This window comes from Emydura macquarii, unplaced genomic scaffold, assembly GCF_026122565.2.
Source record: "Emydura macquarii macquarii isolate MOO-44397 ecotype Brisbane River unplaced genomic scaffold, CSIRO-AGI_Emac_v2 contig_1045, whole genome shotgun sequence".
NCBI lineage: Eukaryota > Metazoa > Chordata > Testudines > Chelidae > Emydura > Emydura macquarii.
In genome coordinates, this window is record NW_027131182.1 from 7,615,145 (window position 1) to 7,759,323 (window position 144,179).

Consider the following 144,179-nt stretch of genomic DNA (forward strand, 5'->3'; position numbering starts at 1 on the left):
GAGGGGTACTCAACAATTTGCAGCTGTAGACATTAAATCCAATATTAGTATATCGGGATTTTGTTTTCCTCATAGCTATCCTAAAATCTATTGTTTTGCATTCTTCTGAAATATAAAGTGCCACAATGGAAAATCAGGTATCAGCTGCCTTTTGGAAGATCCAGAGTCAGTTGCCTGTATATAACACACAAAAATTCATGATTTTTGTGAATTTTGCTAGGTGGAAAAAAGGGTTTAAAAGTAAAGTTATGAACATAAGTCGTTTATTTGACATGTTTGGAACAGGATTTTCCTTAGTGTTGAGTTCACATGGAGTGTGCATAATCAAACTGCTACATGGTCAGGTATGTATACTAGTGATGTACTGCCAGAAAAATGTGTCCCCTGATGGATCCTGTATCACATATAGTGCATATGCTTTCAGAGAGAAAGGGAGCTGTTCTTCGATTTAGTCAATTAATTTCCTCTTCCCTCCTCATCTCCTGATTTAAACACACGCATTTTGTCATCCTAACCATAACTGAGGAAGGAAGCAACATCATTAAGAAAACAAACGTATTAGTTTTGTGTACTGGGAACTCCTATACCACCTATTGAAAATTATTGTTGATGTCAGAGGTCCATAAAGAACATTCGGGGGGAGAGGGGGGAGAGGAGAGATGCGGCAGAGCCCGGGTCAGCCCCCACATGGGGTGGGAAGGTAGCACCATGCAGCCCTGTCCTTGGTCCCCAGCTGCAAGCCGCAGCTTTGGCCCCAGCCATGCGCCTGCTCCCAGCCACCACAGAGCTGCCAGGCCCCAGCCACGCTACTGGCCCTGGGCTGCTATCAGCCTGCCAAACCCCGACAGTGCTCCTGCTCCTGGCCTAGGCTGCAGTTCCAGCTCGTGGGCAGGGCATAGACCCAAATAGTTTGGGGACCACTGGCCTACGTTAACAGTACAACAGAGTTCTGGTTCCAGCATTGTTGGAAATGAAATGGGGTGGTAGTGGGGAATTTTTTTTAAGTCTCTGCTTTTTTGTATGCCCTGGTTCATTTAAAATTAAACACATTTGCTCTACTTATTTGTGTATATTACAGTGATAAATTGCCTGAAAAAGGGATGATTTAACAGAACCCAAAAAGTGAAGTCCATCACAGATAACAAAATCACTTCAATTTCTCCTTCAGTTCAGTAGAATTTTATCATGGATTTCTTAGGAACCACCAAAAACTCACTACAATTACTGAGGCATATCCCACGTATTCAAGACTTTATGGAGTTTTTTAAGGACCTCTATACAGATCTAATTAACCTGAGAAGTTCTTAAAGCTCTATGGGGATGGAGGCTTTAGAAAACCTGAAAATAGACATAGAGCTAAAGTATTCAGATACACAAGGGAAAGAAAACAATTAGCTGAGACCTCTGATTCAGCCATTTGAAATTAACATAACAGAAGACCTGTCAGTGTAGGGAGGAAAAAATCAGAAGGTTAGCACTAGCTGAAGGCAAACATTACTATCAATGACACATTGCAGCAACAAGACTTAACAAGGAAGAAATTCAGACAAGAATTGAAATTATGTTGTACTATAATGTGCCAACAGGTTCATTGACAGCTTCCATCTTCGCTATCTCAGAAAAATCCTTGGAGTACCATGAGACTAATGGATCACTAACAAAGAGATCCTTGAGAAAACTGGCCTTCAGTCTATGCAGACCATGCTGGACACTCGCAGGTTTTGCTGGCTGGGACACATGGAACGCACACTTCCAGATTGTCTGCCGAAGGTTGTGCTCTATAGCCAACACAAAAACTACCTGCGATGCAGAGGAAGGCCAAAGCTCCGATACAGAGACAAGGTCAAGCAGGGTTTCAATAATTTCAGCATTCCCACTGACAACTGGGAGATCCCTGCCCCTAACTTCTGAATCTGGAGAAGCTGGCTTAAGGCTGATGCAGTCATTGCAAAGAGCTATCAGAGGGCCCAGTCTGAGAGCTGTAGAGCAGAGTGTGCTCCAACCTCCCTGTGGAAGTGGACCTGTAGCCACTGTTAAGGTCTGCCAGTTGTGCATTGGGCTCTTCTCCCACACTACTGCTAAGCACCATTGACTAATTGACTTTGTTATGTTTCCTTTATCTGTCAAGATGTTGGATGGCCATACAATGTGCCAGCAATCTAAATATTTATTACAATGTCCTCATAGTGGCTACTTGGGAAAGAAACGTACTTTCCCCAAATCTCTCATTTTCTAGTTGGAGAAAGATCCTGCACATTTATGGTTTTCACACCACTAGAGGTCATCACACACCACCTGAACTAAACAGGACTAATAGCAAATTAATTTACTGGCCTTATGCGGATGGTCTTTTGTATTTTGTAAATGAGGCCTTTGTACTGGCCGCAAGGATGTTTCAAAGTGCCTGATCCTCTCCTCTCTTAAATCCTTCCTGAAAACGTACATCTTCAATGATGTCTCTAATAGAGAACCCATTAATTTCTATCTATCCTTTAAGCTGAGCCACTAAAACGTGCACATGCCTAAATTACCAACTGGCTGTACTGAAGTAACCCTTCTCTTTCTTCATCCCATCTCCATGTCCCTGTTGTTGTCTATGCAGACTATCTATCTATCTATCTCTCCAGATCCTTATATGGCTCTCATTGCAGTCATTTTGAAATAAATATTGGCACACCCGAAGACACCTGCCAGGGGACTGAAGGGTGTTGCCCAGGGAAGGCTTTCCTATGCCTGCCTGTACTGTGCTTCGGACCCTGCCAGCCAGGCCTGGGCTGGGTAAATGCCAGCGGTGGTGCAGCAGGGCGGTGCTATGTCTGACACCCAGCAGGGCTGCTGTGGGTGAGGCTGGGCTGGCTCCCTTGTCTGCTTCTTGCAGCAGTTTTGGTGCCAGACCGAATTTGGTGCCAGACCCGTGGTTTGGACCCACTCCGGCACGGCCGTCGGAAGGCGGCTGCCCCCACCGTGCACAGAGCGGCTCTAGCCTAGGGGGCGTCGCTGTGGAAAGCCGGCGGCGGGTGGTTTTTTCACAGCGGAGAGCTCGCCGTGCCCCGCCCTTCGGGAGAAGGGGCCCGGCTGGCTGGCTGCGGGCGGGGCCGACGCCACCGGCGGGCGGGAACTTCGTGTGCGGGCCCGGTCAGCCGCTGCGTGGGGAAGGGACGGGAGTTGTTCGGCTCCGTCTGCCCCTGCGCCGAGGCCGGTGGCCGCATGGAGCTCCCTGAGGAGGAAGCGGAATCGGAACCGGATTGGCTTTGCCCGGAGCCTGGCCGTGCTTGGAGCCACGCAGGGCCCGGGAGAGGCTCTTCCGCGGCTCCCCGCGCTCAGTGTAAACACGGGCGGCCGGGCCCCGCGCAGGCCACCTCCCACCGGGATGGGGTTGGGTGGGGGGCTGGAGCCGTTGCCGGCGGGGAGGGCCGGGAGGTAGTCGGGTATCTGAAAACTGCCGGGCGACAGTCAGACAGGCGACCTGAGCTGGGGCCCTATGTCCTGAGATACGAGTGTCTGCCCCGCCCGGAGCTGGGCGACTCCAGGGATCCCGCCCCCGTAGTAACGTCCCTCCAGCGCCTCCCTTTCTCCCTCCAGCCTTCCCCATTCCCCGCCTCTCCGTGTTTTCCTCCTCACTGTCCCCGTCTCCCTCCAGCACCTCCCATTGCTCCCATCTACCCTCAGTGCCCCCAAATCAATGTGGGGACTAGTTCACCTGTAGCTTTGTCAGAATTCGACTAATTTGTTATCATGTCGATGGATAGTATCCGTGCTTATTGTAAAACATTTTCCGGGTTTTATCACTTTTTAAATGATCACAGTTGTGGGGAAAATAATTTTTTTGTGGGGGGGGGACTAGGACAATGGGGTGTCAGGCAATAATTATTTGATGAGTGTAGCCCAAGACTTGAAAAGTAAATGGTTAAAACACAAATTGTCAACATCTGTTGTCAAATTATATCAAGTAAACATTTTCAAACCACATTTTAAAAGTTTTTCATCAGAATTTTGGTTACTTTGCCTGTTGGTACATTTCAGTTATTATCCATGGAAATATTTCTTTTGTCTGTTTGTGTGTGTATGGTGAAATCAATATTTACCCACCCAGATTTAATCCTTCTAAACCTATTTAAATGTTAACAGTGTAGCTGAACCATTGCCTGTAAAGGATCACATCTACCTGAGGTGCCATATAAATAATAATATCTAGGAACTGGTGCTCAGTCCTGTTTCACCCACCTGTGTTTTATATGTTAGAAATATGCAAAAACCAATTCGGTGGAGTTACAAAACCTGGATTAAGGCAGTTATCATTAGAGCATAAATGTTGCACATTTCAACACATTTTCATATAACTTCAAGTGGATTCCTTTAATCTAAAGAAGATAAAACAGAAGTCCCCAAGGGGGAAAAACTGATATTTTTAAAAACATAAAATCTATAGTTGTGTATTAAAATGTGGTTCGGTACACTTTTTCCCAAACTTTCCTATAAAAATTTTCATCTTTGGGTCAAGAATGAGCATAACAGAATTAAACTTTTAGAAATATATTTTTAAATTATATAGTAAGGGATTTACTATATAATTTTATAAATATATTTCTATAAAGTTTGCTTTTTGCACTTGGCAGCAGTTTTACTCTTTGGTTGATTGGTTGCATCACTCATGGAGCTGCTAGTAGGGGGAATTCATGTGCATATTCTTCCACCAACAGGTTTATTTATTTAAATCTGTAGCAACAGAAAATCTGAACTTGTAGAGATGATAGGTGGGTGTGTTCTCAGAGAGAAAGAGGTGGGTCCATGTATGTTTGGTCTTGTCACTTTTGTGCCCACCCAAAGGATGCTTCTAAACAGAGCAGAAAAATCCTTATACATTTCCTAGCAATAATTAAAATAAATCAGGACATAACATTTAAAGGGTGCTGTATCAGAAATATACTTTATAAAATTATTCAGTAAAAAGAATTGAAGGGGCAGTGGCCATCTAAAATAGGTGTTCAGGATGTAGACAGGAGTATCTTTTACTGATACCAAGCCACTTTGCCAAGTGGCTTTGGACAGAATTAATGTACAATTTATAAACTCTCTGTACTTTGCCATATAGTGCTAGATTACCAAGCATAGTTTTCATGTGTGAGGTCCTTTGCTGCATTATTAAGAAGGATGTTACCCTCTTTAAACTTGGTTGTATGTTTGCACTGCAGCAGGTCATGGCAAGGCTGTGCCAGCAGGAAGTAGAGCACACAGGGTAATTGTGCATACGGACCTGGACTGCTTTTATGCACAAGTAGAAATGATCCGTAATCCCAAATTAAGAGACAAACCTTTAGGTAAATTTATATTTAGCTGTTAATTGCTGTTTGGTTTATGTTTATGTGGTTGGGAAAGACAAAGGTACTTTTTTACTCATACGCTGAACTTTCATAGTTTACCCCACTTGGTTATAAGGGTCATTTGAACTTAAAACTGTTAATACTATTGCATGTGAATTAACTGATCAATAGAGGAAAAGTGTAAAGTAAATATTTTAAATGAAATTTTATATGAATGTTATGCCCATGTATAGATCAGGTTGCATGATAAGGGCCAAAAGTAGTGAGAATACATTGTAATAAGTGAAAAGTCAATATGGCATTTAAGAAAAAATATTTTATTACCATAAAATGTTCTAAGAACATGAGCACTGGTCCTGCTATGTTTGGTTTTACACAGTAAAATTAGAGTATATTTCTTAAAACCTGTATTAAACTTTTACTGATTGAGGGGTGTGCATTTTTGACAGCAGAATGTAAACCAATGGCATGGAATTATGGAAACACATTTTGTCATTTCTAATAAATAAGTGACTCCTTAAAATGTGTTATGATTTTTTTTACCCTTTGTTTCCAGGGGTTCAGCAGAAATACTTGGTTGTTACCTGTAATTATGAAGCCAGGAAACTTGGAGTTAAGAAACTTATGTCTGTCAAGGATGCCAAAGAAAAATGCCCGGAGCTGGTGTTAGTTAATGGAGAGGACCTGACACAATACAGAGAAATGTCATACAAGATTACAGGTACAGGTTCATGGGTTTTTTTAATAGTAGGAAATAAGTACTGTATATATACTTATTTATGGAAAAAGTATTTTCCTGCATCAAAAATTTAATTGTCATAAGGTTTATAGTGAGGCCATTTCAATCTGTGACCCCATCAGATTTCACAAACTAAGCAGTTGGGCTCAGTCATTATCTAGATTAGGGGTGCATGCTGGATTAAACCAACAAGGTGTATTTATGTGACCTGCATGACATATTAGGATTTTGCAGAATCTTAAGTGTTATTTTCATTTTAAAGGTAAATTTCAAACCCTCATGGCTGCAGAGACAACCTTTCAAAAATGAACTGAGGGGAAACTGATGTCATGACATCTGCCTGAGTCTGCAGATAGCTTAAGTCAATGATTCAGAAGTATGAACTCCCCTGTTAATTTATTCAAGGGGTTGATAGTGAAGCCCACAGGATTGGGAATTTGGAGTTGCTGCAGGGAAAGAATTACAGAGGTTAAAAACTTGAAGACTTACAAAGAGAAGAGTGAAAGAAACAGAGAAAGGAAGGAAGGTAAAGCAAAGGGCAAAATAGCAGAGATCTAAAGCGAAGCAGATTTTCTCAATGAGTGCTGAAGAGACTGAAGGTACTGAATAAATACATTTAAGTATTACCTTGAGGTTGTGTTCTCCCTTTGATTTCTGTGCAAATTTCCCACTTAGATCAATGGGAAATACACTGTGGATTGTAGGGAATGTGAAGTCCCAAATTTATATTAGTATGCTATGTAATTATTGTCACAGTTTCAGGGTAACTGCATCTCTGACTCTCTCTCTGGTTTGCTCAAGGGATGTTCCTTTAAGTGTCAGGGATCTAGCCTCCGCCTCTCTCCAGACAGGGACCTGTGTCTCTGTCCCTCCAGACCTGACTTTTAGGCTGCAGCCTCCTGCAGTTCACTATGATTATTCCAGCAGGTTTGACACCTCTCTCTTTCTCTCTCTCTCAAGGGCTAAGCCAGTGGTTTACCAAAATGTTATAGAGAAAACATATAATAAAACAATAACAAGTCTCAATGTATAATTTAGCTTACCATTTTTCCGATGAAGACCCTTTGACATTCCAGGTTGCAATCTAGACTTGCGAATGGTTGTGTCACCACCTGCAGTGCAACCTCTGGTGCCTCACAATGCTTTGCTGCTGGAGCTCCTACCTGGGGTGCTCACAGACAGCCTACTAACATGCAAGTAACACCCTGAGCATCTGTATAGCTGCAGTCCTGGTCCAGCAACTCTGACCCCTTCCCTTTTATAATCCAGTCACTCTTTTTGAATGCATTTTCCTGAGGGTTATCCCTAGATAAAGTTCCTTCCTAGATAAAGTTGTGAGGATGGAGGCATAGGGTCTCATGGTGAAAGAGGTTCCATGTTGTTGTTTGTTAAAATACAAATTGATCTGTTTCTGCTCCCCTTTGCTGCCAAAGAATGGCCACTTACCGGGCATTGCCAATTGACTTTGATGACACAGGGCTAGAGGCATCAGCTTGTCCTTTATCTTTGAGAAACTGGTTTACCCCCTCCCCAAACTTGTCTGATAAACATATTTCAGTCATAACTTCAGCTTATCTTCATAACTTTACATATAATGTTGCTACACACATTTCACCATTACACTATTGACCAGCAAGTTATTAGTTTTCAAGTGATACTTCACAAGGCATATTTGTACAAAGATTATTACAGTGGTATGTAGGGTGTGAATACAGAGGTCCATTCCATCATAGACCCTATTGAGTTCCAGTCTTTCAAACACTTAAGCAGGGTCTCCGTCTTGGTTAAAGAATCACAGTATGTTGGATCAAAAGCAGGGCTATACAATTCATTGTGGGGTTGTACCTTTCTGTAAGGATTTACCTGTCCCAGGGTCTGTGGTAATTATCATCCCCTCACACTGATTTTAGTTCCTGGATGGAGCTCAATAACCTTCCTCACCAGCCAAGCATAAAATGGGTGAAGTAATATCTTTTACTAGACCAGCTTCTGGTGGTGAGAGAGTCATGCTATCAAAGTTACACAGAACTTTTCTTCAGGTCACCTTTCTTCTCTGATATCCTGGGGCCAATTCTGCATATAACAGTGAGTTACAGTTAATGTTTATAAAGTGGATACAGTAGTCTAAAGATATGCCTGTGTTTGTCATACCAGTCCCTGTTATGTACTTTGCTTTTTCTCCATAGAGCTATTGGAAGAATTTAGTCCACTGGTAGAAAGACTTGGATTTGATGAAAATTTTGTGGATATCACAGAGTTGGTAGAGAAGAAACTAGCACAGATGCAAAGAGATGGGTGTTCCAAAGTGCCTGTGTCTGGTCATGTGTATAATAATCAAAGTGAGTGGATATTCCCTATTTTGCTAAAAGATTTTATAAAATATTAGTAGAATTTAGTACAAAAAGTATCTTGATAACTAAATTTAGTAAACTTTCAAAACTGCATGATAACACATTTCCTATTTAAATCACTATCGCCTGGAAAACTTTTATTTTCCCTATGGTTAGATTGTTAGTAACCTGAGTTGCAATATACCATAATTTCATATCTCAGAATCTCAGTATTTTGATTGTCATGTGTACATTCTTACATTATTGTCTGGGAATTGGGCACATGCAGTGAGTTGGGAGAATAGATTCTTTTGTTTGTGGTCTTCAAAAAAGACAATTAAATGTAGAATTAAATATCCAGTTTGAGCTTGAAGTAACAGCTTTCATGTTAGTTCATGCAAAATTTAGTTTTAAGTATATAATGTCTCTGGCTATTCAGTGTCAGCTAATTGAAATTTTCATCAAAAATATCCTTAATGTATACCAAAAACAGAGCAAAGTTTTGCTCTACAGAATGTCTTCCTGGGAGACTTATACTAAAGTCACTGGGAGCTGACTATAGAACTTGGACTGATTCATATTTTCCATTGGGACCCTTCCTGCTCAGAAGTGCACACAGTTGCATTGCAATATTTATATTTCATAAATGAAGGAAAAGAACAATTGAATTTTGCCTGTCCAAGTGTTAATATCAGCTGTTGCTATAATTTTTAATACAGTACTGAGAAAGAACTGCCTTAATAAGGTTTCATTTCATTAATGTTCACACTTGAGTAAAAGAGATGGACACCTTTCAGTTACCTTAATTACACAAATACTCCTAAATCTTTAATTCATTTACTTTTCCATTTGGATTTATTGAGGCAAGAGTCTGTTATGTGATATTTAAATATTTTTCTTTGCTATCTGTTAAATATTTATAGAGTGCATTTATCCTTAAAGTACTTTCCAAACATTAAGGAATTCTCAGTATATTTCTGTGATGTTAGCGTATTATCCCTTTAATTTTAGAGAGGAGATAACTGAGGTACAGAGGTTAAATGACTTGCCTGAGGTTACACCCTGATTCCCTGGCAGCACCAGAAAGAGAATCCAGTAGTCCTTAAATTAAGCCCCTTGATCTACCTAGTACATCACACACTTTCCCATAAAGTTTTAATAGGCTATAAGCATATGAATCTTCTTATTAGCAAATGGACCTGTAGTGATTTGAGTGGCCTTTGTATGCTGAGAAATGACCACGTCTTTTTTGCCTTCACAGTTGTCAACTTACATGATATGACGCATGTAAGACTTGTCATTGGGTCTCAGATTGCAGCAGAGATGAGGGAAGCCATGTACAATAGGTTGGGTCTTACAGGCTGTGCAGGAGTGGCATCTAACAAATTACTATCTAAACTAGTATCTGGTACTTTCAAACCAAATCAACAAACGGTTCTTCTGCCTGAAAGCTGTCAGGACCTAGTAGGTAGCCTCGATCACATCAAAAAAGTGCCTGGTAAGAGATTGGTACCACAATCTTTCATAAAGATATTGTGAGAATTCATAATTTTAATATACACACTCTTCTTTTAAAACCGAAAGAATTTTAAAATCTGCTTTTTCACTATTTATATTTACTTTTTTGCATTTTACTCAAACTGCAATGAAACTATACTAATTTGTTCTACTTCTGTTTTCTAGTCCATTTCACTTTTTGATTCTGCATTAACACAAGTGTTTCAGCATTTGGGTTGCAAATACCTATAGAGAATGTATAAATCTCAAACTATTTTCATTGAAACCCAGACATTGTTATTAATATCAGTACTTATATAAATTCTGGAAAAAAATTACTGAATCCTAAAATTTGGATCTAAATTACTTGAAAACATTGCTTCAAAGAACTTTCAGGTCTGTAATTAAAATCATTATATTTAATAATGACTAGTTTTATATGGCAAGGCATTATAAATATAATTTATACGGAAAAAGTATTTTAGTTTATTAACCAAATAATAAATTCAACTTTAGTATTTTATATAATACATACTTTGTAAATATAATTTGCTAAGGATATCTTCATTTTTTAAATGACTTTCCTGTGTACTGTATTATTTTATAAAGTAATTTTACTCAAATTATCAAACACCTTTTTCATCTAGGGATTGGCTATAAAACTACCAAGCGCCTTGAGTTGCTGGGTCTCAGCAGTGTGCGTGATCTCCAGACCGTTTCACCTGTAATACTAGAAAATGAACTAGGAGTTTCAATTGCTCAGCGCATTCAAAAACTCAGCTATGGAGAGGATGACTCCCCTGTGACCCCCTCAGGACCTCCTCAGGTACAAATGACGTGAAAATACAGTTTTTCAGAATGAGAAAGATTGCCCCATTTGAATACACTTTTGCTGAGCTAGCTGACATCCAGTCATAAGGAACACAAGAATTGTCATACTGGATCAGACCAATAGCCCTTCTATTCTGGGATCCTGTCTCTGACAATGGTCAGTACTAACTGCTTCAGAGAAAGGTACAAGAAATCCTGCAGATATGGAATATCCTGCCACCACAGAAAGTTTTTCCCAACACTCCAGGGTTAGGTTGTCTTCTGTCCTAAATATGACAGTTCATATCCCTTCCAAAATTATTTTCATTTTATTTATATTTACTGTTATAACTCAGATATTCTTGTTACCTGTATTAATGTATGATCATTTTTTTTAATCCTGCTAAGATCTAGGCTTACATGGTATTTTGTGGCAATGAATTTGATAGGCTAATTGTGAATTATGTGGAAAAATTATTCCCTTTCATACATTTTGAATTTGTTTGGTCACTTGGTAATACACAAAAGTAAAAGGACTATTGCATTTCTTACAGTCCCTTAGTGATGAAGATTCTTTTAAAAAATGCTCATCAGAAGTGGATGTTAAAAAGAAAATCGAAGAACTACTTAATAATCTTTTAGACAGGTGACTATCTTAATTTGTTGTTATTGCTGACTGAGTTTGTGACCTGAAAAGACATTGGGCATATGTGAGGTTAGTTTATCATATTTTACAGAGTATACTTTGGTCTCTTCTGTCCTCAAAATGCAACTGTTGTTACCAAGGTCTGTAAGCTCTTCCATCCTTAACGTCCTCAACCTTTCTGTTGCTTTTGACATAGTTTATGATGCTTTTTAATGGTCTTGTCTTCCTTTAACTTTCGTGATTCTGTCCTCCCCTCATTCTCCTACATCTGTGGCCATCCTTATTGTATCTTTTTGTGGGTCCTGTCCAGTTTCTTGTGTTCTCTTGGGGATTCCATAGGCTTCCTCTTTTTCTCTCTCTACCCTGCCCTTGAGTGATCTTATCCATTTGCATGGTTTCATTTTCTAGCATTATGCTTCTGTCTCACAGATCTTCTTCTCCACTTCTGACTGCGTCCCTCTGTTTGACCTTGCTTCTCAGCCTGTTTCTCTGACACCTCTTTAATGTTGTGCCATCAACTTAAGCATAACGTGGCCAGAACGGAACTCCTTATCCTGCCTCCTTGTATTCTCCACAACCATAGACAACACCATCATTCCTGTTACTGAGGCCTATAACCTGGGGTTCATCTTCAACCCTTTCCTTTCCGTTGCCCCTCACATCCAGGCAGTATCCGAATCCTGCTTCTTCCACAACATCATCAAGATATTACTATTTCTTTTTGTGCAGAGAGCAAGAATTAATTTGTTCCCCATATCTCTTGTCTTGATTACTGTACCCACCACAGATATGTCTAGATTGCAGTGTAAGCTCAGGGTTTGAATTCAGGCTGAAGCCTAACCACCCTTCCATTTACACACAAATCACGCTAACCCAGGTTAAAGCCCTGTTGCTTTGTAGTGTAGACGTAGCCCCACTGGACAAATGTTCTGGGAATCCCCCAGAAATATCCCACAGTTCCACAGGCTGACTTTCTTTGTCCTGTGGACAGTCAAGTTTTCCCACACTGCACCACAAACAAAGGACTAGAGTGGCCAAATTTTGGGAGGGTACTAGGGAGTTTGGGATATAAGTGGTTGGACTTAGGCCCACATCATGCAGTGTAGACGCTGGAACCCCAGGTTAGGACCCAGGGTTCAACAATTCCTAACCTGGGTTACAAATGAGTGTAGATACTCAAGTCCTAGGTTAACAAACCCAGGGTCTGCTAACTCAAGTTTTGCTAACCCTGGGCTTATATTGCAATGTAAACATATTCCATCTCCTCTCTACCCTCTCTGACATCCACATGGCCTTCCTTCAGTCCATTTAAAACAATGCTGCTGAGATCACAGTCCTTCCCCATTGATCTGAATCATTCCACTGTCTCCCCCTTCAAGTTTAAGCTTCTTGATTTTACCTTCCAGCTCCTCTGTGATTCTACCCCCTCTCGTCTCCTTTCCAGTCACACTTTGTCCCCTCCTCTCCACCAGCTTGTAAGACCCATTTGTTTTTTCTTCCCCTAAACTTCTTCATGTTTTCTTTCTTCCATGCCACCTTAAGACCCTGCCCACTTTGTTCAAATAAAACTCACTTCTGCCAAATTGATACAAAATGCAGGGTCCATATCTTCATGTTCTGGAAGGTGCTTAGCACAGCTTTGGATGCCGAGAGATCTAATAAATTCTCAGCCACCAAAATTTGGGAAAAAAGCTAAACTTTGACCTCTGGAGTTGGGATAGTATCTTGGGATGCATAAATTATTAGCAGTTTTGGGAAAGTTCCCAATTTAGGACCAGAATCTCAAACAATACTTTTAAAATATTAAAATGAGCAGAAAGCACATTTGCCATTTAGTAAGGTTTTGCAGATTGGTCCTTTCAAGCTTCCCATTCGTTTGAAGACCCATAGGCTCTTACAAAATCACCACAGTTTTTCCATGAGCTCTCAGTGATGAGACCATATGATTGTCTTCTCCAATAAATCTATCAAAATCATAGTAATGAGATTGGACAAGTTCATACAGTCTTCCAATCTGCCAGGGCAGAATTGTTTCCTTCAGCACATGTTTTAGTGCAGTGGTTCTCAACCTTTTACATACCAGGACTGCCTTTTAATCCTAGGACCTTACTTCCACTTAGCAATATGGGAAGGGTAAGGTGGTTGCATCTGTAGGTTGAGAACCATATTCTAGTACTTCCATCAGTCCATGTCTAAAAATCTCAAGTAATGGGGCTTCCACCACTTTCTTTACTAATGCAGGGATTTTTTCCTTAAGTGAATAAAACAGTAAGTTTTTGTTGTAAGTCTTCAACTCTGTACAGTACTAAACAAAAACTATTTATTGAAACACTTTGTAAAAAATGTGAAGAAATAAACAGACAATGCCAATAAATAGAGTTGATTTAGGAAGCACTACAATGGTATCAATTGGGGAAAATGAGGTAGGAAAGAAATAAAAGCCAAAGAAACTCTTCTTATGTTCTGTACTGTTACCATTATATTGTTTCACTTTCTTGATCAATCAAAGAAGAAATAAATTTCTTACTTGATCCAATTAGAATAATAGAATCATAGAATCATAGAATATTAGAGTTGGAAGGGACCTCAGGAGGTCATCTAGTCCAACCCCCTGCTCAAAGCAGGACTAACCTCAGCTATATCATCCCAACCAGGGCTTTGTCAAGCCTCATCTTAAAAACCTCTAAGGATGGAGATTCCACCACCTCCCTAGGTAACCCATTCCAGTGCTTCACCACCCTCCTAGTAAAAAACTTTTTCCTAATGTCCAACCTAGACCTCCCGCCCTGCAACTTGAGACCGTTGCTCCTTGTTCTGTCATCTGCCACCACCGAGAACAGCCTAGCCCCATCCTCCCTGGAACCCCCTTTCAGGTAGTTAAAGGCTGCTATCAAATCCCCCTCATTCTTCTCTTTTGCAGACTAAACAAGCCCAGTTCCCTCAGCCTCTCCTCATAAGTCCTGTGCTCCAGCCCCCTAATCATTTTGGTTGCCCTCCGCTGCACTCTCTCTAACTTGTCCACATCCTTTTTGTAGTGGGGGGCCCAAAACTGGACACAATATTCTAAATGCGGCCTCACCAATGCCGAATAGAGGGGAATAATCACTTCCCGTGACCTGCTGGCAATGCCCCTCCTAATGCAGCCCAATATGCCATTAGCCTTCTTGACAACCAGGGCACACTGCTGACTCATATCCAGCTTTTCATCCACCGTTACCCCCAGGTCCTTTTCTGCAGAGCTGCTGCCCAGTTCGTCGGTCCCCAGTCTATAGCTGTGAAAGTATTTGTAAAGCAGTGGTAATGTTAATTGCGCTGCACACTTTAATTTTCTTCAGAATATCCAAAGATGGAAGAAAGCCACACACAATAAGATTAACCATCCGTCAGTTTTCATCAACCAATAAATGGTTTAGCCGGGAAAGTCGTCAGTGTCCTATTCCATCTCATGTCATTCAGAAATTTGGGACAGGTAAGGGTTCTGCTGAAGGTTTGTTTTCAAAAAGTATTTTATCAGTTGTTAATTCAGTTGTTAGTTTGGTTAAGGATTCCTTTGGTTCAGAGTATGTTGTTTGCAATTTTAACAAGGATCTCTTTTTACCTGGAGTGATGCCCAAGTATTGGCACATTCACAGGACTAGTGAAACAATACTTCGTTCTGGAAAGGAAGATTTATCAATCTATTAATTTCAATATCAATAAAGTTTCAGTAATTAAGGGTTACCTTTGTTCTGCTTTAAATTCTATTACATCTAGGTTTCTGAACAATGTTTCATATGCTGTTTTTTAATTTGAAGTATTGCAATGATTTTATGTGATAGGTGTATCCTCAGTGAAACAGTGCTAAAACGCAGGAATAATTTTGTTTCATAAGTAACAAAGTTGTTAACTCAGCCTTTCAGTATTGTTGTGGGAATTTACTAACCCAAGCACAAAATATACTTGCCTGTCTTTTACCCTGATGATAAAAAATTAATTAAGTTTAACTCATCTCTGTCCAAAAAGAAAAGAGAATGAAATTACAAGCAAGGGATGAGAGTGTGTGAGAGGAATTTTGCATGGCTGTTAGCTATAAGATTTCAAGATCTTTCTGAATCACTTCTTATCCAACAGTGTGTGACATGGATACAATTTTCCTCCTCCAAAGCAAGGGTTTGTCTAGCCTAAATAGAAATCACAGTCTTTTATTTGCCACTTCATATGAAGTTTATCTTTCCCTCATATTTGACCAATCACTTCACTAGTATTCAGCATCATTATGTTTTCTGTCTTAGTAAGTACAGGATTTAATAAAATATTGTAATCATTGACAGGAATTAGTAAAGGGTTTCACCTCTGAATCCAGTCCAGACTGGAAGTGACTAAAAGTTATTGCCATTTGATATGTCCGCACCATTCTATGTAAAGTGAATAAGTTGTCTCAGTCTAGATTTTAGTTGTCAGATATCCATATCACACAGATTGTCATAGATGTCATTAATTGTATCCTTTGTAGGATGACTGAATAGATATGGAGAATGAGTTGTGTAGAATGTTGTGTAGAATGAGTTGTATAGAAAGGCTTTTTCCATTTTCAGGATGTTAGTTTAATTGTGTTTATTCCCCACTTTTCCAATGATCACATCACTCCTTAACAGAGATGGCAGGCCAGAGCAGGAGAGCTTGTATCATTAATGTCTATGCTATAGAAATTCTGAGGGCAAGTCTCTAGGGTTGTCAGTCTGGCAATAAAAAAATTAATTTCAGAAAATGTTTTAAATGTCAAAACCTGTAAACACAACAGCCTCCTTATTTTCAGATCAAATAAATGCTGACTTACTTGACATAGCTATAGCTAAAATCCCTCACATTTCCTAAGAACTGAGATTTTTTTCAATGCATTGAACATTTAGGGTAAGTGCTAAATTATTTTGCATTAGTGCAAAGTGTTGAAAGTCCAGACTCTTTCTCTCATGCATAAGCCTTAGTTCCATTCAGCCCCTTACAGAAAGGTAATTATGCTGTTCGTTTGTTTAAATTTCATGTCCAGGAAACTGTGATATTATGGCCCCACTGGTTGGTATCCTTATGAAACTGTTTAGAAAGATGATAAAAGTGGAGCTGCCATTTCATCTTACCCTTTTGAGTGTCTGCTTCTCCAATCTTAAAGTTCTGCCTAGCTTCACCAAAGGATCCATTGGGTTTTATTTAACTCGTTCATCACCCCCTTCAAGCTCTGGCAAAGTAAGTTGAAGATTATTAAACTGTCATTCAAATCAAGTGTATTAAATTCAGACTGAGACAATATATATGCTGTAGTCTGCATAATAATTTTAAATACTTTCTTCAGAAGTTTTATAGTCCCAAATATCATTTAGGTAATAAAAATGAAGAACTCTAGGGGCTCTTCTGGGTAAAAGCTATTTATAAAATGTGTTTATGCTGTCCTCCTTTGGTAGATCTGTTTTTAATTGGCATTTCTTGAATGGAATAATAAACTAGGTAATGAAATGTTATTACTGTGTGGAAGAGAGGAGCTTATGGAAAGAAGAATTCAGGTCAAGGTTTTCAGAAGTGGATGCCTGAAGTAAGGTTTCCCTTTGGCTTTAATGGGAGCTTGACTGCCTGCTCAGCACTTCTGAAAATTAGGCTACTTAAGTGTCTAAATATGAAGTTAAGAGACTAATTTTTCAGCATCCATTTTTTAAAACCTCAGTGTTTCTGTAACTTGTGGCCTATAAAACATGTCATGGTGGAAATGAACTGACCTAAATATTCTTTCCCTTATAAAATATGTTAACTGTTTGGCTTGAATTAAATCTTGTTAAAGTGTCCTTAATTTACCTTTTTGTACTTAGCTATAAGGGTGTCTTCAAACACTGGATTGTTTTACTTTCCATATGCTTTTAATTCCAGAACAAGTGAGTTAAGGATAGGATTTCATCTTCAAGTCTTACTTATATCAGTTAAATCAACTTTGAGGTGTTACTTTAATATAGATTATTTTTAATGGAAATATAGGGAAGTTAACAAAAGACCTTGGTTGAAATCTTGGCCCCACTAGTAAAACTCCCTTTGATTTCAGTGGGGCTAGCACTTCACCCCAGATGTCTATTTTTAATTCCTGGTATTTGTGAGCCACTACACTATTTATCATTTAAGATCTAGTTTGTATTTAGCAACTTGAAGGTAATTATAGAAATTCTGGTCCTTAGTTACATACAACAAATCATGACCACAAGTCATACATGTATATGTGCAAACAGATACTTGTCTAAAATTATCAATATTTAGTGTGAAATTACTTACTTAAGTGAGATGTGCAAAGTATACATCTTTTGTTCTTGGTTCTCTCCTATTTCCACTGTACATTTGCCCATAGATGACCACCTTCACTTCCCCAATCTGTCATACAACCTATATGCAGACATTCAACTCTGTTACCTCCCTAACACTGATTTCTCATCAGCTGTCCATGCTCACATCTCTTTTCTTTTCTTCTGATAATTACTTGTGCACACAGGCTCATTTTTATTTTCTTGGCGTGACATAATTTGAAAGTTTGGCCAACTTTAATAATATACTCTGTAAATAAGTATTTAGGCATATGAAGGGACTTTACTGTAGCTGGGCTGCCAGACAGTATGATGAGATACCCAGTTTAATGTTGCTTTTGAAATTACTTTGTTCTTTTACAACCCCAGCGAAACTCTTTAAATATCTGGTCCATTAAAATAAGAAATAGATTCCAATTTGTCTGTCTCTAAGTACTGTGTTGAATAGAAAATAGTTCTGTGTTGCTGGATGATTCAGTAGTAATTTTTTATTTGTGGAAGCAGTGTTTAAGGGATCACTATCAATAAAATTGTATTTATTGCATGATATTCTTTTAATCATTTAATATTTTTCATATGCACTGTGTAGTTAAATAATATATTTTATGTTGCAGAAAATGGAAGGTGTTCCACAAGAGCAGGAGAACTGCTGCACTTTTGTACCAGGCGGAAGAATTAGAAGTACAAAAACTAAGGAGTCTTCATTAGAAACCAAAAGCTGCACAGAAAAAACTGGAATTCATGTTTCCCCACTTCATTTACTTCCTGCTGGCATTGACCAGGAGGTCTTCAGTCAGCTTCCAGAAGACATTAAAAGGGAAATTATTTCTAGCAAAACTGAGGAAAGGATGTGTACAAATAATGTGTTGAGTCAGCCATTACCTTCTTCTAAAGGAGCAGTACCATTCTTTGCACAAGAACAAATGCACAATACTTCCCCAAATTCCAGAAGAGCAGGTCATGGTATTAGCAGTTCGGTATGCAGTGAACACTTTACATCTGCCAGTGAGCTGGTGACAGGCATGGTACACAGGCCTAATCCTAGTTGTATTCTGAGTCTACAGGATCCTCCTGACTACCCTGAAAATACGCTAATGGATGACTGTACGGAACAAGTACCTAAGGAATCACTGAATTTCAATAGCACTGATTCAATTGTATTGAACTTGCAAAGTCAACAACATTTTCTGCAGCCCCATGGTTCAGATAGACATGAGCAGTCCAGTGGAACAGCCTCTCAGGATGAAGGTCATAGAGAACAAGAGTCAGAAGAAGGAAGAATTTTATTTCCTCCTAATGTTGACACAAATATTTTTTCTGAACTACCTACGGCGGTGCAAAATGAACTACTGGCTGAATGGAAGAATATAAAGCCTGTTTCCAAAATGCATATAAATAAACATGAAAAGCTAAAAACAAAGAAAGGAAAAAAGAATGTGGTGGTGTGTTCGCCACAGTCTAACAGTTTATTAAGGTATTTTAAACCAAACTGATTATTATATACATAATTCAGAGATGACTGGTATTAAATATGTGCAATTAAAACAAGCACACCATAAGTTTTGGCACTTGGAGGTAATTCAATCATATCCATGCATTAAAGAAAGCTACTTTATAGTGTAATGCTACAAAATAGCACACACAAACAAATAGACCATCTCAACAATTACTATATAAAACTATTGATAATTCCTTTTAAAAGTGATTAGGTACTATATATTCTTGTGTTAAACTAGCAGATTAATTTTTATTTGGTCCAAAGAGAGCAGCAAGCGAGACTTAACTTTCCCTGAAATGCACATTAAATATGATGAATCCTCCAGTTGTACTACCCACACTAAAACATTATAGTCCAGTTTGAAACACTTATACTTGTTCTTGTATCAGTCAAATGGCATCCATGAGTGTTCTTGCTGTTAAAAACATTTTTAAACCTTTAAAATACAGAAAATATTGATTTGGGGAGTGGGGCCTGTGATGTTAATGGAATACATAGACAATAGTATTGCTTTCTTAGTAGTTACTGTCACTAACTCCTAGAGGAAAAACAAATGAGTATTGTGAACAGAACCTCATGTTCATGCAGTTCTTCTAATTCACAAAAAAGCTTTTATGATTTGTAGCTGGAATAGCCACCAAGTCAGCATTGGAAAAGCAAATGTCAGCATTTCCAGCCATTGATTAGGCCCCAGTTTGGCAAGGTATTTAAGAACATGTTTAACTACTTTGCTGATTTAACTCAATATGGATTTAGGAATACAATTTTTACCAATAAAAAGAATGATTACAAAATAGATGTTTAAATGTTAGCTAATTACTATTGCAAAGCAACTAATAAACATGTCTACAGTTAATATTTGGATTTCCTGTTTCATTCAAGATAAAGTAACTTTGAGATGTACTTATCAAATGAGGTATTTTACTATTAACATACAACTGCTTTTAGTTCTATGGTGTAAAATCAAGTTATGCTTAAATCAAAATACTGACTAGTTCCTCAGAGGAACCTACTTATTAACAATTGGTATGATCTTGTTACATAAAATTCTCTCTCAATAACTTTACACAGTAAATGAAGTGAAAGTGTGCTACAGAACACATCACTGTATCTTTTGGTTACAGTGAAGTCTGGCTCTGCTGCATGTGTTTTCATGGCAACTCATCTGACCCCCCCCCCAAAAAAAAGCTTTTTCCTAGAAAGTAGAACACATATTGTTATACATATTCTTCATTTCTGCTTATTTAAAAGTACATGAAATTAAACTACACATTTATATTCTCCATATAGACCACATTTAAAATATTAAAAGATCTCAAATCCTTTAATTTTAAAATGAACTTGGGTGACATGATTTATATATAGGGCCCTACCAAATTCCCAGTCCATGTCCCTAAATTTCACAGTCATAGCATTTAAAAGATCTTGCATTTCCTGGTTGCAGAGATTTGATTCTTAAATTTCAGGGTGTTATAACAACAAATCATGAATATGTTTTGAAAAAACAGCAACACACAAACACGTAAAGCCCTTAAGTCAGCGTTTCTCAAAGTGGGGCGGGGCTCTCAACCCAGCGGGTGGTCGGTCACCAGGCTATTGAAGGGGGGGCCATGGTATTGCCCCCCTTACGTTTGCGCTGCCTTCAGAGTTGGGCGGCCGGAGCGAGGCGGCTGCTGGCCGGGTGCCCTGCTCTGAAGACCGTGCTGCCATCAGCAGCAGTGCAAAAGGAAGGGTGGCAATACCACACCATGCGACCTTTCCTTCTGCGTCGCTGCTGGCAGCCCACCGATACCCCTGCCTCACTGTGCTTTTGCCCCAGGCCCTTGCCTCGCTCGGGGACGACCGACCCCCGACCTCTTCCTAACGGCCCATAAAAGGTTAATCCGGCCCCGGCTGGAGCAGACAGCTGGAAGGCGGGCACTCTGACTGCAGCTCACGCGCACCAGGCTCCGCTTCCTCCTCTAGTTCGGCTCTCGATCACTGCACGGGCCGCGCTATGCGGCTGGGCATTCTGGGAGTTGTAGTCCTCAGCTTGCTCGGACGGAGGCCCAGCAACGACAACGCCTCGCGTGCCTGGGCTCATGCGCAGTGAGCCGAGCGCCATTTTGAAATAGGTGTCGTTCGTTGTAATTTAAACTAACGGGCGGCAACGGCGGGAGCGGGGAGGAGGCGCGTGTCGCTGCCGCTGTTGTGTGTTCTAGCCGGGGCTGCGGAGGGGGTAGCCGAGCCTCTCAGCCGGCAGGGCCGCGCCGCTGCACACGGCAGTCCCGGATTGGAGCTTCCCCGCCGGAAGTGGGCGGGGAAGGAGATGCGGAACGGGCGGAGGAGCAGCAGGTAACTGGGGGGCTGGCGGGGGTGTGGCACGGCACCGCACTGCCCTGCCCTGCCCTGCCCTGCCTCGCCTCCCCGGTGCAGGGTGAGTGGCGAGGTTGTTAGCGCGCTGCAGTGCCGCTGTGGAGATGAATGGGGCGAGGGGGGGTTTTGCGGGTCGCGTGTCGCGGGTAGGCAGCTGCGTAGCTCCCTGCCAAGAGCGCCGCTCTCTGACCTCCCCCAGTCGGGCTTGAAACAGCCTGTGTCTGGCTGCTCCTGCCAGTGGATCTGGCTGTACGCAGGGTGGGTGTAGCCCTCTCGGTCCCAGGATATCAGAGACACAGGCGGGTTGAGGTAATCCTTTTTATTGGACCAACTTCCTTTGGTAAGAGAGACAAGCTTAGGAGCCCCAGTGGAAAGCTGCTTGTCTCTCTAGCCAACAGAAGTCGGTCCCATAAAAGATGTTACCTCACCTAGATCTGGTTGGCAGGAAACTTTTCCTGATCGTCATCCTATCCTTTCCTTCCCCCCTTCCACTTCCTCGGCCTGTGCCTAGGCGCTATTTCAATATACATGTTTAATAGTCATTGCTGTATAACTTCTAACTATAATTTGTTGGTCTGCACTAATCAACATTTCTCCCTCCTTAGTATTTACACCATTGCTCTACTTGTAGATGACTATTGTGGCGCTTCAGTCATTGCCCCAAACTACAGTGATTTCTTTGCACATCAGTTCCTTCCACCCTTTGTTCTGTAGCAATTAACAAATTAGTATAATCTGCGATACTGTCTTAATTAAAATATTGAACTCTCTCCCCCATGTGGGTCTATGTTAGATGTTGTTTATCCTGTAATCAGCATGACAGTGAAGAATCTCTTCCACTCTCAGCCACTTGATTCTTTTTGTGAGGCTGTGATTTTCAAAGGAGCCTAAGGGAGCTGGGTGCCTATCTTCCATGGGATTTAACTCCTTTAGGCCTTTTTGAAAATCCCAATTTCAGCATTTAGCACTATCCCATGTTTATGGCCCTTCATTCAGTTTTCAATACATGGGATTGTTATAGCCAAGCCAATTTAAATTGACTTTATCTTAGTTGCATAGATAATAGGACCTGAACAGCTTTTAGGGCTAGAGCCCTGCAGGGATACAAAAATTTGGATCTGCATCCGATTCACAAAGATGCTAAACAATACAACAGCAGATGCAGATATCTGTGGATTTGCAGAGGTCTGCTTACAGTCTGTCCAATGTCACCCACACCTGTAGCTAGCAGGGTTCTTTACTATAGCACTCCCACTACTGTTGCATCTAAGCTGTTCTTGAATAGCTGCAATGATAGAGTTTTCATCACACTGATATATTCAACTGACCCACTGGTTTATACTTCTAAAACCATTTTTATTAATATCTTCAACTTTGCTCCATGGATTTTTGAGTCTTCTGTGCTGGCTGTGGTATCATAGGATGGCATTCTGTGATGTTCCAGCTGAATGGAGTGGTCTGGCAGACTTTCACTTGTTCATGTCCTAAATGCCCCTTTTTTTGGGTTAGTGGGGGGTCTTTCAGTATTAAATGTCATTTGGAAAAAGCTAGTTTAACAGTGTGGTGTCCATACAGCATATGGGGTGATTTTTGCATACGAACACTCAGATTCTTTCCCTTTTCTTTATCCAGATACAAACTTATTTTTGTTCTATTCTCTGAGTGCCTTTGTTTTTCCAATATTGCCTCCTCAGACATGTATAAATCGTAAATATTTTTTATTAATTTGTAAAGCCTTGAGGTCAGTAGCAAGATCGAATATTTGACTTATAGCTGAATAAAAGCTTAAAATTGCTGAACTGAATCTGTTAGCTTTTAAATAGTGCAGCTATCAACATTGCTGAAGAAATGGTGGAAACTCTTACTGGAAATTAATAAACATACAGATGCTTGAGAAAATTAAATACAGATATTTGGAAGTACAGTGTATGAGGGAAAGTTTCAGTACAGGTGACTGCTTTTATTTTTGTTTCTTTACTCAGATTCTTCAGAAAGATGAGAGGAGATTCCACTAGTCATTTTGATAAAAGCCATGGCATGCTCATTTAAAAAAGGCAGCATTTACTCTCCTGAATCTACTGTGTCTTCTCTCCTAGCAAGCTGCAGCCTTAATGGTAGTAACTCCTATTCAAATGGCTCAATTCAGTACAGAGACAAGGTGTATAACTCTGCATCTCAGGCTTTGGAGGCCTATATTGAAGATTTTGATCAAAGTCTTATGTCTAAAGAAGTAAGCACTGGAAAAATCTGCATACGTCAGAGTACTCCTAAAGATTTCAAGTCATCAAAGTATGGTTGTATACAAAAATATGGTATGTCTCCTGTAAATGAAGCTGAAATTGTGGTTTTGTTTAATATTTTGACATATCTCTAAAGAGAACATTTCATGAACTGGTTCTATAATCTTTTAGATTTTTAGTCTATTTGTGTTTGCTACTCATGAATATAGATATCTTTTTTTTTTAAATTCCTTTTTGGGAATTTTTTTAAATTCTTTTTTGGAATTTAGGATCTGTCAAAACTCTTAATACTGATTAGCATCTTAATTACTTGTTTCTTAGATCAAATCTATCTTATTTAAGGAATATTTGTTACATCATAAATTGTAAGCATATATTATGTAGTAAATGGTGTTTAGGTAATGATATTTCTCATTCTCTGCAATGGTCTTCAGTAAAACTGATTTTTTACATTTATTCTTTTAAAAACAACACGTAAATTTGAAATTAGAGATCTGTGGCGGAAGTGGAAGAAGTCTACTATACTTCATCAGTTTCATCTCCTGTCTGTAGAAGAATTTTTCAGGTGTGTAAAGGAACCTGATCTCTTGGACTGCAGACTGGGCTGGGGTGAAACTGCACTTCCATACTGTGCTGTTTACCTCTCCCTACATATTAAATGCCACTGTGACATAATGGGCTTAAATGCCATTTTAAAAATAAAAAATCCGCTGTTGATACTGAATATTGCATGTCCTGGATCTTAAGCGGGTGTAATTTTTTGGAAAATTCTATATTTGGAGGGGAAAATGGGAAAAATTATAGCAGGGTGACTAAATGAGTAATAGATGTTTGGAATTAATCAGAAGCTAAGCATAATAGAATAAGTCACTGAGGGGAAATAGATTTGTGGGATAGTGCGCTGATGACAGTCATAGGTACAGTGATAAACTTACTGCTGTGTAGTTGATTAAATATAAATTATCTCCACAATATATCATGTGCATGTATATAACAAAATAGTGTAAATCAGTGCCAAAACTTGGATCTTGCCAAGGATTCAATTTCTGTTCCTAGAGTAACATCAGAATTACATAAAGCTAAGGAAATCAGCTTTAATATTAGTGTATAGGTGACAGTCAGTCACTACTCTGATTGAAATATTACGAATGTATTAACAAAATGTCTAACCTTCAAGGCATGCCCTAAAATTGGACAAGTCTACAATATTTATTTTTGCTGACAGATAGATCCTATAGTATTCATGTTTTTGGGAGGAACGGATGGTCTTATGTCTGGGAAACTCCATGTGCACTTGTGATGCTACATAGTGTTGTGATAACAGCTACAGTTTACGTATGATAGTAACATGGGCACCGTCTGTAGGGGTTCATCATTTGTACATCGAAAAGTACAATTAGCTATATTCTGTGTCCAAATAAAACTTTAGAATTAAAAAGTTAATTGCTCAAGAAGTTTCAGTATCCTGAGAATTCTGTGCATCCTGTAAATCGTAATTTGAAATGTATTATGGGCAAAATAGTGAGCTATGCACATGAATGACATGCCTAAAACAGGTTTTAGGTATACAAATGTATATGCACATCTGCACTTTGAAAATACAGCACTCAGCCCTGGTCTACAGTACAAATATATGTTGGTGTATCTACGTCATTCAGGGGCGACACAATTATACTGACTGAACTCCTGATGTAGACAGCATTGTGTTGACGGGAGGGCTTCTCCCTTTGACGTAGCTACTGCCTCTCAGGGAAGTGGAATATCGACACCAACAGGAGAAGCTCTTCCATCGACATAGATAGTGTCTTTACTTAGTGCTGTAGCAGCATTGTAAGTGTAAACAAGCACTGAGTGATAGAATTTCTGACAAAAGGTAGATGGAGTTATGTAGCTGAGCAAACATTTGGGGGGGGAGGGGGAGAAAGGCAATAGTTCCCTTCTGGCTAAGTATCTTTGTTTTGTTTATAGACAGCTATATAAATATGAAAAGATCCTTATCACAATCTACTTTAAATAGGTAACACAAAGAGTTCAAATTGTAGAAGTGTGTCTGTGTGACTACAAAAAAGATGAGTAGGAATGCTCTTCCCAAGAGCTCTTTTGGGATATAGGTAGGCTGCAGGCTTTTCATTTAACTTCTGTGGTGGAGGAGGGTTTATATTGTGACCATATTGTAGTCAGGCACAGAAGTGGCTATGAGGTGCCTGAGCAGAACTTAGAGTTGGAATGCAAGCCAAATAAGTGGCTTTTAGAAAGAAAATGAGTATTTAACTGACACACAACTTTAACTTCCTAAAAATACTAGCAGCAATATTTACTGTTAATATATGCTGCTAAGATTTGTTTCTAGGGGTCTGCATTGGGAGGATCACTTTTACAAGCATAGGTATTCAACATCCTACAGGGAGAACAATTAGCAGTGGTTATTCCATTTTGGCACTTGCATATTAATAAGTTATGGATTGAGAATGGTTTGGTTTGTATGTCCTATCCTCATCTTGTCCTAGGTTGCAGTCCTCTAAAATAGTACTGCTGTTGGGTAAATAAATCACTTTGTACCAGAGTTTATGCCTCTGCAGTGAAACTAGGATGGCAACTTAGATCTCCTTCCTTCTAAGAGTCTGAGAACTTCTTGGTAGCAATATTTTAGTGGTATTTTCATTGTTTTTATCCATCTGCTCTGTCAAACTTTCTGGTGATGCTTGTGTTGGAGTGGATAAACTGTATTTCAATGATAACTCCCCCACCATCCTCCCATTCCCCTCCCTCCCTCTGAAAGCTGCATCTTCCTGGGCATCAAACAAAATGAAGGCTAGACCCATAACGCCTCCAGTCCAGGTGATATCTGAAATATGCTGTCATTTACAGTCCTACACCGAAGTCTGGCTACTTCTCTGAATGGTGCACCATTTTGGTTTTATGAGTCAGATAAATAGAAAGAAGATGCTAGATTTCCCCACAACCATCCCTCTCTGCAATTCTACAGGTGTAACATGAGTATCTTGACTCTCAGGGAATAAGACAAACGTTTTAAATGACTTTATTTTGTTCACTTTTGCCAATATTTTGAGAGAAGCAGTGTCAGAATTGATCAACTGCAATACTTTAAAACATCAGTACACAATATTCACGTTGTAATTTAGTAAAAGAACCATAATGCAAAAAAGTATCTATCCTAGGTTTTTCAACTACATGGTTTTGATGCATTTTTGAAATTTGCAATTTGAAATATAAAAGCGGTCTCTTTGTTTTTCAGCTTTGGAGAACTTTAATCAGCAAGTAAAACTAGACTCCATTGCCTCACCTTTTATAAGACGAACTGTTTGTGACCCAGACTTGATTAGTCTCACCACAGATGATCTACTAGCATTTCCAGCAGATGGATCACTGCCTTTTACCCACAGGACTTCCTCCAAGTCAGGGCTTCAAAGTAGCAAGTGGATTAGGAAGTCACAGAAAAAATCTGCTTTCTATCCTTATCAAACTTCCTCATTTGATGTTGAAAAAGACTTTGATTTCCAAGACACTGGCAATGCTATGGGTAATCAAAATCAATACAAAGACATTGACAAAGAGAAACACAATATATGTAAATCTCAGAAATATAATTATTTATTTTCTAAAGAAAATACAGAGGACTGCCTTTTTCAACAATGCTCTACATCCATTTCTGTCAAAAATTATCCAAGGTGGCTTACTAGCCATAAGTCTGACTTGGATGTGTCAGGGATAAGTAGTATTCCTGATTTCAAGTACCCAGTCTGGCTAAAGAGTCATAACCTTTTATCAAATTCAGCTAATCAAAGTTTTATTCAAACATTTAAAATGCAAGATGAATTTTCCTCTTCCCAAACATGTAAGAATCTGGAAAAAAATATTGTGGATAAATTGGACTCTAATTCTTCTGAAAAAAACGGTTATCTGGATCCAGTAGGTGACAGTGAAGTAACAGGAAATTGCAGCTATGACAGACCAACTGCATACTTCAAGTCTGGCAACGTTCTCTCAAGACAGTCCAAACAGCCATTCAGAGGTAACTATATTACTCGTGATTTGTTTGTGAATGTGTCTTGAGAATGTTAAATGCAAAATGTTGCTTTTTTTGTCATACATGACAGAACATGCAGGTGCTATATTGCTCAGATAGAACCACTGCACAATAAGACTATTCATGTCCATCCTACACAGAGGAGTGGTTCGATGTTGTGACCTCGTGATAAAGTTAAGCATCTGTTGCATATATCTAAATAAATACACAGTATCAAGAGCTCCTCTGATTAAAAAAAAATGTAATGATAAAGAAAATGACTTATTCTAACATACATACTAAATGAGATGTTATTAACATATTAAAATATTTGTTAGTTCTAAATCATATGGAATGTGTTTTTTGGAGAACTAAATCTGTTAGTGGGGGAGAAGGGGAGAGCTTCAGCACAAAGGTGGTCTGAATGGAATGATACTTGTCTTGCTTTGTAAAGTGCAATGAGATCTACAGATAAAAATACCTACATAAGAGCTATGCATTTTAGTGAGAGGTTCTTGGTTTAATTTTTAAATTATTTGAACATTTCTGAAAGGTTTGGAATGTTAGTAGTAATAGGCAGGCAGAAATGGGTTTATAGACAGATTGCAGATAAAGCAGACAAGATCTGTGACAAATGCAATTTATCCCATGAACCTCTCCACCATTTTTTAGATATATAAATGTATTTATTACAGAGGGAGCACACTTCCACCATTTGCAGCAGGCCTTTGATATTCAACAAAAGAACTCACCTCAGAGTAGAGAAGTGTTTTTCCTTTGTTCCATGAAAGTCCATCCAGATTTGGCGGAGATACAAAATGTCAACACTTTCAAGTGTTAAAAATCACCATTTCCCTTCTCTGTTGCTTTCCTCACAGAAGAGTCTACATGGGGACACTTAGGGCAGATCTGCACTACAAACTTGCATTGGTGCACCTGCACTGATGCAGTTGTGCTGCTGTAGCGCTTCTTGTGAACGCTCCCATTGCTTAATAACTCAGCTACCACCTCTCTTGGAAGTGATGTCAGTGGGAGATGCTCTCCAGCCAACATAGCGCTATCTATGCAGGGGGAAAGGAGGAGGGGGTTAAGGTTGCTATAACTATGTCGCTCAGGGGTGTACATTTTTCCAATGGATGCTCTCATTCAGAAGTAAAGTGGCCTTAGTACACTAATTTAATCTGCTGGGAGGGTTAAGACCTGGTCTACATCCAAAATTTAAGTTGACATAACTGTCACTTGGTGTGAAAAATTCACATCTCTAAGAGACATAGTTAAGTTGACCTAAACCCTGGTATAAAAACAGATAGGTCAACAGAAGAATTCAGACATCTAGCTTCTGCCTCTTGAGGGGGTGGATTTACTACAGTGACAGAAAATCCTTCTGGCGTTGTAGCAGATGTCTACACTCTGGTGCTGCAGTGGCACAGTTGCAGCGCTGTAGCTGTGCCCCTGTAGAGGACCCTAAATTAGAGTGAATGAAGGTCACTTTACTCCTGAACAAGAGTGTCCATATAGGATTTAACATGTTTTAACTCCTGCATATTGACTTCACACTTCTAGTTGATTTGCCTTTGTAACTGGCCTCTGCCAGCTTCTCCCAAAATAGCAGCAGATATTGCACTGAGAATACCTGTGAGCAACTGTAGCAGGAAAGGATTGAGAGAGCTGAACATTCTTTCCCCTCCACTCCCGAATGGTCCCAGGACACAGCAACCTATCCATGCAGGGGGCACAACATGGGGCAGAAACTCCCACAACTCCTGAGTGGATGAGAAAGCCAAGCTGCCCCATAAACACTTCTTGCACAGTTTTCCATCCTCCTTGGGAGCACCATGTGTAACAGGAGCTCTTTTGATACTCCAGCACATGGTGCCAGCACCCCACACCCCAACAGCTTTTCTTGTTGCTAGCTACTATAGCTAGTCATGCAGATCGAGGGGTAGAAGTCTATGCTGCAATGTTCAGGGTTCAGCATTCACATTGCTGCTGATGTGTGGTTGGGATGAGATTTATTTAAAAACTAGGAAATTCATATAAAATTAAGTTTAAAAACATTTTTAAATTACAAAGTCAAGCACTCACAAGTTACAGAATGTCAGATTTACAGATGCCTGCACAACTTCAGTTTGCACCCTTTGTGTGTGTGCGCATTATAATGCAGTTTTTAATTAAATGATCACATACTATTTTTTCCAGAAGACCTCTACCCCATTCAAACTGGTTGGACTAGTAGTTGAATTAGATTGCAGGTGCAACTATAAATCCGCCACTTTGTAATTATCGAGCGCTTGACTTTGCAACCTATGTAATGCAGTTTTTGTATGTAATTATATATGGTGTACGTGCAAGTATAATTTCCCCTCCAAAACCTCCTGAAGCACCAGCATGTAACACTGTGAAGATGAACACTCACCTGTTTGCCAGCCATTTAAGAATCCTCAATATTAACATAGATTTGATTAAATGATCTTAACAATATGAGAGTGCTTTAGAAAGTTAAGGAATCTTGAATTCTGTATTCTATATATAGAGCCCTGATAATCCACAGATATCAGCATCTTGCAAATCAGATGGGGATACAAATTTTGTATCCTGCAGGGCAATATCTATAAATAAGCTATGGAAGAAAACATCTGACTGCCTGGGATAGGGTGTGGCTATGAGGTATGTTAATTTTCCCTTCAGTGCACATTTGACACAGATGGTGCAATTGAACAAGGCCATTACAGCCGCAATAAAGATCAGCAGAGGCACGGAAGCTGGAGGTCCCCCACTATAAACTGGAGACCGTTGTCATCATGGCCTTCTTTGTGAGGGGTACTCAACTTTGGAATTCTCTATCCCTACTCTACCAGATCTGTTAACCTTCAGGGTGTGGTACAAAACATTCTGTTCTCCAAATGTTTGAGGTGGGTTGAAGACTAGAGAGTTTTTGGTTATTGTAGAGGTAATCATCGAGGATGTGTTTTATGTTGGGAAGAGCAGTCCACTGTATTTGAGACTTTTGTGGGAACGTAGAGCTTGGAATAGAGGCCTATTTATGTTTTATAAAGTCATATGACAAGATTTTCAAAAATAGGTGCTGGAGTTAGGCTCTTAATTCCATATTAAGACGCTTAATTCCACATTTAAGCAAAATTTTGGCTATAATGTTTGTGAAAGAGGACCAAATATTTCCAGTTCTTAAAAATCACCTACAATAAGTCTGAACAATATCATGTAATAATGAAAGTGAAATTGATGGCTTGAAGAATCTTAATGTATAGTAACTGGTGATACTGTCCGGTTTTTTAGATGACCAGATTGAGCGGCTTATCATGAAGGCAAAGAGGACCCTAGAGTCTTCTGCAGAGAATTTATCAAGTGCTCTGAAAAATGATGGCAGCCCTTGTACAGTAGACGTACTGGAAGCAGAAAGATCATGGGAAAATGTTCCAGTTGCTTTGTGAGTAAACAAAAATAAACATTAAAACAATTTGTTCATGAAAGTGTATCATAGCGTACTTAGGCAATGTGGTATGTAAGCTATAGATAATATTTTTAGAAGATGCAGCATGAATTGCTAACATTTTTATATTTTATCATATGAGGTAGTGCACTACTGTCTCTTGTTCCATCAAATTATCAGTTAGCAGGTTTATACTTTCACTAAAACCACTGTGGATCACTAGATTTGTAAATTTTTTTAGTGCAGGAAAAGTTTTGATATAATGGAAAACAAACGGACAAATTATTCATTTGTTTATGGAAGGGGAAAGTTGATAGCCGTGGAAGCTCCTGGACAGCTTTAAAAATGGGTCTGGATTCTTGAACTGGGTGTTTGGACTAGTCCAAATTCCACCTATTCAGCAGAAAAGGATTGTCTTCTATGAGACCAAATACCATGACTTTCACTGCAATGGAACGTAACTTTAAAAGTTGTGATGTGAAAATGAAATGGATCAAAGGGGGAGGATTAGCTAGCACAGGAAGAGTGGTCAGGAGTATAAATAAGATGACATTTTGATCAGTTATTTAAAGGAGGAGAGTGAGGATTATTGGTGCATTGGTAGATGGGTATTGTTCCAAATATAGGGAGCAGCATGAATTTGTTATAGTGCAAATCTATAGTAAAAAGTGTTAATGCCTCCTCTTCTTCCCCACTACACACTCCTCCTTTTTAAAAAGGGCTATCAAGGTCTTGTCTACACTGGGAAAAGTGGAATTTAATCACCACTGTGGAAAGTGGTGCAGACAAGGCTCACCTGTCTGTACCAGTGGTGGAGTTGAACTAGTGTTGAAGCACATTTTAGATAGGGTTGGCCAGATTCATAGAACTGTAGGGCAGGAAGGGACCTCAAGAGATCATCTACTCCATTCCCCCATGGTGAGACTGGATTAAGTATGCCTAGACCATTCCTGAGGGTTTGTCTAACCTGTTTGTGGAAGCCTCATCTTTGGAGGTTTAAAAAATCTCCTTAAGTAACTTGTTCTATTGCTTAACTGGTTAGAAAGCTTTTACCTAATATCTAACCTAAATCTCCCATGCTGCAAACTAAGCCAATTACTACTTATCCTACCCTCTGTGGGCATGGAGAACAATTGATCAGTCATCTTTATAACAACTTTTTATATATTTGAAGACTTTTATGTCCTCTCCCTCCCCTCCAGGCCTTTTCTCCTCTAGACTAAACATGCTTAGTTCTTTCAACCTTTGCTCCTAGATCACTTTATCACTTTTGTTGTTCTCGTCTCTACTCTCTCCAGTTTGTTCACATTTTCCTTAGCATGGTGCCCAAAACTGGACATATTCTAGCTGAAGGCCTCACTAGTGCCAAGTAGAGCAGAACAGTTATCTTCCTTGTTTTCGATATGATACCCCTGTTAATACGCCTCAGAATTATATTAACCTTTTCACCTCAGCATCACACTGTTGACTAATACTCAGTTTGTGATCCATTGCAACAGACAAATTATTTTCTGCAGACCGCTGCCTAGCCAGTAATTTCCCATTTTATAGTTGTGCATTTGATTTTTTTTTTTCCCTTCCTAAGTGCAGTACATTGTACTTGTCTTTATTTAATTTCAGATCTATTTCTCCAATTTATCAGGATCATTTTGAATTCTAATCCTCTCTACCAAAGTGCTTGCAGCCTCTCCCAGCTTGTTGTCATCTGCATATTTTATAAACATACAAAACAGTAGTCCCAGTGACATGTGAAAATAGCTTGTAGCAATTTGAGTTTGTAAATGTTTCATACTTTCAATTGCATGTTAACTTTTTGTTTAGCAAACCTCCAGTGCCTGTACACTGTGAGGAAGATGAGAACACTCTACAATCCCCCAAGGCTAACATTATTAATGAATTCCTTGAAGACTGTTTAAATAATGACAATCAGGTGGGTTAAGCTGAATTGTGCCTATCTTGTAATATTTCTTGCTTATAGTAGTTGTCTTAAAGGAAACCATAAGATTTTACAGTTCTGTAAAGTGTTTCTAGCACATGTGCTAACAGGGGCATCAAAAGAATACAAGACCAGTAAATAGGAGTAGGAGAAGAACTTGTAAATTGGTTTCTCTTCTAGCTTTAATAATGGGTTAAAAGCAAAAGGAAAAAATTATAATGGTTTTAAATAATCACATAATTCTGATGATTAAACCCTACTTCTGACTCTTACGTGATCAAGAATTACAAATAAATAGCAGCTGGTTTTAACCTGTTTTGGATAATAGTAATTGTTTCATTACTTGCTTGAATTTTCTATATTATATTTTAATGTTTTTCCTATCTAAATTTACTAAATGGTGGTGGTGTCATTATCCATATAAATATCTAATCCTACTAATCTCTTAGCCTCAGTAATAACTTTTGTCAATGAGTTGAGTTCCACAGGTTATTTATGTATTGTATTTCCTCTGGGATTAGCTTTATTGTTGCTTTTCAACTGAACTGAATATTTCTCTCTACCTTCTCTAGACCCTTTGTATTAATCTCTTCTCTAAAGAAAAGAGTATTGATATTTTCAATCTTTCACTTTTGTTACCTGAACCCTTTCTCTCTTTGTTGTTTACTTTAAGAAAGGGAGACCAAAAATGAACATAATATTCTAGGGGTGTGCAGAGGAAAGGGGTAACGGGAAACTATTAATATCTGAAATTATAAAAGCACTTCAAGATTGCAATAAAATCATTACAAGACTTTTAAAATCTAACCCCTTGACAGTGCTTTTCTCAGCACATTGAAGTTTTGGTTGTCATCTGGGCTGGAAGATTGCATTCTTTGGTTATTTTCTTCTTAGCTGACTGTCACAGTTTGCTTGTAAAGATAGCCAGGATGAGTTGATCAGGGCTGTGTGTTTGAGCAGGGTAGCCGAGGGAGTGAGTGGTGGGTGCTCACTTCCAACTTTTATACTCTTCTCCTTGCTATTTTGATTAAATTAGAGGAAAACCACCAAAACTTCTTTCAGAATGTTTAGATTAAAGTTGGCTGCTGTCATCCTCTCATTGGTTCCATGCCTTTGTGGATTGGTTTTGGTGATGTCTGCAGCTCATGAATATGCAAGCTGCTTAATGAATATGCAATATACTTCTAATTGACTTTGTTCTTCTTTGATGGAAAAGTCTTAGATAATCTTTAAAGTTACAATTTTAACCCTTAAAACAACTCAGTCCACTTCCTGAGAGCTCTTCAGTTTCACCAAGGTTCCTCAGGAACTGAAATTCTGATTTTAAAAAAATCCAAACACTCATTTTCTTGATATAAAAGTCCTTTCCTCTCAAAACAGACTTTTTAAATTACATAATTCTAAAAGTGAGTCTTCAAAGTGGAACAGTTTAATTGTTGTTCAATCTTTGAAGAGGTGATTCTTGTTCTTCTGAATTGTTAAGGAGTTGCTTAAATTTGCCAGGTGGCTGGGTTGTTTAATTCACCATTAATAATCAATATTTGGTATTTAAATAGTTTCTTGTATTTGTAATCAAGTTAGTGAGATCATTACATCCTGTTTGTTATATGCAGCATTTTACCATTTACATAGCAGTTTATAGATTCTACAGCCAGAAGGGGGACTGCTGTGATCATCTAGTCTGATCTCCTGTTTCATACAGATCAGAGAACTTCCCCAAAATTCTCAGAGCATATCTTTAAGAAAAACTTTCTTTATTTAAAAAATTGTCACTGATGTAGAGTCCACCATGACCTTTGATAAATTATTCCAATGGTTAATTACCCTCCCCGTCAAAAATGTATGCCTTATTTCCAGTTTGAATTTGTCTGGCTTTAAGTTTTAGCCATTGGATCATGTTGTAGCAATGATATTAGGAAATTACTGTGGTAATCGGTGTGTTGGTCACCGATGTTTATCAGTGTAGGCTGCGTGCATGTGTCCCCGTGTAGATGCTGTCCCAGCTCTCATCAGGAAACTGAGACGACTCTCATGCTCGAATGAGTCGACACGACCACAGATTAGCTGAGCAACAAAGGCACCCAGGCCAGGTTTATTGCATGCGGCACAATGATAAATGACTTAGAGTATCTCTGGGTCAGTTTCGCATAGGCAGCGTTACAATGGCCTCAGCGCAACGGCGGGACTTTCCGTTATCCCCTAGACCGGACGCCGGTATTCCCTCTGACACCCTCTTCTATACATTGTTACATACACTTTCGTTCTGCCCCCTTTGACGTAGGTAGTTGCCACCCTCTTGATGTAGTCTAATACCACCTTTTTCCATTGATTGGCTGATTTGGGCAAAACAACTCCATATATCACATTTTGTCATTTCTATCCATAAAAGTGTTATTTTAGAGAGTTAGTATCTTGGTACCTCCTATACCTGCTACATATTTTAGTAATATTTTGGCAATCTTGCAAGTATCAGCACTTTCCTGTGCCAATTTCAGTTAACTTGAGTGACCCCTTATACTTTGGTTCACTCGACTTTTTCCATTTAGGCCTTAGCCTGTTTTACAGGCCTTAAGCTCTCACTTCTTATACAATTACATTAGAAGCTTTACATTGAGCTAACATATTTGCAAGTATGCATTTCACTTGAGTGCGCTTGCCATCTCAAAATTTAAGAAATAAACAGGTTTTCTACAAAACAGTCCCAACTACACACATTTTTTCACTAAATTTTTATGGACACAAGCAGAGCTTTTCTTTTACAGAGCGAATCCCTGTTTTATGATCTAGCTTTTGTGACTTTAATACATCCCAATGCTCCTATTTGGAAGATCCTGAATAAAGAACATCTTCATATTCTTTTATATGACCAGGTATTTCCTAAATCATTTTCTTTACAAAGTTAGAGATAAGGATTATATTTATACTGAATTGGTACCTTACATAAGAGGAAGATGCCCTGGTCTTTGAGAAGACCATCTTCCTGGTTTTCTTGTTCCACCAAACACTCCCTAGAGTTGTGACTTGGGTTTATGGCATTTATAGTTGGCAATCAAAACATCTGTTAAATATTCTGTAGAAAAAAAACGATCACAACAACCAACCTTGCATCCATTATTCAAAACCTAGTATAACAGGCACTGATAAAAAGTTAAAGCAAAATAGGAATGATAGAAGATGCATTTTAGATTAATGCTTAAGGAGGTGTTAACTTCCTGACACTTAATTTGTCTCTGGGTAACAAAAAGCAGAAAGTTCTTGCAATTTCTTAAATTAGATGATCAGGCTAGTTAAATAAACTAAGCAACCAAATATACAGTTGTAAGTTATATTTTCCAAGTATTATATATGTAAAAGTAATGATAAATATTTTTTGAAATTCAGTAAAGGTATAAGCAAGTTTGTAATGAACTAACATTATAAAAATAGGTTATAATTTATTAAAACTTTTGCATCAGTATTGAGATCTTCTTCCTCACATAGGCATACTACTGATTTATATAATGGCACATTTTAATTATTTTCTGTCCTATTACTTTTGCATCATAACAGTCCTAATGTTATGTTTTGGTTTTTCACTGCCTCATGTTGAATGTAGAGATTTTCACTGAACTATCCAGTTATGTTCACATGTTTTTCATGGGAGGTTCCAGTTAATACAGAACCTACAATTCATAATGATAAGGGTTTTTGCGATTTGAGTCTAGTACTCTGTGAATATTTAATTAAATTCCTTCTAATTTTTAAGGTTGTTTTTTTACCTTGTAGCCAGCTAATCAGAGAGAACCCATTTGCTTTGTTACAATTTTTATTCGGGAGCACTAACAACTACAAAGTTAAATAATGTCTTATACTCCCCTGAAATATTAAACAATGACCTTGATATTACTATATAAATGGAGTTAGTCAAACAAATGTTAACAATAATACAACTTAAAATTGGTACAAAGAATAATTTAAGATCAGCAATTGGTCAAATCATTGCATGAATGCAATCAGTAATCTAATTACAAATTTAACATATCCATGATTAAATGACTTTTTGAATCTTTCTGTTCATATGCGTCTTACTTAACAGCTTATACCTTCCCCTGTGGAAAGAATAGGTTAAGGTTTAAATCTTTATATAGCCTAAGTGCCTCTTAAAGATCTATGATTTGCTTTGAACCTAAGTTAAGTAGTATCCAGTGGTAATTTACACTATAGGCTTATACGCATGTGCTATTACTATTAATAGCTACACACACACACACATCAACTCCTGAAAATGCTAAGAGTTTTTTCCTAGCAGGTATCCCTGCACTGGTGTTCAAATGTCCAGTTAAGGAGACAAAAAAACCATCAGAACAATTTATATATTCCTTTACAATTTCTAGACCTGATTCCGCCTTGTGGGTATGTCTACACTGCAGTAACCTGCCCGTGGCTGGGCTGTATCAGCTGTTTTGGGGCTTATGGGTCTCTTGCTATGGGGCTGTTTAATTGCAGAGTAGACGGTCAGCCTCGTGCTGATGCTTGGCTTCTGGTATCCTGCAAGGAAGGAGGGTCCCAGAGCTTGGGCTCCAACCCGAGTCCAAACATTTACACTATAATTAAACAGAGCCATAGCCCAAGTCCCATGAACTCAGGCCAACTGCAGATGTTTAACTGCAGTGTAGACATACTCTCTATTACTCAAGGACTAGTGCACTGTACCTACATTGGTTCCATGAGCTACAGTACCATAAAACTAGATTGATGTAGTGGGGAATGAGGCCCTCTATAAGCTATTTTTGTATATACCTACAGAAAAGGTAGTGGAAAATCTGCATAGCTCACAACTATCCAATTGTCCTAAAGAAAAAATAAAAGTAGCATGTCTGATTTTTAAAAAATGTTACAGCTCTTGTCTAGTTGCAAGATCAAAAACCTTTCTGCTTTTTGGTTTTAGGAAAATACCTTTTCTGGAGGTAACCATCATGGGCCAGTTGAAGCTTTAAAGCTGATGTTGTTCAACCTACAAGCAGTTCATGAAAGCTTTAACCAGAATAAAACTGCTGAACAAAATGATGAGTTTAAAAAAGTAAGCTGTCAGTTTCTTTTTGATATTGAATCTTATTGATATAAATATCCTGTCTAATTTTTGTGGGACTGTACCGGTAAGGGGTAGAATTCCAGCCAGCCACCAATAAGTGTCCATAATTATCCTGATTCATTGAAGTGGGATATAAACACCTATTTTGTCTTCAAATCCATATGCTTGACAATGCAGTATTGTTCCCTAAGTAGCTTTTCTGCTCCTTTGTCCAGTCTACTGTATCTCTGTCACAAGTTGCACCACTTCTGTTGAGGAAACTGTTCCACAACCTGATGGAGCTCCATGTTAAGAACATTTTCCTGATATTCAGCCTACAATTTCCCCTTAATTTCATAACACTGTTCATAGTTCCTTGGACCACCCTAGGTCAGTCTCTATCTCTCTCTCTCTTTTTTTCTGTGATGTTAACAGGCTATCAATATCTGAAAAGTATAAGCATGCCTCTCCCTTGTTATAATTTAGGCATAATGAACATATTATTTCTTTTAATCTTTCCCCAAAAGGCCCCAATTCCGGAAAGCACTTAAGTATATTTAAACCTATTGAAATATAAGGGACGTAGACATGTGCTTAATGTTAAATATGTGCTTAAGTACTTTATTGAATTGATATACTTAAGCACGTTCTTAAGTGTGTTCCTAAATTAGGGCCAAAGTCAGTCTATTCAGCTCCCCTATTTTTTTTGTTTTTAATTATTTTTACCTCTTTACTGAACTCTTTGGTTTGTCAATATCTCTCTGATAAAGAGATGTTCAGAAATTAATATTCCAAGTGTGATCATCCCCAAACCATATGGACAAAAACTCGTGTTTTTATATGTGATAATTTTTTATATGCAGTCCATAAATTCTTACTCACTCTTTCTGCCATATCACAACTTCCTGTCCACTCTGATCTATTGGTTTATCTCATATTAGATTGTATAGTTATATTTAAGAGAACAGGGCTGGATATCATGAGATCTTTTATTCTATCCTTTATCTAGCTTTGAATTTTTCTTTTTTATAAACTTTCAATCAGTTATTGATCTATTTATACATTCAATTGGTTCTAGAATTGAAATGTCTGCTTTAGATACAGAGTTAATACCTTTGTATATTAATATTTGATAAGTGTTCTTCACTGTTTCCGTTTATACACAAAGGTATATGACTCATCTGTGCGTCCTTTCCTGCTTCAGACTTTTTCTCAGACCGTTAGTTTTCTCTTCCTCATTACATGAAACCAGAAGATTTCCTATCACTAACAGTCTGTGAAACTTTGTGCCAGCTGCTATAGTGGCTCTCCATTTTTAGTGCAAGGGTAGTAATTTAATTCAAACACATTGATGTGTAGACTGAGCACGTAAGCCAACATGATGTGACTTGCCATTGTGGTATATGATAGGAATATTTTACTCTGTATTCTTAGGCACAGGAAGGAAAGAAGGATTTACATGGGAAACATGGCATTTCAGATTAAAGTGTTGCTTTACCTAGTATTGGATTTGCTTTTTTATAGTTTCAGAAAAGATTGAAAGCCTCTTAGCATATATTTAGATGAAGAAAAGTCATATTCTAATGCATTTAATTGTCCTATTTTACAGAAACAAAATTTTAAATAAAACGTTTAGAAATTCTTTACTTGATTATTACCTATCATGAGCCTGCCACATTAGGCTACTATCCTGCGTTGTCTCCCAAAGCCATGTTGGAGCAAGTCAGTAACTGGATGGAAAACCTCAAAGAATATATGCTGCAAGAAGTAGTGTTTAATTCAGAAGGTGACACTTTTCCAATGAGGCCAGCAGTTTTTAGGGTGCTGTGCTGCTAGAGATGCTGTCCTTCATGCAAGATGTGCTCTAACAAAAATATCTTGACCACTCATAATCCTTAACACACATGGCAGTTTTCACCAGGGCAAGGGATCTTAGCTACACAGTACTTGCCTTGTTTTGAATATTTGCATTTTGCCACCTTAATTCCCCTGCAGTTTCATGTGAATTTGATGCAAATTAGCAACAGGTATTGAAAACACTAACGTTGCAGTGTGTTTAAACTCTCCTACTTCATCTACAAAGTTCCAATTCAGTGGCGAACAAGCTGATCTTTAGATGTGTATTTGTAAAGTCAGATCTTTTGGGGTGCTATATAAATGTAAACTATTAATATCTGTCCTGTTAGTCATTTAACAGTATATTTAACAGAAAATAGTATATTTAACAGATTTTTCTTTTTTAAGCTTTCAGAAGAAGCTGTTTCTGAATTAAAGCTATATGATAATGACATGATCCCTATTACTAAGTCCCTTCAAAGGTAGGTGTATTGCTTATCCTCTTACTCCTCATAATTAAACATTCCTCAACTGACTCAAAGTCTTGCTTGGAAAAATAATTTAAATTAGCTTGGGTATGAGAATTATCACATGGATTGGAAACTAGTTGAAGTATAAACAAAAGGTAATGAGGAATAATAAAAATACATAAGCATTTATGGATCTAAGGAGTATCTAGTAAGTTGCTGTAAAGATTTAATATCTTAATATTTACATTATCATCTGGGATTTATAAAATTTGCAGGTGAGGAATGAAGTAATAAAAACTTGGCAAAGTTAAATATGGGATGAGGATTTTTTTTTTTTTTTTTTTTTTTTTTGAAAAGTGATTCCACCTTGAAAACAGTTTAAAAAAAAAAAAAAAAAAATTGGAATAACCATGTTATTATGTAACTTTCGATGGGAGGAAGAAAAACTTGGAGGGAACAGTGGACAAAAAATTTGATATGGACTTGTATTGCAGTGTGATAGCAGAAGTAGCTAATGTGATTTGACGCCGTGCGTAGAAGCATACTGTTGTATCATGAGTAACCATAGAGTTGGTCCTTCCACAAAATAATGTAATGTGTGGGAAATCATCATTGCTGCTGTCCTGGAGTTCTTTAAAAAGCTTGGCTTACGTGAGAGAAAACATGAAGTAAACAGAGTCCCATTTAAACGAATGCTCATAAATGAGTAGGAAACCTCTTTAAACACCAAAAGGCAGAATGGAAAAACAGATTTCATAATAGAATCATTTTAATTTAACTGCTAGAGTATACTTTTGTTTCAACAGACTGTCCGTCTTCACTATGCACTACATTTTTGTACTGTAAGATTAAATAAAAGTACAATGTAAAAAATAAAAGTAATATAAAACTGATAGGTACTGACAATTTCCTGACAGTGTGGTGCACTACTTTAGCATCCTACTTTGATTTTTAGACCAAGGCCTGGTCTACACTTTGTTAGGTTGATGTAAGCCTCCTTGTGTCAACCTCATTGTGCATGTGTCCACACTTAGATTAATCTCCCATTAATTCAAGCTCTCCATTATATTGACATAGAAACACCACCTCCCCGAGTGGCATTGAGTTATGGTTGAGTTTTTGAGGTCGATGCAGCATGATTATAAATCCTGTGTTACCTATGTTGGTCCCAATAGCCTTCCAGCAGCTGTCCCACAATGCCTGACATTGACCACTCTGGACACAATTGTGAACTCCACTGCCCAGGGGTCACATCAGCACTTGCATAACCATAGAAAAATAGCCCTTTCTGTTGATGTACTCTGTGGCAAGGCAGTCTGGTGCCAGAATAGGGGTATGTGTGCAGTCTGTCAGTCCACTGCAGTTCAGGAACCCCATTGCTACATATCCATCCACTATATCCTGCACATTGCCAAGAGTCACAGTCCTGGGTAATGTCCAGGCACACTTGCAAGACAACAGCCTACACAGTGGATTATCCAACTCCAAACTTATTTCCTACTGGTAGCAATCCAGCATTGCGAGTTTCCACTTGCATCTTCTCTGTCAGTGTTGCAGGGACACCAGAATGAGAGCTGCAGAGAGCTGGGGTGAGCTTGGCGCACAGATCCACAAATGTGGTCTTTCACATCTGAAAGTTCTGCTCATCATCCCAAATCTGCATTATGGTGCAATCCCACCCATGAGTGCTTGTTTCTCAGGCCCAAAAGCAGCACTCAATCAACACCAACGACAATCCTGAATTTGTTCTCATTATGTTCCACAGCAATCTGACCTCCAGGAAATTGTCATGTTCCCCACGGATCTTGTAGCTGTGCAGTTATTGGAGGATCGTGTGACCCATACTTGCAACGCTCATGATAATAGTGCACAGCTATGCAGGCGCCCTGCTTCTGTCAGAGATGGTGGACAGCAACAACTCTTACACGGGTTTATGGGATTTTCAAAATAGGTGCAAAAATTGTGAAATAGAGATAATTGCAGGATGGGAACTTGACCCCACAGTCCCATTCACCCCTGCACAAATCATTTCTGCCCCATTAAGCATTGCCAGACGTTCCCAAAAGGCAGTATACTGCATGGTGGCGAGGTGCCCACTGGGATACCTACCCATGGGGCATTGGAACAAGTATGTGCAGTGCCAACACAGGGAGCCAAGTATGCACATGCACAAGCGGTCTGCTAATATCAGTGGTTTTATGCTGATGTAACTTGCAGCAGCAAAAGTTTGTAGTGCAGACTTGCCCTAATTGTTATAAAATCTGATAGTTTAAGCATCTAAATTTGAGAGAGCATATAGACAGATATATAGAGAGATATCTAGTTAAATACAGTGGATTTTGAAGAAATAGATAAGACTTAATTTTGTCATATATATGTACCTCGAGGATCTCCTGGGATGTGCACATAATGAATTTCCCAGAAGAATGCCTGAGGAATTATGTTACAGTGAATTGGGAAATCCCAATACATTTTTTCAAAAATATTGTAGTCTATTTTCATTTCTAAGAAAGAAGAAATGGAAACATTGGCCCTGAAGTCCAAAGCAGAATGTGCCAGTGTAAGTATTGGAAAGTCTCAAATTTAGGCCAAACCTTTAGATTAGTTATGAGACACAAAAGAATCCCTGCAGTTAAACTATCTCCTTCTCTTAAATCAAATAAATAATGAAAACAAAGAACCAGTCCTTTCCATTAAAACCCATTGACTAAAATGGAAATAAGATCAATGGCAAATAGCAATTCAGATTAAAATTTAAAATTGTGTTGCCAGGCAAAATCATTGACTCTAGAGGAATCTCAGGTTTTTTTAATATAACTAATAAGCATAAAATGTCATTCTCACACCCTTTTAACAATTATAAATAGGAAAAAAGACATCTGTAGAAAGAAAGAAGAAATGCAGTATCATGAAAGATGAGTAGCTCTCTACAGTTAAATTGTCTCTTTATATCAGCATTTAACAAAATGTTTGTTTTCACAGTTTTACATGTCAGTATGTATTAATTTGAAGAGATGTCTCAAAATTGATTAAGTGGTGTTAAGAAAATGCTTCCATTTCTGTTAAATGTACATAATTTAAATCATAATATATACTGATTTATAAGGGTGTCTTTTGTTTTGTTAATGTAGGGCTCTACACCATTTGTCCCGGCTCAAAGGTCTAGTTGAAGATACCAGTGGCAAACAAGATCAAAAAGATCATCAAGAAGATGGGAAGGAAAAAAATCTACAAATCAGAAATATTTTGTTGGAAACTGAGCAGTCTCTATAATTAAAATATTAGTACCTGTACAGTAACCACTAACTTGATTGCGAGCAGTTTCATAGATCAATTTCTTTTTTTTTTTAATTTGAGGGAAGTGTGTATCTTAAAGTGTGCATTCAGGTGAAAACTCCAAAATGTATGAGTAATAATTAGATTCTATATTTATCTGACAAGATCCATGCTACAAAAACATTTATTTTATTAAAATAACTGGAGTAATCATCAAGGAAGAGGTTCTGTGGTCTATAATAAAATAATGCAGGAACTCAAAATACCATGGCAGACAGACCTATAGGATGACATACCAAAGCCCCTCAAGAGATCAGATGAATCAAGCTGTGACCTATTACTCTCGATAGAAGTGCCATAAAATAGTGCCACCTAACATGGAAAAGTAGACCTTTTAAAGCATGCATTCCTATAGCTGCGCATTTTCCTGCGTATGCTTTGTCAGATGAGAGATTAATAATTAAAGGTCAGTTTAACCTTTCTGTACTAATACAGTTGTATAAAATCCCCTCAAATCGAGTTGTCAGTAAAGAAGTTTGAAAACACCAAAAAGAATGCATTTAAAAGTTCCAAAATGCTGCATCAATTTTTCAGGCTTGAGCAGCGTTAAATAGATCATCCAAGGAAAAGTTAGTTTGTCACTTCACATGCAATAATGTTTGAAATTAAAAATAAAACAAGCAAGAAATTTTACTATTGTCACGGTGTGGGAATTCTGTATTTTAATTATGCCTTTTGCGGACTTGCTAGAAAATAGCTGATTCGATCTCTAAAGATATACATTTGTAAAGTGGTAATGAAATACATATTTTTAATTAATTAAATAGTCAGGGGCTCATTATAAATGTCTCTTCACCACCATGTACATGATCTTGGCTAAGTATTAACAAATACTAGAGTATTTTACTTCTACAGCTCACACAAAACCATGTTTATCATTTGCAGTATTTTGATTAAAAAATATTGTCAGCAGTTTTTATGATTCACTATATATATATTTGATTAATATCAATGTGCATACTTTTTGTTCAGGTTTTCTCAATTAGCCTGTAAATTCTACACCCAGATGGGTAAAGGAAGATGTCTGGTTATTAAGTAAAGTGAGTGGAAGTAAAGAATAGCCACTTAGCATATCGGTAAAGCATAGCTTTACGCATTTTAAATAAGATGGCTTTAAATATCACTTTATTGTATCTGTTACTTTGCAAAAGGAAGTGTGGTGATTGTCATAATATCAGAACTTCTGGCCTGTGCATGTATGTTGCAAAAGTTTGGATTACACAAATGTATTGAGTAAGATATCTGCATATAGAATCAGGGTCCAGTAAGTGAGATGACTGTTCTACTGGGGAAGATTGTTTGCAAAATCTTTAATACAGCAATACATTGCAAGTGCACCAATCGAGATACCAGTAATAGACCTTACCTAGTGTCTGTATTAAGACAATTTTTGATTGTCAAAGATGATTTTACTAGATCTTGAGACTTAGTAGGAAATATAATGCTATTTTGCAATAGATTTAGTGTGATAAAGGAAAAACAGACAGGGAAGGTGTTTTTGACCTGATCCCCCTCTGCGTTGCATAGTCATTCATATCTCTGCCCAGTGGATGTAAAACCCTGCCATTTTGCTTTTTTGGCATTGTACACCACTTTGCACTTATTTAGTTTGGGTATAAATGATTCCATAAGAGTTAAGGCAATGAAGAATAACGTCCTTTGACTCTGGGGTGTTTAGAAGTCAGTGTACCTTTTAACAAGGTACAAGGTTAGCACACTCAATTGTTCCTGATTGTAAAAAGAATAGTAATATATAGAGCAACAATGTATAACTACTCTCCATGTATTTGAATACAAGATGAGAACCCCAAAGCATTTGATATTACAGAAAAGTGACTACAGGAGTCTCCCATAAAAAATGGGCCACAGGCTGGCTCCGACAGTCAGAAATTTTAGACTGAATCAAACAGGTTGTGTACATCTCTCCACTGGAATAGCAATACATTTTATCTTTGGATAGGGGATCAAAAATTGCTTTATGTTGGGGCAGACTAGTGGGTGCCAGTCATGGACCAAACTAACTGTTCAGAGGAGGCAATTTTAGTGGAAACCAGAATGAGAAGTTGTAATTAAAACCTATGTCACTGTTTTATTGGAACATGATTCAGCTTTTATGAGAGAGAAAAGCTGGATAACTTGAACAAATGCAATGCGATACTTATTAGCTGGTTATAGAATACTATTATTATTTTTATTACCATACCATCTTGGAGCCCTGCTTGTGGACCCCATTGAGCTAGGCGCTGTACTAACAGAACAAAAAGATGGTCCCTACTGTCACCATGCCTCAGTGAGTCATAACTGAGAATACCAGGTTTAGGACAGACTGCTGAGAAATAAGGCAGACTCACCCCAAATTGGGGGTTATTCTTCTATTAGATATACCAAGCCAGTAACAAAAGTAAACATCTGTTTTACCACATTGGTTAACGAGTCAGATATGCAGTCTCCTTCGGCCATACCTGAATCACACTCAGCAAATCATACCTTTTCCCTTGATGCTTCATATGACATACTTGGTACAAGATTTGTTGCAATTGCCTAACAGTGACAACATCAAAGATATACATGGTCATATCTCAGTCATACATCACCACATCTACCCCAAAAAGCTTAAAATCAAAGTTAAAACAAGACAATAGATGGATACAGACAATGAGACTATTTTGGTCAGTGTGTTAGACAGTGGTTTCACCATACCCGTGGCTTAACTGTTATCAAGGTTTTTGGTTTTTTGTTTTTGTTTTGTAGGCCTAACAGAAAAAGAGTTTGAAGGAGGATAGTGAGGTAGCTCTGCAGATGTTGATGGGAGCTCCTCCCAAGCATATGGGGCAGCATGTACTTTGAGTGGTTAGAAAAAGGGAGTGGTCATCCATGGAAAGTAAATTAATAGATAACCGGAAGACTGGACAGGAAGGGTCATGATCTGTACTGTATTGTTGTTCTTAACCTAGGGGGACATGTCAATGCTAAACAAGTAGTAATAACACAAACAGATGGAGTCAGAATTTCACTGAACTCAGACTTTATCTTCTGGTGACACTGGAAAAAGACAGGCTCCGACCAGATGGATAGAGGCAAAGAATTGGTTTCCAAGAAAAGACAGAAATGAACTGACAGTCTTTAAAGGGGAAAGTGTTCTATATGCATCCATCTGGCTATTAGGCAGACCAAATGGCACCCCAGGTGAGGAGTGTCTTCGGCAGGGCCCCTGCCCCCATTTGTTAAAATTTTGAATACTTGATTTTTTATTTGTAGCCCATTTCACAACTTTGATGCACGATTTGCATGAATGACTTATCCCTGTCATATAAGATGATAAATTTGCATGCTTGAATCTGTAACTCTATATTTATTCATGCCATTCATAAGCAAATAAAAAAATCGTTTCCTCTAAATTATAGAAACTTTTTAATTTAACAACAAATGTATTAACATCAAGAAATTGAACTGTGCACCAACAATGGGTGGAGCAGTATTAAACAGTGTTACCGTAGGTGACAGCCTTACAATGTTAACCCTAGTTCTTCAGTTCAAAAGGTCATTTTCTCACGTTTTCCCTTACAAACTGAAGCACAGCATCAGAGAGATCAATAAAATAGCAAGCGATGTCAGTCTCTCATCTGCCATTGTCGATCGAAGATCTGTTTTAATGAGCCTGAACTTCAAAAAGCTGCACTTACGACACACGACTGTGATGGGCAGTGTGAGCAGAATCCTCAAAGCTATCTACACATTAGGAAACGTGTCTTTCAGCTTGGCATCATGAAAGAACTGGAGAACTTAGAGTGGAAAGTGCTTCCTGTGTGGCAAAATGTGACAGATGTTGTCCAATGCAACAGAGATCTTTATCATTAACATCCGAACATGCCCCATGTGTCAGCGTCTGGTGAAGGTTCATACAATTGTTCAAGAGTGTTTTCCTGTCCGCCAGCAGTTTATTGAGGTCATACAAAAACCTCCATGTCTTTTTGTGGTGCTTCATTTGTTCGAACCTTTCTTTGATGAACACTGGCTTGTCCCTCCCTGTCAGTTTCGGAGGGAGGACACACCCACTCACTACAATCACCCATTCCCCTCCTGAATTCATCTGTACAGTATAGACAAGCAAGTCCCCTTATCTTCTGATCACGATATAGGTAATTAGCTCCCATCTGTCTCTGAGTTTCTGTCTCCCTTTCTTCTCCCTGTCTACTTGCACCCTATCTTCCAGAGTTAGAGGAGCTTCCCATGTCTTGTGGTCATAGTACTGTTTCTAGTGAAGTTTGGCAGCTTCAGATGCCCATGCAGCCTGACGATATGCTCTCTCTAGGCTTTATCGCAGCTGAGAGATGTACTCCTCCACCTCTACCCCTCATCTCCTCGGTGGGGGAAACCCAGGGCCAGATCTACTTTCAGTCCTGGGTGTCAGCCAAACATTTAAGAAGAATGGGGAAAACCCAGTGGACTCATGCCAGTATAGTGATAGTCATGAGTCCTGGACTCAACATAGTCCTTCCAGTTTATCTTTTGGGCTGGGGCAGTGTTCCCAGCACATTCTTGAGTGTTCGGTTGAACCGCTCAATTGTCCCATCCCTTGAGGGTGATAGAGCATAGTTTGCCCTTTGAAGTCCCCAACAATTTCCAAAGCTGGACCAGGCGTTTACTTTTGAAATTTCTCCCCCAATCTGTATATATCCTTTCAGGGATGCCATAGTGGCAGATAAACTGTTTCCACATCACCTTGGCTACAATAGATGCCCGCTGGTCACAAGTAGGGTATGCCTGAGCATAGTGCGTGAAGTGGTTAATGACTACAAGGACATTCTCGATGCCCCCTCATGACAGTTCCAGGGTGAAAAAGTCGAGGCAGACTAGCTCCCAGGGCCTACTGGCATGGATTGAGGTAAGCAAAGCTTAGCCTTCAGAGATTCCTCTCTTAGGCAGCACCTTTCACAAGAGGGACACCACTCTTGGATGGTGGATTGCATGCCTGGCCAATAACTGAGTATGGATGAGATTCACTATGCAGTCAGTGCCCATGTGTCCCATATCAGTGTGCAGAGCTTCGAATGATTCTCTTTGGAGTTTCCCTGACAGCATCACCTGCAGGATCTATCCCTCTCCCGGGACTGTTGTCCTGAAAAGGAACCCCTCTACCAGCTGCAATCACATCCACTGTTTCAGTAATGTACGCACTGGTGTTTCCTCCTCCTGCCTCTCCCAGGCACTGAGTGCCGGTTGCCTGGGTAGGTAGGTCCTTACTCGGGAGATGACTGCATCTTTTTTCCTGCTGTCTCCTCAGTTCTTCCTTAGGCATCTGACTACATTCATCTGACTACATCTGACATTCATCTGACTACATTCAAACAGCCCCATGGCAGTGATTAATGCGGTCTTGGGTTTATCCTAGTCTGCCATTTCTATCTGAGGTAAGGTCTAGTGTGGAGTAATATCTGACTCCTCCTAGGGCACCCGGGGTTTCCTTGATATGGGACAGAGGACATGCATCTCGAGTGGTCATAACATTCAGATGTCAGTGAGCTGTCAATACACACTTTCTTTCTTGCTACCATCATTGGTGAAGCACATGGGCTTTGACTCCATTTGCTTGCTCCTGCTTCCGCCATCCCCTGCAAGTGTTTGCAGACTTCCTGGTATTGTGCCAGAGGTATTCTCTGATAGGGTTGCCTCACAGGATTAGTATCAATCAGGGGTATCTCATGCTTGACGGTGGAAGTGCGGCCCAAGTCAAAGTCATTTTGAGAGAATATGTCTGCATTCCGTTTCAGCAATTCTTCCATTATCTTCAGTTGAGTTGAGTCCTGCAAAGCTGCCTGACTCAGGTCCAGTTCTGGCATAGCAACATTGGCTTGTGCCATTTCCCTCACTTCTTGTCCTGGAGAATATATTAAGTTGCTGCTCATGCTAGCCACGCTGTGGACTACTGAAGCTGTAGCTAGATGCTGGTTCCTCTATCTCAGCTTTGGTTGTCCTACATTCTGCAGATAAATATAAGACTTCCTGTGTACAACATCCATTATGCCACCCTCAGACCCTCTGGCAGACGAGCCTGAGCCCCCACCGTATACTCCAGGTACATTTCACAGGTACACTTCTTCCTTCTCCAGCTCTTAACAAGATAAGCTGTTTGCAAGCATATCTTAAGGGTGGTCTCTCTTGGCCAGAGAAAACTTGCTTATAGGCTGCATACCAGGTTGGTGATTTCATTTTCAGGAAGGCTGAGAATTGGTTCCCCCACTCGTTAGCTAAATCCTGTCAGCTGGAACGGATGACATTTGTCCCTAACAGCATGGGGACTCCCTGGTGGTACTTCACCCCAGGCACCACAAGGACAGGGACTCCCTTGTAGGTTCCACCAAGAAAAGATAAATCTAATTCGATTGCTCCTCAGTGGAAGACCCCTTGGACAATGGCTCCCTCTATTTGGATGTCCACAGGCATGGATGCAACCTGCATAGTGTAGGGTGGTTTCTCCAGAAATCCTCTGTGATGGTTGTGAATCAATTAGAACCTTGCACAGGATACCATTCACTTCCACTATTTCCTTGTTCAAGGGCCCCACCAGGCTGGGATGCCAGGTTGCGACTGGTGGGGTACGCTGAGAAGTTGTGCATGCTGATGCTACTGCAGGACTTCTCACCAGCTCTACGCCCTTCACCTATTCCTTAGTGTCAGGCTTTAGCAGTTTAAAGAAGAGGGAGCTTCAACTTGCCCTGGCCCCAGAGGGTGAGGTTGAGGGGGTTGACGGCAGCCTCGGGCTATGTGGCCGCCTCATCCACAATGGTGGCATATGAAACAACCTCTGGCACCACAGACACTAATATCAGGTGTACCTTGACCACTTCCCCATCTAGAATTTTGGGGTGTCATCATTGCTACTGCGCCCTGCTGCAGTACCCGTGCCTCCAGTTGTCCCATTCTCTCATGGCTCTGTCTCTGGAGGACAGTCAGTTCTTGAACTAGCCCAGTTAGGCCCTTCACTGCCTCCAGCATCACGTGATCTGGGGTCCTACTGGGTGGAGGCATCCCAGGAGCATTTTGCACAGCGCCATCTGACAGGATAGCTTGTTACATGCTGCTTATCTTCTGGGCTGGCACATCCATTCTACCCTCTATGTTCTTTTCCCGGGCCAGCTGCCACAGTTCTCCTTGCAGCTATCGGAATGTTATGTAGCGAGGCTGCATAGATGCCAACCTACTCTGCACTTCTCACTCACGGATGCCCCATGTGAACTGCTGTGTCAATTTATAGTCCTGATCAGGGAAAGGGTGGCCCACTTGGAGTTTCTACTCTACTACCCGCAGTAGTCGATGATACAGGATGAGGTTCTAGGGCATTAGTCTCTCTCATAAAAGTCTGCCATGGGTCCAGCAATAAATGGCAGTCACTGTACTCTGCTCTAAGCTCTTCAACAGCTCAGGCTGGAAACTGCTCCTGAGATTAAGGACTAATTTACGGGCCCCCCACGCACATATCTCACACAGGTATCTCATGCATATACCACAGGGTTAATACGATTAGAGCAGAGTTATAGTCTTCTCAGGTTCGGGGTGGTCTAAAGATGGCAAGTCGTCATTGCCACTTATTCCGTAGGTTTTTCTTTCCCTGTGTAACTAATAGTAATGATTCAGTATCTTTATTGTTATCCAACAGATTTCTGTGTTTGAAAATTGAGAGAATTTTTCATGCTCTCATACAGTTGTCCACTATTTTTCCTTTGTTTTCATGATTGCGTCCTTACACAAAATATTTTGCCAATCATTATTATGGGGATGATTTGCACAGTGGGGGGGGGAAACAGCTCTTCAGAGGGAAAGGAGCAGACCATTTGTTGCCTTTGCACTGCTTCCCAGCTCACCATGACACTGCTGTCTGTGCTTGAGCTGTCTGTCCACTGTCAGTTCCCCACAGTCCTGTGTCTTTCTGTTTTGTCATCTCACGGGTTTTGTGTGCAGAAATGAGTTGATTAACTTCAAGGCTGAGTTTGGAAATAAGCAGTTATTTCCCGTGACAGTTTAGAAAAGGAGATTTCCTGGATTGCAACCAATTTAGATATAAAATTATTCTAAGAGTCATTACTGTTTCCACGCAAAATGAAAACTAGTCATTTCTTGGTGCTGCAGCTATAAAAGTACTGAGCACAAATTAAAATTAACATTTTTCAGTCAGATTCTTTACAAAAATCTGTTTCAATTTCTTTAAATGGATAACCCAGGATTTGAAATGCAGGAAGATAAAATACAAAGTTCTTCAAATAAGAGAGAACAGATGAAGCAAGAAATACCAGTAAGTTTCTCTTTTGGAATTACTAAAACATTATCAAATAAGAATCAGCATTGGGGCTTAACATTTTGTTTCATGATACAGTAATATAATAATGTATACAAATATACTATAAAGTTTTAAATAAAATAAGATCTTCCTAATTCTCACTTTGCTAAGTGGCAAACATAATACTCAACAAATCACCACGGTGTCTCTTCACTTAGCAAAGATGTGATAGCAGAAAGCTTAGGGCGAGTTTACACAGAAATTCAACTGATTTAACTAAATTAGTTTCTAGTTTGAAGTTAAAAGTGCAACACCAGCCAGAGTTGTTTCATTGCACTGTAGATATACCCTAGGTTGTTGCATTTACACGGAGTTTGTGGTTAGTTCTGAGTTGCCTTTTAAGTAGCTCCAGGCTATGAATATATCAGGGTTAGCAACTCCGCAGTGACACAACTGACTTTACACATGGAGGATTTTTAGTGAGACCGAATGTGCTATATTAGTTACCATGATGTAGTATATATGGGTTTTTTTAATGCAAGTTATGAATTGTGGGATCGACATGGAGATACAATTGGGTAAAGTGTGTTAAAGCCCTGGAAATCAGGACTTTAGATGTAATCTGATCTAATACTTTTTCCTCTAAATATGAGGGCTCTCTTTGGATTTCTACTGACTAATATTTATCTGAACACAAGCTATTTAAAAACAATTATTTGAATGTGTGTAACGAAGGACAGTTGTGGAATGGAATATGGTGATATTTCATGCTCTCTTTGTTTTGTTTTTGGTAAGAGGAATATTATTTGTAAAAGAGGATTTTGCCAATCAACAGATTTAAAGAATGTGTTATTCCTGTCATGGGGATCCGCTCACCAGTAGGGGTCTCCTCCTGGCCCCCCTGGAGAATCAGCTCCTTCCAGAACCGGGGCCTCTTCCTGCTGTTTACTGTCCACTCTGTTGCCACTCTCCCTCTCTGCATTTACCAGCCCAAACTCTCTCCTCTCAGGGAGTAACTGTAGGCTACTCTGTATAGCCCAAAACACACCTCTCTTCTCCTAAGGAGTGATTGCATGCTACTCCCCTGCAGCTGTTTTTTGCTCTTAGCACCTGGGCTTTATACAAGCCTCTCCTGTTCCCGTCCATCTGAGCCTGGTGTCTAATCAATTTCTTATTTTCTGGATCCTCCTCCAGATGCAGCCTGGGCAGTTAATGGACCTACCTGGCTACCCCATCACAAGGCCCAAGTTTTAAAAAGTGTTGGTTATCTTATATCGATTAAGTGCAGCAGAAGTTTAAGCAACGGTGGTTTGAAAGCTTAAACAGTTTGAAAAGCAACCATTATGGAGCTAACTAGGTTACAATACACTGAGGACAATAAATTTTCCCAAAGGATGAAGAAAGTAACCACACAAAGCATATCTCCTCTCATCATCCATTTAAATGGTTAAAAAAATAACCCTACTTAATGTATAAATAATGCTCTGTCCAGTTGCAGCTTTGTCTGTAGAACTAATGTAAATTTCAGTAGCTCTTTTGCTTTTCTTTATTATCTCACTTTCTTATGAAAATTAGCAGCTTTTACTGATATTCCAAGGGAGAGAGAGAGAGAGGCTCTATTCTGCAAGCCTTGCTCACATGTGGAGTGCTTACATCATTGGGCACTAAAGAAAACTCCTAGATATAAAGAAAAAGGAAATGGAATGTGTATAACTCATGAATAAAATCTGTGGGATCAAGCCCCTTATGTGAAGGGCTTCTAATATGTATTTATAGTTTCATAAACTTTAAACCTGTGGGGGCCATAAGAGCATCTAATCTGACCTACTGTATAACAGAGGCCATAAAAATTTCATCCAGTTACTCCTATACTGAGCACATTAACTTGTTTGACAAAAGCATATCTTCAGGAAAAGTATCCAGTCTTCATTACACAGGAACCATTGAATTAACTGTTGTTTTGTTTGCTAACTAATAACTTTGGCTTTTTAAAATGTCTTGTAGGAAAGCAAGAACCACTGGTCGCTGATGAACATCTTTCTAGTTTGTCTCTTGGCCTGCATAATCTCCACCATCATAGGAGTGCTGATTTTTTCCTTGGTCTACATTAATAATATTGGATTTATGAGAGAGCTAAACATTCAAAAGCATGAAATAACCTCTCCAGAACCATCAGTAAGAATGTCAGACAAAAAAAGAGTAGATGCCAAATTCAAGTTTCTGAATCATCTGGGTAAATCTAAGGTAGCTGTTGTTCTTCTTATAAAACAGTATTATTGTATTCAATATAGAAGTTTAGGGCCAAAATTTTGGCCTGAAATTTATGGGTTTTACTGATTTATAAATAATCCAAAATGCAATTTACATCTTTTGGACATCTAATTATTTGCACTTACAAATTAGATGTCTAAATAAGCAAAATTACAGAGCTAAGAAGGAAGTCAGCTTTTGAAATCTAGCAGTGAAACTACAAAATGTGAATTCACGGTAAACATGATCAGAAAGCTAGAATATAACTTGAACTTGCAAGTCTTGAGAACTGAGCCAAAATGCATTCTTTGGTTCCAATAAAAATGAATGTGATGGTCTGATCTTAGGTAAGAGGAGCCTCACTCACCTTGCTGAACTGACAGCATTGCAGTTCATGTACAAAACGAACAGTTACATTTACTTCAGAGTTTAGTCTTTGTATTTCAAAACTTACTGAATTTTTAGAAAATGACTAATTTCAAAACTCCAGGTTTCATAGAGCCGGACATTAAAGTGTTTGTTTTGACTCTTTTTAAAATCCTTAAAATGTGTATTTATATGAATTTTTCTGAACCCTTGTTCATGGTTATAAAGGTTTCTCCAGCAAAGAAGATGATTGATTAGACAGTGGACAGTTAAACTCATATACACAGTGCTGTCAAATATACAAATTAAAGGAACTTAAAAATAGCAAAAAAATGTAGTTGTTTTTTCTAATTTCTTTCGGTTCTGATATTCTTAGGCACTAGCTGTAACTACAGGAGCTGCAAACATACAAACAAATGTGGTTTTCAAGATTACAGTGTCCCTTTAATAAACTGCCCTACTGTAAGGTGACTTTTTAAATTAGTGGATTTATTCTATGTGGAGTATAAATATATGGAAAGGAACAGTCCCTGGCACAAAAAGCGTACAGTCTAAGACCCTGATTGAGGAAAACATTCTATTCAGGAAGGGTGCTTAAGCATGTGTTTAATTTTAAGTATGTATTTAAGTGCTTTCCTGAATCAATATCTAAAAAGACAAAGAGAAGGGGGAAGAGAGCACAACATACAAGTAGAATGGTCAAGATGAAGATAGGCCATGTCAGCATTATATTATTATATTTAGTTTAGTTTTTGATAGATACACCCTGATTGACTCTGGTGAAATCCCGCCCTTATTGAAGTTAATGGGTGTTCTTCCATTGACTTCAGTAGGGCCAGGATTTCATCCCAGCTCTCCCACTTGGTTTTTTTAAATGTACCTACAAAGTGATTCTTAGCAGCTAATTTTGCTAAGAGTTTTATCCTTAGAACCATTGCTTATCAATCATTGTAAAGAAATGATAATATCATACCTATTTGATTGATTTATGAAGATATATGAGGCATCATCAAAAGTGTAGTAAATGCATAGACAGAAAAACTTCACCAAGAACTGAAGAATCCCCTAAGTTTTCCATAAATTTCCTATTTTCATAAAGAATAATGTTCTGAAATATTCCCTCAATGTTTTCCCTTCATTTCCCCACTGGTCATGCCTTTGTCCAATACTTATAAAAACTAATTTATGTCTATGATTTCCCAGATATTTCAGTTTCCTGGGGGTGATATTCAATGGGCAAGATTTAGGTCTAATATAAACGATTATCAGAGTGATGAAGAAATGGAATTTGGAACAAGCATCAACAATCAGCGGTCTAAAATGACTTTTGGAACCTTACGGATCAAGAGCAAAGGTCTCCGGGCCCCACATTGGCACTTTAATGCCAATGAACATGGCTTTCTCCTAAAGGTACAACCTGATTATTTTAATTCACCTATTGTAATTTTTTGGGTAACGCATCATGCCAACCTATGGTCTTATATATAAATGCTAAATAATAATAATGACGGCATTATTACTGGTTAATGTGTGTCACATTTTCAAATCTTGGTGCCTGAAATTAAGTACTTAAATGGTCTGATTTGCAGACATACTGCATACTTGCAGCTCCAACCAAAGTATAAAAGTTGCAATCAGTGGAAATTGTGTATACTCAGCACTTTTACAAATTCAGCAACTTATCTGGGTACCTGCACATGAATTAGGTGCTTAATATTAGGCACCCAGATCTGAAAGTGTGTGTCTTAACTCCTTTCATCTCCTCTATTTCTTCATCTGTAAAATGGGGATAGTAAAAGTTACTTAAAGTACTACCTCACAGGGTATTGTGAGGAATAATTAGAGATCATACATAATTTTGAAAACAAAGTGTTATGTATTTTGAAGAATGGACTTTTGGAGATACTTAATAATAAAAATATTGTTAGTATTCTAAGTATTTAATATTTGTGTCAGAGTAGCACTAAAAGGCCCCAATCAGGATTGGGGAGCAATTGTGCAAGACATTTCACAAACACTGGTCCTTGTCCCCAATACTTTGAATCTTCTTAAACTATAATCATAACATTCACAGCCTTTATTTTAACCATTTAATATTTTGTGTATGAGAGAGAGACAGAGAGAGAGAAAACATTTATCAAGTGTTTCTCAAAGAAGTTGGGCCTTCCCACAATTTATTGCTGAATGCACTGTTCTTGATTTGGTCTTTCAAAAGCTGAATAACAGTGGGACTGTCATCAGAGTGGGCTACCACCGGTCATGAGTATGTTTGAATTATTAGAATATAGGCAAATACAGTTTCTGAGCTGACTATGGAAAAACCAATGTTTGTTTGTTTCTTTCTTGATTGAGTTTTGTCACTCTGCCTGTGTTTCAGGGCAGTGCCTGGATTGGTATTGTTGATGCTGGTGGTAGCACAGTAACCACATACAATGTTACAGCAGGCCAAGTGATTTTCTTCCCTAAAAACACATTGCACTGGATAAAGAATGTGGGAGAAGACGACTGTTTGTTCTTGTTGTTTTTTACAACACACGAAGAACTTCAAACCTTGGATGTTGATGACGTGTTTTTCTCTACACCAGAAGACATAGCAGCAAGATCATTAAAGGTTTGTTCAGTAGCATATTCAACTCTGTCTTGCTGAAAGTAAATCCAGAGGGCCCCTCTTTGCTTGGATCTCCTGTTTTCCATCTGGAAGGATGTGTATGCCTCCCAGTGCAGCAGTGTCCTCTCATTCTTAGAATTAGTCCCGTCACAGCGGAGCAAGAGTCCCTGGAGCCAGCATATAGGCTCATAGCATCTTCTGAATCCATGGGAATCTGCACTTTCTCATGGTGGAAACTGTGCATTCCACAGGAAGGGGGCAAGCACTCCTGGAACAAGTTGTAGCATCTACCCAGGTGATTTTGTTTCTGTTTCAAATCTCTCTAGGATTTGAGCAAAGTATAAAATCAAGTTAAAATATGTAAAGAGCTAGGAATTATATGGGGTAATGCATGACAGCAAGCCTTACCAGATCATACCTTCAGTATGTCTTAAAGCACATTAGTTGATCAAGCAGCTCTACTTTCCCTGTTTGCTTCATGCATTTGCTAACATAACATTTATTGTATGTATTTTAGCCCCAAGGTGGAGTGAAATTCATTAGAACATTCAAGAAACAAACAGAAGATCAGGCCATTAACCTTCCACCAAACTTAGTAGAGCTTGTTCAGAATGCCAGCTACGGGCAGTCTCCAGACAAGCTTGTGTGGCGATACTTCTATAACCTCAAAGGTACAGAACTAAGAACTTGGTATATAAAGGGGTATCTGTTTTGAAAGTATTTCTTCACACAACACACAGTCAACCTGTGGAACTCATTATCAAGGGATGTTATGAAGGCCAAAACTATAATTGAATTCAAAAAAGAATTAGATAAGTTCATGGAGGATAGGTCCAGCAATGACTTTTAGCCAGGATGGTCAGGGATGCAATCCCAGACTCTTAGTTCTAGCCTACTGACTGCCAGATCCTGGGACTGGATGACAGGATGGATCACTTGATGTTTGCCCTGTTCTTTTCATTCCCTTTGAATCATCTGGCATTGGTCACTGTCAGAAGACAGGATACTGGGCTAGGTGGACCATTCATCTGACCTATCATGGCCATTCTTATGTTCTTACGTTGATAAAATGGAGTAAAAATTAAATGTGATAGAGGGGAGAAGTAATAATATAATAGTCTAGAAACAATTTATAATTTAATAAAAGGGGCAATATTAAACAGGAAGTACTAACACTTTCTTATACATAAATAATGCTATGCATCTTGTAATTGCTGCTCTGTAATGATGTAGGGCCTAGATCTCCTCTCATTAAACTGTTTTATTCCATTGATTTTAGTGGTTTACGCCACTGTGAAAGGAGAATCAATAAGCAACAGGGCACCAACCTAGGTATCAGCATAAGACCAGGCAGACATTCCCCAAGCTCCAAGTTCTGTGGTGTTGTCTCTGTCCTGAAGTGTTACATGCCTACTGATGCAGTGAAACCTAAGCAATACCTAACACTTCAGCCATCTGTTCCTTTTAAACGAGAGGTAGTAAATTCACACTAAAGGGTCTGGAGCTTTTGAGATATATTTCAGGGTTGTTGAGAGGGAAGGATATTGTGACTCAGATTTTAGAATGCCCCGCATAATTTGCATGTAAATTTGCAGTGAATAAAGCACTGTACAAACATATATCTGATAGCTCTCTTCATAGTCACGAACAAATATTACAACCTCTCAAATGACAGCCAACTGAACTCTATTTATAGTCACAAAAATATTAGCAAATCACTTTTTTGAATTAAACAACCAGCTCTATTACCCAAACCTATTCATGCTAAGGAGCTAATAGACATAAATGCAAGACTTGAGAAAGTGAATACTTCCAGACACGATCTGTTCAGGTGGCCATGATACTAGTAAGATGAAGATGTAGGCCCTTATTCTCAGCTACAGGCAATGCAACTCAGAAGAGTTGTGTGTGTAATGGTGACCTTTACACTCCCTTGATCCTGGTCTATCTGTACTTTGGTCTAGTCCTCCACCATAATTTAGAGCAGCCTAAATTACACCATGTCATCATCTACATAATACTTCAAGGGTCTATTATGCCAGCTGAGAATTGGCCAGGTTCCACAGACATCCCAGACATGCTCCCTTTTCCCTGGCCAAGCACTCTGCCTTCCACAGGGTATATACGAGTGGCATGAGTATACACCTTCCACAGACATGGCCATAGGAGTGGCCATGCTGGCTTTAGGCTACTGGAAGATACCAGGGGGATCATCCCATAGTCGGATATGCCAGCTATAGGACTGTTTTGCACTGGCCGTGCAAAGGGGCTACCTTGTGTTGCAGAAACAGGGCCATAGTTTAGCATAAATTCACATATTGAAACTGAACATGTTTTCTGTGTTCTAAAGAGCAGATGTCACATGCAGTCACAGAAAAAAGGCCATGTAAAGGCAGGTCATAGAATCATAGGGTTTACAGCCAGCAGGGACCACCAGATCATGTAGTCTGACCTCCTGTATTTCACAGGCCCTCAACTGTACCCAGCAACTAAACCCAGCAACTGAAACCAGATCAAAGTATTACATCCTCAGGTTACTAAGCTATTGTGTGTCACAGGCAGAGAGCAGGAGGGACTGAGATGCACCAATGGCCAAGACCCCTGCAATGGCAGTGAATTGATTAAGTGAGATATACCCTAATAATCCTTGCAAATGACCACTGCCCACATGCCGCAGAGGAAGGCAAAAAATATCCAAGGTTGACTGCTAATCTGACCTGGGAGGAAATTCCTTCCTGACCTCACATATGGCAGTCAATGAGACCCTGAGCATGCGAGCAAGAACCAGCCATGAGAGAGAGAATGCTCAGTGCCATCTCAGAGCACCGACCAGTCCCATCCAGTGTCCCATCTCCAGTTGTGGCCATCTCTGATGCTTTTAGAGAAAGAACACACACACAAAATCTCATCCCCAAAACCCACCCAGAATCCACTGGGAGGGAAGAAATCCCTTCCTACCTATGGGGCTTCAGCCAGTCACCTACAAAACATGAGACTTAGGAACATAAGACAGAAACGGGAAGGATCAGGGCTGCCAATTCTTGCCAGCAAACAACCCCATCACACAGTCCCACTCATACATTTCTTCAACTGTCTCTTAAAACTAATTGTTTGCTCCCACAACTCCATTTGGGATGCTGTTCCAGAACCTAGCTCCTCTGATGATGAGGGCCTATAACTGAAGTGTAGAACTAATCACAGAGCTTCCCTGAGAAGCCTCTCTCAGAAACCAGTCACATTTTCTACCATGCAATAAATGCAGCTGACTTTGCAATGTTCTTCTTCAAGTAGCGTCCCTATGGGGGCTCCACTTCAGGTGTGCGTGCATCTCTCAAGCCCTTGATCAGAGATTTTCCTTTAGCAGTGTCCGTTCGGCCCATGCATGTTTCCTATAACTCCTCATGCTCCACACCGAGGCTATATATAAGGATGTGGGGGTGAATTGCACTTAGTTCCACCTCAACTGCCTCAGTCTGAGACAGAACCTTAGCCTGTCCACCTTAAGCATGCCTCAGTTATCTGGTGTACAATTTTCTATAGTTGTTTTAGGATTAGTTAGTATAGGTTAGTTGTTAGTGATAGTTTTAGTTTGTTAGTTAGAGATAAGTAGTGAGAGAACTGTTTTGTTCCTCTCCCTCTCTCCTTGCTAGGGGAGCCTTATTCTTCTGGCAGGGTATGTTTTCCATGGGACGTTTGGGTAAAGGAGGAACTGAGGGCAGTTTCCCTGCACATCCTTATAAAGCCTCAGTGTGTGGCATGAGATGGTAAAGGGCAAATGTGCGGACCAAACAGACACTGCTACCGGAAAATCTCCTATCAAGGGCCCAAGAGGCTCATGAGCACCTGATATGGAGCCCATCCATAGGGGGACACATCTTGAAGAACCCACTTACTGCACAAGGCGAATAACCTCTTCTTTCAAAGAAAATGCCGGCCTGTGACATTCACGGTAGTATTGTGTTGGTCTGATAGTGTGTGTATTTAACTAGATCTTTATTTTATAGTTTTCTCTCTTTGGTATATTGCCAATAGAATTTACTTGTATTTACAATAAATTTACTATAACACTTCACTAAAATGTACTTGAGGACTTGTTGGCTCGTGTACCCCAAGGAAAACTGAATTCTGTCCTTGGGGAAGGTAGAGCAAGTTGAGCCAAAGGCAACTCTGTCTGGAGAATGTTGTGGTTTTCCTTACACTGCCAGAGAATGAATAGAGAAAACCATTGTGGGCACAAAGAAATCCAAATTACCTAAAGGAAATAAGGCAACAATTACAACTTCCTGGGACTTTTAATGTGCTCAAGCTAGAATATTAAAGGCATTTTAACATCAATTTGTGAATAAAGGCCTGTCTTATTCGGGCATGTGGAAAATGTTGTCAGTGTGACTGACCCATTTAAAGTGAAATGTCCATCTTTGGAAGGAGTATAGAAGGCATCACCTTATCATCTTCAAAAAAATTTGTATGAAGTGGATCAGCCACTAGGGCATAATGCTCTCACACCCTGCACCCAATTCTGCAAGGTGCGGAGCATTTCCTGGGAGATGCTGAGCGCCCTCCACTCCTAATGGGTAAGCACCTTGCAGGATTCAGGACAACTGAAATCATTGCCACCAGAACTGTTATTTTTCATGATAAAAAGTTTGAGCTCACAGGTAGAAAGTGGGTGGCTGGAAAGAAAAATTCAGTGTTGCCATTAATGTTAATGAACACATTGCTAGTTACTAATCTTAGTCTACACTCAAAAAGAAATTCAGATTTCAGATTTCTTATTATTTGTACAACTGCTGCTTGCATGTATTAGAGGGGGGGTACCGTGTTAGTATAAACCGCTGGTATAAACAGTCTGTGTTACGCATTCCCCACTGTTGGCTAAATTACCAATAATATGGGAATATTTTGTAGTCATTCTCATTTGACTGTCATTCATTCAGATTCAACAGAATTCAAACTTCCAGGAGGAGTAATACAGTGGGCTCGCTTTCGCAAAAATGGAGCTGGTCTAAATGACAATGAGAAAATCTTCAGTGACTCACTGCAAATGGTATGTATTGAAACATAAGGTAACATTTGCAAAGCAGGTGAGTTCATCAGGACTGTCACACACAGCTAAAATGTTGCCATAAGAGCTGTTGTCTGAATGTTGTGCTTATTTTGACTTTCAGCACGAAAATGCTCTTACCTTAGGAACTCTCAGGATGTACAGCAATGGACTACGGCAACCTCATTTTCATTTCAATGCTAACGAGATGGGCTATGTCATTAGTGGCTGCGGAAAGGTAATTTGTTACATAAACTAAATGAGGATTTTGCCTGAGTTAGGACTGCAGGATTGGGATGTTTTCAGAAAAAAATCTGATTCTTGTTAGTAATGTAAAACTCCAAAATCCACCCCCTTCCTTTTAGGGTTAAGTTTTCTCTGAGTTATGCTGATGCAACTCTAACAAGTCCAAATGAAATTGCACTACCATGACTCAGAGAAAAATGTAGTCATTATTGTTCTGCATTCAGGGAAAAGACAGCAAGTTGCTTCAAGTAGGAATTCTTATGGTCTTAGAGAGTAGGCAAAATAAGAAGAAATCCTGTTGACTCAGCACTTCTGAGGAACAGGCCCTATATCTCTGTCACCACATATAAATATGATATAGAAAGAAAAATGGAGTAGTCTTGTTTTTATGCCAACTAGGAAGGCCCAGAAAATCATTACTCTTATGATTAGTATTAATTAACATAACTTACCAAGATGCTTGAGGCTCTGTTATGACAGAATACAAACAAATGAAGATACAATAAGATCATATTAGAAAATCACTCTCTTTAAACTGAAGCAGATAAACACAACAAAGGGGTCCGATGCAAAAGAAGGGAAGTAAGGGATAGTGAAAGTACCAGACATATACAGAACTAGCAGTGATCACAATTCTTTGAAGAACAAAAAGGCTTAAAGATTCTTTTTAAAGGCCCTGCATTTCATGTGAGCTGACTAACGTATTTCCAAATTTCATAACCCCTTTTCCCTATGTGGGGAGTTGAATAATAATAATCCACCCTGTGGATTCCTGTTCCTGTGTGGTGCTCCTCTGAAGCCAGTGGTTCTGCACTAGCAGATCTGATTTCAGTGCAGAATTGGGGCCATATTTTTAATTAATCTTATGATGAGTGGGCATGGCATATACAGTTGGATATGTGGACATTTTCCAGCAAGGAATAATTGCTGCATCTCTTGTTTAGGTGGGAATTATTGTTTCATCTAAAATTACCACTGACTTTGACATTGGCGTTGGCGATGTTGTATTTTTCCCCGTTGGAACCCAACATTATATCAAGAGCACATGTGATGAGGATTTGCTTATGGTTCTAGCCTTCAGTACAGGCAACCAGGTGAGAATTCCTAATGGTAGTTACTGTATAAGTGGGGGAAGAGGGGAGAGGAGGAAAGCTTAAATTGGATTTATTCACTGATTGGTTATCTTATGCTTTGCTGCACATCCAGTAACGCTCCCTCCAGAATAGATACACTGAAGGTGAGATTCACTTCTGGTGTGAAGGGCCTGAATACGGCACCACTAACGCACCACACTGGAGGGGAAAAAGAGGAGAGAGACTAGGTATTGTGCATAGATGAGAGAGTGTTTGTCTGCTGATCATGCTGTGGTTGGATTAGTCATGACAGAGGCCTCTGCAGCCCCTGCACACTATAGAAGGAGGATCTGCACAACACACACACACACACACAATCTCTCTGATTCAATAGTCTACTGGTATTGGAAACTATTGGTTTTCAAAGAACACAAACATTCTTAAACACGTAGCTCAAAACTTTCTCTGTCCCCAGTCCAAAAAAAGGTGTGTCCAGAAATAAAGAGTTAAGATTTTAAAAGCTTTGATGCAAAGTGCTATGTAAGTGCTATGTTTTTTATTGTTTATATTTTTATTACATGTGCTATAGCTCTCATGAACAATATGGCTTTTTACAAAATTTATTTTAATATTCTGTGTTGTTAGTAGTCTTATAAAATGATCATCTAATAATAAATTATTTCTCTCTGAAATACGTTTTTTTGTGACAGCTGCAAACCATTGATATGGATGACTACTTCCATGCCACAGCAGATCACATTCTAGCCCAGCTTTTCTTCAAGAAACAGGAGGAGTTTAAGAAGATCCCAAAATTTAGTGAAGATCAGGCAATTAATCTACCATAGGAGCTAATATTAATTGCCAAACATAATTCAATTTCACTGCCTTGTTTTTAAAAGTACTTGCTATTACCTTTATAGCTGTTTATCCAGGATAGCTGTTCAGAAAACAGAGCAATCTCATTTCAATATTATTATGTAGTTATTTCAGTTGGTATTAATTTGAGTCACAGCATTGTTTAAAGTATTTTATAAATAAAGGAGGTTCCAGCCACTTTGATTAATTTTTTTTGTCTGTATTTGCTCTGTTCCATTTATTAATTCATACACATCATCTCACTTTACTTCTCCCATCAAAGCACTGGAATTTACATTGCTACACACATTCACTGTATTTAAACTCCCCACCCCTCATATACAGTGTGTACATGTTTCTTTGTCTCTTGATTGGAACCACTTATACTAGTAAGCTCTATACCCCAACAGTGTTTTCAGGATTGAGCTCTTAATTGCCTTTTAATACATACAAGCCATCCCTGCCTTCCCTCCACAAACTGTAGTCCAACAGATAGGGCACTGGATAGGGACTCAAGAGACCTGGCTTTTAATCCAGGTGCTGCCAGCAACCTACTGTGTGACCTTCATCTTTTTGTACTTTTTTTTTCCTCTTCCACTCTCTGTCTCTCTTGTCTAGACTGTGGCTCTTTGGGGCAGTGACTGTTTCTTGCCATGTACAGTGCCTAGCACACCTTTTCTCAGTTGGATGCTCTAGCCTAGGAGTTCTCAACCAGGGGTATGTGTCCCCCTGGGGATACTCAACTCATCTCGATCAGTGTTTCTCCACCTAGGGGTTGTAGCCCCCAAGGGGGGCACAGGCCAGGATTGTGGGGGGGCCACAAGTGCAGGGCCAGCATTATGGGGTGCTATGCAGGGCAATTGCCTGGGGTTCCATGCCACAGGGCTAAGTTTCACGGTTCAGCCCTGCTGCCTGGGGCCCAGGCTTCAGACAAGGCTTACAAGTGAAAAAACAGGCTCGAGTATCACATTGAAATGCAAGTACAATATTTATATTCCAATCCATTTATTTTATAATTATATGGTAAAAATGAGAAAGTCAGCAATTTTCCAGTAACAGCGTGCTGTGACACTTCTGTATTTTTAGGTCTGATTTTGTAAGCAAGTAGTTTTTAGGTGAGGTGAAACTTGGGGTACGCAAGACAAATCAGACTCCTGGAAGGGGTGCAGTAATCTGGAAAGGTTGAGAAACACTACTCTAGCCTGCTACTATAGCACAAATAATAATAATAATAATAATAATTAATAATAGATGGCTGCTGTGATACTTTTTAGGAAACTCTAATGTACAACAATTTGAAAGCTCAGAATTTCCATCTTGAAGTGGGTTTTACAAATTGATCTTTGTAAGACCCCAAACTTTGAGAGGCTACAAAATCTTGCAAAATTTGGGTGTGAAAACTGAATAAAATAAACTGGTGGAAGTTTTCACTTGTTTCCACCAGTTTCACCTAGCCCTACTAACTACCCTAATGGGACATGCAACTGTCGGGGGGTTGCATGTAAAAGATATAGGGGTGCATATCTGGAGATCTGCTGAAAAATTGGCTCTTATGTACAGCTCAACTGGAATAGATTAATATCTTATTCTACTCCCTTTACCTTAGAGTCAGCCTGACTTAAAATACTCTTTTTTCCAAGGTACTATGAACACTGGAGATAATTCTCTAACGACTACAAATGGAACTGTACTGTTGCCATTTACTGCATTATAATTAAGTGATCATTGCCTTGTACTTGGAGTAAGTGGGATTAACAGCCTGTGAAATGCATTCGTAGGAAGAAGTGATTATTATCTCATCAGCTGCATTTGTGTCTTATAGGCATATTTGAATCTATATATACTTTGTTTTAACTAAATAATTAGCTTATGTTTTGACCCGTAATTTTGAATCCGAGTTTTTAGATAAACTAACAAATACATACCAGGCCCCAGTTCAGCAAAACGCTTATACATGTGTTTAATTTTAAGCATGTTTGTAGTTCCATTAACTTTAATGTCTAATTTGTAGGCATACCATTTGTAGTACTCAGAGTTCAGACTCACAGAGTTTAAGGCAAGAAGGGACAACCAGATCATATAGTCTGTCCTCTTGTATATCAAAGACCACCAACACCACCCAGCACCCCTACGCTAAACTCAACAACTGAAATTAGACCAAAGTATTACAGCCCACAGGGGACTGCCCGAGGCCCCTGAATTGGCAGGGAATTGATTGTGAGGTATACCCAGATAATACTATAGCCTTTGTCAGTAAGGATAATTCTATAGTTGCCACAATGGATTTTTAGCAGTCTGTAATGTGTTGGTTAAGACATTGGCTCTTGTTGCTGAAATACATGATTGTGCACTTGCTGTACTAGCCACGGTCACAGAAGTCTATGTGCTGTGATCACAGTGACTGGAGTCCTTTAGAAGTCAATGGGTGATGGCAGGACAATGACCAGAAACCAGAGATTCTCAGTAGTATTAATCAATAAGGGCCAATCTCTGCTATGAATTACACCTGTGAAACCCGTGGTTCATTCATTTACATGGGTTTGCATGTGCGTAACAGAATTGGGCCATTTATAATTCAAGGTATAGCCATATGATTGTTCTATACCTTTCTCCTGCTTCTTCCTGATGGAGTCAGAAACCAACCAACTGCTCAGAACACAAAGAGCCAGATACCTCAGTCTGTGCAAAGATCCATTGAAATCAGTAGAGCGCCACCAATTTCCACCAGCTGAGGATCTGGCCCAAGGAACGCTTGAGCAGTGGCAGCTGGTTGACATTGGGGCAGGTGGGGCTGCAGGAGAGCCAAGCCCCCATTTCAAGCGGCAGCAGCAGCAAAAGGAGGAAGCCTGCTGGGTGCTGCAGGCGTGCCAAGCCACATCAGAAAAAGCCTCCAGTGGAATGAGCTTCCACCAATTATTTCCCTCCATCTCAGGCATCTCTTGATGATGTCAATGGAGATGTATGCCTTTGTTGGACCTCTAGGGGTTTGGGACAGCTGGCCTCAGCATGACTGCTACTACTACAGGGAACTTTCTGTTTTGGCTCAGTTAGCTCATTTGAATCTTCCTTCACATTTCTCACTGAGCTCCTGGTGCTTGCATTGCCAGATGCAGCAAGAGGGCTTAAGCAGATTTTCATGGAAAATACCGGGGATCCCAGTACTGTTTTCCCGCTGCATTTTATACAATGGGAGACTCTACAATTCTAGTGAGGCCTGCATACTATTTGCACTTCCTTTTTTTGAATGCTGCCTCTAAGAGCACTTTGCCTTCAACACTGGTTCAGCCACCAGCTTCCTGGTTTATTACGGGTTTCCATCCACCCTCTGGGATTTCAACTTCTCCTTTTTGATATTTCATGATCAACCTGGCTGAGAGGATCATGGCCAACTCTCCCAAAGGGTGGTGGAAAGCGACTCCTTTCTAAAAGGGACAGAGGCATCCATCAACTAGCCTGACATGGCAACCCCGGAAGTGTGCTGGGTGCCAGGGGGGCCTTTATCTGAGACATTAGGGAGGGATTGTCAAGGATCATCCAGCCCTCTGACTGTTACCCTATGCTTCTCATTGATGTGGACACTAACAGCAGTGCAAGGTGTTACCATGTGCAGATCAGAAGTGGCGCCAGGGCTCTGGGAGTCAGGGTAAAGGAGTTGGGGGTGCAGGTGATGTTCTCATTGATTCTTCCAGTCAAGGGTAGGGGCCCAGGCAGAGACACACACATCATGGAGGTGAATGCATGACTTCACGGATGGTGTCACCAGGAGGGATTCAGTTTCCTTGACCGTGGGATGCTGTTCCAAGAGGAAGGACTGCTGAGCTGAGCTGAGGCCCTCCAATCAAGGAAGGGGATAAGTATTTTCTGGGTTCAGACTGGCTCATCTAGTGACACAGACTTTTAACTATATTTAATGGGGGCAGGAGACAAAAAGTCCACAGGTCAGTCCAAAACCTGGAAACCTAGCTGAAAGCCTGGAATCTGGGGGTGGACATGGGCAATCATAGCATGGACAAAGGAGAGACAAGAGGGAATACAAAGGGGAAATCTAATGAACTTCTTAGATGTATGTATGAGGTATAAACAGGAAGAACAAGAAATACTAGTGAATAATCACAATTACAACATAACTGAAGTAAAAAACTTAATGCGATATTTCATATGACTGGAATATTGATACAGAAGAATACAGATTGTTCAGGAAGGACAGGCATGGAAAAAAGGGAGGAGGTGTTGCCTTGTAGATCAAAGATTCATACTCTTGCGCTGAGGTCGGGATAAAAGTGGGAGGCAGACTGTTGAAAGTCTCTGGGTAAGGATAAAAGGGGTAAAAAACTCAGGTGATGTCATGGTAGGGGGTCTACTATAGACCACCAAGCCAGGAAGAGGAGGTGATAAGGCTTTTCTTAAACAACAAAATCATCTAAAGCATAGGATTTGGTGTGATGGGGGACTTCAGCTACCCAGCTGTCTGTTGGGAAAATAATACAGCAAAATGCAGATTATCCAACCAGTTCTTGGAATGCGTTGGAGACAAGTTTTCATTACAGGAAGTGGGGAGAGCAACTACGCGAGAGGCTGTTCTCCCTATTTGATTCTGACAAATAGGGAGAAATTGGTTGAGAACTTGAAATTGGAAGGCATCTTAGGTGAAAGTGATCATGAAATAATAGAGTTTATGATTCTAAGGAATGGCAGGAGGGAAAACAGGAGAATAAAGACAATGGACTTCAAGAAGGCAGACTTTAGCAAACTCAGAGAATTGTTAGGTAAGATCCCGTGAGAAGCAAGTCTAAGGATAAAAAGAATTCAGGAGAGTTGGCAGTTTTTAAAGAGACATTATGAAGGTCACAAGAGCAAACCATCCCAATGCATAGGAAAGATGGGAAGTATTGTAATAGACCACCTGACTTAACCAGGAGATCTCCAAAAAATAGTCATACGAAAAGCAGAAACTAGATCAAATTTCATGACAACACTCAAAGGCATTTTTGCTTAGTGAGGGCTATTTCCAAACCAAATTTCTACTTTTATTCTTAGCTGTTTTAGCTACAGAGCAGTTCAAAAAAAAATTACACAAGGACAGAGTAATTTTTTTCTATTCTCCTTGTTTTTTAAAAAATGATCAAACTTTTAGGTCAGATTTTCCAAAGAAAAAATCAGCTTTGGGCAATCACTGCTGGAGATACAACTAGTCCCCTGTCTTGTCATCACACAATCTTAGTTCTTGCCTGAAAACATCCCCTGCATGGAAAACTCCTTGCTTGTGAGTTGCAGAAGCAATACCCCCTCCTGTGTACCCACATACGTGCCTCAGACCACAAAAAGTATACTTTTACCTTAGACAGAAGAATCATCCGAAGACACTGGAGTCCCTAATCTCCCTCCAGTAATAGAATGGAAAACCGAAAGGGGAGCAGAGGGGAACCAGAGGCAAGCAGAGTAGAACTAGCTACATAGCCATCTAAAGATTCCCAAGTCATGCTTTACCTGCAGAGGTGCTAAAAATGACTGCTCTGGATTTCCTGGCCATAAAAGCTCATCAAACAGCCATAGATAATACAACTGGAGCAGCCAGCCAGCCAGCTCTTATTGCACTGATCAGTTTCTTGATAAACACCTCAGGAGAACTAGTCACTAGGGCTTGGATTGTGCTTTTTGCAGGCTGAGATGCACTGGAGAGGTGTGGAAGGACAGCATTATACCCAGAAAAACTGGTTAACTCACTTCTTGTGGGTGTCTTGGCAGAAGCCGAAGCTGGTTTTAAGGAGGTATTTGGGTGAACTTAGAATGGTGGCCTGGCAAGCCAGTTTGGAGAGATCATTACAATGTGTAGGGGCATTCTGGTAGAAGATGTGACGATGGTTGTGGGAGATGCAGATAAACGGAGCATCAAGGCTGGAGGAAGGGATTGTGTTGGAGCGATTTGATAAGAGGCTAGGCGAGATAATAGGCAGGAGGTAGAGTTATAGAGACAATGTAAGAGCAAGAAGGTTGAGCTTGATGTAGTGAAGCACAGGGAGCTAGTGAGGGGGATTAAAAAAGTGGATAGGTCACTTGATCATGTCAACAGCCTAGGAGGAGGACCTTAGCATATTGTAGGAGCTATATTTTGTACAAGCTGTGATTGGATAGGAGAGGAGAAAGTTGCCTTAATCAAAATGGGAGAGAAGGACTTGGAAGATAGTTTTTGCTGTCTGGACAGTGAGAAAAGGTTAGATCTTTGCGATGTTGTACAGGAAGAAGCAGATGGATTTGGGCCCTGTGAGGATCTGATGGTATTTAGGAGAGGGAAGTGTTGAAGATAAGCACTGGATTTTGGGCCTGTGTGGCATGAAGGATGGTGGTGTTGTCAACAGTGAAAAGAACAGGGGAAAGAGAAGAAATTTGGGAGGAAAAATAAAGAGTTCAGTTTTGGTCTTGTTAAATTTTAACTTTTTGGTGAGCCAACCAAGAAGAAATGTCAGAGAGACCACGTGAGATGAGGGTTTAGTGCAGGTTTGCTTTTGTGCCTATTACTTCAATGAGTATGATGGAGCTAAAATCAAATAAATAAAGATTGTTTGTGGATAATGACTGGTCAAAACTGAAATGATCCATGCGTGTAAACTATTGCCTGATTACGCAGTTACACTAAGGTCCTTCTTAGGGCTATCAATTAATTGCAGCTAATGCCTGTGGTTAACTGAAAACACAATTAATGCATTCATTTTTTAATGCGTTAATCGCAGACCTTTGGGCATGGAGGGAGGCATCAGCTGCGGAAGGACCTCACTGTGTCCAGTCTGGCGCAGTAATCCAAACCAGCACGGGAGGGCGTGAAGAGAAGCAAAGACGGCAGAGGAAGAAGTGGCTCTCAGCCTGGCTCTGGCAGAGAACTATCTACCCTGACCGCCCCCTCCCCCCACCGTTCCCCATTGTCCCATGCTGGCCATTTGCTCCCATGACTGACCTTACCTGTGCCCCATTGTTCCTGGCTGGCCACTTGCTCCCAGCACCGACCCCCGCCCCCTCTGCTCTGTGCCCCATTGTTCTCAGCCAGCCACTCGCTCCCAGGACCACCCATCCCCCACCCACCCCCGCACCATGCCCCATTGCCCCTGGCCAGCCCTCACTCTGGGAGTACCCCGTATAGAACAGGGGCCTGGCGAACTCAGCATCCCTACACCAGCCTGCCTCTCCTCCCCTGCAGTATGCTGAGTCCCTGAGATAAAATCCACCCTCCCTTGCAAACAAGGTCTCACTCAACTGAAAGGAACCCACCTCGCTCAGTAAAAAGAGGTGAGCCTGGTGAGCCCAGTACCAGAAACCACCCTCTAGAAGCAGCAGCAAGACACCTCCCTCACCCTTCTCCTGCACAAGTCATTGGTTGCTTCCCCTCCTCCCTCGTCTTTCCCCAACACGGAATGCAGATTTCTCTTCCGATCAGGAGGCAAGCCTGGTGAACTCAGAAACCCCACCCAACAGGAGCTGCATCAAGAATTCACCCTTTTCTGGCACAACCTACACCCCTCCCATCTCCAGAAGACTGACTCTCTGAGATACAAAAATCTTAGCCCTTCAATAAGCCAACACTCCTGTAAAGGAGATGTACAAAATAGCATACATAAGGCATGCAACAGGAAAAATAAAAGCCTCCTGCGCAATTCACTTCCCTACGGAATGTTAAAATCCTGAGGTAAAATCTTTCCATATCCACGGCAAGGACTCTTTTGAACAGGGCACAAATATATTGATTATACAGAAGAATTTATTGAATTATTCCAGACATTGGCACAGTTCTACTGTGTTCTCATGTTCTTGAGTGATTAAATATCAGAAAAAATTAATGGAGCAAAGCAGCAACAGTTCAGGTCTTTTGAATAGGAAGTTTATTTTTAAAATATTTCCGGATGGTTCTCTGGCTGAAAAGACTGTTATCTGTAGCTATTGCAAGGTTGAGTTCCAGTACCTTAGAAGTACTTCAAATCTTCAGTACCGCCTACATGCTAAGCATGCTTTTATCCAGATCTCGTGCTACAGATAACCCACCATCAGCAAATGAATCCAGCTAGCCGTGACAGAGTACGATTACAGAGTTTCAGGATTGCTACAAGCTCATGCATCAAACAAAGGACAACAGCTTCACCAAAGCTATTGCAAAGTGGATAGCTATGGACTGCAGACCACTCAACATTATAAATGACACAGGGCTAAGAGATGTTATTCAAATTGCATCTTCCAATCCGTCACACATTGCCCTCCCAAGGAACCATTGCATCATGAATACATGACCTATTTGACAATGAGAAAGTTGGAGCTAAAAATGCACTAGCTCTTCCTTTGACTAGTGATCACTGAACATCCTTGAGCAATCACAGCTATTTTGGAGTCACAGCACACCTGATTGATGCCACATGGACTTTGCAATCGTTTGCTGTAACAGTAACGCATACTGAACAGAGATATTATGCTGAAGCATGTGCTGAACATTTCTTGGAAGTTGCAAAAAAATGGATTATTCAAGAAAAGGTAACAACAAATAGTACTGACAGTGGTGCACATAATATAGTAGCAGCAGCCAGTCACTTGCCTTTTGAACACATGATGTGCCTCTCTCACAGTCTGCAGCGATCCATTACAGTTGCATTCAGTGATGGTGGTTTTGAAAATATGCTGGCAAAATGTAGAAAACTTGTAGGCCATTTCAAACATAGACCTGCTAACAGGACAGAGCTAGGAATACAACAAGCTGCAAATGGACAGAAACAAGAACCTCTTGTACAAGATATTTCAACCAGATGGAACACCACATTGGCTACGATTCAGTTCCTGGTTTGCAATAAAGCTGTTATCACAGCCACATTAGCTCTTCAAAAGCACTATCTATCAGTGCCGACAGATAAGGATTCCAGCTTACGTCCGCAAACTTGCTTGAAAAACTGTCCCAACCAGGGCTTTGTCAAGCCTCAGCTTAAAAAAAAGCTAGAAACACCACTTGAGCCCTGCAGGTCTGTGACTGGCCTCTCCTCATAACTCTAATCTTGGGGAAGAATTGTTTGTCTCCTACTCTGTAGTTTTAACTACATTCTGCCATATATTCCATGTTATGGCAATCTTGGATGATGACCCAGAATATGTTATTTGATTTAAGAACACTTTCACTCCAGATTTGACAAAACGCAAAGAAGGTACCACTAATATGAGATTTCTGAAGGTAGCTACAGCATTTGACCCAAGGTTTAAGAATCTGAAGTGCCTTCCAAAATCTGAGAGGGACGAGCTGTGGAACATGCTGTCAGAAATCTTAAAAGAACAACATTCACATGTGGAAACTACAGAACCCGATGCAGAACTTGAACCACCAAAAAAGAAAATCAGCCTTCTGCTGGCGGCATTTGACTCAGATGATGAAAATGAACACACATTGGTCCACACTGCTTTGGATCGTTATCGAACAGAACCCGTCATCAGTATGGAAATATGTCCTTTGGAATGGTAATCAAAGCATGAAGGGGCATATGAATGTTTAGCGTATCTGGCACGTAAATATCTTGCGATGTCAGCTACAACAATGCCATGCAAACACATTTTCTCACTTTTAAGTGATGTAAACAAGAAGTGGGCAGCATTATCTCCCATAAATATAAACAAACTTGTTTGTCTTAGCAATTGGCAGAACAACAAGGAGGACTGAGTGGACTTGTAGGCGCTAAAGTTTTACATGGTTTTGTTTTTTAATGTAGTTTTTCTTTTTTGCATAATTCTACATTTGTAAGTTCAACTTTCATGATAAAGAGATTGCACTACAGTACTCGTGTGAGGTGAACTGAAATACTATTTCTTTCATTTTTTTTACAATGCAAATATTTGTAATAAAAATAAATATGAAGTGAGCACTGAACACTTTGAATTGTGTTGTAATTGAAATCAATATTTTTGAAAATGTCTAAAACATCCAAAAATATTGAAATAAATGGTATTCTATTTTTTTAACAGCATGATTAATTGCGATTAATTTTTTTAATTGCTTGACAGCCATAGTCCTTTTATACCACTCTGGTAATGTAGAGAGATCTCAAAGTGAGTATATATATATAACGTGCACCAACATTAAGGCCCTTTTACACTGCCAGAGCAAAACTTCCATTTAACACAATGGGAGAATGCAGGATCAGGTGCACACTGTAATATGGCTTTAATTACCAAAACCTGTATTCCACTAATTTAATTAATGTGAAATTGCAAATATTTTAAAACAGTGAAACAATAAGCCCAACCCTTGACTTCCTCTGAAAATTATTGCCTTAAGATATTGATTGAAACAGAGAACATGAAATTTTGGTAAAGAAAGGTCTGCAGCACCCCTCTGTGGTGAATGTAAATTATGGCAGGAAACGTTTTAAAAAAGGAAGTTAACAAAATATTAAATGGAAACGACCCCCAGCACCTACAGTTAATTAAAACCAGAGGCAGTAGTGAGCAGTGTGATATGTTTTTATTAAAATACTAAATTCATTCATTGTGTGTCATGGGATTTACTGGAAATGTATGATTAATTCAAGGTTTCAAACTATATATTCAAAAGAACACAGTTGCTAATGGGTGAAATTCACCCTCATGCAAGGGGTCAGCCCAGATGTTATGTGCCACTTAAGGAACCAGTGGCTCATAGGACTGGTGTAGAGGGGTGAAATTCACCCAAAATAAGTTGTCTCATGTCTTATTTTAAAGAGATAAATCCTGCCTTTGGTTACATCACCATAGCCCAGGGTAACTCTGGGAGCACACTCAGACCATGTAATGGCATGAAGATAGTCTTCACTGCAGACGTTTAGAAAGGCATCATCATTTGGATTTGACTGTGAGGCCTTTGTAAATAAACAACCAACCAATCGACCTCTAGTTGTTTCTGATCTAGGACTACAGCTGTGTGAGGGCAAGAAAGAGATGTGTGCAGTGAGCCTGAGCCTACGCTCAGCTTTGCCATGCCTAACTTTTGGGCACCTAGAAAAATCTCTGGAACAACAAAAGGATCTACAAATCCTGAGCTGGGCACATAGGTGTCCTATATAATGCATGGAGAAATACAGGCACCTAAAAATAGGATTCACAAATGCCGGCATGCTTAGCCGCCTTAGCTAGCCAACGGGAGATGCTGATGAGAGGAATTTGACCTAAGCCCCACCCGTCACAAACGAGTTAGGTGCCTAAGCCTGGGCTGGAGGGAAGCACCTATCTCTGTTCGCAATCCATAGCCAGGGACCTCCTTCCTTGAGTCAGGAAGCTTAGATGCCTAAGCCATTTCTTCTGAGAATGAGTTAGGTACCTGTCTTGCTCCACAAAAAATGGCTTGGGGGAGGCCTTCCTCATAACCTTTAGCTCTCTTGTTAGAGCAGTCGCTCATGATGTCGGAGAGCACAGTTCAATTCCCCCTCTTCCTGATGAGGGGAGAGGATTTGAACAAGGATTCCCCACCACTCAAGTGGGTGCTTTAACCACTGAACTTCAGTCTTTCTCATTCGCTCTGGCCCAATTAATATTTAATTAAAGTGAAACAACTTCAACAGGAGAAACTGAGGGAGTCTTACATCAGAATGTGCTGTAGCCCAGTGGTTAGAGCACTCATGTGAGTGATGGGAGATCCACAGGCAGAGGGGGGAAACTGAGCTGCAGCCTCCTATATCCTGGGTGAGTATCCGAACCACTGAGCCAAAGGTTATAAGAGAGACTACCTTTCCCTCACCAGCGCAAGACAACTTGTATGGAGTTAGGCATGCTGAGGTCATGCCTACCAAAGCAGGCCCTGAAATGAATATAAGCCATCTTCCGCCTATCTGCCCCATGTACATAGACTGCTCTGGGGCGTGGGTGAGGAGAGGGATGTCCAGACGCCCATGGGGAGCCAGCGGAGCACATGCCCCGAGACAGAAACATAAAGAACCCAGGGAACTTCTACAGCAAAAATTTGGGCACCTACAGCCTTAGGTGGCAGCCGAGCAGGGGTTTTGTGGAGCACGGTGGTGCCTAAATCCCTTTGTAGATGTGGCCCATCGAGCTAGGCCTATGAAAGAACTTACCAGAGCATAGGTCTGAGAATGAATCCGAGAGCCAAGTGCACCCTCCCTCCCATGGTAGCCCTGCCTCCAACTCTCATGCTGCCCAGCGATGGTCTGTCTTTGGTGGCAGCCTACTACCCATTCCCCTCCTTCCCTCCCTTTCTGCAGATAGGCTGATTCCCCCATCCTTTCATTGTGAGGGGCTTCGTTGTAGACAGCCGGCAAGACCTGTTCCTTGTGTAACTTTAGCACCCTCACGGCCAAGATGTAGTCTGCACTGCAGGCACTTCTGGCCAAGAAAACGCACGTGCAGGAACACAACAGGGAAAGTCCCTTCCACTCCAGGGGCACCTATTCCACCCCCCCAGAGTGAACACACACACACAAGGGGATAGTATAGTGGCTACAGGAAAGGGAAATATTTATTTACAGAGGGATGAATGGAGAAAAACAACAGGGGGAAAGATGGGGGAGCGGTAAAACAGGGGTACTTTCAACACCAGGCCGCACAGGCCCAGTGGTACCAGAGTCTGAAAGGGCAGACACTGAGCAATGCATCTGCACTCAGAGTTCAGGTGTCCCGGGCAAAGTCCCATCTGGTGGTGAGTCTGGGGTGCTCCTGGTTCTCTTCGGCGCCAGTGAACTTTCCCCAGCAAAACTCTCCAGTGCCACCTTCTGCCGCTCTCTGCAAACCCACACAGAGCGACACCCTCCCCACTTAGCTCGCTACAGCTTCCCTCCTTATTCCCATTGTGAAGCCACAGGCCCCAGTACTCACAGCCCCACACAGCTCTGGGCAGCAGTGATACTGGGTCCAGCTCCACTTTGTCCTTCTCAAGTGACTCCTCCCTGGCACGGTGCCTCTCCTGGCTCCTGTCCTGGGCGTACCCGCTCGACTGCTGTGTCCCTCCCAGGGTTTGGGAAGGTTCTCGGCTGCCTTACTCTGTGAGAACCTGCTCGCTGTAGACCTTCTCTTGTCTGGAGCTACAGACACATCCTGTCGCTCTCTCCCCCTTGAACATCACTTCTGGCTCCTTCTGATACAATCAGCGCTTCCCCTGAAGGAGCAAGATTTAAAGGAGCCATGCTCTCTAAACCCCAAAGGGGTTACACTTGGGAAGTGAAAGATGGTCCAGTGGCTCAGGTACTGGTCTGGGATTCTGGAGACCTGGTTCAATTCCTAACTCTGTCCCAAGCTTCCTGTGTGACCTTTGGTAAGTCACTTGGTCCGTCTCTGACTCAGTTTCCTTCTTTGGGTAGGTCACAGTGGGAAAAGGAGCCCTAAGGGAAGGGACCAGTAAGAGAACTGCCAAGGAAATTCTCTCAACTCCAGAAGTGAAAGAGGCTTTGGAGAGAAGCTATACAACTCCCTAGACCCAGTGACAGAAGCAGCTGGAGGGGAGGGGGCAGCACAGAGTTGCCCACCAATTCCCTTGCATCCAGTGAAAGGAATTCTACAGGGAGGGATGAGTTACCGTGCAGCTACAGTTAGCTCTGCTACTAATATTGGTCCATTTGCAGGGGCAGAAATGTAGGTGCTGTATGAGTTCAGGTGCATACAAGATTCAGCAGTTTTGTGGATTAGAATGGACCTGGAACTAAGACACCTAAACCCTAGATTTAGGCACCTGTCCAGAATGGGACTTATGCACCTAAGTGCTTTACTCAATTAGGGTTGGACTTCAGCAGGTGCCTAAAGTTCAGAACATAATTAAGTCCTTTGCTGAGTTGAGGCCTTTAAGAGAACAGTCAAGAGATATTAATTCAAGGCCTATGAGCCTTGTTTAAAAAAAAAAAAAAAAAAAAAAGAAATGTTACAAATTCTTAATACTATGTGCTGTTTAAAATTAAAGTTAATATTTAAGTATTCTGCATAAGAAAGATGGAAAAATAAGCTTTTTAATACATTTCTCCACAAAAGTTCATGAGGATGTAATTATGAGGAACTGCCGAAACTCACTTAGAAAGGATTTAGCAGCAGCAGTTAACAGGCAGGCTCAAATCAAAGAGAGTATTGATTAGATTCCATGGAATCAGACTACTTTACAAGATTTCCTCCAGCAGGTGGTAGCAGACATCAATGAAATTAACAGATCCTGCTTGTCTGTAAAATCATCAGTAAAGGAATTAGGTTAAAACAGCGTGAAGAAAGAAGTCAAGCCTGCAAAAAGCCATAGAAAATAACAAGAATATATTACATCCCATGTCTGATAAAAAAGAGAAAACAGTTGGGAACAGTCAGATGTTATATAGAAAATCAAAGCCACCATAATGATCTAAAGGGTTTTTGGACTAGCTGCCTCAAAGTGCTTTACAATTCACTTTTTGAATAAGAGCCATGATGTCTCTAACTCCAGCTTGGAAAATCACCAGAGACTGGCCGAAAGGACTTTGACATAACTTCTTTTCCCAATGGACAGCACTTCTAACAAGGTAGCTTCTTCCCAAAAGTGCATTGTACTGTCAGCAATAGCTCCTAGTGCATCAAGAGTGTTAGCAACTTTGTGGAATTCCTGAAGATTTTCTCAGTATTTCAGAAGTTTGTGGAATCACCTTCTCTGAAATTTCAACCCTGGTGAAAACTTTCATTTCCAAGGGGGAAAAAAAAAGGTAAGAAGTTGCTTTTTGCTGTATTCCCACCATTCAAGGATAGCTTAACCTTGTACAGAGCTCTCCCCTCTCCCCCACAGGAGAGAAGTTGAGGACTCAGCCCTTCAGGGTAGTGCATTTTGTAGGATCAGGCCCATTGTCAACAGATCTCAAAAGATCCTTAATGTGACAAATTTGTTCCTGGGCCTGATCCAGCACCATTGAAAACACCGGGAATTTTTCCATGAACTGTGATGGTAGCAGGAATGGATCCATTAATTACTGGTTACATGTTTATGGTATGTTGATCTGTCATAAGTGTTTATGCTTAGTTTGCAAGAAATAATATTTTACATAAAGCTACTCCAGTTCTTTCAAGCCAAACAACTGCAAGTTTCAAACGTCAGCCAGCTTTGACGAATGGTTGTGTTCAAAGCAGTGTGCTGAGAAAAGGTATGTATTTTTCCACCCTCTTCTAACTCAAAAGCAGTTGAAGGGAATTTGCTCAAATTAAAATAAAAAGTTACAAAGAACTTTATTGTGAGGTCAGTGTTAAAGCAGAACTCCCTATTGAAATCAGTGAGAATTCCACTTAAAAATTGAGGGCATAATCTTACCAAAAAGGTGAAAGTTTTGGAAAACATGTGATAATGGTGTAACTGAATCTGGTTTGCAATATTAATCATAATGGTTACTATGAGTGCCCACGGTAATGTGATTACAGGAAGATGCTTGGAATTATGTCATAGTTTGTTAGCAGTCCTGTAATAGTATCATATACTGCAATTCAGTTTTACATGACCTCTGGGAAGCATATAATTTTACGACTCAACATTGTAGTAAAACATATTATAATCAAAATCAAATAATGATTTGTGGACTTAACTGATCAGTCTACAATGACACTACTTTTTTCCACTATCAAAGGACCTTTTCCTTTAGTTTTGCCTTCCTTCTTTCCATCCATCTTTCAGAAGTTAAAATTCTAATTGATCTAACAAGTTCATTAACTCTTACTGTTGTTAAAATTCCAGTTTGCTGACATCACCATTGCCTCTGAGTCACATGATTTAAATCATCCATGCATTCAATTTGCCTTCATGAAGAATGATTGTACTAGCTCTTTTCTAATTACAAGATAAGAGATTTCAGTTAAATAATAGATACCCAGTTTTGTAAATTACTGGCTCATTGTTTCCATGAAGAATCTAACAATGGAAAAGCAGGAACCATAGTCCAAGAGGTAAATTCTAAATACCACTTTGCAAAACTGTTCATATTTTGATTCTGAGCTATGTGAGCAGATGTGCTAGCCCTGGTCAGGGAAAAACTTGAGGGAGATGAAAGGAGCACAAGCAGCAGAAGAAAACATCAAAGGAAAATAATTATCTTTACTAGTTTTGGACCTGAACAAATTGTTTCCAATAATGAGGTCTCTCTGTCTTTCAAGAGTCAGAGAGGAAATGTGCAAAGAAAGAAAGAGGAGACCTGATCCTGAAAGTTGTTTCTCTCCCACAACTCTCAGTAAAGGCAACAGGAGTTGTGAATGTTCAGCACATCTCAGGATTAAGCTACAGAAGAGATATTTCCACCAACATCATCAGTCATCACTCCATTCTATTATATGCACTAATTTATACACACACAGTAGACTTGGTCTGAAGGAAAGATACACTGCAAGAGCAGTAATAAAGATAGGGACAGATACTTCAATCATACCATAAGGAACTTTTGCTTAGCATTTATATACTTCATATCCAGCTACCGATTCTATCACAGTCTTTGAGAACAGGGAATGATTTGGCTCTTTCTGCTATTAGCATGTGGCATCTGAGCTTGATAATTGTAATTCGTGTAGTTAACATTTGTAAAATGTAATTCATGGGCCTGAGACTCACATATTAGCTGCTGACACACAGCAGGTTTCAAGATCGAATTTAGTATTTAGCTTTCTTTTTTCTCCCTAGCCGCACATCTACCTTCTTTGGATCAGTCTTATCACCAAAGAATGCTAGCACTGGTAGTGTGAGACAGAGCGCTACAAGAAAGAGCAAGCAAAGGGCAAACCCATCCAGCAACAGGGATTTGGACATCACAGTGTGCAGTGCAGTATAGAGAGAGGTAAAACAGATTAGATTAGATTATGGAGTGATGGTGGTCTTCACTTCATAATTAAGGTCAAAGATAGTGTAATCCACAGGTCAGTCTGTGCTCGGTGTTCCTCTCTGTGCCCAATCCACAATCCTCTCAGGGTGACATCTTGATTCTGTAGCTCCAGCTCAAAAGACTCATGCATTTAGCTCTGGAGGTTGAGTCCCCAGTAGCAGCCAAGATGATAGCTGTTAAACTAGCTCTTCGTTATAAACCTGATTTTTCAGCCTTTTGTTTAATTTGCCCCCAAAGAAACTAATCTAAAAGTTTTCAAACCTCGTTTCATCCCACAGTAGAGTTTTTCTGTGAAGTCCGATAAAAATCAAACAGAGTATGTCTACACTTGGAACTAAAGATGTGGTTCCTAGCTCACATCAGCATACTCACACTAGCTCTCAACAAGCTCACATGCGAAAAATAGTAGGGCCTCAGTAGCATGCATAGCTGTGAATGGCAGCACGGACTAGCTATGTTGAGCACAAACCACCCTGGATTCCATGGGTACGTACTTGGGGCAGTTAACCAATGCCACCACTCACTGCTACCCATGCTACTGAGTCTATACTATTATTTTTAGCACACTCGCTTAATGAGAGTTAGCACAAACATGTTGACTCAAGCTGGAAATTACTCCCCTAACCCCCAGTGTAGATGTTACCAAAGATATTGAAAGTTATGGTGCTTTCAGAGTTTAACTACAGTTTATTTTTTTAAAAACAGACTAATGCTCTTTAGGATTAATCGTATCTCTAAAAGGGCTTGGCCTAGAAACCGCAAACATATTTTGTTGGCCTTACTAAGAGAAATGTTGGTTTTGCTTTGATAACCCACTTAAAGTTAAAAGCAGGTGAGGAAGAACATGAATATTAGCAGGTAAATCCTGCTTATTTCTGAATCTGGAACTGAATTTTGATGGCTTGATATGCACCATCGACAATCACGCCAGGTGCAACATCTTTGATAAATCCTCAAAATAAATTGCTAACAGCTGCTTAAAGTAACCTACATTCATATTTTTTCTATTTTATTTATATGTTTTAAATATAAGTTATAGATGTTCAAATGACAGTAAGTCATCGGGACACAGAGGTTATATTCCATAGGTTGATGTGTATTCTAAAATAGTGTCTGTTTGATGTACAACACTATATTCAGGTACTACAGTGCTAAGGGCCATATTAGTTCCTGACCAGAGAGTGTATCATAGCACTTTCCTTAAATTCTACTACGATGTAGACCTATATCACTATTTTAAATAACTTGATTATAAAGTTGGCTGGTTCCCATAGTGAATTGCATATATCTAGTGGGTAGGAGAATGCTGAGTAGAGTTCTATGTTGATGGCTCTCTGGGTCATTGTTGGTCCTATCACAAAATGCCTGCAACAAGAAAAGAACATACTCCGTTACAGCCCAATTCCGTTTCCCCTCCCCTATATCAAGTCCCATATGCAGGTCACAGATCAGAAGTGATAACAACATGTCCATCAGGTCATTAGGATGTTCTCTGTTCTGAGATGCTACTGGCACATGATGGTTCCTGACAGACTTGTTTTTTTATTGTAATGTATCATTTTGGGCTAAACATCTGCTATGGTGGCTCTTTATCTGGTGTATTTTCCTTACCTGGAACATTTTTCCTGAACCAGGCAGAATATAAGGGACATGAATAATTTCCCATACTCATCCAAGCGGTGCTAGCATTGTTGATGTCTTTGTTTCTTGAGTTTATGTGAGTAGTACAAGGGGCCTGCCATTAATCAAACGTTATCCCCGCCCACCGAAGTCCTGCCACATCTGGTCACCTGACTTCTGACCCCGCCCCAAGAGACTCCGCCCCTTGACCCTTAGGCCCCACCCCGACCCTTATGCCCACCCCTGTCATTGGACATCCCGCCCAACCAGTCACCTGACATCCAGTCCCACCCTGGGTTATGACTTCCGGGTCAAGATGGGCACACGTGACCAGAAGCAGGTGGTGTGACCCCTCCGAGAACACCTCCCACTCGCTCTCCACCAATGGGAGAGGGTTCCGCCCTGCGGGACTGCCCCGAGAGTGGGATTGGACCCCAGATGGCCACCTCATGCTGAGAGCGGGATTGGCACAGAAAGGGCACGGGGAGGAGCGGGGCGACCCCTCCGCCAATCGGAGTGGGTTTAGGCCGTCCCAGAAGGGAAAGGTGCACTAATCGAGGGTGGGGCTCGACAGTTGGTTGGGCAGCGGTGCCTCCCCCAGAAGTCTCAGGGCCTTTAAAACGACTCGTTTTCGAGACTGCGTGGCTCACAGCTCGTGGAAAAATGCAGAGAGGAGATATGGACACTGTCGCCACTCCCATGAGGCCTTCAGAATTTGTTTTGGTTCCTAAGGCCTTGGCCCCCCAGCATAGAAAGCGTTACATCAGCGACAGTTCTGAGGACAGTCTTTTGGCTCAGCCTTTGTTTGACACACTGGAACCTGAAGGACTGTGAGCCAGCCTGACAAGCCTGACGGCCTCCCGTTGTCCGTCCCCACGGAGTTGCTGGCGGGGCAGATCAAAGGAAAAGACGCAACGCAGGTAAAGGAACGAGCATGATTGGGGAGCATGATGGGGCTAGTAACTGATCCAGGTCGTGTAGTTCTAAAAACAAAAACAAAAGCCAAGCCATAGAGACTTATGTCTATTTCTTTTCTGAAAATCTCTCGGCAGGTGACCCCAAACAACATTGCATCAGACAGCGTAGATGAATCGGGCCTGTCTTGTTTCTGCTCAACGCCAATACAAATTGATGAAGAGGATGACCCCGAGGATGATGCCTATATGGAGTTTAAGAGGAGTCTTGGCATGGAACAAACTGAGCCGGTGCCACGTCGTGAGTGTAAAAAAGTCATGCGGGCTATTGAATGTGTTGCTGTTTATGCTACCCTTAACCACTCTCTTAGGGAAAAGCTTTTTGAAGATTGTGAGGGTTGTGTCATAGACGCTCCAGGCCAACAGGACCATGACTGCATGACTTGGACTTCAGAGGATATAAGCTGCAAGCTTTGGGACCTGTGTGCTGAACTATGTTTTGAAAACTTGTTTAACTCTGTTATTGCCATAAGTTACGTTATGCAATGTCTCTGCTTAACTCAAAAACATTTAGCACAAGGGGTGACCTTGGTAAAGACTGTGCAATTCGGTCAAGACCCAGGCAGTGTTTTAAAGAAAATGACAAAACCAGAGGATGCCTGTTTAGAGCGTTATATGGATCGTCTGATCCGCACAAAAAATTACAGAGCCCTACTTAGGAAGCAGACTATTTGTAAGAAATCCAAAAGGGTTAAGTTAGAGAATGGCGAGGGGTCCTACATGTGATATCAGGCTTGTTAGCTGTAAATAAAAGTATTGAAAAGGGGGTTTGTGACTATCTGTGTTTCTATAAGATGGTCTTGTGGGACTTTATCATATATGATAAATGTTTCATGGTGGCTGCGTCTCTTTTAAATTAAAAAAAAAAAAGTTTTTGTGAGAACCTAGCTATTGTGTCTTTACAGCAAAAAGCTGAAAGGTGTGTAGTAGAAACCCAGGGGAGGAAGCATTTAAAATAAAAGGAAAAAAAATCTGTAAAAAACCAGAAATGTTTGAGACATGTATCTGAGCACAATGGCTTTGACTCACCAACCCCACCCCACTGAATTCCAAGGAGCCAACCTTTGTTTCCACCAGGGGCTAGAGTTATCAGGTAATTAGATCTGCTGGGCTGACTCACAGTAAGGCAGGTGACTGAATGCTATTGGATAGTTTAAATATTACCTTGGGAGTTTGTAGAATGCGATTGGACAGTTTAAAAATAAAGCCTCAGGAATTGGTGGGTCATTTTTTCTCCTAGCAACTCAGTCATGACAGGTTTAAAATACTATATAACAAAAACCAACATAAAAAAATCAAAGCCTCCACCATACCTTTTACATTTTTAAAAAGCATTTGTTGTACTAACAATCAATGTTATTTGTAGAGTGCTTGTGGTACATCCATTTTATTTTTAAATTTTTAAGGTTTCAGCATTTTTTTAAAATAAAAACAAACAAACCACCTCCCCACCCAAGCCATTCATTAATATCTGCAAGGTCCTGCAGTCAGAGAGGGTGTTACAAAATAACATTAAGGACTTATGTATGGTGATTGCTGTTTAATACTATAAGAAGACCCTGCAGTTTCATTCAAACAGGAAAATGTTTTTTAATTTAAATAAAAAGTACCCCAGTTGTACAGATCTCAAAAAAAAAAAGTTGTGCATGTTACAAAAGGGAACGTTTGGGTGGGGTATCCATTAATTAAGAGGTGTAGTGACCAAAACAACTTGCTAACTGGACTTTGAAAAGACTCAGAAGGGTATAAAAACCTCAGCTTTTTTGGAGACTGTCCTTTCTCCTAACAGACACTAGTTGAACTGCTGCTGCTGCAGGACTAGGTATGTTGCTTATTCTTAACTCTGAAAAATGTTACTCTTTTGTTCATGCTATCCTTACTAAGGATGATACCTGTCTTTATTGCAGTGTGATCTATTGATCATGGAAACAGCACCTTCAAGCAGCCTTTTACCAGGGCAAGGTAAAACCTCCTATTTTTAACTATATAGTTGGGGTTTAATAGGTTGCAGGGTGAGGGGTCTGACACATTTGTGGTATCATACTAACTCAAATTATGCTTGTTCTTTCATTCAAAAGGTGCAGCTACACTAGGGGGGTAGACATCCGTGTTTGTTGTACAGACTGAAATAGATATTTTTTAAATAGCATGGAAAGATTAAACCCAATGAGTATTTTATTTTAAAAGCTGATAAAACCATTTTATAACAACGTTGGTTTTGTTTTTTGTTTTTTTTTGCTTTACAGTACAGTCAAAACATGAAAAAACTTAAAACCTGTGGGTAAACAAGCCCAAAAGGAAAGAGGAAAATTCACCACCATCAGCGCCTGACAGAGAGATGAAGTCCAATAAATATATTTGTTTGTGATTTTGATTTTAAACAGATATGTAGCCGGTGTGGTAAAGTTACATTTTCTAAAAATGTTATATTTGACACTAAAAAGGAACATCTGTTTTCCTAATCAGGCATGGCCTGCTTTCCTGATGCTGTTGTAGTTGGAGTTCCAAGAACACCTCCAAAGAACCAGAAATCTTCACCAAGACCATTAACAATGACACCAGCTCAAAACAGCAGAGGAGTCCTGATGAAGCATCAGGAAAGTCCTGAGCTCAGATATGTCAAGCCCAAGGACTCTGGTAAAAAGCACCAGTACACCTCCAGTTCCTCAACTGTCGACACCACACCAAGCCCTGAGATAACTGTGAGCGAAAACACACGCATTCACAAACCAGGAGCACGCGCTCTAGGGGTTGTGAATCAAAAACCAAGGACTGAAAGCTCCCACGATGCTGGGGTATCTGAGAATTATTACAAACCAGGTCCCTGCCTCAATACATCTGAGGCAGCTCTTCGTTATTCTAAAAAGATGTGGGAAAATATGACACTTCATTCAGAGAGTGGATGGGCGCCGTATTCTCCATGGTTCCGGAAGAAAGAATAACCAGAAACCATGTAAAAAATGCAAAAAGCTCTTGATAAATACATTGAAAAATATTTCAGTTTTCCAGAGGGTGGCTCTGAAACCGCACAGCTAGTCACGAAAAGGGGCACCCAACCATTAAAGTGTCATCAAAAAGGGGGATGTCATTTGAGGAATAGATGGACGGCTGCCAAAAAGTTATGGGCCAGGGTCATTGTAAAAATTTTAAAAAAGGCTAAAGAGGTGATGAGGAGAAAAAACAAAAAGAGATGACCCCTAGTGGAGATTCTCAAACTGGCGTGTCTGAGAATGGGGAGGTGGAAACCAACTTGCGGGGTGGTGGTGCCTGATTCAGAAAGCTCTCTAGGCGGGTCCCCATCTGCTCCCGATGATCCTTGGATTCTGACTTAGAAGACGGTCCTGTAGAGGAAACCCCAAATGACTCCAGTTCCAATGTGTATATGGAGCAGGTGAGAAGCTGGCAAAGGGAGTTACCTAGATTTAGGGGTTTGGTGTATTGTGAGGAATTTTGTTTTGTCAATCTTAAGCGAATTAATTCAGCTGAGCAGGTTATTAAAGCCATGCACAGGGGGATAGAGTCGGTTCTTGGTGATGTTAACGTCAGGCTAGACCTGGACGATTACAGTCTTACTTATGATGTTGGGGGGAAAAAAAGTGTGTGTGGGGGGGAAGGAATGCCTATAGTCTTATTTAGCCACAGGGTTTCAAGGAAGCTCTTTCTTTGCCTTCCTTGGGAAGGCACATAGCAAGCCTGTCCATCTATAGGAGATCTATTAGTCTTCATTACCTGGGACAAACAAAAAAGTGTTTTAATCACAACTGCAGCACTGCAAGGTAACCCTTTTCTTTTGGTTTAAGGTAAGCCAGGGAATCATATTGCTAATACCAACACTTTAGAATCCATTTAGACAGCAGTAGATAGCAACAGTAGGTTATGGTGTATTGAGCACTGTTGAAATTGTAAGCTATCGCTGTAAGAGTGAAGGGGTGTTCCTGGTTCTGCTTTCAGGCTACAGGGCTTTTTAGGACAGCATGCCATCTGAGAGTCAGCCAGTCTGGAAAGAGACAGTCTAGAATAATTGAGATGAGTTGTATGTTTTCTAAGGCAGAGAGAGTCTGCCTTGTTTTTATTTTCTCTTTTTGGGTTCATGTGTGTTATTGCAAACTCTAAGAAATAAAATAGTGTTATGTTGCAACCTTCCAGCAAGAGTACTTTATGCTTTTTGTCTAACTTCCTATGTGCCCTGACCATAACATAGATCAAAGATGAGCAGTGAACAGACAAGTGGATGAGGCAGCTGGGAGAAATGTGTGATCCATACAATACACTATCACAGACATCAAATATCATCAGAGATTTAAGTGCATAAAGTTATGAGGATTAAAGCTGGCAGGAATGGAATGGTAGAAAGCCCAGATGCAGGAACAATCATAGGACTATAGTGTCTAGGGGCTACTGAAGACCAGCTTGCTGTAGTTATGTTGTGTGATAGAACTGTTCTCCAGAATGGAGGATGAAGAAGGAAACCACCTGCTACCAAGTTAATGAAGAGACATTGATGGTGATCTAGAAGAAGTTCGTGCACAGTGCTGCTGTAACCTATGTGCATAATCAGGAGATATCTCTTTAAGAGACCTAGAGAGGAGAAGGTGGGGCAGAGGAATGAGTGGTGTCTTGGTCATTTATGCTCTGCAGATGTACAATTAGCATTCCATTCCCAGAGTTTTCTGGAACTGGGTGTGGTACTTTTGGGCATCCTCAATAGGATCTCTGTAGCTAAACTAAGAATCTAATGAGGTCAAGTAGTCAGGGCAGATGCTTTATAACAGGACATGTCTCTGGCAGGGGTTGGGAGAAGTTCAGCTATAGGAGCAGAAAGCAGGTTGTTTTCCCCTAACCTGGAAGCATTTTCAAGCAGGTTAATGATATTGTTAACTTTCCCATAGGGAATTCTGGCAATTGTAGTTATAGAAAAGGGAAAGCGGGAGGGCAAAATTAATTTCTTTCATTTTTAATTCTATACCTTGAATGTTATTTGGTTTTAGCAAAATTGTCTTAACCAGTCTGGTTCACCAGTTCTTTTCTCATTTAAATGTGATGATGGGGAAAGAGTCATCTATATTTTGCTATTCTCAATTTTGTATTTTTCTTGTAACAGTTATTCATTTACACACTTATTACTGATTGGCTGGTTAATTAGTTAGCTGACTGATGGAGTAATTCCACAGTCCAGCAGAGGAGGAGAAGGGTTTGTGTGGGTTCCATGTGGAGAGTTCTGCAAGCAAGAGAAGGGAAGATGTTATTGCACTGCTTTTGACTCAGCAGACTGGATGGAGTTGATGAACAAAGATTCTAACAGACTCAGGTGAATTCAACCTAAACTTCTGGAACTTGGACATGCTGTAGGGATTATATCTCCTGGCTGGCCTGGGGACACTTGGGAATCACCCAGGAGGAGCTGGAAAATGTTGCGCAAGAAAGGGAGATCTGGTCCTCAATATTCTCCATGCTGTGACCCTCACCAGGAAAAACATAAAGGAAAAGAAGAAGGAGGAGGATTTTAAATTATGCAGCTTTCCAAAGACATGAGCGTTTAAGTCCTCAGTGAGAAAATAATTTCTAATTTTGTGTAAATGATTCATTATGAATTGGGGCCATTAGCTGTGATTACTTTAAAACTGAAACAAAATGTTCTTCATCTGTCCTTCAGAAACTATAGTAATTAATAGTTTATCAAGTGTCAATTTTTAATGTAACAATATTTGTTATATGCATCAACTGGACTATCTTTAGTAGCATATGTAGTATTGTGAGAGTTCAAAAATATGTTTCTTCCAGTTTTCACCCCAGCTATTCACTGTTTTGCTGCACACATTTCACACATCTGCTATGCAGCTGCCATATTATCATTGGAAAGTTCATGACAGGGATAGGTAGCTAATGAGCAGAGAATGGTAATTTTTGGATAAGTCATGTATTAATTACTTTCCAGTGCTTTCTCCCTCCCCCCCCCCACCCACTTTCTGACAATTGCTATACCTGTCTTCAGCTATGACCTTTTTCAAATAAAAATATGGTCTTCCCAATTCTAACATCCATGTCTTACATTTATTTAGTGAAATTTAGCAGATGGTTGGAATATCTGTGGGTAGTCTATTCATCAGATTATAATACAATTGTTAAAGATATCCAGGAGCTTTTCACAAAAACGTCAATCAAATGTAGGTCCAGAAGTATATTATTGTTGAGAAAATGTGCACACATCAAACAAACAAGATGCATTATCTGAACAAGATTAAAGGGTCTTTATTTGTTTGCATTCAATCAGAGAGAAATGTAATAAATAAACTGGCAACGTGGATTTTAAAATGTGTTAGTATTAATCTTTAAGAAAAATTTTAGTTTCTTTTCACTATATCAACTATGGAAATTTTTATAGAATTTAATAGGTTTTAAACCAATGTATAATGTCCTAATAAACATTATGCTGAAGTCTTTTGGAGTTCTACAGCAGAGATATAATTCTTTATTAAATTCTATAGGACGATCTAAAAGTCGTATAGAACAGCTATTCTTCTTCTTTAAGTTCTATAGGACTTTTCCAAAAGGTATGTTTTTTTAAGCAATGTCCCTTTAAGATCCTGTTTCAAAATAAAGTGTCAATATTATGTTTTATCACTAGATTTTTATACTTAGATACCTTAGACAGGTGTTTCTGAATACGATACATAGAAATGCTGGGGAGATTTTGTTTAGTTGATTTCAGTGGTGTAGATAGCTGTGGTTGTGTTTTCTATGGACCACATTAAGAATAAGAAGTCTGCCGGATGTGGGATAGGACTGTAAGTGGATTAAAGATGAAGATTTAACAGAAGGAGAGATGTACTGAAAGCATAATGGGAATTTTGCCGTTGAGTTTAATGGGGACAGGATTTCACCATCAATTTTCTCAGAGAATTTTCATTTGTTCATCCTTTGTTAACATAAAATAATAGCTACCTAGACTGAAGGGGCTTGTTTTGCCCTTTGTGTTTGGAGAAACATCCCCATTATATCTCATTCATTTTGTGTTTTTCCTGGTGGAGGACAGTTTGTTCCGTGCAACCACATGCCCCTTCAGGCTAATTTTGCTTTACATGGTACTGCATCTAGTGAGAAATTCCTTTCTTCACATTACATTACAAGTGTTTCAAGACGAGTGTTATGCTGTTGCTAAGTACAGCCAGATGTTCATAAAGTCATATGTCTTTTTGCTTCCTGCTAACACGCAGAAGGTATTTGCTCAGTCCACAGCAAGCCTCAAGTCATTAACAAGAACTTAATTTCTAACTGCTCTTTCAGCTGTGCTGACCTTATGTCATCTACTTTGTTTTTCATTACAACAGGCACATTGTAGAAACTCCATCATGAAAATCATTTTTCAAGTGCTATAGAGAAAAAAAATGTACTGCCTGGACAAGCAGCAGCAGTAATTAAGATCTGGGCAGAGGAAGAATACCTTAGTGTTCTATTGTTGAACAAAATTCATCAAAGTGTTGGGTCAAGGAAGATCAGTCATGTAATTTGTTAGAACTCTTAGCCAAGAAGCTGACTGAAAGGGAGAACACTTACTAGTTAAGTTCCTATAAATTCCTTAACAACGCCATGTACCCAGTGTTGTTATAGCTGAGGGGGTCCCAGGATATCGGAGAGACAAGATAGAGGAGATAATAGCTCAAGCGCTTGTCTCTCTTACCAACAGACCAGCTTCTCTCTCTTTTATTTATGTGGCATTCTCTTTAAACTGTAACAAAAATGCAGGTGGACCTTCAATCTCTTTGCTTAAAGCCCCAGGATGTAATCAGCGTCAAACGTTTTTTTAACTCTGTGAGGTGTGTGCACAAAGGGGAAGGGGAAAGCAGGTACACCTTGCCCCCCAATCTCCGTGTGTCCCTGCACACTGGGTAGGGAGTAAGCAGCAGGGTGGCTGGCTGCTGACTGAGCTCCTCGTTCATCAATCCCTTCCCCAACACCTACAGCTGCAGCCTGCTGCTTTTCTTTCCCTGCTGTGGAGTCCCATTCATTGCCTCCACCCCCTGACTCACCTCAGCATGGGGTCTGCAAAGCAGCCAGCTGCCCTCCTGCTTCCTCCCTCCCTGTGCTTCAGGAACACACAGAGTGTGCTGCTGCCAAGGGGAGCTATTGCCACCTTGTTTCTGGGTGTCCCAAGAAACTGGGGGGAGAGCTGTCACACAAACCTTTCTGTGTGTTTAATGTGCCCCTCCAAAAGCAGACAAATTTAAATTTCTGTGCACACCCCCAGACTCTATTTCACCACAGAAATAGACCTCTAATAGATTTTTGATAATAAGCTATTTTTTATAAGCTGAGAAGCCCAGGGATGTGGGCAATTGCACATTTTAAGTACAGATCGAGAAAAGCACTTAACCAAGTGCTTAAAGTTAAGTATGTTGCTGGACTGGTACCTGGATTTGCAATTGCAGTTACTGAGATTGCACATATATATATTGGGTATAGGCACACGCAAAGGTCTAGTTAAATGCCTATTGGCCATTTCTGGGAGCAAATTCTATTAATTGTATGTATCAATTAGGTGCATAAATCCATATGTGCTTTTTTTTTTTTTTTTTTTTTTTTTTTTTTAAAAAGTGTCCTTGGACTTCTCAGAGTTTGAAAATCAGACCTATTATATTTTTGCAGGAAGGAGAAAGGTAGTTTATATTGATGTATATGTGAAGATATTTTAAAAAGATGAAATTCCAGCTTGAGGGACAAAAATCCACAGGACTGTACACAATGCAGAGTGTGGGCATTTTGTACTTATGGTGGATCCAAGAAGGAGTCTCTCACCAGTGAGGACTGCTAATCAAATTCTTTGTGACTGGGTCAAACCCCTGAACACAATGCTAAAGTTGGTTTCTAAAGTCGTATTCAATTGAGAGCAAGGTGAAAGTAGTGATGATGAAAAAATTCTTTGTGGAATTGTGGTCGGTCATATAGGCCCCACACTGGCAGAGAGGGAGTTAATGAGGTCCTGAGGACTCAGCCGACCCAACTCTGCTACAGTTGCAGCAGATGTCAGGTCTGGAGAGGGGAAGACCTTGTTTAGCGTGAGGCTGACCAGGAAGGAGAACAGAGCTCTACTTCTCCTTTGGTGAGGGAAGCCTGGTGACAGCCAGGAGTGAGAGACAACTTGCCAACTGGGTGATCGTCCTGGTGACTAGGACAACTGGGCCCAGGGAGGTTGATGAAAAGGACTGGCTGTCTGAAGACAAAGCCTGAGTAGAAGGGTGGGGTTTGCGAAAGACTCATGGGATGACCCTATTTTAGGATTTGTATCATTCCTTTACAGTTGGACTTTAATACTGTGGAAAGTTGTGGGACTCAAGGATGCCTTAGCTGGAGTGCTAAAGCACCACTGCAATGGAGCCTTTTGAGAGGAGGCAATGGACGGACTGTTGCAGACCCTGTAATAAGGTGTGTAGTGCCCTGTTGGACCACAGTGGGACACTTTGGAGATAGGCCCCGGCACAGGGGTGTGCTCTAACATGGGGTATTACAGAAATACAGAGAAAAGAGGCTTGTTAGTACTACCCCCAGGGACTTAGAGTCTAAAAGAGGGTAACCTACCAATTCTTCATGAAGCCAACAGAGAAAGGGGGAGCAAATGCGGGGACTCCATTTTCTTACGTAATAGGACTTAAAAGTTGTCTTATTGACTAATTTGTTTCCATCTAAAAAAAAAAGTAAAGCTGCCCGGAGAGAAAAATCTTATATTAACTTAAAACTTCCTTTGTGTTTAAGAAGACTTTCACTGTTTATATTGTTTATTTCTATTACAACAAAAAAGGTAAACAAATTGGTCATTTTCATTTTTAGTCAGTTTGACTTTCTTTTTCTGCACTACCACAATGCTATAACTTTTTTTAAGTTCCCAACAAACAATGAATAATTATATAAAAAAAGAACATAACCAGTTTTTTGTCCTCTTGGAAATATGGCCTTTAAAGTTAATTCTTTTCCCATCTACAAATTTGACTTGAACGACAGTACTTTACTGCAGCCCTTTAAGTTTCTGCCTTAGGGTTATTTTAGATAAGCACATGTAAATTGTATGCCCATGTAAGACACTCTTGCTTTCTGCAGGTACTTGTCCTCGTAATTACAAATGCACAATTTGTTTTTGTCCATGGAACATGTATTCACAGTATGAATGACATTTCTTAGATTAAGGGGGAAAAGAGAATAAGTGTTCAGTCTCCATGAAAGAACAGTGCCTGACACTTTCAAAAGCAACTACTGATTTTTTGGATGCCTAGGTTGAGATACCATAAAGAGGCCTGATTTTTTCCCAGGATGGGTACCTTTTAAGGTGTAGTTGCTAGGTCCACTTACCAGTGGGGCATCTCCTCCTGGCCACTCTGAGGATTCGCTCTTTCCAGGTCCAACACCTCCTTCTACCGCTTGCTGCATGCCCTGCCACTGCTTTTTCTCACTCTCTGTGATTCAGCGTGCTCTGTCACTGTGACTTGGCCCTCCAGTCAGGTCACTATGTTTCTCCCCTTCCAGGGGATCAAACCCTCTCCCTCCAAGAAAACAGTTTTCCCCTACTGATCTGATGGTGCCACTTCCTTAGCAGCTGGTGGGGGGAAGGCAGACCTGTCCTCCACTTCAGGTTCCAGCTCCAGATCCTTCTAATCAGCAGCCACCATCTTTACCCTATTAAACCTTGCCACCTTTTCCTATACCCTCTCCATCTAGTTTGGTTTTGTTTTTTCTATCCCTGTGAATTGTTCAGGGTATGGCTACAAGCTCCCTCACTACAGCCCCATTCTGCTGCCAGCTTCCTGGCTCTGGCTTTGTCTTAGTCCCTCCTGTTCCTTCCTACCTGGGTTCTATCATTATCCAAGAGATATATAGGCCCAATAATTCCCCTTAGCTGTTGCCTAGCCAGTTAATTGGCCTCCCCTTTTAGGCTGGTCTGTGTGGATGAACTCCCCATCATAGGTGTCTTAAATTTGGTGTCCAAATATTGACTAACACCAAACACTTCTGAATGTCTCAACCAGGGTTATTCCCTGTGTCACAGTAGTCATCTTAAATTGAAATTGCTCTCCAAATGGAGACCCTAACAGCAAAGAGGCATGCCTCAGAAACTGACAGGTGTGGTACACAGGAAATCAGAACAGATACATAGTACCTGTACTATATATATTATATAATCTCCCTTCTTCTAATCCTACTCTAAAATTTTCTTTGCATCTTCGTAACTCCGTTAGTCATGTGATGTCAGTACTGGCCCTTGTGGTTCCCTGCAAGATAAATCACATAAGAGCTATTTTCCAACAATAGTGTTTGCCCTCAATTAGAAGGATTGCAATTAATCTTTTATTCTGGATAATTTACATAACTGTGCAAGTAATAGCCATGTGACCTCTTCACTCTCCTTCTGGTGATCTAAATTATATACTGACATTTACTAAATGTACTGCTAATTTCACTTAGCATTGTAATTGCAAGGTATGGTCTTTTATGATTTCCCATGAGAGCTCATGAATTGGCAGCTGTGGTAAACTCACTGGGTCAGATGATGAACTGGTGTAAATTGGCATAACCCCATAACTTCATCAGAGCTGAGGATCTAGTCACTTATGATCATCAATCTACAAGTTATAACAGGCATGAAATGATTTTGCCTTCATTCTGAAGTTTCTCTCTTTTCTTATAAGTTAAATGTACTATGAATTGAAATTTACAAACTAGCTGCAGAGCTGGGATGGGATTCTGTTGTGCAAACAATCAAGTGACTTTTAAAAATCTGCAAATGTTTTATTTCAGAATTTGCAAATTTGAAGTTTATGACAAACATTTTCCTTTTCTGATTTAGATATTTAACCCTCCTATACAACTTGAAAAATAACATTAGGTTGCATTGGCTTGAACTGAAATGGATTAAAAAGAAAGTTGGAAGGGTAAATTGAAATAGAGGTTTCATTAACTGTGATTTAAATAGAGATCTGATTTGCAAAGTCTGGATTTTTCTCTGCAACAGTGCCAGTCTCCTGTGTCCTCATCCCCAACTGTATCTCTATGCATCTGCTTTTAATAAATTCTTCCCAAGAAAGAGTCCCTTCTGATTCATAATCCAAAACTAATTCTGGAATACAGAACAGATATTCAGATATCATGCAGATGAACAGGTTAGTAAAAAAGCAAAGCTGAGGAAATAGCAACGAAGCTGCAATCACCACCAACAAAACATGTCACTTCTCCTCCCCCTGCTCATAGAGACAGAGCATATGGCTCCACTGGGTCTCACATCCCCTGCAGATTGCAAAGCACCATTTCCAAGACACATAGTTAAATAGTTTCCTTACTGGTGCAATAATGCTTAAAGATTTTCTGTCATGTACTGTATGGACAGAACAAGAAAGAACAGTTTCATTGCCTGGGAAATGACTAGGTGGTCGAGGGTGGACTTAGCCAGTGTTGCTGCTAGTTACAATCTCCCACTGCTTCTTAGGAAAAATCAATTTATTCTCAGCACATTCTGTCTTTAACAAACATGGATAGTGATAATAAAAAATAAAAGTAGGGCTACAGTATGGGTGAGGACTGCAAGGGACACAACACTGACCCAGTAATAAGGCTACTGGAAACAACACTTTGTTACAAATAAGCCAAAGGTGAAGGAACATAGGGTAGGAGAAGGGTGGGGAGCTAGCAAGAATGCTGTGCCCAGCAAATGTCATAAGGCATTGAGGTCTTTCAGTGAAGGTGCTGACCACTTAAAAGTAGAGCTGTTGGCAGGGAAAGGGAGGAATTCTGTGGACATTTTGAATCTCTAGTGAAAAACTGAAAACCAAAAAATTTCAACTGAAAACCAAAACTTTCTATTTGAAAATGCCACTGCAGTGCATCATGGGACTTGTAGTTTAGACATCTACTGCTGCCATTCTCTTCTATGGGCCAGGCTCCCCAGACCAGACTACATCTTCCATAATGTACTATAGTCTCCTCTCTTGCTAAGCCACTGCTATGCATCATGGGAGATGTAGTTCATATAGGGTGCCCATCCAAGAGAATGTGGGCATGAAGCACCCAAACTACATCTCTGATGAGGCACTTTATTGGCGTTTCCAAAAGTACTTTTTTTTAAATTTTCAGCCAAAAATGCTTCAGTTTAAGGGGGCTTTGGGGTTTTTTTTGGGTTTGTTTGGAGTTTTTTGGTTTTGTTTTTGTTTTGATGAAATGTCAAATTTTTCCATAGGAAGCAGACTCTTTTCATGAAAACAAATTTGTTTTGTTAAAAACCAAATTTCCAGTCAAAAACAGTTAATGGAAAGTACTTCTCTGCAGGACAGGAGGGTCAACTTTTATAGGAACTCAATGGTACTGAGTAGAATTCAATGCATGTTGTAATCCCTTACAAAGAAGCTCCTATGAAAGAAAAACCCCTTTGAATGAAACCCCTTACAAAGAAAAAAGAATCTTCAATTGAGAGAAACTGTAAGTAGAAATAATAAATAATATTTCAAATTCTCCATCTTTTTGGAATTCTGGTTGTGGATCCAGGATTAAAGCACTGCAACTTTGGCCCATCTGTATTTGCCACTGACAGTAGTTATTGATGTTACATGTCAGTTTAGATTCTTTTCTAAGTAACAGATTGCAGTAACACTTCATTTCTTTAACAATAGCTCTGAGTGGTAGTAATCTGATGTTAAGTTAGTCATGGTACCCAGTATAAGTAAAAACAGCCTCAATGAATGCAGTACATACAAAATGCATAAATCATACTAAACTGAGATTGGAGAGCCAATTATCATTAAAATTAGTGGGAATCTTTCAAATGACTTGCATAGGACTTGTTCCAGACCCTAAGAAAGCAAGCCACAATCTGTAACAGAATACTTTTCCTATCCTTTAAGTGTGTATTTGTAGCAAACTACTTTTTAAAACATAACTTCAACAACCCTGGTTTTAAAGCATCATTATAGAAGATAGCATCACACATTAAGGTATTATATTAATACTGTTCATTTTAACACAAGTGTTTTGTGGGGTTATTTTTTGTGTGTGTGGCCATTTTGAAACATAACCTCCAAACTGAGAGATGCATCTGACTGCTTAATAGGTGAATGCTCTCTGCAATAATCAAGAGTCCCACACCTTGTTCAGAAGCTCAAGCAGGTAATATATTTGTATAACTTTACCATAGATCAAACAGCATTTACCAGACACTATAATAACTGTCTGTGATCTATCATATTTCCTATGTGAGGAATAACAGCACCTTGCTGAATTTTCATATCATTAGTCACCAGTCCTTTGTTTTGCATTAGATCATCAACTGTTGCTCACAGTTATAATAAGATTGTTCACTCAGTCACAATGCTGGGTTCATAAATGGTACAATGTGCAAAAACAATTTGGCTTCTGGAATGGGACATACCAATATTTTTATTCGTCTGCTTTTGAATCTCAGGGACCTAATTTAGTTATAACTTCTGATTTTCTACTCCTTCCTTTCTGTGTTTGTCTACACTTGAGATCTCACTTCCTATCCCCTGCCCAGCTGCCCTCTGTCTCCTTCTCCCACTCATGACTCTGCACCTATTTTCACATCGCTATGTTTGGGTTAAAGTCACGCTCCATACAGATACATGTGTTGTCCTTCTGTTCCTTCAAACCCCTCCTAAAAAATCATGTCTTTCAAGCTGCCTTTCCAGCCTGATAATGCTCTCTCTAGAGCACCCTAACACTCCTAAAAAACCACCAGGATTATAAACTGTAGCTTCTCCTCCCACACTCTGTTGTGCAACTTATTCCCATACAGTGTACCTCTTGGTCAGTGCTTATCTAAGGAGCAAAAGCTATCTGTACCAGTGTATTCATCGGAATGGGAAATTCTTGTTTCTTCCAGCTTGTTGTCCTGTGCTTGAAGGAATGCTGGGTAAGAGGGGTAAGGAGCAAATAACAGCCAGTGAAGGAAGAACACAGTGGAAGTTTGGGGAGGAATGGGCAGGTGGGTAGAGCTCGGAGAAAGCACTCTGCAGCACCTTCAGCTGGCTCCAGCCAATGGTTTTCTCTTCTGTCCCCCTGTGAGGAGAGGGACAAAGGCTATGAAGGGTTCCACAACACAAACTGCTTTCTGTGTCTTGATTCTGATTTGCTGCTCCGATCCATGGACACTTTGCCTGGCCTGCTGAGAGAGAAGGATTCATTGCTCAGACAATGAGAACTGGTTTATCTCCTGTGAGGAGCTGAAATGGACAGTCTACTATGGCCAGACTAACATGCTCCTGTTCCTGTGTTTCTGAGTGGCTATATTAACTTGGATCTGCAGTGTGGCTTCTTTTGTGAGTACCCCAGGGGATGCCTGGCAACCAAAGCCTATTCAGTTAGTTAGATTCATAGACTCATCAGGTGAAGGGGGCCTGACCTGCAGCACAGGATCGTTCACTCAGTCACAATGACACAATGTTGAGCTGTGTGGTTATAAGGAGCACTCAGCTGGATGTTACCACTGGCTTGGGTTTTTTCAATTGTTTAAGATTGTTCTTTATCTGTTAACTGCACCTCTATGAATCTATCACTCCCTCCATCTGCCAACACTAGGTCCAAAGAAAAGCAGAGCTCTCAGAACTCTGTGCATGCATGTTTTAGTAAGAATACTGGGACACATTCTGAGCCCAGTCAGATGGCACCTGTCTTAGATTGTGAACTCCTTAGGGCAGGGATCATTTTTTGTTCTGTATTTGTACAGCACCTAGCACAACTGGGTTCTGGTCCGTGACTAGTGCTATTAGGCACTATAACTAATCATTATCCTTATTGAATGTCTGGGTGGCAGTTTTTCCTAATATCTTATTTAAATCTCTCTTGCTGAAGAATGTTTATTACTTCTTGTCCTATCTTCAGTGGACATTGACAGCAATTGATCATCATCCTCTTTCTAGCAACCCTTAACATATTTGAAGAGTGTTATCAGGTCCGCCTCAGACTTCTTTTCTGACGATGAAACATTCCCAGTTTTTAACTTTTCCTCATAGGTCAGGTTTTCTAAACCTTTGAACATTTTTGTTCTTCTCTCCAATTTGTCCATGTCTTTATTTCAGTATGGTGCCCAGAACTGGACACAGTACTTCACCTGAGACCTCACCAGTGCTAAGCAAAGCAGGACAATTACCTCTCATGTCTTATATATGACACGCCTGTTAATATAACCCAGAATGATATTAACCTCTTTTTCAAATGCATCACATCGTTGTCTCACATTCAATTTGTGATCCACTAACCCCCAGTTCCTTTTCAGCAGTACTATTGCTTACCCAATTAGTCCCTAGTTTGTAGTTGTGCATTTGATTTTTTCCCCTATGTGTAGTACTTTGCACTTTCCTTTACTCAATTTCATTTTGTTGATTTCAGCTCAATTCTCCAATTTGTCAAGGTTGCTATGAATTCTAATCTTGCCCTACAAAGTGCTTGCAACCCCTCCCAGCTTGGTGTCATCCACAGATTTTATAAGCATACTCTCCTCTCCAGTATCCAAGTCGTTAATGAAAATACTGAATAGTACCAGACCTAGGATAGACCCCCGTGGGACTCCATTAGGTATGCCCACCCAGTTTCACAGTGAACCACTCTGAGTACAGTTTTTCAACCAGCTGTGGTAATTTCATCTAGACCACATTTCCTTAGTTTGCTTATGAGAATGTCATGTAGGACTGTGGTAAAAGTCTTACTAAAATCAAGATACATCATCAGATAGGTTACACCTACCAAGGGACATAAAAGGCAATAAGGTGTTTTATAAATAGATCATAAGCAAGATATGTGCCTTAGCTTTTCTACATCTATTACACCACCTGCATCCACAGGGCCAGTATCCTTTGTCAAAGAAGGGAATTAGTCTGGTTTGGTGTAATTTGTTCTTGACAAACGCATATTGGCTATTCCTTACCAGAATATTTATGCTCTAGGTGCTTACAGTTGATTATTTAATCATTTGTTCCAGGTATCAAAGTTAGGGTGACTGATCTATAATTCCCCAGATCCTCTTTGTTCTCCCTTTTAAAGATAGGTACTGTTTTTGTCCTCCTCCAGTCCTCTGGGATCTCATTCTGGTATTCTCAAAGATAATCGCTAGCAGTTTCAAGATTGCTTCAGCTACTAACTTAAGTTCCCCTGGAGGTGAATTTCATCAGGCCATGCCAGCTTGAATATATCTAACTTATCTAAATATTATCTAACCTGCTCTTTCCCTATTTTGGCTTGTGTTCCTTCCCCCTGGCTGTTAATATTAATTGTGTTAAGTATCTGGTCACAGTTTACCTATTTGGTGAAGACTTACTCAAATTAGGCAGTAGCTGGGTAGACGGACAGACAGAATGAAGAGCATAGGGAAACAATAGCCATGTGCAGGGATGGAAGGGACATCCATGTCCAGGATACAGTGTGCTCTGTTAGACACAGTAATGTAATGAAAGTCGGGAGAGATCAAATGGGGACAAAAGAGGAAGGGAGCCTATGGACGTCCACTTGTAGACAGTGCCTCACCTAAAGATTGTCTGCAGAGATAGGTGGCCAGTCAGGGTGGGGTGGCCAATCAGGAAAGTGGGAGGCATTGATTGCTCAACTAACTGATTTTATGTTTCCTTTATACATTATTACCTTTTCTCTCTTCCCTCAATAAACACTTTCTAGTGTTTGGCAGTAGGTGTTCTTCCTCTTTGTATCTCACTGGTTCTGGATCCCCCTTTTGAGTATTGCGTGTACTGGATATCAAAGTGGCACCCATTGCTCCAGATTTTCGAAAGAAATCAGCATATTTGATGCTGAGCACTTTTGAGAATCTTGTGAGGCTGAGCACTTGAAAACCTGGCCTGGAGATCTTTTGAAAACGTGGCCCACAGTACACATGTTTTCATGATATCTTTAGGCACCACTTTGATTCCTCTAATTGACAACACCAGCTCCTATTACCATTGAGCAACTGAGGCCACACACTGAATCCTGACCCCTCATACACATTGTCTAGCATCACCTGATAGAAGAGGGGTTACAATGATATATGAAAACCTCTCCAAAACTTTGAAATTGTAACACATTATTTATGTGATTCCGTTACTGCCTTTAGGACATGCTGCAAGCCTCAATTATTTCAGCTGGTCTGTTTTGTAACATTTGCAGACTTCTCCCTTCCCCCCCCCCCCCCATCTCCTTACTCCTCTTCTTATTTGGGAATAAGCCCTTTGTGGTTGGGTTTTGTTGGTTGCCTATTGAGTTTATCCTGTATTGGATCTGGCAGATTAGTTGAAATTTACATGTAAAAATATATTGTCCTGGGTTAGGTTGAATCTCTGAAACAGAGTATAACAACTGCCCTTCTTTGTAAGAAGCCATTAAGCTCCTTTATGTAACTGTATAGCTGAAACAACAGAGTCCTCCATCCCAAAAACAAGGATGTGTCACTGATCAAAACAAAGGTACATGTAGACAGAAGGGTTTCACTGGCTACAGTTTTGTGAATGTTTGTGAGGGAAATAGCAGAAAGACCAGAGAAGCTGAGAGAAGGCAGAAAGGAAGCACCAGAGCAGCATTGGTAGTGTGGACCTGAGAAGAAGCTAAGAGAGATTTTGGGCTGAGTGCTGGCTGAAGGAGGCTTGGAACTATGAGCAAAGAAGCTGTCTCCTGCTGTTGGATTTCTTCTGTGTTCAAGGAAGTAGGACTTTGTACATTCCTTTTAAGTAGGCTTGCCTCAAAGATGCCTGACTCCATCAATTTCTCCTCCTACTGGAAACAGGCTGCAGGACCTGAACTTTGACTAAGTGCTCAGGTGAAAAGGAGGGTATCGTATTGTAAGTTTTTATGGCACTTAAATGCCTACTACAAGGCACCCTATAGATAGAGGAACAGGAAAATAAAATAAAGTGGACAGTAATAAATAATAACCTCTGAGTGTGAACATGATGATCCCTCAGAAGCTTGTGGGAACATATATGTATTATGTGGCCATTGTGTGTAGAAGTACTAGGGTGGAAGGCACCCTCTTGTGGGCTACCTGTATGACAGGAAGCAGCACTGGAGGGGAATCAGGCTCTGCAGAGTCACTAGACCTCCTTCATTCCTCACACAGGTGAGTTGGAGGGGGAAGAAGGATGTACATAGTGGCTTTGTGCCCTCAGCTCTCAATGCTCCAGCCGAGAGAGCTGTGCTGACATACTGGGGAACATGGGCTGCACCCAGCACAGATTACTTCCTCCCAGGACAGCAAAGGAAGTGGGAGGGAGACTGTGACTCAGAGAATCACAATCATCCCTCCCAGGATGCTCCATGGATAGGATACCAACATGGTGTCCCTTGCTTGAGGTAGATTGTACAGTTACAAAGCAGCACCTTTTAAAAGAAAATAACCCAAGCCATTTGGCGTGAGTTAAAAGGCAGCCTTACTGGAACAGCGAGTAGATGTCTTTGTTGTGCTTCTCCATTGCTTTAGTCCTTCCAGGGTAAAAAGGTTGTTTTCAAGACTATCCCAATACACACTGAATGTCAATACTGAAGAGTCTCATAATCCAGGCAAAATGACTTACATCCTGCTCAGAAGTAAAGCTGGGGAAAACTCCAGAAAGTCTCCTGCCTGAGCAAGTTTTGCTTGTTTGTTAAAAAGCTTTCCAAGAACGGGCACAGGTATTATACCTAGAGCTGTGCTTGTTCTGCAGAGTTTGCATCACAGAACGTGTAGTGAACTGAACCCCGCTGTTTAATTCTGAGGTGTAGGAATCAACCCTTGTTGGTTCACTTGGATTGTTAGGTATGGTTTAGATTAACTTGAACTGCCAAAACTGGACCAACACTAGCGATTTTGGGGATGTCTTACATGATTGCTTTACTATTAGTTCAGCCAGTGGTAGCAACTTTAGGATAACCTAATGATAATTTTTTTTATCAAGTTATCAAACTGGTAGGTTTCTTGGTCCAGCCGTGCCTTGAGGCCTTTTGAATTCTGCCATTTTTGATGAAAACCACTGGAATCTAGCCATCCTCTAGTAGATCTAAACTGTAGGTTGAGTGAAGAAACTTACACAAAAAATCCTATTGTGCATGCGTGAAAACTTTCATAGGTCATAATTTCAAAACTAAACCAATTTTCTTCAGACTAAGATATTATTATTCATTTGTATTATGGTAGCATCCAGCGGGCCCAATCAGGTTCTCCCAATGCTACCTCCCATGTGCTACACGCTGTGACAGCATAGAGGAAAATATCAGCCTGTTGTTGAATACTTTACCATTTAAGCTTCAAAGTTTTCCTCTTCCTTAGATCTCACTGAAACCTACAAAATAAACCAAGGTTGACTGAAATTAGTTCATTGATTTGTACATGCATGACACTTTTGATTGGAACATTTGGGACGTATACAGTTTTTTTCCCCCCTACACCTAGAACTCAAAAATAGCTGAACTTATTATTTATTTGACGTTTGCAATCCAGTCAAGCCAAGCCACAGCATTCTTATCAGCGATGTTCAAGGCACAAAGACTTCCAGGATGTTGAATAATTTTGCAGTCTTCAACAATATGTGTCATGGTTTGTGGCTGCCCACACTGACATAGTGGACTGTCTCCAAAATGCCACTGCAGCACAAATTCCATTTCCATTATGAAACTGGTTCAGAAGGCTTCACTTCCTTTGCGGTAAATCAAACACAGCTTGATGCTGAATGGGGTCTGAGACAAGATAATTATTTGTCACTTTCTCTGCAGACCATGAAGCTTGCCATGTGTCTTCTACCATAAATCCCTCACCCAGTAAACTTGTCCGCAATGGGCGCTGTGAGGGCAAACGGTTATGTGGTGGATTAAACAAGTCTTTAAATAATGGTAGATGTGGCATATCATGCAGGTTTGTCATGAGCTTCGCTATGCTTTCATCTCTGTGAACACTGAGTGGGGCAATATTGCAGAGAACTGGTAACCATGGACTAAAGGAGTAGATTTAAGTGTGCCTGAAATAATATGCACGGTGCAATTTAGTTGTATGTCGGTCATCTGTGTGAGAGATGAGTGAGCCTATACTGGAGCGCAGTACTCTGACGCTGAATAACAGAATGCCAAGGCTGAAGCGCATAACGTTTGGGCACTAGCGCCTCATGTTGTTCCAGCCAGTATTCCCAGCAGATTGTTGTGTGTTTTGACCTTAGTCGCTGTCTTTGTGAGATGGTCATGATATGTGAGAGTTCCATCCAACGTGACGCCTACATCGATGTTCAGTTCAGTTCAGCTATGCGATGCGTCCCCCGTAAGTACCCAGTGGCAGCTTTTTAAAAAAGGTTCAGCGAAATCACAGCTGAACTGATTTTACTGAGCCTTTAACCAAAAAAAAAAAAAAGGGGGGGGGGAGAGGCACCAGAAAGAGACCTAGCAAAGAACCGTTCTTGTCCCAAAGAAATTTGTCCAGAAAAAGTACTGAGCAACTGAAATAATAAAGTCAAGCACTTAAAAGTTGGAGAGATGACAGAATTAAGGTTGTCTGTGCAACCTAATTTGCCCCCCTAGTGCATAAGCACTAGGACAGGCTTTAATTACATGAACACATACAATTTTTTCCACAGGATCCCTGCCTCATTCAGTGCACAGGATGCCCAGTGCTCACTGGGAAGAGCACTTGTTCAGCACAAGTTTCAGGCTGCAGCTACAATGCACCCAAAGATTTCATTGGGATTGCACAGATGACCAATAAGCACTCTTTATTTCTGTGCACACAGTACTTTCACCTGCCACCTACACATAGTACAAGCTGGATAGCAGTCACAGAAAGGCACAGCACTGTTCACAAAAACACTTTATGGGCTCTCATTCTCAAAATGGGCCCTCCATTCCTCCCTGGGCCATATGCCACCCCCTCCCCCCCTGTTGTGCCATAGTCCCAGAATATCTTTTCCTAAATTATTCCTATTTACAGTAAGCACATAGGCTGTGTTATTGCCCTGAGCAAAGATAGATTATCAGTCAAAGCAGAAGACTGCAATTCACAGGTAGAGATGTAGATTTAGAACTCTTGGGGCTGAGGGAGGTATGAAAGGAGGGAGAAATCAACTGCGATCAGCCAGCTATATCATTCAAATACACTATGGATTTTGTGTTGCAGTGTGTGTTATCTATATATAAATATATGCACATATACGCAGGCTAGCAGGTGTCAATAACGAAGCCAAATTAAGCATTTACAACATAAAATTTCTTTAACGCTTAAATATTTTTGCTGTTTGTTTATTTGTATGGTGAGAGGAGGGTTGACCATATAGTTAGGTCACAGAGCTCTGGAGCTAAGATAGAGATGTTCCAGGATGTGATGCAATAATTAGATCAAAGTTCACTACCAATTAGGTTCGAGCTGCTCTGTCCTTTTTTATGTTATTTCAGAAGTTGCACTATCTGCATATCCATAACAATAAACTGAATAAACCCAGATAATTTTTCTCTTTTTTGAAAGCTGTACCAGATTGTCAGCTGGAAGGGTGATTCAGGGACAGACTGTCCATGATTTACTGTATAACAAAAGTGAAATAGAAAGCTAGTAAATAAGAAAAAATAGAGGACAAAAAAATTCTTCCTCATGGGAATGTTTGAAAAATGGAAGTCAAGTGTACCCTGAGACAGATCCAGGCTGTGGACACAGATGGAAGCCAGTTGTAAAAAGAAAAAAAAATCACACAAAAACAAAATAAATGGTCAAGTTAAGGGAATGCATATACAACTGCTGCCCAGAATTGGTTGCATGGCAACGAAAAGTGGAAGAACATCACCACAGCAACAAGGAGAAGCAACAACTCTAGAGGTATATGAATTGTGAGACTGACAATGTTTTAAAGGGGAAACAATCAATAATGATTGAAAACCAAATACAGCCATTCCTCAATAGAAACACCACTCCCAGCAACACCAGAGCTGTTGCAGAAACAGAAAGTTAGTTTGGATGGGGTAGAGAAGAGTGATCACTTCCAGATAGTGTCGGATCTTTGACAAAGAAATTCATGAATGTTAGGTAATACTTTCATTTATGCAAAACAATGCTGACACTCTTATTGATGGAAGCAAACTATCCTCAACAAAATGACTAAAAGTGGCACAGAATATATCAGTTTACAAGAGTAGCTTATAGAGGCCGTCCTGAGGCTCACAGTGGCAAGCCAGTGAGACTCCTAAAGCTCACTGGGGGTTCTCTACATAGACATTAAAAGGGAAACGCCTCATCTTGTCCCCTGCACCCCAGCCCACTTCTTGTTCTTGTGCTCCTTGCCCCTCCTCTGCATCAGAGAAGTCCAAACTCTCCTCACTTCAACATCTGGCACTGCTCCAACCCTCCCACTGTTACTCCAAGCCCTTAATCCATCTTTAGGTACTGTGAACATCTTTTCTACTGTGTCCCACCTTCCCCGCCTCCCATTGGGAATGTTTTTGTGTGCCCGATCTTCCTCCAGAACCTCCCCAGTTCTTCTTGCGCAGCTCCAATATTTTCCTCCCCATGAATAATACTAAATTTATCTACTCACCTCTGTGATGTATTATTATTGCTAATTTTAAGCAGAGGAACTAAAACAGAGAGATTAAGGTCAAAGTTAGTAGACACCTCCAAAAGTTCTGGCTTCAGTGACTTGCCCAACATCATAGAAGCAGTCTGTGGCAGAGACAGGGATCGAATACAGCTTTTGAGCATACCACCTCATTGCCTTAAACTTTGGACCACCTTTTTTCTTCTCATAGCTGCCTGCCTCATTTACTGCATAGATATTCTACCTGTACAATTTACTTGCTTGGCAGATTCATTTATTGCACCTCCCATCGTGTTGCAGGAAAAGGCCCAATGCACAGAAAGTATGGCAAAATATGTAGATTCACTTACCCTTTCTGAGAGCTGGTTTTGCTCTCTATAGGGCCTCAATTCTGTTGCTGGCTCTGTCCGTAATGAACTGGTGGCATTTCTCTCAAGCTCCTGATCTACCTATTTTTCAAACAAATTTTTCCTCCTAGATTATTTAGAGAAGATGAAAAATTTGAGTTTAAACTTTATCTAAAGTGGGTGGGAGAAGGAGAAGAAAGAAATTTTGTCCTGTGGAACCACAATGACCTCTGCATTAGGTCATCAGCAGAGTTTGAATGAAGGCCCTTCAGATCCACTCCAACTCCTCTACCCCTAGAACTAACACACAGTTTGTCAAGAGATTTTTAACAGTTGTTTGCTAGACAGCAGCAGATTGTTCCAAATCAGGATTCCTGAGTTCTCTTTCGGGCTAGGGCTTTGAGAACCAGTGTCTAGTGGTCAGAGTAGTGGTAACAGACAGGATAGCCAATCCATAACTTTGACACATTCATTCCCAAAGACAGAGTGGCCAAGTGGATGAGAGTTGATTCTTTCATATTCAAGCAGTAAGTTCTATTTCCAGATCTAGAAGTCACCTTGTGTAACCTCGCCATTATTTTATCTGTAAAATAGAGGAAGGTGGGGAAAGAGTTGCTTGCCCCTCAGTTCTGGGTCTGAGGTAATAAAGATTGTAAAGTACTCAGAAATCTGAGTAGGAGTCATCTGAAGATGACTAGAGCTCATGATCTTGTGGACTGTAGCTCAGTGCACCTTCTCTGAGGGAAAAAAGGGTATTTGACAGGGGACATTTCCTTCTCTTTCCCTCCTACAGTAGGGGGAGGTGCTGTGTCTTGGGCACCCCTTGATCAATAGGTTCAAATTTTCTCCACAAAGTCTACCCTAGTCTCTGACCTACCCTATCACATTTTAAGCCAATCCAATTATGTATGTATATTTTAGATACAAAATTCTGCTTTAAACTGAAACTTTGCTGCAGCCATAGCTACGGAGAGGTGAAAGCCTCTCCATAATGCTTATGCCCACATTACAGATGGGAAAACTGAGGAACACAGAGGTTGTGACTTGCCCTGGGACATTCAGGAAGATTGTGGCAGACCTAGGCACAGGGCCAACAGCTCTTGATTTCCAGACCACTACTTCAACCACCTCAATTGTTTTGGGGTTAACTATTTGAGGGAATAGTACTCATTAGAATTTTAGCCCCTTATTATGGTTAGTGATTCATTCATTAATTGATTCTGTGTTCTTTTCAAGCATTTACTGAATAGTTTGGGCAAAACATTTTTAGACTACTGGTCGGTTGTGAGTCGTTCACTACAACTATTTGTTATTCAGTATGTGGATAGTCATACGACGTGGGTTCTGTTTCCTGTTGGGATGACTGAAATATTTTAAACAAGAGAATAATGAACAATGTGTTTACTCATATGAATATTTGTATCAGAAAAAGTTATAGTACAATACATGAAGACATTGATATTTACCAATGCTTTCACAGCAATTGTCTATAGCAATATAGCAAATAACAAGATCAAACCAATGGGACCTGAACATGGTGACTTTATTTCTGAAAATATTCATGAATCCATTTTTAAACTATTTGACTAACTATTGTGGGAACCCTATGAAACAAATCAAATATTTCACGTCTCCAGCAAATCCTCCTCTAGGTGTATCCAAGTCTAAGACCTTGAGAGGCCACAACTAAGTCGGCTGCTGAAGGAACAGAAAGAAAGAGAACCCTAGCTGTAGACAAGACATGTTCATGGTGATTTTTAATTCCCATTACAAGACAATAGGCCATGTGCCGTCAGTTACACTTCAACAAATTCCACTGGACATCTCTGACTTTCTCTTTTTAATTGAGACGAAAGATAATTCCTGAGAAACGGGTTATGAAGCTGAAAGGGTTAACAATAAGTAACAGACGATGGCGTTTTCTGGGTCCCTAGCTCAAACGTATTATGGGATGTGGTCTAAAAGATAGAGATACTAATGCCTACTTTCAGTTACCCTCAGACTCTTCTGATATGGTGGTATCTCTTTCTTTATAATTTAAAGAGACAAGATAATATCAAGGTAATATATTTTATTGGACCAGTTTCTGTTAGTGAGAGAGACAAGCTTTTGCGCTACACAGAGCTCTTCAGGTCTGGGAAATATACTCAGAGTGTCACAGTGGATAAGTAGTTAACACATTTCAAGGGACCACTGGTGAAGTGGCCAGTTAACACATCTCCAGGCATTGGGGAGAAAAAGAGAAAAAATAATATATAAATATGTAGCATTTTTATTCCTGTCAAATATACTAACAAAACTAACAAGAGCGTGGGGGCTTTTTAACATTCAACATATCCTATGTTTTAATTTAATATTCTGAAATATTTCCTGTGTACAGTATATTATTTAGTGAGCTGTATGATCTGTGTCTGACATAGATTACAAGATTAACTGGGACAGGAGTAGACGTGGTCAAAAATTTTTTTGCTGAAATGTTTTTTTAATGGAAAATAACTTTGATGAAAGCATGAGAAATTTCAAAGAAAATTTTTGACAAAAATAAAAACATTTCTTTCATCAAAATTTTTCATGAGGTCAGAGGGGGGGAGAAATATTTGCTCGCCTAGCCATAGATGGAAGCCATGTGTTTGTACAGTTCCAGACATGCTGATGATGCTCAGTAAAGAAATAACAACAATAAGAATTAATAACGATAGTTTTATTCATGTCTACATTTGGGGAAAAATCTACAGAGATTTCTATTGCCTCCATTTATGTTTAAAAATGTGACTCACTATTCAGTTTAACGTTTTTTTCTTGGAGTAATTCCACCTAGTTTGTGATAGTAAACTCAGGTATTACAATAGTGGAAGAGTAAAGTAAAATGCAAAAGCAATTAAACTTATTATGGAATTTTATGAAAGTCTATAGACCTTAGAAAATAGCGCACATAGCTGTGGAGGGAAAAAATAACTACATAAATTTTGGCTTGAATCCCTGTTTAGATATCTATTATTCCTGATCCCCATTCTAAACTAAACTATGGCCAGACTTCTGATTCATTTGGACTTGTTTATTTCCATTGGTTTGTTCTAAATCACACTGGAATAAATAACGTTCTTAGAGATGACGGACACCGATGTGCCAGAAGGCCCTTGCTGAAACTTTCCCTCTGCCAGAGTTCACCTCTTCTTTAGATCATCCCCGGCAGAAGTGATTTATCCTTGAGACTCATAAAATTATTTCTGAAGATCATAAGAATAGCCATATGGGTCAGACTAATGGTCCATCTAGCCCAGTATCCTGTCTTTTGACAGTAACAAATGCCAGGAGATTCAGAGGGAATGAATAGAACACATAATCATCAAGTGATCCATCATTTTGGCCATTCCCAGCCTCTGGCAAACGCAGTCCCTGCCTATCCTGGCTAATAGCCATTGATGGACCTATCCTTCATGAATTTATTTAGTTCTTTTTTGAACCCTGTTACAGTATTGGCTTTTACAACACACTCTGGCAAGGAGTTCCACAGGTTTATTGTGCATTGTGTGAAGAAATACTTCCTTTAATTTCATTTGGTGATCCCTAGTTTTTTTATTTACTTTCTCCTTACTTCCTTATTTACTTTCTCCACACCAACCATAATTTTATAGACCTCTATCATATCCCCCCTTTGTCGTCTTTTTCCAAGGTGAAAAGTCCCAGTTTTATTAATATCTCCTCATATGGAAGCTTTTCCATACCCCTAATCATTTTAGTTGCACTTTTCTGTACCTTTTCCAATTCCAATATATCTTTTTTGATGGGGTGATCAGATTTGCATACAGTATTCAAGATGTGTGTTTACTATGGATTTGTAAAGCGGCAATACAATATTTTCTATTTTATTATCTATCCCTTTCCTAATGATTCCCAACGTTCTGTTAGCTTTTTTGTCTGTGCTGCACACTGAGTGGATGTTTTCAGAGAATTATCCATAATGATTCCAAGATCTCTTTTTTGAGTGGTAACAGTTAATTTAGACCCTGTCATTTTATATGTGTAGTTGGGATTATGTTTTCCAATGTGCATTACTTTTCATTTATCAGCATTGGATTTCATCTGCCATTTTGTTGCTCAGTCACCCAGTTCTGTGAGATCCCCTTGTAACTCTTCGCAGTCTGTGTTGGATTTAACTATCTTGAGTAGTTCTGTATCATTTGCACATTATGCCACCTCACTGTTTACCCCCTTTTCCAGATCATTTATAAATACGTTGAGCAGTACTGGTCCTAGTGCAGACCCCTGGGGGACACCACTATTTTCCTCTCTCCATTCTGAAAACTGACCATTTATTCCTACCCTTTGTTCCCTATATTTTAACCAGTTACTGATCCAGGAGAAGACCTTCCCTCTTATCCCATGGCAGCTTAAAGAGCCTTTGGTGAGGGAAAGGCTTTCTGAAAATATAAATGCACTATATCCACTGTATCACCCTTGTCCACATGCTTGTTGACCACCTCAAAGAATTCTAGTAGATCAGTGTGGCATGATTTCCCTTTATGAAAACCATGTTGACTCTTCCTCAACAAATTGTATTCAACTATGTGTCTGATAATTCTGTTCTTTACTATAGTTTCAACCAATTTGCCTCGTACTGAAGTTAGGTTTACCAGTCTGTAATTGACAGGATCGCCTCTGGAGCCTTTTTAAAAAATTGGTGTCATATTACCTATCCTCCACTCATCTGGTACAAAAGCTGACTTAAATGATAGGTTACATACCACAGTTAGTAATTCTGCAATTTTTTATTTGAGTTCTTTCAGAACTCTTGGGCGGATACCATCTGGTGCTGGTGACTTATTACTGTTTAATTTAATTATTTGTTCCAAAACCTCCTCTAATGACACCTCAATGTGGGACAGTTCCTCAGATTTCTCACCTAAAAAGAATAGCTCACGTTTGGGAATCTCCTTCATACCCTCAGACTTGAAGACCTATGCAAAGCATTCATTTAGTTTCTCTGCAATAGCCTTGTGTTTCTCGGGTGTTACTTTAGCATCTGAATCATCCAGTGGCTCCATTGGTTGTTTAGCAGGCCTCGTGTTTCTGATGTATTTAAAAAAATGTTGCTGTTACTTTTTGAGTATTTGGCTAGCTGTTCTTCAGATTCTCTTTTGGCCTTCCTAATCATATTTTTACACTTCACTTGCCAGAGTTTATGCTCCTTTCTATTTTCCTCAATAGGATTTAACTTCCACATTTTAAAGGATGCCTTTTTGCCTCCCACTGCTTCTTTTACTTTGTTTTTTAGCCACAATGGCACTTTTTTGGTCCTCTTACTATAGATTGCACTTGGATCTTGGGACTGCACCAGTTTACATCAAGTGTTAGGTATTTTCAAATGTTTTCCCTGGAGGGGAATTGCCATTTTCCCATTACACGAGCCAAACACGGTGCTGTACTATCAATATATTCAGTACATTTTTCAGGAACAAATTCCAGCAAAGTGCTCTTAATGTAAGTGATGTCAGTGCACTCACTGTAAATGGTGGTGTCTCCCTTCTTGCTTATGGTTTTTGTTTGCTAGCCAGCTCAGATCCAAACCATGAAGGTTCCATTACATCAGGGCCAGCTTAAAAGCTGATAAAATGTTTGCTGCTCCTGCTCCAATGCCGTGTGGATAGGAGTGTGAGCTGCTTCCTATGGAGTAGGGGCTCCAAGGTGGTGCGTGGAGGCCCCCTGCGAGTCAGGACATCTTTCATATTTTATATGAGCCCGGGGCACATCACAGGTTCCTCTGTTCTCCTGTTTAACAAGAACCCTGAATCCACTGTTTCCTTAGTGGAGCCACAAACACATGTGGTACTTCTGTGCACAGAGTTTGGAGGAAGTAGATGTTGGGAAAGAAAGTGATACAATGAAATTTGGCCTGTGGTTTCACAGGGAAACTCAGATTTACTTGAACTTCCCCATTGCCTTACACTGTTCCCTGCAAGCGGATTTACCTGGTGGATTACAGTCTAAGAGGGGAAATGCTGCATGTGATTCTGATTTACAACGGATTGTCCAAATCTATTCTTTAGTTTTGAGCACTGTAGCTTTGCACCCATTGTGTTTTTTGCTTTGTGCTTCAGGACTGAATGCACCCAAAAACTGGAAGCGGAACTAAGTCCAAAGTGTCAGGTTCTACCTGTTTTCATAGCCTGACTGAGCAAAGCTGCAAATTTCTCCTGGTTTCAACAAGAAGCCAAAAATCAAAGGTACACTCAATATGAGCTGAGTTGGCACCAGAGCCAGGAACAAGTCATGTGGCTGTTCTTTTGCAAACTTCCTGTCCAGCTGTGAAGGTAAAAGAAACTTACTGTAAAGCGAGAGAACCCCACAATACTACAGAGGAGAACCTACCTCCTCTCTGCCCCTACTAATACATACAAAAGAGAAATAGTGCAGAAATAGTATCAGAAACTGGCAAAGGATTCTGTCACTGGCAGCAAGTCAGTGAAGAATGGACCTATTTGAATGTAACAGGGAATAGAAATATCTTGGGTAGGCACTAGGACCCCACGAAAGCCTGTATGAAATGCTGCCTGGCAGCATGTCAGTGGCACAGAGCTTCCTTAGCTGTTACACAAGACAAGGAGCAGCATTTGGAGCATCATTTTCCTCCTGAAACCTGAAAGGTAGTTATCTACCATTTATCACTAGGATTCTTAGACTATAAAAGCCTTAGGGAGGCTTATTTCATCCTGATGTATTGCCAGCTCCTGGCAGTGGTTTATATTATTGTTACATGTTATTATGTTTTTATGTCTGTAGATCAGATGGGAGCAACAGTGCCATAAAGAAATGGGCTAGTTATTTCCAGCTAGCGAGACCTGGGAGTATTGTACACCAAAAGTGTAAGTACGTGTTTTACATCTTTACTATGCTGCTTACCAATGCGTGTTCCTTTGGTTTTCATTGTATTCCCCCTTCAGAGAGGGGAAGCAAGCTTTTGATGGGCTGATTTAGGAAAATAAAACCTGGATCTACTGTTCACCCATTGTGGAAAATGTCTAGAAAATGCCTGAAAAATGCTAAGTACTGGGCGACATTATGAGTCTTCTTCCAGCTTGTGAGATGGTAGGTTTTGATGAGGGTACCTGATTTTTTTCCATTGTGACTTTCTCTTCCTTGCCTGGGATGGGAAATGGATTTTGCTGGATGCTGCGAGCAAAGCTTACAACTGTTATGTGTGCTCCATTCTCAGGGCTGAAGAACTGTTTGTTTTCTTTGTAATCACTGATGTGATGCAGCATATTTACTGTACAGCTCCCTATTTCTCCAGTCTCAAGATAGTCCCCTCAGATATGTCATTCATTCATTCATTGCTAGAAGGGTATACAGATGAATCTTAACTGTGAAGCCAATGGATTACTTCTTCCTTATAATGCTGACAGTAGTCAGAAGTAATCTTGGAAATGATCATAGACAAATTTCCCTTATCATTGCAGCAAATTGTATTTGGTGTAGATGTCCAATTTCACTGGCCATTAAAAGAATTGTGATAATCTTATAGGTCTGATTGCAATTTCCCTTTAACCTGTATAGAGGTAGCTACCAGAGGTCGGACTTATACAGATTGCTCAAGGACATACAGAGCACTGGACGCCTCTTGGAATAAAGTTTCATGAAAGAAGTTTAGATTGTAGTTTGAACTTCAGTGGATGTGACTACTGCCTGTCAATGGGACTACGTGTGTAAGTAAGGAGAGCAGGATTTGGCCCCAATCCCAATCTGTGCAAGAAGCATTTTCTTTGCTAGGAGTGAAAATAATTTAACTGGATTTTGGAGAAATGCAAACGAACAATATGATTTATAAATGGCAACTGTACACTAAAAGGAGAATCAAGTTTTATAACTTTAGGTGAATTGATTTAAAAAGTCAGTGATTTTAATTTCAATGACCAAAATTCAGCTGGAAATGGGCCATATTGATAGGTGAATCTAAAGTAGTGAAAGGGCTGTCATTTACAACAATGTATGCATCACTGCTAAATTTGGACCAAAATTTAAACAATCCAAAATATCCCCCTCTGCAAAAATATAAATAAAAGCATTCTCTGGAGCAGGAGTCCCCAAACTTTCAGTTGCAAGGGCCACAACATTGAGTCTTGCCCTTATGGTGGGCCAGGGCGGCTGGGCCCATGTCACGTGGGAGAGGGGCAGGGCGAAGGGGTGGGGCTGGGAGGGAGGAGCAGCTGCCACGAGGCACTGCTTGGGGCCAGGAGCAGTGTGGCTTTGGCCAGGGCGCCGCTAGGCCCATGTGGGAGGGGGGCAGGGCCAGGAGAAGAGAGCGGCCCCCGTGCAGTGATGCTTGGGGCCAGGAGTGGTGCACTGGGCCCACATGGGAAAGGGGCAGGGGGAAGGGGCAGGGCTGGGAGGAGGGAGCGGGCTGGTCAAAATGTGTCGGCGGGCCGGATGCGGCCCATAGGCCGTACTTTGGGGACCCCTGCTCTGGGGAAAAGTGTTGCATTCTCTGTTCATTTCTCTTTCTAAGAGAGTTGGAGCTCAACTCAGATGCAACCCAGCATAGATATGTCATTGTTTTCAAGCAAAATTCCCACAGAATTAAGAGTAAGATATCACAATGAGACCTGGCAATTTATGGTTTTTTGTAGTGTCTCTTAGAGATTTTTGAAATACAGTGAATAGTTTCCACATGATTTCATTTAATAGCTAGTTACAATTCAGATTATGTGCTACTTGATAATAAAAGTCCATGATCCAATATTTTCTGCAGACAGGATACAGTAAAATCAAAATGAATCCTCTTATGTCATACTGGGGGGATGTAATGAATTAGAAAACCTCTTCAACCTTTTTTGTTTGAAAGTTTGGACTCCTTGTTGCTAGAGAATGGATCCACAGATTAACAAACATTAAGAAAAACAGACCTAGAATACTTGTTGAATATACATAATCTGCGTGTTTCTACTTTTTATAATATATTCACTTGAGTAACTCTGTTCTATCATCCCTCTTCTTTACATGTAAACACTATATACAAACATATATTGAAGATGCAGAAAACACCTCCCATTGACACACAAAATCAAGGATATTTAAGGTTCTTCACTATTATTTCACCCCCATTTTACAGGTATCTCAGAATTAGAACTGTGCAAATAATGAATTTTTGGTTCACTGGAAATTCTGAAAAATACAAAAGAAAAATCTTTGTGGGTCAAACTGAAAAGAAAGTTTTTTGGAATTCTCAGTGAATTGAAAAGTAAATAAAAATGTTTGGGTCAAATAAAAAGTTTCTTTTAAACAAAATCAAAATGTTTCATTTCAGTTTTGACTATTTTTACACATTTTGATTGTTTGAAATAAAATTAAAGGAAAATTTAAAATGAAAAGTCATTTTGAAAATGTCAAAACAAAGCATTTTGAGGTTTGAGGGTTTTTATTAAAGGATTTTGTTTTGGGCAAAATAATTTGGTGAAAATGATGCCAATTTGCTAAATGTTTTGGTGTAATTGAATCTTCATTTTTCACTGGGGAAAAAAATATTTGGGCCAAAAAATGTTGCCTAGCTCTACTCTTATGTTAGATGTTAATTAGAACCAGACAGTTTTGTATCTGGATCTAGATCTCCATTTCAACCCTAGTCCTCCAAGAATTCAGGGGTGTGTGAATCCCAGGGTTTGGCTCAATTTGTTATAGAGATACTATCCATGATGTGAGATTTGGATCTGGGTTCAAATTCTCACTCTCTTGCCTCAGCTGTGTGAGGTGTCCAGACCTAGGGTTTTCTCTTGAGCCTATATGTGTCTTAGAATTAATTTATAATTGTATGCATCTGTCCTACACTTACAATCACATATACAAAATCTATGTTCAAAAGAACATTATTAAGGGTGCATTATTAAGCACTCCAAAGTTAGTACCTGCCTGTTCAACTTTAATGCAGCCCCGTGTGTATATGCATTATGATACAGTGTTTTATTATACATTGCCTCATCCAAAGCACAGGATGGAGCTGCTCTGGAGGTGAGTCAGGGTTGTGCAGTGAAAGCCTGTGGGACTCCTGCTTCATTTACTGCAGAAGTTGGAAAGTGTGTAGTGATTAAGGCAGAGGACTGCAGGAAGAGAAAGGAGGGTCTTGTGGTTATTAAGGCAGCTGAATATTGGCCCGGAAAATTGGATTCTATCCCTGCCTCCGCCACGGAGTTCCTGTATGATGCTGGGCAAGTCAATTATGCCAAACTTTTCACAGATGGTCACTAATTGTGCGGTCCTTATTTTCCGGGTGCCTGACTTGAGACCCTGGCTTCTGATTTATGGAAGTGCTGAGCATTTGCTGCTGCAACTGGAGTCACTGGGAGCTGTGCTTTGGATATATAAAGTGCCATAGAAATGCTCTGAGAAATTGGGTCCTGGCATCTTAAATTGGGAGCCCCAAATCAGTGGCTATTTTTGACCCTGAGCTCTCTTTGCCTAAGTTCCCCATTTATGAAATGGCAACAAAACCCTCCCCCTACCCATCTCACAGGAGCATTGTGAAAGTACATGAATGTTTGTGAACTTCTCATTTGCATCGTTTGAGGGACTATTTGTTTTGGAGGGTTTCGTTATGTGAATTTATTACTCCTGAAACATGCCAGATTAACACTCCTGAAGAGTGTTTATCTGCAGAGCAGATGATGCCTCACTGCAAACTGCTCGGAGAGTGTACTCCACCCTTCTCATTTAGGGATGAAAAGGTAGCCCATCTCCATTCTCATCCCCTCCTTGGCCTCTTTGTAGAGACTGAGGACTAGGCTTCCAACTGTGGTGGTTATTTTCATTTCACTTGCCCCCTGTCAATGTGTTTCAAGACATTTCACATCGACAGTTCTGACATGAGAACAACTTTCACTTGCCATCAATTTAGGCTGAATTCATACCAGCAACCTGGTAATTATGCTATCTTTTTACGCATCTCTTGCATGATGTAGTCTCCACAACTATGCCTACAGTTACTATTATTATTATTATTTGTATTATTGTAGTGCCTCGGAGTGCTAGTCATGGACCAGAAACCCATTGTGCTAAGCGCGGTGCAAACACAGAACAAAATGTTTGTGCCTGCCCCAAAGAGTTTATAATTTAAGTATAAACACAAGACAACAGATGGAGACAGACAGATGGGGGAGTGTGATAGGGCGTACCAGCTCTGCCCTGGCTTAGAGAGGGTTTACCATTCACTGCAGGCAGAGGAGGCCATGCCCCCCGCCTCTGCTGGGCTTGCTCAGCCTGGAAGTCCGGTATAAAAGGAAGCAAGATAACTCAGTCTGGGCTGGCTGCTGAAGAGGAAGGACGCAGACAGCCCATTTTCTCCCGGGTGCTGCAGACCTTGACCCCAGACCTGAGCCACACTGAGCCCCAGGCGGATACTAGGTTGATGGACAAAGCTGGGGAAGGGACTGAACCACCCGGGGTAGCACCAGCTGAGGATCCTGGAGGCCCAGAGAATCGTGGACCTTTGCCAGAGGAAGTAGGATAGGAAGTAGCCAGGGGGATTGGGATGACATTACAGTGGGAGGATGGAAGAATCAGTCAGTGTGTTTTGGGAGGATCCCCGCTGACTCAGTGGTATGTACCCCCACAACTGCTGGGGCCCCAGGCTAGGGCTCAGAGGAGCAGGGAGGGCCTGAGCCCTCCTACCCAGGGTGCAGCACCTCCCTAGGCAGCACCCCACTACCCCAGTGTGCCAATAGACCGCCTCATCCCACCGAGGTGGGCTGCTGTAGTTACTGTGGCCACCAGGCTGCGCTGCCCTGATCCGGGGGCCACTTTAGTGACTCTGGCCAACAGGCCCTTACTGACAGGGCTACCTTATTAACCCTGGCCATTGGGCCATATTACCATGTTACCATATTACCATATTACTCAGTCGGTGGCTCTACGGCTTTTCCCCTGCCTCTCCAGCTCACGTGACCTGATGCCCGTGACAGGGTATACCAACCCCGCCACAGGGGCTATAAAGAAACAACGAGACAACATTGGTCAGCATGAGATGCAGTGGTTACAGTGCCCCAGCATCCTATCTGTTGTCAAGGTTTTTGTAGGCATCACAACAAAGGAGAGCTTTAAGGAAGGTTTGGAAGGAGGATAATGAGTTAGGTTTATCAGAAGCTCGTCCCAAGAGTGAGGGCAGGATGGAAGAAAGCATGAAGGTGCTTCTTTGAAAATGTAAGAAGTGGGCAATGGAAGGTGGCATCATGGGCTGGCCAGAGGGGAGAGCTGCCATCTCAATAGCAAATGAGAGATGGTAGGTAGGATAGGCCGTGAAGGGCCTTGGCAGTGAAGACAAGCAGTTTATGTTTGATGCAATAGAGAAGAAAAAACAGTGGATGGATGCAAAGGTGACGGTCGGAGTGATAGGGTAGGAAAACGATCTTTGCAGCAGCATTCTGAATGGAAATGAGTGGGACAAGATTGCATGTGTCAGGGCCAGACAGAAGCATGTTGCAGTAACTGACATGCAAGATGACAAGAGTCTGGAATAGAGTTTTAGCTGTGTAGAAAGATGGGAAGGGCTCTATCTGAGAGATGTTTTCAGAAAGAATTGGCAAGATTTAGACAGAGCGTGGATGTGAGAGCCTAGAGAGAAGTCCAAGTCAAAGATGACACCAGGTTATGGGCCTGAGTGACAGGCAGAATGGTGTTGTCCACAGTAATTGAGAAAGGAGGCAGCAGCGAGAACTCAGGAAGAGAAGATTAAGAGTTTTGTTATATCCATGCAACAGCACAGAAGTCAGCTGGGTTTCCTGGGTGCCACTGAGAGTCGAATATGCCATACCATCTTTGTAATTTACTAAATATATATATGTCAAATAATTTTTTAATCGATCAAACAGCCATAAACATAACTTTTCATTTGGAACTCCAATGAGACTGTTAACCTGTCAAACTGTTAGACTGTTAACCTGTATTACTATCTCAGACTGTCTGGAGAGCAACAGCACACTCAACAGCTGAATCTATGGGCAAAATATTTATAAATAATATATATAAATAGTTAACAATGGAACATATGTATGCCCTCTTTAAAGAAAAATCTTCAAAGATTTTATGCTCTGCAACTGATCATTTTTATTGATTATGCACCGATAACATGGTCAGAACTCTATGGAACACAGAGGATCCTGTCCCGTAGATATTTACAGTCTAAAAAAATCTACTGTAAAGTGAAAGGAGGGGCTTTGAATTCTCTAGGTTTTCTTTTTTCTTTTAGTTGTACTATTTAATTGCAAAGAAATGAAAAACCAAATTGGGTCAGAATTATTGATGATAGTATACAAAACAATGATTAACATGCTCTCTCCTGGTATGAAGGCAGCTGTTATTCCCAGAACTACGCATATATTAGTGGGTCTTTTGACACTGCATTTATTAAACAAAAACCAGCTGATGGATTTCCTTTCAAAGCACAGTGGGGGGGAAAAATGAATGTTTGTCAAACGGAGTAGGACACAGGTCCTATCAAGCAACCCTTTTTCATCTGAGTAATCTACATTATTCAGGTCCTTGCACTGAAGGCTGTGGGTTAAATTGTGTTCTCGATTTTCCTTGTTTAAATCAGGAGTTACTTCATTGATTCAGTGAAGTGACTCCAGTTTTAAACTAATGGGAGAATAGAATTTGTCTGACTGGTGAAATCTGCATAAGTGAGAGTTACAGGTAGTGATATATTGCGGCGGGGAGGGTAGGTGGTTCTGACTCCCATCAGGTCTCTCTCATTTCATTATCCTCAGGACAACCCAGCCATTGCCCATTCAAAGAGTACCAGTGATGCAGTAGGACGTATGCAGATTCTGGATGTGAAGGGACCGTATCTCAACATGTTCCCTTGCTTCTTAAGTGGAAGTAAATGCAGCTGTCAAATTGTGAAAGCCATACTCTGAAGGCAATCTATACTATTTTACTAGGCACTATTTCTACTAGAGTAACTCCGCTGGATTGTTCTGGCCCAATGTTTCTGCAATTTTAAAGCTTTTTCTAACAAGAAATCCTCTTCAGTATGATTGTCCTTAGAGTTATAGGCAGGACATGTTTGTCCAGTATATAATAGCATGTCTGCAGCTTTAAAAACTGGAGCACTATTGAGTTTTTGTGGTATGTGATTTTCTCTCTATGGTGTGTGTATGTAAGTCCTCTATCTGGTCCATTTGCTGACTTGTAAAGCATGCTCATTTAAAGGATTCATAAGACATCATTTTTGGCAATGTAGTAGCCACACTTTGAAGCATTCAGTCATTGGGTCAAAAGCCATCCATTAGAGAATGAGATGGTGTAATTAAGGAATATTTGTCTGTGGAACAGTAATATTGTAAATAAGTGTTGTATTGTAAAAAATACCCAGTTGATTGGGTAACCGGTGGATTTCACCGTCTTATCAAGCTTGACTCAAGAGTTTTCAAAGTTGTGCAATTTTTTGGTAACACTACTCAGTTCCTATTACTATTTCATCCTTTTGTTGCTCAATCCTGGACCAAGTTAACCTCTAATAGAATTCTAGTGAAGTCAGTGGCTTTATACTGGAGATGAGTTGGACCTAGTGACTCTCCATTTGAAAATCTCTGGCTATGTATTTTAAGTGAAAGTAACATTATTTTTATTGTTTCAGACCAGACTTTAGCAGATTACACTTTATTCTGAGTGCTAGTTAGCTGGGGCTAAATAATGATGAAACAGAAGTACCCAGATTTTCTCATCAATATTGAATCCACATTGTCAGCATTTTACAAAAGTATTATTAATGATGGTGCTTGGGAAATAGTAACTTTTTAAAGCATAGCAATTGATTTATAAGAAATAGTTTGTTCATTTATTGTGTCAGGTTGGTGCCAGGCTCTCCCTTGTCTACTCTCCTAGGCCCTGATCCAAAGGCAGTTGAACTCATTTGGAATATCTCCCATGGCTTCATTGGCCTCTACAGCAGAGATGACAATAGCTAGCTACCACTAATCTTTTTAGTATTGTCATGTAGCTTTCATCTGCCATTTATTTCTACATTGTCCTACATTCTACATTCTACAAATGTCCTACATTTTTCTTTCACTGATGACAACAACCAGAATTTATAGACCACCTTTCATTGAAACTGAGATCAGAATCTGCGTACCAAGTCAGGAAAACACGTAAGCATGTACTTAATGTTTGTCATATACTTAAGTCTCAAGAGACTAATGCAGGTGCTAAAAATTAAGCACATGTTTAAAGGCTGTCCTGAATAGGGAGACTTCCTCTTGATTCTGGGTAAAAATTTCAGATCAAACTGTGTTAATTTGTATGAAACTGGAGAACCTTGCTACATAATCCAGTGCTCTAGGGAGAATTTTAGCTAGGCAGAATGTAGTCACTGATACTGTGTTTAGGAAGTTAGTCAGGATAAGCACCAAATGTATTAGTATAAAAACAAAAGTGGGAACAGTATTAAAAAAACAAAACCCATGAAAATCCACTTTCAGGCCTTCATGGAAGTAGAGAGTGATAGTACTATTGTCATCATTATATTTGCAAAGTGCTCTGATATTGTGATTATGGGCTGTAAGGATGTAGGTAGGCAGAGGGTGAAATCCTGATCCTACTGAGTCAATGAGATCTTTGCCGTTGATTTCAAGGGGGCCAGGATTTTACCTATATCCTTTTGGGCAAGAGAACTGCTTGAACTGAATGTTTCCATTACTTATAAATAAGCTCTAATAATATACTACCACCATTGTTTTTGAAAGGAGCAAATTTAAATGTGTCAAATAACTTCACAAGAAACAAAAAAAAGAAAAGTACCGCCTTTCTCACATCTGCAAAAAAACGAGTCATAACTATAACTGGGAAGCTATGAAACTGCCCTTTTGAAATAACGGTTCTTTGGTGGGTTTTATGGATGATAACCATCATTTCAATTGAAAATGAGATGTCCTTACTGGTAATTTTTGTCATTAAGTGCAGCTTGTGGGAAGGCAACTTCCTTTATTAAAAAATATATATCAAGGCTAAAAGCACATGACCCTGAGAAATCCTACTTTACACTTTATCTCCTATACAAAAGAACATACACCTGTGGGACTTGGGTTACATAAATCCCATTAGTTTCAGAAGAACTACATGATAATAGGCTTGTGAATCGAGTTAGGACTATTCCCCCAAGTCTGTATTCTCAAATCAGTATCGTAGTTTCACTGAATAAAATTAGTGTTCATACACAGAGAACCAGAGTGCAGTAACTCAGCTGATGTTAGTCTGAATTTATTCTCCCTTTCCCCAAAATACAAGAATTTATATCTGAGATGATTTTCTGTCACCTAACACCAGAGTCTATTTTCCCTGCTTTAATTATCCAGATTTGTTTGTTTCCTGCTGGGACGCTTGACTGGACAGGGATAGCTAACATCAAATCCTGTGTGTAACTAGTATTAGATGGCAAGGGCCAGATTCTGATCTCAATTACACTGGGTAAATCCAGAGTAACTTCACTTTGACCATTGCATTGCAGTGGTCACAATGTCTCTGCCAAACACGGTCTTGTAAAACTGTGAGGATTGGTTCCGCGCCTAGTATGGCCATTTCATATGCATTTAGATTCCCATACTGTTTGCAAGGTGTAATACGCATGTGTTTATGCATACACATAGTTGAAACCACTTTGACAGGATGTGGAATTTGTCATTTAGCTGGACAGATTAAATTTAATGAGTATGCTGTCACTTGAATGGGGTTGCTGAAACTGCTTTGTAAAGACAATTTTGGGCATTAATTGGCTTGTCAGTCACAATGAAATGTGCTACAAATTGCTTTCAGAATGCTGCTCTGTGCCACATCTCATCTGAGCGCAAATGGTAGCATCCAGGAGGTATGAGTTCTTCCTGGCCAATTGTGGTTTGCAGTTCTGCTGTTTCTTTCCTTTTCTCTGCCATTCTGGGATCACAGTCCAAAGAACTTGAATCTGAGTGGTTTGGTGTATGAACGCCGTCACAGCGGGAATGGTAATGATGGTAATGACTAGGCTGTTTCTGTCTCAGTACATGTAAGTAGGCATACCGTCTTGCTAAGGCCTTGTACAGTGACTAGCGCAGTGATACCATGATCTTGCTTGCTGCTGACACTCTGGATCTCATTTTCAGGTGGGGTTGGAGGAGATGGGTCAGCTGAAAATGATCTGTCATGGTCACCACATGTGAACTCGGAATTGCAGCATCTGAAGTTGTGCAATTTGAAATTTTTCACTAACTTAAGGCTGATATACAGCAGTGCACATTTTTGATAGTGTCATTGCAGACTGTCATCAAATTGGATTCAGTAATGTTCTCTTGCTGGCTGTAGGCATGTCTCCTATCTGGTGGGAGAGACTCACAGACATCAAAGCCATAGTTTCTTTTAGAGAAAATGATTTATTATGGAATACATCCTGTTCAGAACATCTGGCTTGTTTTGGAAGCCTTTATTAAAGGCACTCAGACTGTCTACCTCTTTGGGTCTCTCTTTCTGAAAAAGAGGCAGTACTCAGATGCAAGTTATGGATTTAAAAAGACATTAATATTTTTAACACTGCTTGGGTCTTCAGTGACCCAAACAAACATATAGTCCAGTTTCACTGAGATGCTTTAACTGTTTTACTAGTTCCAGTAATGCAAAGTAACAATAATTGTGTCTTAACGAGGTAGTGAATATGGGTTTATGCAGCACAATCAGTCAGAATATACTAGTGAATCTGGTCCATATGGTTCTGTAATTTAAAAACCATATAATTGGGATGTTCAGGTACACTCACGTTTGTTCAAAATAAGCAGCCATCCCAGATAAAAGGGTTCACTAAATTCAGCCAGCTACATGTTCCCCAGTTAGCTTCATTGCAATGAGGCTAATTTTGAGGAGTCCTTTATTAATGTGAAATGTTCAATAATAGACTCATGTATATTTAAGTAAATAATTTGCTATTCATGGTGTTTATGAAATATGGGCCATATTACATTTTTACAAATACTGTAGTCAGTACGTTTTAAAAAATCATTCTGCATTATTTTAATTCAGAAATGGCTATCCTGTAAAATTGTAATCTCGCCAATATAACAAGTAGGTCTTTGTCAATCACCCACATTACTGGCACTTCATTGTTGTGGATAAGCAGTAAATTGCTTCAGCCGCATGCTCGGAGCAGTAAGTTTCTATGTCATGCTCATCTGTCTCTTGTCTTCTAGTCTCTGGAATCTCTCTCCTCACTGTGGCTAGCACTTTTCATCTGCCAAATCTTCCACTGCAGGCTTGTTTGTATCCATGCTAACAAAATCTGTGATACTGCCTTCACCCACAAAGAAGAATTATGCAGTTAAAATACACCATTAAACTCTGTGATTGTTCAGTTGCCTTGTTGAGTGAGGATGAGGAATGTGGATGGGAGGGAGGTTGGCAGAGAAGTGGGATGGTGAGGGCTGATGGAGGGATCTGGGGAAAGGGCACTTTGCCCTGGGAGTGGGGTTTTAGTGGGCTGGGCATGAAACTACAGGAAGAAAAACTTTTGTACGTATTTTAGGACGTGTGCATAACAACTAAGTTAGCACATGAGCTTATTTTTGCAGCCTGTTCTGTTTCTCACCTGTTTGAAGCTCTTGTGTGTTGTGTTATATCTACCACAGGTTAAGGAAGGAAGGGTGAAGGCTAGGGTAGGGAGGAGAAAAGCACAGCTCTCCCTTCTCTGGTAAAAGTAGAAGGAAAGAGCTCCCCCTTCTCTCCCTGGTGTGGGGAGTGCTGCTTCCCCAGATCTCTCCTCCTTCTCTGGTACAATGAGAGCTCCTTCTCCTATTTCAATTGACTTAAACCACTGGCGGTCCCATTAGATTGCATGGTCTGCAGGACAGGGAGTGTGTCTGTCCCATATGGTCTGCAAGGTGGCTGGCATAACTATAACCGATTTAGGAAAGCTCCGATCAGTAAGGCCTCATGTCTCCTTCCCCTTGATTGTCCGCATCGTGGGCTTATTTTCTTTAGCTATAGTAATGAATGCATCATAAATGTAGTGTTGCCACTGTCACTACCACATCTGTCAATCCTTTGTGTGGGACCAAGCACTGGCTGAGCGACTTTACAGTAGGAACCTGAGAAAAATTGACATAGATTGTAAACTCTTTGGGGCAGCAACTATCTCTTTGTTCTGTGTTCTAATCAGAAGGAGAATTCTGACTGGCTCAGCTAGAATCCTCTTGGTCTCTGGGTGAGAACACGTAATGGACTGAGTGCTATTTGCCCTGCAGATCTCTGCAAATTACAAAGGTATCTGGTCACGCTTGCAATTAGCTGTGAGGGAAGTTAATTGTACTGCCTTTATTGACTGGCAGAAATCAGCTGAGGAAATTTAAATTGGACTACTGTAGAGTACCAACACCACGTGTTGAATCCAGTGGGGAGCAAATATAAAGGAAAATAGAAATCTTTTAGGTATTACAAACATGGGGGTAGTAAAAGGTTGAATGAGGCAAAGCAATAATGTGGCTGAAAATGTGATTCCGATATTCCTAAAGGTTCATGGAAACACAGGCATTTTTATACAGGGTCAGACGATTGGTCCATTGAGGTCAGAGTACTGTCTCTGACAGTGAGAAGTATCAGCTGCGTCAATGAAACCGCATACTGAATAAGTAGGCAAAAATCTGTCCATAGTAGAAATGTCTTCCACATTCTTGGTAATTATATCCTGAAGCCTGAGGTTCCTTTACTAATTATCATCTTTTAATGCAACAGTGTATGTATTTATTATTCATGTACATGTTTAATACTTTATGCAGTCTGGAGAGCTCTTTGCCTCTCGGCTATCTTGTGGTGGTGAGTTCCACAGATTAATGTTGCTCACCTTGCACGGTAGCTACAAATTTGATTCAACTGATGAATATGGGTTTAATTATTTTATGTTTTTTTTACTCAGAAATAATGTAGTTCCTAAAAGTCTTCCCCCTTTCTCCAGGCATTTGGAGGGCACCATAATGCAAGACAATGAGCAATAGTTTGGCTCTCCAGTGCATCCATTTCCCTTTCAAAACTCCAGCATGTTCGTATACATTTAATATTTGGTCATCGGCTTAGTGCATTTCTCCAACAGGAAGTCACCACCTGTGTAAAATGCACAAAAAGAATGTTAGAAGGCCAAATTACATGATAGATAGGCCCAAATCCAAATGTTAGAGCTTTGCTGGTGGTCAAAATTCAAACATGGATCCAGATCCAGATTTTGGCTTCTATATAATGAGCTGAATTGAAAGCCCTGCTCTGTCCAACTCAACTTTGGGGTGTTCAGAATTCAGATCTAGGCCTTGTTTCAGTAGCAAAATGTGCAGTTCTTGCTCATCTCTAGTATACAGCTCATCAAAATCAAAAGGCCTACTTGCATGAAATACAACTGTTGAGGACATTCTTCTGCCATCCCAGAGGAACTCTGTGACAGCTTCATTGACATCCCTAGAGTTCATCAGCAACACAATGAGGAATAATGTCCTGAAATAGGTCTGAACACTTATGTAAAATTATCATTTTTATTAGGCTGATTCTGCCAGCGTGAAAGAGCGAGAGAAGATGAGTAATCCAGTTTTCCAATTCTAAAGGAAATTACGTCAATAGGGGCTTAAAATGAAAGTCCTGCTGTCTATTAAAAGCAGGAATAATAAGAATCACAACATAACAAAAGAAGCTGACTGACCTTGAAGCATCCTAGCAAAATGCAATGTGTGATTGAATTGTTTGTGGGCAATAGTCTATGATATTGTGGTCATAAGAACCAGTTTTCTATGGGTGGATTTTGAGCTGTAATGCAAGGGATGCATTATCCTACATACTCTGTGCAGTCCTGCATCCCGAAGATCTCATCTGTCCTGCAAGGAAGGAAAGTAACCATAGCAGTAACTCTGGCATGCACTGGGCAGGCAAGAAAATCCTCTAAAAGAGAGGTGAAATTTTTTAAGGCTCCTGCTTCCTTAAGGATTCATGTTAAGATTTATACTTAGAGCAGGGAGATAGTCCCTGACAGTAAAGGCAATGCCTTCGAACTCTGAGCGTTTTATTCAGCATCACAGACATTCATTCTCTATATAGTTCTGACAATGATGCCCAAATTATTATTTGCCTGTTACTAAGCAGAAGAAATTTTTGTGGACAGCTTAACGTTTTGGTGGACTTCTGTAACTTGTTCAGATTGTTAACTAAAGTGCAGAAAAAGAAATGCTAAGCAGCCAAGTAGTAAGATAGATTTGGCTTGGGGCTCACCTACACAGTTCGCTGACATTGACTACATTTAAAGGGGTGAAGTTCTTCACCAAACCTCCTTTCGTCTACACAATAGAACCCACTGGAAAATTAGCACTGTGCTGATTCCTTCTGTTATGATGCCAACCTCGCTCTTGCTACAGCTTCTTGACTCCCCTTCCTAGAAAACCCCTGAAGCAGATTTTAGCAAGTTGGTCTCCTGCCCAGTTTGCTTCCTTTTTTCTCGCACTACAGCTCCCTACTAACAGCCACTGTAGTTCCCTGCACAAATGTTAAATCCATGTGACCTGCTGATGGCTAATCCTTCTGACTGTAATTGTCTCAGGCCCTTGTGTGTGGTGCACAGGGGAAGTGGAATGTAAAATGAGCGGAAGTAAGAAGAGAATGATATTATGTATGGTTATAGACGTTCTGCTTAACTGACTGTATAGGCTGTTAGATCTTGGTGAAATGCTTTTTGTTAGTTGTGGTGTGATTCTTTTGAGAAATTGTGTGTACAGTAAAATCTGTTTGACCAGAATATGGCCCTTTGTTTCACTGACAAATCATTGCTTAAGTGCAGGGCTGATGCTTACAGGATTTACCCAGAAAAGCAAACAAAAACATTCCTTGCTGCCAAAACTCTGGAAGGAAAAACCTGTTTGTGCCCTTCCCCTAACTTCTGTGGGCTTGTGCAGAGAGATAGGGCCCTATCTAGCCCCAAACATTCAATAATCTAGTTATCAGTATGCAACTCATGCTGAGGCTGATTCTCAGCTGGTACAAATGGACATTGCTTCGAAGCTGCTTCACTGAAGTCAGTGGGACTATGTTGAGTTACACTAGCTGAGAATCTGACCCACTATATACTGCATGAGATAAAAATGTATCCATTATCTGAGCTTTTAAGGAGGCTTGCAGAAGATGTAGAAGGTCTGTGTGCGAGTCTTGCACCTTGTCTTCAGAATGATAAAAGGAAAAGACAGGCATTGATTCAAATCTGATTAAAACATGAAACAATGCTTACTCCTGATTTATCTGCCCCCATTACTTTTCCCTTGCTAAAAAGATACTACAGCCAATGTTCTACAGTAGTGTTCCAAAGGTAATAGTAACAGTTTTGTAAAATGTAAGGGTTTGAGCCAATTCTGTAGTATTTTTCTAACAAACAACAATGTTGTGCCATTTATGGTCAATTTTATGCTCATTCCCAAGCGTTGAATTCTTTACTTAGGCAAATCCCACTTAAATCAGAATGAGTTCTTAAGAAGTTGTATTGGGATTATGCCTGGAGACGTGCATACTTGAATTAACATTATAACGTGATGAACCTTCTTGTTTCTCTAAATGCTGATTTACAGCCTCATTGACACTTGTTGTAGTCATTAAAAAAATGTCCAAACCATGCTTAAATGCCACAGTAACATTTGTGAGGTTTGTTTTAATCATGGCTGGTGTGTAAATTGCAGCTCTTAGATTTCAACTCAGGTTAATTACTTTTTCTGAGGGATGAAAGGTGGAAATTGTGGGTTATAATGGATTCTGAAATAATGGACATTATTCTGTTGTTTCTATTTCTGTCATTAGCACCTTTTCCCGTCGTTCTGAGTTCCTCCTCTGATCTAGTTTAAACAAACTCATTTTGGAACTCATTTGTGCAAGAAGTAGGAGAGTTGGATATTTTACAGCTTGTTGAATTTCTACACCTAAAACACTGCATGAATGTCTCCTGGCCCAAGCCACTTCTCTTAAAGGGAAGGCACTTGGTTAAAAATACTTTAAAAAAAATATTTCCTTTTTTTTATTAGGAATTAGATTATTAGCAGTCCCTTTTAGAAATATTTTCTGGATATTCAGCTTAACATTTCCTTTGGTTTAGACTTTTAAAAAATTCAACCAATTTACTTCTCACCATTTATCGTCTTTGTTTATTTCGCTGAGCATCAACAATTTTCAGTGCCTTTTTCCACACTGTTTCCATGATTGAAAGGACCTCCCTCTTTTCAGGTGAAAACTAATATCCCTTCCTTTGATCAAGTCCTGATTCAGGACAGCACTTAAACTTGTAGTTAGTAAATCAATCCCTAGTCAGAACAGCATTTCTGTATATATGCTGAAGAACTCATTGACTTAAATGAGACTCATGCTTAAGTGCTCTCCTCAACAAGGTTGCTTGAACTGGGTTCTCGAATTTCTAACTAAATTCTAACTTTTGTCTAACCTATCACTAAGCAGCTACCACAATGTCTACTCATTCTCATTTTCAGCTTTACATATATGAGATCCATCCAGTATATACTTTATGTATTGTAAAGCAGTATGCATGCCTACTATATAACTTTATGTGAGTAAGAACAAAAAGGAGACTGTCCTAGCTGTGTTATTAATTAGATTCTAGGCAGTGTCACTTCCTGGGTGTCATGCACAAACACAATGCTATATCGTGTGGGTTTCAAATACTACAGGGATCAAGCTAAAGAAAAAATAACTATTTTTAAATAAAGGACAAACCTGTATCTATTAATTTTAGTTTAGTTGTAAAACATTTCAGTTTCCATTTCCAACAACATAAAGTTTTAAATTAAAGTACCTCGCAGTCTTGCTTTAAAATTATTTGAAAACTCTATTGTTTGTCTAATCCCTCAGAAGCTTTAAAATACAATTTCTATTTCTCTACCAGTTTTATTTTACTCTCTTAGAATCATAGAGAGATGGATAAAAACCTATTGAATCATATTGAAAATTCTTCCATTATAAGAAAATTTGCGTTTGCCTTTACCCAGATCCATCTTTCTCCTTGGAGTCCTACCCCTCTTCAGTTCCTTTCCCACTTGGGTGTAATATCATTCCAATATTGGTACCTGTCCATGATTACCATGTTCCACCGCTCACCCATGGGGGCCTGTAGCTGCACCTGCCCAGTCATCAGGCAGCCAGCAAGTGCAGTTGAGCCACACCAGAACCACCTGATTGGCTAAGGCAGCAAGTGGCTTGCTCTTAAACCCAACAGCTGCAGCAGATCAATGGCTGCTCAGTATACATGTCTGTGGAGTAGGTGTCTTCCTGGGCTTGCCTTGCTCCAAGTGCTGTACCTGTCTTACTCCAGCCTAGACTCTGCCCGACACCCAACCTTGTCCTTGCCTTCCCTGACTCTAGGTAAGCTGGTTCTGACCCTCTGCCCTGGTTCTGTCTTGACTCTGGGCTCTGGCATTCAGACTCTTCAGTTTCTGACCTTTGGCTCAAATCCCCAGCTCTCACTCTGCTTTGACCTGGGGCTCTGGTATTTAGAATCTGACCAGTAGGCCTGACTCCTGCTCTGACAGTGTACAGCCTGGTCTCCTGACAGTTGTCCTTCGGAATGGTGGTGTCTGTCTCTGAAGTCTATGCATGGTTGTGTTTCTGGTTCTCAGGTGCCCAGAAGAAAGAGCCTGAACCAAAGCACATCAAAATCAATAGGAGTTTCTTCAGTTCTATTCTAGAATTGTTCTCATTAGTGAAGTGATTCACAGAAGAAAACCATTAGCTTGCTCATCAATGAGGTAAAGCCAGTCACTGCATAGGCACTGCTGGCTTTTTGCTGTTTGCATGTTTACCATTTCACATTTAAAAAGTAATATCTATTTTTCTATTCACCAGGCTTACAACTCACTCCTGTGCAGAGAGCCCACGTGAGGCCTATATACCACTTAAGTCCTGTTAAACTGTCAAAATAGGGCTGTTACGACTTGGACACAGGAAGCTGTTTGCAGGGAACATCGTCAAGTTTTATTGGTCTTACAAAATCCAGCAGTTGCTACTTGCTTTTGAGCTCCATCAACAGGCACTGTACCAATGAATTATTTACATATGTACAGGCCTAGAGCACTCCTAGACACGTGCTTATGTGGTGTAACAAGGGTTACATATGCACCTTGTGGACAGGGGTGAATTTTACCATATCACCTTAGTTCTCTTAGCATTACCATTTTTAAACTCTCTCTCTCTCTCTCTGAGGCCCATCTGCAGTCTCTGCCATCTCTTTGCAATATAAACTTTCCAAAAGGAATGGGGAGGAGATGGGGCCATGATCCTACCACCACTACACATCAGCCAGAATGGTCTGGGCTCTCGGAAAGTCTGGTGCACCCCTTGAGGGGTGTAGAAGTATGTGTTCCCCATATGGTCCGGGGAGTCTGCCTCCATAAGTTCCCCCAATGTAGGGATGTGCTCTGAAAAGAGCTTTTTCAGAGTTATTTGAATTTAGTTATTCTATGAAATAATTTACTTTGGATGTTGTTAAAGCACATTACATTTCTTCTGTTGACCATGAAAGCATCATTTCTAATGTAAGCTATGCAACATTAGAGCAGTGAAGACAAGTGATTGATGTGTCGCTGTCTGAATGCCAGAAATTTCCCTTTTTGTGACCTGTAATAAAAGCAACCATGTATTAATTCATAAAGGATCTTGTCTCAATGATAGAAGGGGTTTCATCTGCACACCTATTAGTTCTCTCTCCTATACATAAAATAGAATTAAACTTATTGGGTGGATATTTAAAGTGTCTTTAATGTCTATTTTAATACTTAATAAAATGCACACCCAGTAGAAAACCTGATCCCCCGCTTCAACTAGTAAGCTGTCTGCTGGAGAAGTCCTATAGTTGTATACCAAGCTGGGAAGGGTTACAAGCACTTTAGAGGACAGGATTAGAATTCAAAATGATCTTGACACACTAGAGTAATGGTTTGAAATAAATAGAATTAAATTCAATAAGGACAAATCCAAAATATTAAACTTAGGAAGGAATAATCAATTGCACAAGTAGAAAATGAGAAATGACTGCCTAGGAAAGAGTACTAGAGAAAAGGGTGTGGGGATTTTAGTGGACCACAAACTAAATATGAGTCAACTATGTAATACTATTGCAAAAAAAAAAATCATTCTGGGATGTATTAACTGTAGTGTTCTAAGTAAGGGACAAGAAATAATTCCTCCCCTCAGACTAGAATTGTGAGAGCTTTCTTTGGTCCATTCCATAGTACAGCTGGTGCACTCCACTGAACATCCATGGGAACATGCCTGGTACATTCAGCAGGTACATTTACATGCACAGCAAGCATCCTTTATTCCTGAACATGTCTGCCTGGCACTTTCAAGAGCACAGTGGGTTCACTGTACAATCATTGATGCAACTGCTTGATACATTTAGAAGTAGTCATTTTTAACTTGGGAGCTGCCTTTCTCTTCCCAACCCAGCCGCTGGCTGCAACTTCTTTGGAACTTTCCTCTCCACTCCTACATTGTTCATTTTGTCTTGCACTAGAATCTGTCGAAGGGAGAAGACTTGAGGCAGAAATCTCTATTTCCCCTCAGCCTGTGTCTTTATCTTTTTCAGAGTCTTTGGAACAGTGACGTGATTTGGTTGCTGGATAGGCTGTTGCAATAGGTGAGGATCAGGAATGAAATAATAGTTAATAGTATTTCTAGTAGCTTGACTGGCTTTTGACCAACCTATTTCCGTTATCTGGTTTCTCCTGTAAGTGGACGAAAAATCACACTGAAACTTTTATTTTTATCTTGAAAAACGTTGTGCCCAAGTTTTTGTTTTGGAGCAGAATGTGTGTTTTATGTGAGGGCAGTTTTGTGGTTGGGATCAGGAGACTGCTCAATACTGTTCATCTCGACTCTTTTAAAGACAACTGGTTTTGATGGTATTGTCTGTAGTGCAAAACTATCACAGCACTTTTGACCCTGTGCAAATGAATTAGACTGACAGTTAAATTATTAGCCGCCACCAACTAAAATGCCTTCATTTTAGAAATCAGTGCACTTCTTTTAGAGGGTGTGATTATTATATTCTTAATGCACAGAGTTCTGATAGAGATCTTATTAGTCATTTTATTTCTCTGTTTTCTGGCCCAGATTTTTAAATGTGACCATGAATATGCACCCCCACAGAAGTCCATATCTGCATCAGTAACTGGGCTTTTACTCATGCGATTCAAGTAACTATATGCTTAGCTAGCTATCTGGTGTGCATAAATACATGGTTTTGTGGGTGTGCTTCTTTCATCCACATTTGAAAACATGGCCCATGTGCTCCGTATTTACCAACATTCCTCTTTACATTTTTTAATTCTTTTGTTGAACAAGGCCTGGTCTACACTAGAAAATTGAGTTGGCTCAGCAGCATGAAACCGTGGTTCTCGATGAGGGGTACGTGTACTCCTGGGGGTACGCAGAGGTATTCCGAGGGTACCTTAACTCATCTAGATATTTGTCTACTTTTATAACAGGCTACAAAAAAGCAGCGAAGTCGATACAAACTAAAATTTCATACAGACAATAACTCGTTTATACTGTTCTATGTACGATATACTGAAATGTAAGTACAATATTTATATTCCAGTTGATTTATTCTATACTTATATTGCAAAAATAAGAGAGTCAGCAATTTTCCAGTAATTGTGTGCTATGAGAATTTTGTATTTTTACATCTGCTTTTGTAAGCAAGGAGTTTTTAAGTGAGGTGAAACTTGGGGGTATGCAAGACAAATCAGACTGTTGAAAGGGGTACAGTAATCTTGAAAGGTTGAGAGTCACTGGCGTGAAAAATCCACATCCCTGAGCGGTGTAGTTAAGTCAACCTGTCATCCAGTGTAGACAGAGCTAAGTCAATGGAAGAATTTTTCCGTCAACCTAGCTACCACCTCCTGGAAGGATGGATTTAACTACAGCAACGGGAGAACCCCTCCCATCAGCATAGGTAGCGCTACAGTACAGTGCTGCAGCTGTGCCACAATAGCATTTTAAGTGTAGACAAGCCCTAAACAAGATATAAGGTAGTGCTGTGCTAGATATTGATAAGCTAGTGGATGATGTAAGAACACACAAGTGACACACACTGACAGGATACCTTCTAACTAATAAAGTAACTTAATACTGAAGTTTGTTTATATTGTATATATTACATTCTCACCCCATCTCTCTCTCTCTCTCTCTCTCTCTCTCTGATAGATATGCGCACATGTCTAGAAAGAGAGATGCTTTTTCTTTTGGCTGCTTCTTTTTACTGAGCCAAATTTTGGTTTTATATCGGTGCATGTGGGGCTCACACTTATTTCAATAGGAGTCACTTCTCAAGTTAAAATTTGGCCCATAATGTTCATAACATGATTTTATCCCTCTATGTTGCCATGAATTATGCTATTATCAAATATTGTTTGACTCTACTGCCTCCCTCTCCACCCTTTGGCTACCTCAAGTGATTTACAAATGATTCTGTCCAGTAAATATTAGAAGCAAACACATTTCCCCAGGCAATGAGGCAAACTTTATCTACTCTACTCACTATCAGGCTGCAGCAAACTGAAGACATCACTTAGGAGACCATTAAGCATTGCAAAAAAATGCAGTCTGCACTGGAAAACTTTCTTTGACACTGTTGCTTTCAGACTTCACTATTCCCTTAATTAAGGGATCAAACTGAACATGGGGACTATGAAAAAGTGTGACTTACATTGTGCCTAGTCATGTGAAAACATAGCGACTAGGGAAGTTTGTTCATCTGTAGAGTCAGATACTGAATCTGTTGAACACAATGGCAAAACTTTCATTGGCGCAGTAGGTGCCGAATTGATTACATGTTCTCACTGCAGTTGTATGTGGTGGGACCTTGTCGAGCTGCCCAGGAGAAAAGGGTTTGTTGCCCTTTTAAGGGCCCCTTCTGCAACTAATAGCAGAGGGGGGAGTAAGGAGAAAGCTTACCGGGAATAGGAAGCATCAGGAAGCAGCTGGACCAGGTCTGGGGAGGGATGGCACTGCCCTTCCAGCTGCCTGGAAAGGGAGGTTATTTATAACCAGGCAGTCCTGGGATTTGAGAGTCTGTTCAGTGAAAAAGTGAGGAGACCATTTGGGTGCAGTGAGACCTCAAAGCCTGGTTTCTTATTTACCAATTTTGTTTCAATGCGAAGCAGCTAGCACCTGGGACATTCAAGTGTATCTTTGAATTGAGTGGGGAATTTACTCCACTTCGCCTATCAGGTTAATAAGGGGCTTGGCACGGAAGAATTTAGATAGAGCTTTGGAATTTGGGGATATTCAGGGTGTCAGGTCTCTCCCCCCTCCCCCATTGTTTCTCAGAATATCAATGAAGCAATTAAGAGATGGCAAGGAAAGTCATGCTACTACCAGAGCATGGTGGAGCATAGGATTTGCCCAGTCAAAGCAGTGCAGACTTCCTTATTGTAGGTTCCATTCTCTCTTCATGGGGAAAGGAGTTACGTTGGAGAAGGAAATTGCCATGAACAGAAATGTCAAAAAATGCATATCGTTGAGGTACCTCTGGTAAATTCATTCAGGATTGCACGGGTTACATCCACAGCACTGCCTGGAATGGCAAGCCAGCAAATTAAGCCTGTCAGTGGTAGCATCCAAATGCATACATGTTAAGGAGGATAATTCAGGGTCCTATGTGCTACATTCTCTGCGTTTATTCCTTTCTTCAGGATCACATGAATGGGTGCAGGAGCTGGCGAATAATGTGGGAAAGTGTGGGAATAATGTCGTGCATTTGGCCCACCGGTTCACTACTGGCCCTCAGCAATGAGTCCACATGGATGGAGAAGCAATGTCAGGGCCGGGCTGTGGGTGGCCTGTGTGCAATAGTCAGTTATCAAGTTGCAGTCAGGAGATGAGGGTTGGAGACAAGCCAGGTCAGGATACCATATTACAGCCAACAGGTGTATATAGTAAAGTCAGGGACAAACCAATGTCAGTAGCTTGTATCTAGGTCTGGAGTGGAAGTAAGCAGGCATTCTGCATGGCTGCTCAGACAGCTCCCCATGATGCTTCCTGGTTTATGGGTCATTCCAGGGCCTTACGTGCACTAGACTGTATGTCCCCTGAAGAAATGGTTTAGTGAAGATCCTGGCAGTCCTCAGGTAGCCCAACAATTCTGGGACAAGGTGCAGGGGGTACCAGTTACAAATTGTCACCTGAATCATCTTGTGATAGACTACATTGAGGCATAGTAGTCCATTCTTTTTTCCCCACATGAAGAGGACTGGTGTGCCTGCCGGAGCGGTGGATCTCCAAAAGCAGCCCTTTGCAAGATTTTCCTGGATATAGGCATGTAATGCCTCTAACTCTGGTTCAGACATGGTGCATATCCATCCATAAGGTACCTTTGCCCTGAGTTGTAGGTCTGTTGGACAGTCGTTCTCCATGTGTGCTGGGTAGTGAATCTGCATTTTTCTTTTCAAACACATCCAGTAGTCTTTGACTTGTTGGGGAGTAGATGAGTTAGAGTAGATGAGGACTATTCACAACCATTGATTAGAAGGTGCGAATGTGTGAACAGTGACAATTACTTCTTGCAATGAGATAACCATTCTTGACACAATCAAACTATCTCATTGCAAGAAGTAATTGTCTCTGTTCACACATTCGCACCTTCTAATCAATGGTTGTGAATAGGCCTCATCTACTCTAACTGAATGGACTTTGCTAACACCTCCCCTCCCCATTGTTGTTTCTTACCCTTGGATGTACATATATACCTCCTATCTGATTTCTATTTCTTGAATATGATGAAGTGGGTTGCAGCCCACGAAAGCTAATGCCTGCAGAAATTTGTTAGTCTTTAAAATGCTACAGGACTCGTTTTTGCAGTAAATATCTAGGAACCCACCAGAGGATGGAGGTACGCAGCCAACTTAATTGCTGGCACATCCTTGTGGTGGATGTCCATTGGAGGTATTTGTTACAGAAAGGAAGTAGTAATCATATAAAATGGATTGGAAAAGGATTTAAAGTAAAGCATCCTTTAAGGGATCTGAGGAAGTGGGGTTAAGGGCTCCTAGATCAGGTGCAGTGGGGAGCCAGCCCACTCCTTTGCTAGCCCTCTTAACCCTCATATGAGGGAAGGGTGGCAAGGTCCAAGCAACAGGGTGTCTAGGACCAGGCTGGGGATTATGTGGAAATGATTAAGGAAATGATGTTGACCTGCACTGCACAATTTATTGCCAGATACGCCCAGATATTTTAGTGAAGTTGCTGTCTATTTAAATCACATCCATTGCCTCCTGTCTTTCATCCAGCCTTGCTGGCCAATAGTTCTTTCAGGGAGGCTCTTCTTTCATATCCTCATCTAGAAAAACAGTTAAGCAAGTTCCTATGTCCATTCCTACCGAAGCCCACACTTAAGTGGATGATTGACTATAAGCACACATGTAAGTCCCAATGCCTTAAAAGACAATGGGCTTAAACTTGACCATGTGCTTAAGTGCTGTCCTGAACAGGGATGTTTTCCTCTATCAGGGCCTCAGTTACTTCCCTTCTAATCAAATGTGTGTAATGGAATTGTTCCCTGAGAGGTGTATTCTCAAATAATTGCAGAGGCTTTTGGTCTGAGATGATTAAAAAAATCTACACAAAGTGGGTTCTTTTGGGATATACCAAACCTTTTCTCTCTCTCAAAATAAAATGAAATAAAAATCTTAAATAAAATTATTTACATGACACTAAATACTGTTCATTCCCTTTAAATTTCTAGGCGTTCAGATACCAGACCAAAATATTTTGGCGATAATTAAGCACGTGTGTGGATTAGTAGAATTTAATCATGTATAGTGTTAAAAAGATATTGTACTACATGTTTCTACTGCTTGTTACTGTTGGTTATTTGCATGCGCTATTTCATAGGTCAGATGTTAATAACGTTCAGTAATTAGCTAATTGAATTCTTTCATGGTTACATAGGGAAGTACTGAATAGACATAGGGTGGCAATTTTATATCGGTATACTGCATTGGTAAGAAGAATACTGCATCCAGTTCTGGTGTCAACATTTTTAAAAGGATGTTGAAAAATTGGAGAGGATGCAGAATAGATCCATAGAAGTGATTTGAGGGCTGGAGAAAATGCCTTATAGAGAGTGAATAAAAGATATTGATTTGTGTAGCTTGTCAAAAAGATCAAGAGGTGTGTAAGTACCTGCATAGGAAGAAACTTCTGGCTACCAGCAGGTTCGCTAATCTAGCAGAGAATGACATAACCGTAGAATATGAAAATAATAGTTAAGGGTAGAGTTTGGAAAAAGGGCCGAAAGGACCTAATAAGGGCTGTGAGGACGCTAGCACAGCACAGATAGAGGGCAGACATGAGAACGAATGCTGACCACACATGGCTGGAGTGACAACTAAAAATGTAATGTTGCTAAATTATTTCACATGGGGTGACAACATGAGCAAGAACAAATTGATCAGAAATGTTACTGATTTATGTCACATGATGGGGCAAGTGACAACTAAACTTGTCAGTTTGGTCAGTTTAAAGTAACAAGTAAACTTGTCAGCTTAATTAATAAATTGCAACAAGTAACAAGTGAAGTTGTCACCTTGGTCAGCTTGAGGTTATTTAAACCCCCAAAAATCAGTTGCACTTTGGACTGCAGCCCGCTGGGATCCTCGGTAGCTGGACTGAGCCCTTCTATGAACCAGCAGCGTCCAAGGGACGGCTATACTTCTTAGAGTTGACTTGGCCCAAGGGGCTTAGGAACAGAAGCGCTTATTTGTTAATGTATAAGAGTATACTTGCTTTAAGATAGCTAAGGATTTACAAGTGACCACCTGTCTGTAAATAGTAAAATAACTAAGAGTTTACAAGCGACCATCTGTCTGTAAACTCTGGAATGATTGGGAGTTTGCAAGCAACCATCTGTCTGCAAACATAAAATGACCAAAAGTAGAACTGTGCACTGTAAGGAGTGAATGCATGCATAGGAAAATACTAGGCCTCTGTATCTTTCTTTGGTTTCATGTTTGTATTTACGTTTATGCACTTTATTTAATACTTATGACTAAATAAATGAGCTCTATTTCTTCAGTTAAAGTCCTATTTGAATTCTTGTTCAGTCGCCCCCGCTCCTCGGTTGAGGCAATTCCTCTGCTCCCAGAGACCGACACTCCTAAAGCTAAGGCCTTTTAGGCCGCTCTGAGTCCACGATAACAAGTGGCTGGAAATCAAAACCAGACAAATTCAATCTAGAAATAAAGCACAGGTGTTTAAGGGTAAGAGTGGTTAATCACTGGAACAAACTACCAAGGGAAGTCATCCCTTGATGTCAAACCAAGACTGGATGCCAAACAATTTATTGGGCTCAATGAAGGGGTAATTGAGTGACATTCTATGACCTGTGTTATACAGGAGGTCTGACTAGTTGATCTAATGGCCCCTTCTGGATTTATAATCTACAAATCTGTTCATGACTTGCCTTGAGCAACCAGGGCTCATTCAACTAAGTGAGATAGCAGAAATCTAGGACTTGATTCTCATTTACCAAAGCCCTTTTAATCTACTTTGATGGCATAAATGGATCTCAAAGTGATGGAAAGGGGTCCCTAAATGAGAATCAGGCCTATAATCTACATGTCAGTCAATTATTATTTACAACATTTTGAGCCAAGTCCTGCCATCCTTACTCAGGAAAAAAACTGCCAGTGAAGCCAATGGCTGTTTTCCCTGTGTGAGAACTGAGTAGAGACAGTGGGGTTTGACCCAGTCTATGGAAATGATTTTACATTTTAATTGAACAGAAGCAAAAACATATTATTCTACTTTCCATCAAGTGTCATGGTGCATTATATGGGAAAATGGAACTGTCTGAGTTTTTGATGACTCCAGTCTGCATTCATATCATATAGTAGGATATTGTCTGTGCCTGTAACTGACCTCACTGTTATGCTTCAAAGTGAAAAATATGACTTCATACACTCCAGGCCTCACTCTCAGGCATTGCAGTGGCAACCTTTTTCAGGTCCTATGCTGATGTTCTGTTTATTTTTTTTTAATTGAGCTTTGGGTATGTTTCTGCTCCCATTGAAGTCCATGGCAGAATTCCCATTTCTTTCAGTGGGATCAGGTCAGGCCCTTTAGGTTTAACAGGAACATTTGTAGATGTCTGATGCGCCCGGTTTAGTTCTGTTCCGGTTCTAAAAAAGTGCAAGTTAAGTGTCTGTCTGGCTGTGGGCGAGTCACTCCTGAAACTTGAAGTAATGCTGCTGCCATTCACAGGGTGTTAGTTCAGATGGGGCTAATCTGACAGGAGCAGAAATGTTCTCAGCCAAGTTTTCAAATGGAAGCATCTTACTCACACCTGAAAAACTCATCCATATACCCACTATGCCTGCAAATTCTATGTTTATGAAAACAGCCACAGTCTATGAAACCTGGTAATTGGGCATGCCTGATTTGTGTGCAAAAGTGCAGCATTGGACCTGAATGCAATGCTCAACAGATGAAAACATACCTCCAACCATTTGAAAATGAAGACGTTCACATTCCTTTGTTCTCCTTTCCAAAAACCCAGCCAGACTAGTAACTATAGAGGCAACAATTGCATTACAATGAGTCAAGCTGCTGGGAGACACTTGGATTAATACAACATGCAGTCTAAAGATTTTTTTCAAGGGTCTTTGCATTTAAAGTGTTTCACAGTTCAGTTCAGCAGCAGTGAATTGTTGTTTAAATTCTTATTCTGTGGAATGGCAAAAGAAAGCTAACATATTTTCTGTACTGCACTTTGGAATACCTAGCTAATCTTCACTATACTTTGTGAGGTAGGGAAATAAGCATGGCTCTCTTCATTTTGCATATTGGGAATGGAGAAGTGAAATGACTCGCCTAAAGCCACAAAGGGAGTGAGCTGTAAGAACTGGGTTTAACAAGTTCCTGACTTCCAGTCCTATATTCATAGCACTTCACCACACCCATTGATTTCATAAATACATTTGAACTCTTCCTTACTGTATGCTGTGTTATTTTTAAAAGTTGTAAAGCATTAGAGATAGTTATTCAGGAGCTCTCTTACTGAGCAAACTTCCTCTTCAGTTGGAGAAATGGCACCATTGGACAAGTTCTTGTGCCTAAAAATTTAAATACACTTTTGATCCCTTCCTGCATTCCACTGTCTGACCACAGTCCTGCCCATCTATTTCTTTATTAATTCAACCTCTTGTGTATTTATTTTGATACCATCTCGAAATACATGATGATCACACTATCTTTTCCTTAGGACCTCTGCCTCATTTATTGAACTGGATGAAGGGTGCTCAGTGAGTAAAGCAGGATTGTCTAGTGAGTGAGGCTGTTGTCTGTAGAACCCCTGCCTCATTTGCTGAAGAGGTTGGGAGATGTACCACTAATGAGGGAGGAGACTACAGGAAGTAACTGGCACTGGCTGGATGCTCAGTACTTTTGAAAATCAGGTTATTTATTTAGGTGCCTAAATACAGGCTTAGGAGCCTCACTTTAGACATCTACTTTTGAAAATCTAATGTTGTTGCTCCCAGCAATGGTAGTGGCGTTAAAGCCCCACGTCAAGTTTATGTTGCTTCTCCCTGATCTAGTGGGCTAGGTCTGGGAATCAATATCTTGGCTGGGAAGATTAAAAGGTGACTTAGGGTTTAGAAATGTATAGTGATAAGCTTATTATAAAAACCTGGACAGATTTGATTAGATCAGTCTCCCCATCTCAACCTCAGTGCTGCTGTGTGACTGTTCTTTTTTTCATCACATGTGATGATTGGACTCAACCACTCCCCAAAGGCAAATACAGTTAATTCCTTTTACTAAGCAACTGAGGTGAGCTGAAACAAGACTAGCAAGAGTTAGTAACCCTTAAGGGCTTAGCAATTGTGTAAACTATTAAGGTGTAAACATGCTAGAAATGGGAAATAATCATCATTGTGGAAAGCAATAAGAGTTGTGCAAGAAATATAAATTGTCACCCAGTTGCACAAAGGGAGGCATACAAGCACACAGTGAAAGAATGTGAACAAAGATCAAGAAAGCCAATATTGGTAAAGACTACACCAGCTGAAAAGACAAATAAAACCTGTTATAAATATGTATATGGAGGAAAAGTAAAATGAGAGAAGATACAAAGACTGTAATTAAGGGAATATGAAGCATATTTGATACTATTACATAAAAGGTAGATATTACTGTGAAACAGAACTGCTGCTTTTCCTCAGAGCTCACCAGAGAGACCAAAGGAAAGGTGCAGAAAATGGGGGGGGGGGAAACTGACATAGAAGAGTCTTAAACAGATGACATAATTGGAACAAAAGAAATCTCAGAAGCCTGTAGGACTAGAAAGTCTGACTCTCAGGGCA

The 144,179-nt window shown here is 40.2% G+C and overlaps 3 protein-coding genes, 1 long non-coding RNA gene and 1 pseudogene across 7 annotated transcripts; all 5 read left to right on the forward strand.

Annotated features, from left to right (window-relative positions):
* Positions 1–2,823: 2,823 nt before the first annotated feature.
* Positions 2,824–20,387, forward strand: POLI (DNA polymerase iota). Of its 3 annotated transcripts, XM_067545417.1 has the most exons (10): positions 2,824–3,325; positions 5,193–5,318; positions 5,878–6,042; positions 8,247–8,399; positions 9,652–9,888; positions 10,535–10,713; positions 11,252–11,343; positions 14,679–14,812; positions 16,370–16,563; positions 18,269–20,387. In XM_067545417.1, exons 1-10 carry the CDS (start codon positions 3,208–3,210, stop codon positions 19,145–19,147), a joined length of 2,277 nt encoding a protein of 758 aa, XP_067401518.1. In that variant the 5' UTR covers positions 2,824–3,207; the 3' UTR covers positions 19,148–20,387. The 3 variants fall into 3 exon arrangements, with proteins under 3 accessions (XP_067401518.1, XP_067401519.1, XP_067401520.1); XM_067545418.1 differs by lacking the exon at positions 5,193–5,318 and having other exon boundaries at positions 18,269–20,386; XM_067545419.1 differs by lacking the exons at positions 2,824–3,325; positions 5,193–5,318 and adding an exon at positions 6,323–6,659 and having other exon boundaries at positions 6,014–6,042; positions 18,269–20,386.
* Positions 20,388–21,649: 1,262 nt separating this feature from the next.
* On the forward strand, positions 21,650–44,010 carry CUNH18orf54 (chromosome unknown C18orf54 homolog). Of its 2 annotated transcripts, XM_067545422.1 has the most exons (8): positions 21,650–21,765; positions 23,490–23,819; positions 27,004–27,780; positions 31,072–31,222; positions 33,047–33,155; positions 38,089–38,220; positions 40,456–40,529; positions 43,649–44,010. In XM_067545422.1, exons 2-8 carry the CDS (start codon positions 23,540–23,542, stop codon positions 43,788–43,790), a joined length of 1,665 nt encoding a protein of 554 aa, XP_067401523.1. In that variant the 5' UTR covers positions 21,650–21,765; positions 23,490–23,539; the 3' UTR covers positions 43,791–44,010. The 2 variants fall into 2 exon arrangements, with proteins under 2 accessions (XP_067401523.1, XP_067401524.1); XM_067545423.1 differs by lacking the exons at positions 21,650–21,765; positions 38,089–38,220 and having other exon boundaries at positions 22,846–23,819.
* Positions 44,011–52,059: 8,049 nt separating this feature from the next.
* On the forward strand, positions 52,060–64,721 carry DYNAP (dynactin associated protein). The gene is made up of 9 exons (XM_067545654.1): positions 52,060–52,143; positions 54,133–54,372; positions 55,948–56,154; positions 57,122–57,355; positions 57,870–58,023; positions 62,290–62,399; positions 62,521–62,634; positions 63,587–63,736; positions 64,426–64,721. The coding sequence occupies exons 1-9, from the start codon at positions 52,060–52,062 to the stop codon at positions 64,558–64,560; spliced, it is 1,428 nt and encodes a 475-aa protein (XP_067401755.1). The 3' UTR covers positions 64,561–64,721.
* A 7,674-nt stretch (positions 64,722–72,395) lies between these two features.
* Positions 72,396–74,243, forward strand: LOC137151125 (E3 SUMO-protein ligase ZBED1-like; annotated as a pseudogene).
* A 57,820-nt stretch (positions 74,244–132,063) lies between these two features.
* On the forward strand, positions 132,064–133,454 carry LOC137151281 (uncharacterized). Its single transcript, XR_010919227.1, has 2 exons — positions 132,064–132,177; positions 132,658–133,454. It is a non-coding gene; the product is annotated as an uncharacterized lncRNA (long non-coding RNA).
* Positions 133,455–144,179: the final 10,725 nt, after the last annotated feature.

Excerpts from the sequence above, each read along its gene's own strand:
- POLI (XM_067545417.1), top strand. The coding sequence starts at position 3,208 with ATGGAGCTCCCTGAGGAGGAAGCGGAATCGGAACCGGATTGGCTTTGC. Across the intron at positions 6,043-8,246 it reads AATGTCATACAAGATTACAG|AGCTATTGGAAGAATTTAGT; the intron begins GTACAGGTTCAT and ends TTTTCTCCATAG. Across the intron at positions 11,344-14,678 it reads CTTAATAATCTTTTAGACAG|AATATCCAAAGATGGAAGAA; the intron begins GTGACTATCTTA and ends AATTTTCTTCAG.
- CUNH18orf54 (XM_067545422.1), top strand. The coding sequence starts at position 23,540 with ATGGCATGCTCATTTAAAAAAGGCAGCATTTACTCTCCTGAATCTACT. Across the intron at positions 31,223-33,046 it reads GAAAATGTTCCAGTTGCTTT|CAAACCTCCAGTGCCTGTAC; the intron begins GTGAGTAAACAA and ends CTTTTTGTTTAG. Across the intron at positions 33,156-38,088 it reads GTTTAAATAATGACAATCAG|GAAAATACCTTTTCTGGAGG; the intron begins GTGGGTTAAGCT and ends TTTTGGTTTTAG.
- DYNAP (XM_067545654.1), top strand. The coding sequence starts at position 52,060 with ATGGATAACCCAGGATTTGAAATGCAGGAAGATAAAATACAAAGTTCT. Across the intron at positions 58,024-62,289 it reads ATACTTCTATAACCTCAAAG|ATTCAACAGAATTCAAACTT; the intron begins GTACAGAACTAA and ends TCATTCATTCAG. Across the intron at positions 62,635-63,586 it reads TCATTAGTGGCTGCGGAAAG|GTGGGAATTATTGTTTCATC; the intron begins GTAATTTGTTAC and ends TCTCTTGTTTAG.